The sequence below is a fragment of the Rhineura floridana genome, chromosome 3 (assembly GCF_030035675.1).
Source record: "Rhineura floridana isolate rRhiFlo1 chromosome 3, rRhiFlo1.hap2, whole genome shotgun sequence".
Classification (NCBI taxonomy): Eukaryota; Metazoa; Chordata; class Lepidosauria; order Squamata; family Rhineuridae; genus Rhineura; species Rhineura floridana.
In genome coordinates, this window is record NC_084482.1 from 7,414,047 (window position 1) to 7,558,225 (window position 144,179).

At 44.7% G+C, this 144,179-nt stretch overlaps 2 protein-coding genes across 7 annotated transcripts; both read right to left on the bottom strand.

The window, feature by feature from the left end:
• Nucleotides 1-19,467: 19,467 nt before the first annotated feature.
• On the bottom strand, nucleotides 19,468-105,286 carry BGN (biglycan). 6 transcript variants are annotated; one of them, XM_061621665.1, is made up of 9 exons: nucleotides 104,953-105,286; nucleotides 60,183-60,228; nucleotides 56,650-56,902; nucleotides 48,338-48,450; nucleotides 46,703-46,916; nucleotides 45,721-45,831; nucleotides 39,588-39,681; nucleotides 24,403-24,541; nucleotides 19,468-19,687 (listed from the first exon to the last, which is right to left on the bottom strand). In XM_061621665.1, the coding sequence occupies exons 3-9, from the start codon at nucleotides 56,888-56,890 to the stop codon at nucleotides 19,490-19,492; spliced, it is 1,110 nt and encodes a 369-aa protein (XP_061477649.1). In that variant the 5' UTR covers nucleotides 56,891-56,902; nucleotides 60,183-60,228; nucleotides 104,953-105,286; the 3' UTR covers nucleotides 19,468-19,489. The 6 variants fall into 6 exon arrangements, with proteins under 6 accessions (XP_061477649.1, XP_061477646.1, XP_061477647.1 ...); XM_061621662.1 differs by having other exon boundaries at nucleotides 56,650-56,906; XM_061621663.1 differs by having other exon boundaries at nucleotides 56,650-56,906; nucleotides 60,183-60,273.
• Nucleotides 51,026-51,786, bottom strand: LOC133382016 (ADP-ribose glycohydrolase OARD1-like). Its single transcript, XM_061621667.1, has one exon. It carries the CDS (start codon nucleotides 51,755-51,757, stop codon nucleotides 51,305-51,307), a length of 453 nt encoding a protein of 150 aa, XP_061477651.1. The 5' UTR covers nucleotides 51,758-51,786; the 3' UTR covers nucleotides 51,026-51,304.
• Nucleotides 105,287-144,179: the final 38,893 nt, after the last annotated feature.

Genomic DNA, 144,179 nt, shown 5'->3' on the forward strand with positions numbered 1-144,179 from the left:
GATAGATAGATAGATAGATAGATATCTGGGCAGCTCCGCAGGCTCTCCCACAAAGCAGGCTGGTGAACACTCAAGCAGGAGTGCTTCCCCCAATCCCCAAAGCATAATGATTTATTAATTTTGTGCTTTGCAACGCAGGTTGTTCTGAGCAAAGCTATCAGCTAATGGGCACTATTGGCCAGCTGGCAGGGCAAGCACCATACTCCCTTCAACAGCCCACAGAGTCAGCAGCACTTACTCACACTATGAATTATAGATGCACCCCCTGATTTCCGCTCTTTGGTGTTCCCAGCTGGAGAGACCACATTTTTCTTCAGCAACTTTCCCCAACCTGGTGCCCACATTTGTCTTCTCCAACCTTCCCCAACCTGATGCCCTAGTGCAGCCTTTCCCAACCGGTGTGCCTCCAGATGTTGTTGGACCAAAACTCCCATCAGCCTCAGCCATTGGCAATGGTTGAGGCTGATGGGAGTTGTGGCAACAACATCTGAAGGCACACCAGTTGGGAAAGGCTGCCCTAGTGTATGTTGTAGACTACAACTCCCATCAGTCCCAGCCAGATTCAGTCAGGGATGATGGAAGCTGTTGTCCAATAACATTCAGGGAGCACCAGGTTGGGAAAGGCTGGTCATTGTAGATTTTTCCAGCAGGAGGGCAAGTTTGGGCAGTAAAGAGTGGGAAATTAGACTGTTTTGCAGGCAGGGACAGTGGATGGGGGTGCTTGGGGGAACTGAAAAAGAAGCACTGCTTCATCTGTCAACAAATACCTCAGGATGGCACAAGGTAGGCCTAATGCTAGATGGTGTGTTTGTGTGTGTACGTGCACACTTTCTTGAATACATTTAATTCCCACCCTCCCTGTAAGAAGAAGGTATGCATGATTTTGCGTACATGTTTCTTAATGTGAGATTTTTGTACTTGGTTGGAAACTCTTAAGAAGTAGTTTAAGTGTCTGTCAAATACTTATCTTGCTTTTTCCTTTATTAAGAAAAAAAACCCAGGTTAGAAAAGCCTTTTGACTGAGTACAGTTTTTTAAACCAAGTGCCTATGAAGACAAATACAATAATTGGGCCCCTTATTACCCAGCCTGCTCAGCCTCCCCCTTGCTAATATCCTAGCAACGGGCCTCACACAAGTTACTGGTACGGAGCAGCATGCAACTTCAGTTTGAGATGTGTGTGTGTGTTTCAATTTAGTCTTGAAACATATATAAGAGCATTCCTTTAACCTTTGCTGTGAATCACAACTGTGAGTGAGATATTTTTATCCTGCCCCCCCATATAATCTGGACCATAAACTGGGTTGCCACCTGTCTGCTTTTCACCTGATCCAGATGTTTAAAATCTCGCAATTGCCTCTCTATCAGGCTCTTCTCTCCTGTCATTTGAGAGAGAGAGAGAGAGAGAGAGAGAGGACTTGCGCTTTTGTGGCTCAGTTTCATTTGAAGCCCTGGGACAGGGGAGAAAAGTGATTGGGGAATAGATTGATTAGGGCATTTCTTCCCCCGCTGCGCACTCTGCCTCACCTTCTGCTATCATTTGGCTCACCAAGGGCTCCTGGAGAGAGAGAGAGAGAGAGAGAGAGAGAGAGAGATGATGAGCCACATGCCACTCAAACCCTGTGACTCAAGTGGCAGCAGAGGAGGACTGAGCAGTGAGGGAGGGAAACACTGCCTTCCCTACACACATCTATCTCTTCTCCAAGATTGGCTTCAGGTTAAGAACACAAGAAGGACCCTGCTGGATCAGAGCAACGGGCCATCTAGAAGATCAGCATCCTGTTTCATTCTAACCATGGCCATGGGAAGCCTATGGGAAGACCACAAGCAGGGGCTGAAAGCAACAGCCCTCCCTACAGGTATACTGTCTCTGGATTTGGAGGTTTCATTTCTCTAGTGTACCCATGAGAGCTGTTGATGGACCTATCCTCTATAAACATGTCTAAGCCTCTCTCTTGTTTTAATCGTCTGTTAGATTATGGATCCCTGGGCAAGAGAGCATCATTGCCTCTATCAACCACACACCACCACATCAGCAGCCCTCCTCCCAACATCTGCCCTGTAAGGATGCCTCCACTTGAGAATTTGACTCTGGATCTTTCATCTCTCTCGCAGCCCCAGTCTCCTCTTGGCAGTGATGAAAAAAATGGAACACAGGTCTGGCTGGAGCTGTTGCACTCAGTTTGCTTCTGTGAGAAAGGGGAAGAGGAGTTAAAAAGGGATGCCACTGACAGCCACAACTGAGGATTCATGTAATGTAAAGACAGGTGAGGGAAGCTGTGGTTTGAGTAATGTTGAGCTGACTCCCTACCAAATCTTTACAAGGTTGTGCAGTGTGCATAAACAGAGCTATAATTTCCAGGTTGAGGGAAGTAATAGTTCCACTATATTCTGCATTAGTCAGGCCTCATCTGGAATACTGCGTTCAGTTCTGGGCGCCTCATTTTAAGAAAGATATAGACAAGTTAGAGCGGGTCCAGAAGAGGGCGACGAGGATGATAGCTGGTATGGAGAACAAGTCTTATGAGGAAAGGTTGAAGGAACTTGGCATGTTCAGTCTGGTGAAGAGAAGGCTGAGGGGTGACATGATTGCACTCTTTAAGTACCTGAAGGGCTGTCACATAGAGGAGGGTACAGATTTGTTCTCTGCTGCCCCAGAGGGTAGGACTAGGTCTAATGGTTTTAAGTTGCAGGAGCGTAGATTCAGATTGGACATTAGAAGGAACTTCTTGACAGTAAGGGCGGTTCGGCAATGGAACCAACTGCCTAGGGAGGTGGTGGGATCCCCTTCGCTGGATGTCTTCAAGCAGAGGCTGGACAGCTATCTGCGGGAGATGCTCTAGCTGTGGATTTCCTGCTGTGAGCAGGGGGTTGGACTCGATGGCCTACAAAGCCCCTTCCAACTCTATGATTCTATGATTCTATGTTGGTTTCAGTTAACAGTTGCTATACAGAGGCATGTGTTCACTGCAATGGATAGTATTTGGACAAATGAATGAGATGGTATTCATGCTTGGTGATGACAATGATGTGGTAAAATCAGCAAAGCATCAGGGTGCAAGCTGCACGTAAGCCAGGATTATTTTAGGCAGCTTTATCAAACACAAACGATGTAAATCACTGGCTGCCCATTTGCTCCTGGGCCACGTTCAAGGTTCTAGTTTTGGTGTACAAAGCCCCATACAGCTTGGGACCAGGATACCTGAAAGACCGTCTTACCCTTATATACCCAGCCGATCACTGCGCTCTGCACGTGAGGGCCTCCTGCAGATACCATCTCATCAGGAGGTCCGTTCTGCACAACATAGGAAACGGTCGGACCTTTTGTGTGGCAGCACCTACCCTGTGGACTTCCCTCCCCTTAAATATTAGGCAGGAGCTTGGAAAAGTTACTTTTTTGAACTACAACTCCCATCAGCCCCAGCCAGCATGGCCACTGGATTGGGCTGATGGGAGTTGTAGTTCGAAAAAGTAACTTTTCCAAGCTCTGCGCCGCTGGCGCCATCTCTGTTATATTTTCGGCGCCTATGGAAGATTTTCCTCTTTCAACAAGCCTAAGCTGAGACATATCCCAGTGTGCATCTGTGTTGGAACTGCTTTTTAATGTTTTTTTAAACCCTTCCCCACAAAACAATATGTTTTTAACCCTTTTTATTTAAGATGGTTTTAAAGTTTTTTTAAATAATGTTTTTATCTATTTATTTATTACATTTATATACCACCCCATAGCCGAAGCTCTCTGTTGTTTTGTTTTAATGTATTTTAAGGTCTGTTTTTATGATATTTTAAAATGTTTTTAGTGCTTTTGTTTGCCGCCCTGGGCCCCTGCTGGGAGGAAGGGCAGGATATAAATCAAATAATTAATAAATAAATAAATCATTGGATATTAAAAACAGGAGGCAAGATCCAGATCATGGAGCCCACCATGGGTGTGGAGGAAAAGAAACAGCGAGTGGAAGGTGTATAGGGAGAAAGGAAGATCAAATAAAGTAGATTTCCAGCACTAGAAACTCACCTCTGTCTCTTCAGGGCACCCCATTGTCATTCAAACTGCAGCTCTCACTCACACAACTCTTCTTTTCTATTGATCTGTGCTTGGCCTCAGTCTTGGAGGAAGCGGGGAGGGACTTTCCTCTATTGGCCAATCCCTTTCTTTTCCAGCATTCTGCCTCCACCAGGTGCCACACCTTCTCTCCTAACTTCTACACCATGCTGCTAATCCTGTAGAAGGGGAGATGGTTCATGAAATCAGCCTACCTGCTGATGCTTTTTAAAATGTATAACACCCCAATCCACTCTAGACATTCTTTTGAAAGGTCTTTGCATGTGACCAGCAGGGGTGTAGTCATCTAGGGACTCGGGGGCGGGGGGCTTAGACCCTTTAAGTTTTTGGGAGCAGGGTCCTAGCAGGGTCACCATGTCTCCAGCATCCTATGAGCCAATCAGCATGAAAGTTTATTAGCCGCCCACTGAGAAGAGTCTTCTAACACGCTTCCCTGTCCTTTCATGCTGATTGGAGCCAATTAGAGTGAAAGGAGGTAACTCAGACACTGAGAAGACTCTTCTCAGTAGCTAACACTCTCGTTGTTGTGGGAGTTGCATTAACAAGGATCTCATTTGCAACCCAGTAGTGCAAAAAAAAAAAAGGATGGGAGGGGGCCTGGCTGTGACTATCATGAAGGGACCCTGCACTTCTGAATTTGCCACTACACTCCTGGTGACCAGTGGAGCTATATAATGTGCAGATGGGGGACTCAATTGCATATATCCGTTTGGACGCATGTCCATTGAAAACAGCACAATATGGATATGCAGGATATGCACTCTGATGTTCATCCAGTCTTTGTGCTCTTGGTTCCTGATCAAGCTAGAAGCCACTTGTATACATGGATTGGGAGCCAAAGGTGGTGCCCTAGCTACAAATAAGTGCACAGGCATTTGAAAAATAAATGAAATAAATAAATATACAGAAATCGAAGGGCATTCAATAATACAGCTTCTATGGGGAAGCTCCGTTGTTGCTGCTGTTGTTTATAGTGGATAAAATTGTTGGACCTGGACTGATGGATATCTATGTTCAACCCCAAAGCTCCCTGGATAATATTACTGTGGGTCACACTCATGGTCTCTTGAGCTAACCTGCCTCTCAGGGCTGTTGCAAGGAAAAAATTGGGATTAACTCCAGCCTGAGCTTCTTGGAGGGAAGGTCAAGATAATAAAAAAGTGATAAATAAATTATGATTATCAAGTGCTTAAAATGCTACTAAGTGTTGTACAGAGAATGAAAAACAGACAGGTCCCTGCCAGGATGGGAGATTATTTATTACCATCTAGTAGATACCAAGGGAAAAAAGGACGAGGCCGGGGACAGAAAAAGAATTAAATGCATACGTTTCCAATATATTGACAGATACTTTACATAATGACCAGGTAGAACAAGGGCCATTGCTGCTTTCCTTTTCTGGCAGCTGCCCGATGTCATGGGCAGTGATGGAAGCCATTGCAAGTGTCAAAATCATACCAGCAAAGCTTGCTACAATGTCAGAAGAGCTCCCTAGGAAAGGAGATTCAGAACTACCACTGGCATACAAGAAGACAGAACAATTTAAAGCTATGTGATGAAAGGTAACAACTTTGCCTTGTTAATTATTTGTCTCCTGGAGAAAGGTACATCCCTTCCTGATGCTGTCCAGCAGCCCGTGATGGGACAATCACCTAATGTTGCACCACATTCCTTTGTCAACTGTTGAGACTTTGGAGGACCCTTGTGGGATGGCTCAGATTTGGCACCAATTTAATTCTGCACCAAGATCGTTATGAGTCTGCATACAATGAGAGATCATGTGAGCCATGAAATCTGTACTCTTTGTTTTAGCATGCATCAGCTTTGCTCAACTTTTGAGTCTTGTTTTTGAGTGTGTAGCATTTGGGATATTATTATGGAAAATAATGGGACTGTAACAAGAAGGGCAGTAGTGGCAAATGACGAGTAATAGAGTTGTGTGCATATGGACTCATGTCCCAGGGTCATGAGGAAAAGACAAGTAGCTACAGAGAACCCCAAAATGCTGCTCTCAACACTGACGTCTTTTCCTGATACTATTCGCACTTTAATTTCAAATGGCATCCCCATAAATCAAAATGGCTAGCTGCTATACATATACACATGATACACATACAAATTATATTGTTTTTCTTTTCTCCTTTTGATTCACATACACATGAAAGTCTGAAGAACCAATGTTTCATACCAGGAATATTATTCTGCATGAATTCCTTTGCACACAGAGTCACAGTTAGGTAAATGAATGTTCTGATCTAGGCCATTTTGTGCTTGTAGAACTACTAAATAATAGGGTTGCCAGCTGTCCAGAAAACACCACCTAGAGTGGCTCCAGTAAGTGTACAGTAGTGGCAAATTCAGAAGGGCAGGATTCCTTCATGATAGTCACAGCCATAGCCCCTCTGCTGCATTTTTTTTGCTGCTGGGTTGAGAATGAAATCCTTGTTAATGCCTTCTCCCACAACAACAGATGGCCCTAGAAGCCAATCAGCATGAAAGGGGGAGTGTTAGCTACTGAGAAGAATGGCTGACTTGCCTTCTTTCACTCTGATTGGCTCCAATCAGCAGGAACGGACAAGGAAGCATGTTATAAGACTCTTCTCCATGGCTAACACACTCCCCTTTCATGCTGATTGGCTTATATAGGACACTGGAGGCGTAGGGACCTTGGCGGGACCCTGCTTCCAAAAAAGTAAAGGTCTAAGATCCCCTCAGACCCTGGAGAACTACACCCCTGAGTGGCTCTCCAAGTTTCAGGGAGAGGTCTCTCCTCAGCCCTACTAGGGATGCTATGGATTGAACCTGGGAACTTCTGCCTGCAAAGCTGAGGCTCTGCCACTGACCTACAGCTGTTCCTCCTCAGGGTAGTTGCCCTACTCTATTCAGTAGCAAAGGCACAAGCAGAAAATCCCCCCCCCTCCCCCCAGCCTGACTTCTCATGTTGTTCACTCTGCTTGTTGCACTGTGTCAGAGGGGGCAGGGAAGCAGGAAGACACACACATCTAAATTTAAAACAGCTTCTAAGGCAGATGGAGACTGGAGTAGTTGGGTCATGTTGCCATGACAACTAAAGTTTCAGAGTTTGGGATGGTGGGATGGATCCAGAGACAAAGAGAGAGACAGGAAGGAGGCTGGGTTTGACACCAAGGAAGTTAATCACAAACTATCACTAGAGCAGTGTGGATGCTACAATTCTGCAAGAGTGCAGGAAAAGCACAGGAGAGGGTAGTATGACCCAGTTTTGTGGGAATCTCGGATTTCTTTTTCTTCCTTCAGGTGAGTTTTCCAGTTATGATTATGAAGATACCCTTGAAAATTTCAACATCCATATTAGGGCAATACCTTTATCAGGCCAACCAAAATATCACAAAAGTTTATGTATGTGTGTACATATGCCAACTGAAGTCTCAGGAGGTCCATTTAGATTGCCAGTGATTCGGGAGGTGGGGCTTCAGAGTTCAAGGCCAGAATAAATTACACAAACGTTTTAAATTTAATTTAAATTTAATCACACACAAAAAAGAGACATGATGCAAAATTGCAGTCTCAAAATGTACACAGCTTGCAAAATTCAACTTTTTAATGGCAAAGGACAGTGTGATAACAGAAATATATGAATGGATAAGGGCATGTAGACTGCACTTCTGAACACCTTTATTAGGGAATAACATCCATGGAACATAGCTGGATGGTCCAGAATGTATAGCCTGGCTGGCTGATGCTTGGGTTGCCTGCTGCCAGAAATAAGAAAAAGTCTGGCTCCTTCGTTTGTTTTGACCTCTCAGCCAGCGTTAAGAATTTTACACATATATAAAAGCCAGACTTTTGAGCTGGTTGCTAGAATTTTCAAAGTAAAGTTAGCTTTTCTTCCTCCTTTTTTTCTAGCCAGCAGCAGCATTTTTTTTACTAAGTGCATAAACCTAAATTGTGTGTCCCATATGTGTAGCCAGGATATGGACGAAGAACATAAGCTGACCCAGTTTTTCTTTCTTACTTACGGTACAAAATTAAGTTTCTGCCCCCCATGGTTTTTGTATGTGTGTGTTTTAAAATAGAGAAAGCATCAGGAGCATCATTTAGGGAGAGCAGCTTTCAGACCCAGGCTTGCCAATTGGCCAGAACAAAATGGCATGGCCTGGTTATGTGCCTTTGAAATGCAACAATCTGAGCTCTTTGCCACATGGGATAAACATCATCACCTGATAAAATTGCTGGAGGTCAAATTGTTGTTAAAAGCACAGCTAAAGGGACCTTTTCAAAAGTTTGCAACTCAGTTCAGACCACCGTGATTATTACCCAGAAGCATCTATGTGTCAATCTGACTCTATGTCTGTCCATTTTACAGGCTCTACATGATGAGAAATGGTTGTTATACACATTTAAATGCATATCAAAGGCACAATTTTGATTACTTTATAAAAAAGGTTAGTAGTTGGTCCTGTGTTGATAAGGGTGCTACACTTATTATTATAACATATGTTTAAAATTATCTTCATTTTGTATTTTTAAAATTTACTCATCTTGAGCACAAGAGCAGACCTTTCAGTATTGCTGAGTATCTTGCTCTGAGCCTATCTATGTGCAGTGTGAAGAAGTACTTCCTTTTGTCTGTCCTGAATTTCCCACCAGCCACCTTCACTGAATGACCCCTGGCTCTAGTACAATGTCTAGCCACTTTTTCTACACCATGCATAATTTTATACACCTCTTCCATGCTCACCTCCCCCTCCCAACTAAAAACACCCCAAACATTGTAGCCTTTCTTCATAGGGCAGCTGCTCCAAGCCCTTTATCGTTTTGGTTGCCCTTTTCCCCATCTCCCATTGCCTGGAGAAAAAGGTGACTGGTGTTGCCTGCAGCACCCAGGCTTCCCAGGCAGTCTCTTATCCAGGTAGCCTCTCAGCTTCCAAGATCAGACAGGATGGGGCTCGCCAGGGTGGTATGGTTACAGGTGCTGGGGACTGGATGTCAGCTCATCAGCAGTGTCAGGGGGGGCTGGAAATTCCTGGGTCTTTGGCAGGGAAGGAAAGTCCTTAGCCAGCAGTCGGGTTGTAAATCTGCCAGGCCTATCCGAAGCGTACTTGCCGAGTCAGAAGTCCAGAAGCGAGGTCAGTGGAGGTCCGGGATCAATTGCCAAGGAGGTCAGTCAAAGACATGCTGCAGGGAAACTAAGTCTACACAAAGCCACACCTGACGTTGCAGTCAGCAACAAGCTACAGCCAAGGTGTGCCTTATAAAGAGCAGGATGGACAGCAGGTGTGAGCCCTCAGCGTTTGGGCCTTAAGGAGACAGGCCTGCCTCTCTTCTGCCTGACCTTCTGCTGTCTACGTTCTGCAGGTGAGGGGGGAGTATCCTGTTCACTGTCTGTGTCTGGCTGCAGGGCCTCTGCTGTCCCTGGGGTGCTCTGCAGCTGAGGGGCAGAAGGAGCTGGATTCTCAGGAGGCTCCTCCGTGTCTCCTGCTGCTCCTGGGTCTGCTGCTGTTACTCCCGAGTTGTCCTCATCTGAGGAGTCCTCTGACGGGGCCATGACACTGGACCTCCCTCCCACCACAAAGACCAGCTGACCATGTCCCTATCCCTTGGCCCTGACCTTTACATTTGCCTGCTTCTACAGAAGTCTGAAATGTTGCCCTTCCGGAATTAGGTCCTCAAACCAAAAGAAATTCTGGGACAGGGCCTTGTGACTTCTTGGGTGTTCAGTCTCCTGTCTATATTTCAGTCCTCCTCATAGAGGTAGCAGGGCTCAATCCTCCATGGAACTCATCCTCTTGCGCTCAGGTCCTGCTTGCAGGCTTCTCAGAGGCATCTGGCTGGCCACTGTGAAGACAAGATTCTGGACTAGATGGGCCATTGTCCTGATCCAGCAGGCTCTTCTTGTGTTCTTAAGTTCTCTGACCTGTATGCCATTATATATATTCCCAAAGATGTGGCTGGGATGGTTGTTGTTAATCAGTGGTAGAGAGATGGTGCTGTGTGAATGTGTTACATGCCCCAACACTTATCCCTGACACTGATAACAGCTTAGGTGCCTAAGCCACACATACCACTCTTCCCCCAAAATGGCTTCCCCCAAAGAATCCTGGGAGGCATAGTTTGTTAAGGCTGCTGGGAATTATAGGTCTGTGAGGAGTAAACTAGAGTTTCCTGGATTCTTTGGGGGATGTCATGTGCTTTAAATATGCTTTAAATGTTTTGTGTGTATGTAGCACACCCTAAGGCCTGCTGTCTCAAAGGCGGGGATGAAGGACCTATGGCCCTCTGGATATTCTTGGACTCGAACTCCCACCAGTCCCAGCCAGCATGGCCAAAGTCAGGAATGATGGGAATTGCAGTTCAACGACGTCTGGAGCGCCACAGATTCCCCAGCCCACCCTGAAGCAAGAAGTGCTGTTCTTTACCCAGAACAAGGGATGGTGTTCCGGCATGATGGCTTACAGCACCACTGCTGTAGTCTACTTAAATCCTGCAGTGTCTTTCAGCAGCATCTGGAGGGCCACATATTCCACACACTTGCTCTGAGACCTCACAATACCTCCATTTTCTTGGTTCTTTATCCTTTACAAAATATCCCTGTGAGTTTGATCATGTTGACTATGAATGAATGGCCAAGGAGTTGCCAAAAGAACCTTAATGCTTTTTTCTTGTGGATAGTTTCCTTAATGGTTATTTCACCAACAGAGGTGAGACCATTCTGTGCTGGTGTGCATGTTGGTGAAATGGTTGGTCTGGTTGTTTTCCAGAGTCAGAGAATGGGAATGGAGTTTCAAGCTGAAGCCTCCCTGCAAACAGATAAAAAATCTAACCTCTCCACAAACAAATAAAAATTAATGCTCATTAAATAGCCAATGTTGTCTAATCTCCCTGCAAACAAATCAGAATGAATGTTCAATAAACAGGTCACCTGGCGGTGTCCTGAATCTCCATGGGAAAGAGTACATTATGATCTCAAGCTGAGGATCCAGAAGCCAAGGGGACAGGCTGTGTTCCACTGAGCATACTTCCAAACTTCACTGTCCATTTGAAATGTTCAGTCATTTCCTTGTCCATCATGTTATTCCAGTCTTAGTATATCTTTCTCTGGAGAAGAATGACTAAGGGGTGGGCACCAGTACAGGCATAATCATAAAACTATTTGAAAACACATGGAAAACAGGGAGACAATCTTGCCCTAGAGATCTACTAAATTAGATCTTTTGTGTGTGTAAATGTACCTTCAGCAGGGGTGTAGTTGTCCAGGGTTTCAGGGGTCTTAGTCCCCTTACATTTTTGGGAGCAGGATCCCAGCAGGGTCTCCATGTCTCCAGCATCCTACAGGCCAATCAGCATGAAAGGGGTGCATGGTAGCCACTGAGAAGAGTCTTCTAATATGCTTCCTTGTCCTTTTCTGCTTATTGGAGCCAATTTCAGTAGCTAGCACTCCCACTTTTCATGCTTATTGGTTCCTAGGGACATCTGTTGCTGTGAGAGAAGGCATTAACGAGGACCTTATTTTCAACCCAAAAGCAAAAAAGGTAGGAGGGGATGTGGACTGTGGCTGTAACTATCATGAAGGGACCCTGCACTTCTGAATTTGCCACTACACTACTGACCTTCAGTCTCTGAGTCCACTCACTACCAAAGCTTTTTATCTTGCAGGGCCTGAGCCCCATGAGACTTGGCAATAACCCTAGCCATATCCCATCCTTCTCTAGCTAGTTTCCCCATTGCTGGAGGCTATGTTGCAGCTGCTGCAGTGAAGGCCTTCCATGCTGGGAGACAAAGAGATCTGAACTATGGACCATACATAGTTCACTGGTACATTCTCCTGCATAAACCCCACTGAAATTAATGGGGAGCCAAGCTGATCACAAGCACAGTTGTGGACAATTATGGGAAGCCCTCAGTTACTGCACCCAGTCTAACAGGTTAAGGATGCAAAGTGAACCAGACTAACAATTTCAAAAAAATTAATTGGTACAGTTGGATACATGGCAAGGCAGCTAAAAGAGGACTTTGTTCAAAAAAAGTGAAAAACCGTAACCCCCAGCCAGTAAGAGTTTATCCTGTACCATTTTTGTTAACAATAATTATTCACTAAAAGAAATTGCCTTCACTGATTTTTTGCACAGGGCCTAATTTTTTCCCTTCAATGATTTTGATCCCGCTAAAGATCTGAGGACCTAAGTTTGTGCTTAGTCTGGCTTTGGTGAGGGGTGGCATTTGGATTTCCCACTATGGGCAACAAATGATGTACCTCGAGTTGCTACCCCTAATTGGTTCAGTTATTTAAGAGCTGTTTCATATGTGAGTGATTAAGAATGTATACCAAGGGTTGCCAATGTGGCACCCACAAGCACCAATATTCCTGCAGTACCTATGGCACCCATGAAAGATTTCAGTAAATATCCCTTCAAAACTCCACAAAGCACAAGAGACGAATGAATGAATATTTATTGTTACGGTTATTAGACCAGCAGACAAAGATACAAAATGAGAAGATAAAAGCGAAATAAGGTTTGATAGTAAAAACAGTTAAAACAATTAAGCCCAAAGTAGTGCTGGAAGTAAATTCCTGTTGAGGTCAGTACTATATTAGTGCTCAGTGGTCAGAGTCCTTCTGCAATGTATGGCCGCCACGCAGAAGCTTGCCACCTTGGCGGTCACTTCTAAAGTGGCGTCTGATAAAAGAAATTGGACATAAAAGGCCTCATCCCGGCCGGGGATACTTTGCAGGATAGGGGTAATAAGGGCAAAATGTAGATCGCGGTAAAAGGTACAATGGAGAAGAACATGGTCAACGGTCTCGATTGCCTCTTCACCGCAAGGACAGAGCCGCTCCTTAACTGGAATTTTTTTAAACTTCCCCTCCAAGTAAGCTGAAGGTAGAACGTTAAATTTAGCCCAGGTAAAAGCTATCCTAAATTTTGGTGTTGTCAAGGTGGTTAGATAGCAGGCGACGCTGAATGGTTTTGAATTGAACCTGGGATGGGAGTGAGGTGCAGCTCCCGTTATGTGATTTTGGAAATCGATATTCATAAGCCGTTGGAGAATTAGGGCTTTTGCTTTGGGATGTTCTAAGGTAGAGATCAACGAGATCGAAAAGTCTAGACTGAGCAATTTGTCTTGCAAAGACCGTTTCTGATTGGACTGGAAAAAATCCGTCAATATAAGTGAGGTAAGGCCAACTGGCTCAAATAGCATTTTTAACCAAAATGTTATCTCGCTCATCCAAATACACGTTTCTATCTGGAGGGCCCCAACTTCTAAACGAAGAATGTAGTTAGGAACACAGCTCGGTATACTGAGAAGGGAGCGTAGAAATCGGGTTTGGACCGACTCAAAAGGGGCGTAGGTGGAATAGATGCAAACTTGCAAACCGTAGAGCATCTGGGCGATGACTTTTGCTGCAAAGATGCGAATTGCTGAGGGTACATACTGGCCGCCTTTTGAATAAAAAAAGGAGAGGAGGGCTCTTGAGCTTTTTTGGGCATCTAAAATAGCTCTGCTTGTTTGGTGGTGCCATGAGCCTGACGAATGGAACATTAGCCTGAGGTATCTAAAAGTAGACACCTGTTCAACTTGATGGCCATTAATCTGCCAGCGGTGGATAGTCCTTTTCCTTGAAAAGACTAGAATCTTCGATTTGGTGTAATTAAATAACAAGAACTCATTCGGACAAAAGGAAGCGAGCGCACGTAGAAGACGTCTTAGCCCAATGCATGTTAGTGATAGCACAGTGGTTCCCAACCGTTATGAGCATGGGACTCCCTTTATAAGCTGAAAATTTTTTGTGACCCCCCTCCCCCCAGGGAGGCAGGCTGGCTGCCAGGAAGGAAGGGGGAAAGCAGCCTTTCTTTGCAGCCTTGCTTCTTTTTACTTCACAAAACCCCCTCTCCTCTCACTCTAAGTTAGGGTGTTGTCAGTAGTGGCAGTGCAAGGAGACGGGAATCAGTGATAGTAATCCCCTCTTCTTCCTGGTAGCCCCACCCTCAGCCTCCTTTGGCATCTACCATGTATTTTATAGGCAGATGCCTGCCCTTAGTGCACCTGAAAGATGCTCTGGCGCTTCAGCAAAAGGCCTCCCCTCTCGTTTGGAGCAAGGGGGAGGTGTCATCTGCAGCGCCAGTGGAAAGCAGACAGTGTCGAGGGAGTGAAGACTTTTTTTAAAAAATTAATAAATAATTCATTTCTTTCATGGCCCCCTCTGGATTACTTTGCGGCCCCCCTGGGGGTCCCGGCCCCCAGGTTGGGAACCACTGCGATAGCAGAAATACATCATCAGCATACATGAGGATGGAAAGAGGCCTTTGAGACAGTCTTGGCTGATGGGAGCAGTGCGGAATAAGATAGTCAATCAAGGAATTGATATATAAGTTGAACAAGGTAGGAGAATGCACCCTTGTTTAACACCTTTGAAAGTAGAGATAGGCCTGGATAACTGGCCGGCAGTATTGCATCTGATACGCACGAAGGTGTTGCTGTATAAAGTGCAAATAAGTAGTAAGAGGCGCTTGTCAATATTCATGGACTCCAGTTTGTCCCAAAGCCTGTCTCTGGGAACCAGATCAAAAGCAGATTTGAAATCAATAAAAGCTGAGCATAAGGCACCACCGGTTTTGGTCATGTATTTTTCAGCCAAGTGTTGGACGACTAAACAATGGTCTATGGTGGAGCGATACACAAGAGACTATTTGTTCCTCCTGTTCAGCTTGGCCTCTCCCATACACCCTGCTCCAGGCAACTATTTGTGTCATTCCACACCCCCATGGCAGTGACAATCACCCCCATTTTGTGACTGTCATCCACCACACTTCTCAAACTTCTAAATGTGCCCACAGGCCCAAAATGTTTGGCAACCTCTGGTGTATACTGTGTGGTGCATGCACATGAGATGTACACAATGATGCTTGAAGCAGTTACATGCATTTCACCATACATGAACCTGGAAGCCATGGTTAGCTATGACTCTTTGCTATGTGTATGCAGTGGAATAGATGCTTGCTGCAACCACAGATCATGTGACCAAAATATGCTGGGCACACAATTTATCTGAGAGTAAGTCTCATTGAACTCAATAGGACACCAATTTGTCGCAAGCACACTTTACATTTTTAGATGTACACTTACAAAACCTTGAGTGCACATCTAAGAATGCAATGTGCAGTGCAAAGTGCAAAGCAGGCCTTGGTCTCCCAGTCTGCGACCAAATCAGTCCAGAACTGGTGTTTCCAAGTAAGGAAGACCCTCTATTCATACACTTAAAATGATCCAAAGTTGTTCAAGGTTAGCAATTATCACTAATTTTATTGGACACCTTTACAGAAGTTAATATTGCACATGGTTTAAGAGAACGTTTAAAAACAAACAAACCCAAAGAGATATTTTAAAAAGAGAGAGAGCAAAGACAGTCTTACAAAGATATTCCCTACATCCAGATAGACAGCCAAAGGCTTAGAAGTCTAATTCACAACCAGACTAAATGTTCCAGCCCCAAGATTGTGAAGGAAACAGGTATCATAATTCATTAAAATTGTTTTTATTTTCTAAATAGGTCATTGTGAGAATACAAGGAGTCTGTAAAATATGTGAACACATGAACTGGATTAACACCATTAGTCCTTATTTTGGCAACTGCCCTCCCTGCCTCCAATTTTTGTTATTCACCACCACCACTACCAGAAGGTCTTGTACTGAATGGCTAAGTAAAGCAACAGCTCCATCTGCTGACAGTTTAAGAAATAACAACATAATGCATTTTAAGGCATTGTGGTACTGCTCAGTTAACCTTAAGGCACTAGGGAAGAAGCCACAGAGATTGCCTGGTGCAGTGTAAATGGCTACCAAGTGGCTGTGCATAGCATAGACACTGTAGTACATAGAGGAAGCAAGTGGAATCAAAATAGGGTTCTTTAATTAAAGAGAGAATTCCACTATACATTTCTGGATGAAAAGAGAGTGATGGTAGGAGATAGACATAAACTGGAGTTCCCATCTCCAAAATTATTCTCCTGCAGTCTCAGTCACTTGAGTCATAACCATATCTAAGAAGCCATGCACAAAAAGCTGTGACATAGGATCCTTCATTGGTGGGTCTTACCCATATTCTGGAGGGGGCTGGATGTTGCCTTAAAATCTACCCTCACTCTTCAAAGAACATTCATTCTAATGTATATATATATTAAAATACAAATTGTTTTAGACAAGCTTTGTGGCACTGTCCCCACTTTCCCCGGGGGGTATCATGTGATCTCCCAAATGGATCTCCTACCACCACCAGTCCTTGGCTGGGGCAAATATAACTTCATTATTTATCACTTGCTCCATGCCATGAACCTCTAAGGGTGCCTAGGTCATTTCCAACAATGATGAGTGCTTTAGCATGGGATTTGCACTCTGGATCAGGATTGGTGTCTCAGAATTGAACTGAAATTTCAGGGTTAGTTATTTGATTGATATCCTGCCCTTCCTCCCAGTAGGAGCTCCAGGGGAAGGTGTAAAATCTCAGCGAGGAGACAATATTAAGATGGGAGGGTGGGGTATTTTTTCTGCTTGGTATGAGAGCTTCTCCTAGTTGCTCCACTCGCTTTCCCAATGTCTTTCAGGCTTCACTCATCCTGAAACACCAGGCAGGCACAGGCAAGCTCTTCCCGACCTGCCTGTTACCATCCTCTGACCCTCAACAAGCACTACTAGGCCCTACTTCTGTCTTACCAAGGTCCACCTTCAGTCTACCAGACACCACTCTGTAATTCCCGGGCTACACCTTCTAAATCTTAAGGCCTATGCATCCCAAAAAACTCTAGCTGGGCTTTGGGCCTTCAATGCGATTAGCAGAGCCAGCTCCAGCATTCTGGAGTTGCTTGAGGAATTTGGCTTTGGGGAGCCCCTCAACTATTAGGGTGAGAGCACACACTGGCAAAGAGGGGAATGGAGATAATGAACTGAGACAACACCTCCAAATTCCCTATACTGTATAAGGGCTGGGAACATTTCCATCTGACCCTTGAATTCTCCCCAGGCCACACCCCCATTCTCCAGGCCACACCCCTCACTGGCCCTGCTTACCCCCCTCCCCCTGTGTCTTTGCCTGGCTGGAATGTGCCCCTGAACTCTGATAATGCTTCTTATCATTATGGATGAAGAGGTGCGAGTGTAGAAACTAGCTTAAGGTACAAAGGTAAAAATTACATTCATTGTTGTGTCCATTTTTGCATCTGTCCCTGCTTGCCACTGTCACATGGCCCTTGGAAGGTTGCCCAGACGGAATATAGCCCTTGCGCTTTAAAAGGTTACCCACCTCTGCCCTACACCACCATGGGGGAATCCAGAGCATCCTCCCCCTTGGAGTAGACAGCGCCTGGCCAGATTGGAGGCAGTGCATCACCATCCAGGCTGGGCCTCTCCCATTCCAAGAAGGAGTCCAAATGGGAGAGAGGAGTCTCTCAGCCAACAGCTTCTAGCATCTGCCCAACCTTACCAGGAGCTGGACTGGAGGAGGGGTGGTGTGTTTAGATTTGAGCTGAAACTAGAAACTGTGGTAGCACAGGTTGGGAGGTCTGCTTTCACACTCATGTTGTTCCTTGAATGTGTGCATGATGGCAAGATGCCTGCACTGAGCATGGGGTTGGACTCGATGGCCTTATAAGCCCCTTCCAACTCTACTCCTGTATGAGTCTATGATAAGAAGCCCACAATACGGTTGTTCAAATCTTAATATTTTTGTACACCCATCATTTTTAGGTGCCAGGAAAGGCCACATACACCAAGCAGAATAACCCAAATGTGACTTTTTTTTTACAGTAAAGACCTCAAATGGGAGCAGAATAATGGGTATCTCAGATCACTCAGATTTTGAAGCCAAATTGCTATGGGCATTCGCTCTGATCTAAAATGGCTACACTATAGGGTTGAATTAATTTCATAGGTGTTCCCTCTCCCCAAAACAACCTGAGAATTGTAGAAGAGGTGGGGGAGCAGAGAACTCACCAAACTACAGTTCCCAGGATTGCTTTGAGGATAGCCACGGTGACTAAACTGGTACAAAAATGATGTGAGTTAAAATGACACACTTTCCCTCTTTTTGTTATACACAGAGGCTGTTTTTGCATGTTGAAGAAATGCAGTAAAAGTGGGGTAGAATTCCCATGGGCACTCACTTTTCAGTACTTCCTGAAATGTGCAAGGCTGCCTAGAACTGGAGACCAGTTAGGAAATGCCCTCCTCTCTGGAAACTGTATAGTGCAATGACTTCACTGGAATTGTGGGATATTCCCATGCAGGCAGATGCCAAGAGTACTCACAACTATTTGGGGAGTTGACATAGGATTAAATATGTGCATCAAATTATCATTTCCGTGTTACTTTTTTTGTGTGTGTGTGTACGTACACGCAGGCATATGCTTATTAGGATGCATTTATTTTGTATGTAGGAATGGCTGCAGCATTATATATTTTGAGGTTGGGAAGGACTCAACAGATGTATCATGAGAGGTGGAAATGCACCAATGTGGTCATTCCTCCCTTGTTACAAAACAGATGTGGCTCCAGACATGAGCACACGTGGACTTGGGTATACAAAGGAGCAATATGTGAATCTTCCTTAAGAGCACCTGATAGAAAAGAAGCATATGAACCTGCTATATTGAATCAAACCCCTGGTCCATCTAGCTCGTGTTATCTACAATGACTGGCAGCAGCTCTCCTGGATTTCAGGCGGGGGCCCTCTCCTACCTGCAGATGCCAGGGATTGAAGCTGGAACTTTCAATGTAAAAAGGAAATGCTCTCTAACACAGCTGCGGCCCTTCCGCAATAATGGCAGCCCAATGATGGTGGAGAAGTGTGCCTTGCTATGCGGGCTCTAACCTTCAGTTGTCTTTTGTCCCTTTTAGCGCCCCTCACACCTAGTTGCCTCTTGCAGCCATATAAATCCATAAAGACATATGACCACAAGCAGCACAACTCAAGGGGCACCCAGGTGGCCAGATACAAAGCACACAATCCTAGGGTCCCATGCTGCTTCTGGCATGGTTGATGTCTTATGCAAAGGAAGGCTCAGAATCCTCTGCAGCCCTCACATAGGGTAGCAGTGGTGCCCCCTCCCAAAGGAATAACGAAGCCAGTGCTTGTCAGAATAAATTCACTCAAAATGCAGGGTTATTTTCCAGGTTGATGAAATAAAATGGTAAGATCTGTACCTATTTCCCTCCTTCCTGATGTTCTGTGCACCTCCTTCCCATCCCTTTTTTCTCCTTGCGCATTGTCTGTTTATCTGCCTGTGGGTTGCCCCCCCCACTCCACTGACTCCCTCCTCCCCAGAACGGACCTTGCTTCCCCATAACCTTACTCACCTCCCACCCACCCTCACCATCAGATTCCCTATTGACTTTCTTTGTCCCTTCATCCCTCCCCCCTCCCCCCTCCCTCCTCATCACCCTCCTCTAACTTTTTTTATTTCTTGTAATTGCCGAACTGGATAGCCAGACGATCAGTGGCGCACCGGAAGGTAGCTGGCTGGACCTCCCAGTAGGGTACAGGGTTGGCAAAGAGGCTGATGCCATGGTATGAAGCACGCTTTACCCCAAAGCCCACAGGACAGAAGTCATTCACACCGATGTGAGTAATGTTGTTGGAGTGAAGGTACACAACCTGTGGAGGAAGAATACGACTTGGTTAGGGGTGGAATATCAGTTGAGTTTGCTTTCTCCAGCTCTCAGAACAGCTGAGACCTGGCTAAGTGCTCTCCTTTTGATAAAACAATTCGGGTTCTGCAAGGCTTCTTATGTTAAGCCCTGGTCTATGTCTGCTGTGGTTTTGTGGGAATGCAGAAAAGATACAGAATGTGGTGTTGGCCTACATTATTTAGCTTCCTGAGAAGCTCTGCTTTTTCTTTTTCTCACTTTTTAAAGTAATTTCCTAGCACTAATAGTTGTGAAGATATGCTCAAAAATACATGAAAAATGTCTGATGAAATTTCAGAAGCCAGAGAAGTAGCTGAATGAGATTTCCAGGAATCAGGACTGCAGTGCCCTGTAGAGATCCTTGCCTCTCCCCACAGCCAGCAAATGAGAAATAAATTCTGCAGAATGGTAAGAATTGCAAAATAAGTTATGCAAAAGAAGCAAAACCATGCACCTAATTTAGACAGAAATCAGTATTTCTTATTTCAGAATTTTAGACAAATTGACTATTATATATTGCTTTCAGAGGACCTGTTTATTAAGCATTCACCTTGATTTGTATGCAGGTAGGTTAAACAATGTCAGCTATTTATTGAGTGTTCATCCTGTTTTGCTTGCTGGGAGATTAAATGACATTGGCTATTTACTCAGCATTCATTCTGATTTGTTTGCGGGGACGTTAGATGATGTTGCATCAAGCAAATTTTATCCTACACTTTCCAGTGCATTTTCCCATCATTTTCCTTTTTGTAAAAAATCCACTTCCAGGAGGGGAAGTAGGTATGTTGGGCAACAGCTGCAAATCAATTTTAATTGCACAACCTGAATTTTCCTGTATGTGATTGAATCCCACCTGAAAATAGCAGCAGTATGGAAGCACCCTTAGTCCTCAAGCCCCTATATCCACAAAAAGTCCACACACAGTGGGTAAGCTGTCTAAAGAATGGCACTTGCTAGCTGAAAACAAAGTTAGTGATGGCTTTACACATTTTTGCATATAACACCCATTTCCACACACCCCTTGCAATTTTGGGGATGACTGGTGGCAGGAAAGCCAGCACCCTTTGTGGAATCTTCTGCTTGAAAATACTGCTTCACATTCCATCATGATATAAGACCAGCCCTGAGCAAAATGCCCTTTACAACTTAGTTTGCAAAAGAACTGAATTATGTACCAGTACTGTACTTGCGACCTAGGATGCTGAAGTTTTAAGACAATTTACCAATATTCTTAGGGAAGCAAAATGAAGATGAAACTGACTAGAACAGCATCCTGCTACACTCTGTTGTTTTTATGTGCCTTCAAGTCAATTACAACTTATGGCTACCCTATGAATCAGCGACCTCCAAGAGCATCTGTCATGAACCACCCTGTTCAGATCTTGTAAGTTCAGGTCTGTGGCTTCCTTTGTAGAATCAATCCATCTCTTGTTTGACTTTCCTCTTTTTCTACTCCCTTCTGTTTTTCCCAGCATTATTGTCTTTTCTAGTGAATCGTGCCTTCTCATGATGTGTCCAAAGTGGCTGATTTGCTTTCAGATAAATTTCATCAGGCATTGCCAACATATTTGCTCAAGCCCAGTTTAGCAAAACCAGGAGCTGGAAACTTGGGGTTCATCCAGATGTTGCTATTTTGTGGGTTGGATTCAATTTTATAGGGGCAAATTTGGGTTCCAGAATTAAAGAGGATTTAGTGCTTTTGCACAACTGAGTTGCTTAAAAAAATAAGACTTTTTGCGTTAATGAAAGTGACATGATAATAGGCTGGAAAGTGTGGAAGAAAATTGCTTGACATGATGTCATAGACCTTCTCCACAAACAAACCAGAATGAATGCTCAATAAGCAGGCCATTTCCTCTAAGAACAGTTGAGAGTCTCAGGATCAAGAATTTTGTCTTCAATAAATTTATTTAGTGATTTTATAGTATAATCCTATATATGTCTGCTCAGAAGTCCCGGATACATGATTTGCATCCTTAAAGTTATTCTTGCTGTATAGAACATTTTACATGATTTTTGTTAGCTGCTACAAGAGTCTTTTTATTTTTCATAAGGATGGTGTATATATTTTAGAATAATACAACCATTATTATTGTTATTACATTGGCACAAATGGAACGACAAAATACATATAGTCATGGGCAAGAATATATCATGTTTATGAGTCATGGTGAAATTGTAGAATTCAGTTTGCTGGGTTGCAGAATCTTGACTTCTCACATCCAGTAAAACAAGGCTAGCTCTAGCTTGGGAGACAGGGAAAGGGCTTGTGGAATTTGGCCTAGGAAGAGCATGCAAGATTTCAGGTTGGGGGGTGAGGAATAGAGAAAGCCCACTTCAGAATCCCTTGTGCTACCACAGGGGTTATCTGGGATCCTCACTGATGGAGTGGAATAGAACCCAATTATGTCACAGATAAAGCCAACATGGTAATGCAGCTAGGACTGAACCTCAGGTCTCAAATCCAGGACCTCCGATGACCACTCAGAGAACTGGAGGGACAAACAGGCCCCACATTATTGTGTGGGCTGGCACAGGCATACTGGGGTCCACTGGAGGTGATGCTGGTAGCCACAGCATCCTTTTTTTCTTATTATCATCAAGAGCTTTGGGGTGAGGTGTCAGCAGTACGCTGATGATACCCAGCTCTATTTCTCCATAACATCTGAATTGGGAGAGGCTGTGCAAGCCCTGGACTGCTGCCTGGACTCGGTGGTGAGCTGGATGAGGACCAATAAACTGTCTGAATCCTAGCAAGACAGAGGCGCTGTGGGTTGGTGGTTCCTGAGTTCTGATAATTGTTCAGTTGCCTGCTTTGGATAGGATCGTACTCCCTCTGAAAGAGCAGGTCTGTAGCCTGGGGGTGCTCCTGGATCCATCTTTGTCACTAGAGGCCCAGATGACCTCAGTGGCTAGGAGTGCCTTTTACCAGCTTTGGCTGGTGAGACAGCCGCAGCCATTTCTGGACCGGGGTAGCCTGACCACGCACTGGTAACCTCCGGGCTGGATTACTGTAATGCACTCAATGTGGGGCTGCCCTTGAGGTTGGTCCGGAAGCTGCAGCTGGTGCAAAATGCGGTGGTGAGACTGCTCACTGGGGCAGGGTATCACCACCATGTCACCCCGCTGCTGAAAGAATTGCACTGGCTGCCCATTTGTTCCCGGGCCAAGTTCTAGGTTCTAGTTTTGGTGTACAAATCCCTAGACAGCTTGGGCCCAGGATACCTGAAAGACCGTCTTACCCCTTATATACCCAATTGATCACTGTGCTCTGCAGGTGAGGGCCTCCTGCAGATACCATCTTATCAGGAGGTTCGTTCTGCACAATATAGGAAATGGACCTTTAGTATGGCTGCACCTACCCTGTGGAATTCCCTCCCTTTAAATATTAGGCAGGTGCCATCTCTGCTATCTTTTCGCCGCCTTTTGAAGACTTTCCTCTTTCAACAAGCCTTTTAAGTTGAGACCTATCCCAGTCTGCATCTGTGTTAGAATTGCTTAATATGTTTTTTAATAATGTTTTTAACCCTTTTAAAACGTTTTTTTAAATGTTTTAATGCTGTTTTGTTTTAATGTATTTTAAGATCTGTTTTTATGATGTTTTAAAGTGTTTTTAGCACTTTGTTTGCCACCCTGGGCTCCTGCTGGGAGGAAGGGCAGGATACAAATTAAATAATAAATAAATAAATAAATATTTGTAAAAACATTTATAGCCTGGGAACTGCTGGCCAGGATGTACATGGTTACAAATACTCATTGTATTATTTTTTCTTCCTATAGCTATATTTTTGTAAGGCTCTAACCGTCATGCTGCAGTTTGCTTCAACACAGATAGGTGGCACTGCAAACTGCAGTATGACCAAGCCACGCTGACCTCAAGACCATGTGGGGTGGAGGAGAGCAGCAGAGTGAGAGGGTGGGCAGTGGTGGGAGTGGGCGGCGGGCAGCAGCCTGGGCAATCCAGGGAGCCACTTACTGGGAGGTGTTGGCATCAGTATCAGCCCCAGTGGAGGGGATGGTGAGTGACACCTACCTCAGAGTGGGACAGGGAGCATGCAGCAGCAGATGCTGGTGAACGGCAGTCTGGGTGACCCACATAGCCGCTCCATGGGAGTCCTTCCTGTCACTACCATGAGGCCTCACTTTCTTCCAGGCCTTGGGAGGGGAGGAAGGAGGGTGTCCTAGACTAAGGCGGAGGTACCTGCGCAATTTGTGAGAGGAGGGAGAGGTGGCCTTGGCATCCTGGGAGAGGGGGGAGGAGAGGCCTTGGTGACCTGGGGAAGGGAGAGGTGCCTTGGCCACTTGAGAGAGGGGGAGGGGTGGCCTGGGGTGCAACCTGGGGAGGGGGGAGCTGTCTTGGGAACTGGGGAGGGGCAGAGGAGCCTTGGCAATCAGGAATGTAAAAGCAGTTGTAACGCATGGAATGACGGTTGAAGAGGAGGAAAGAGAAAGATTGTGTGCTTCACACCTCAACAACACATGCAGCTGTCTAAAGAAGGGGCATAATACCATTAAGTCCAGAGTCTAAAATTATCTAGCTGCACTACTGCTGGTCCTGGTCCTCAGTTTCTGGGTATCTTTGTGGATGGGGGTCCTATCAATTGCCAAACTTGCCGCCTTTTGAAACTGGCTGTGCTCATGTTTGTTCAGCGCTGCTACATACTGCCCCAAATTCCCTGGTACCTGCAGAAACTTGAGGTCAGGCAGTCCTGGAGGAACCTGTGACAGCTTGTTGTTATCCAAGTGCAACTCACGTAGAATAGGCAGGAAAGCCAGGCTACCATTCTCAATCATGCGGATGTTGTTGTGTCCCAGGCCCAGCCTATGGGGAGGGGAGGAAGGGAGATAATAAAGAAAAACAACAGTGGCTTCTTTAACATTGCCAACATTAAATGGATCGAAATCAGTCTGGGAATGCAGATCACGAGGGCAGAAGATGCACAAAGGCTGGACTCCCAAAGAATAATGGTGGAGATGCAAGGGTCTCCAGGGCTTCAGCCAGAAACAGGATGGCCATGTGCTCTACTTTACATAGGGCAGCTGTCTATTCTGTAGGGCTGTCGGAAGACAGTCCTCTGTTTGAAGATGTCCTCGCTTTTGAGGGTTCTTCAGTCAAAGTCTGGTTTAAAGATAAGGAGCCACACAGAGGGAGACCAGCTGGAGCCTTGATGTTGCCCATCAACCATTAGGAGCACAACATGGTCAGCAGAGTGAGCTGGCACACAGATCACCTGCTGGCTTCCCCATAAGGGTGAGATGCACTGGATTTCTACTTATAGTTTTAGAATATAATTGTTATAGTTTATCTCCAAATTTGCATTCATACCTATAAATAACTGCTTGCAAATTTTATGCAAGTCAGTGTCTTCTTTTTGTCCTCTTTTTATGGTGCTGCAAATCCCCCTTTTTGGACACATAACCTGCCACCCTAGCCAAAAGTTTCATGCATCTGTGGTTCAGAAGGTGGGACCTAGCAGAGTGAAGCCTGTCACTCTGCCTCTTCTCTGTTTCCTTATACCCTCCCTCCAATTCTTTCCCTTAATTGCTGGAAGTTTCAAATTGCAGGTGTGTGAGTGAGAGAGGGGTGTGTGTGTGGAAAAGTGGAGAACTGTGTTGTTGATAAAAAAATATGGTGGCTTAAACAATGGCAGCTACAAAAATCTTAACTCTTCTGCAACATGTCAGCCAAACAATTGCAACTGCACACAACATTCATCACTTTAAATTCCAGGGTACACCACCTAAGTATAAAATGGCAGGGGCTGAGGTAAGTTGGGATCAAGGAGGAGGATGGTTAGGCAGACAGAGGGGGCTTCCAGGCTGCCTGTTTGTCCAGCATTCACCTTGATTTGTTTGCAGGGAAATGAGACGACTGAGATTGGGTACTTAATGAAGGTTCATTCTGATTTGTCTGCAGGGAGGCTATACGACATGCAACAGAACAAGTGCTATGCCACACTTTCCACTGCATTTCCTCGTCATTTTTGTTACTGCAAAAATTCCAATCTTTTGGGGAAGTGGGTTTCTTGCACCAGAGCTCCCAATCAACTATAATTCCACAACATGAGTTTGCTGGTATGTGATTGAATCCTAAACCAAAATACAGACAGTTTGGAAGTGCTCAGAGTATGGATGTGGTATGCCATGGGAGCTCTCTTACAATTTTATTTCAGTTGTAAGAGGTGAGGTCGGTTTGGGAGCTGTGGTGGGAGTGGTGGGGTGAGAAGCCCCAACACTTGGTGGTGTCAGCCAGCTTAGCTTTTCCTGGACCAAGAGGAAAAACTACCCGTTATCTTGATTGCCTCCTGGCACCAGATAAGAGAAGACCACGGCAGAGTCAGATATAGAAAGCAGAGGTTTTTCTATATTAGGCTCCTGCCCTGTTTTGCTGTTTGGAGCAGTATCTGTTGAAAATGTACCCATCAGTAGCAGAGATTCATCATGAAAGGTCAAACACTAAGATTTAAATGTCATGTATTGTTTTGAACACAGAGGAAGGCAATGGTAAACCACCTCTGAATACCTCTTACCACAAAAACTCTATGAACAGAGTATCCAAAATGCAATACGAGATAGTGCTGGAAGATGAGACCCCCAGGTCAGAAGGCACTCACCGAGCTACTGGGGAAGAACAACAGACAAGTACGAGTAGCACTGTGACTAATGACGCAGCTGGATCAAAGCCAGGCGGAAGCCCAGAGGCTGATGCACAAGGATGCGAAAGGAGAGTCCGGAGTTGTACGATGCACACAATAGGAATGTGAGAAGCATGAACCAGGGAAAGTTAGAAATTGTCAAGCAAGAAATGGAACGTATCAACATTACAATACTTGACATGAGTCAATTAAAATGGATGGGAATGGGACATTTTCAACAAAATATTTTATGCAGGAAATGAGAAATTAAGAAGAAATGGGGTTGTTTTAATAGTGAGAAGTGACGTAGCAAAAGCAATTAGGAGCTACAACGCAAGGTCTGAGCGAGTTATATCAATGAGATTAAATGGGAAACCTATTAACACAAACATCATCCAAGTCTACACTCCAACAGCAAATGCAGAAGAAGAGGAACTGGAAAGATTTTAAGCAGAAGTACAAGAAGAAATTGATCACACACCAAAAGATGTGCTGATAAACATGGGTGACTGGAATGCAAAAGTAGAGAATGGAGAAGAACCAGGAATTGTGGGGAAATGGGGCCTAGGAGACAGGAATGAAGCAGTAGAGAGACTTATAGAATTTTGTGAAGCCAGTAATTTGTTTCTTGCAAACACATTTTTTGAGCAACCGAAAAGACGACTGTACATGTAGACATCACCAAACGATCAATATAGGAATCAAATTGATTATATAATTGGTAGCAGAATATGGAGAAGTCCCATACTTTTTGCGAAAACAAGACCAGGAGCAGACTGTGGACCAGGAGCAGACTGGTACAGATCATGAACTGGTAATAGCGAAAATCAAAGTAAAGCTAAAGAAGAACAATAAAGCAATCATAATGCCAAAATACAATTTAAATAACATCCCAGAAGAATATAAAGATCAAATAAGGAACAGATTTGGATCTTTAAAGAAGAACTATGGAGTGAAGTCGGAGACATTATCAGGGAAGAATGCAAAAAGAGAATACCTCTAGTTGAAAAGAGAGAAAGACCTTAGTGGATGACTGAAGAAACTCTTAAAATGGTTAAAGAGAGAAGGAAAGCAAAAGGAGAAAGAAACATGGTTAGAACCCTAAATGCAACAATACAGCGACTAGTACGTAGGGACAAAGGGAACTATTACAATAGTTATTGTCTAGAAATAGAAGAGGACAACAAAAAGGGAAGAACAAGAGCCCTATTCCAAAAGATTAGAGAAATGAAAGAGAAATTTAAACCAAGAGTAGGGATGTTGAATAATCAACAGAGGAAGGAACACACTGACTGACCGAGCTGAAATAAAAGGAAGATGGAAGCAATAAACTGAAGAACTCTATAAAAGAGATGCAAGGATGACAGATTCATTCATGGAGGAACCATATGATGAAGAACCAGAAATGTTAGAATATGAGGTGAAAGCTGCTCTTAAAATACTTGGAAGAAACAAATCATCAGGAACAGATGGCATACCAATAGAGTTGCTACAAGCTACTGAGACGGAATCTGTCCAAATTTTGACAAAAATTTGTCAAGAAATATGGAAAACTAAACAATGGCCCACAGACTGGAAGTGTTCAATATACATCGCAATTCCAAAGAAAGGGGATCCCAGGGAATGCAGTAATTATCAAACTATTGCCTTAATATCCCATGCAAGTAAAGTAATGCTCAGGATTCTACAGCAAACGCCCTTACCATGTATGGAGCGAGAAATGCCAGACATCCAAGCTGGATTGAGAAAGGGAAGAGGCACCAGAGAACATATCGCAAACATACATTAGGATAATGGAATGGAGCAAGGAATTTCAGAAGGAAATCATCCTGTGCTTTATAGCTTACACCAAAGCCTTTGACTGTGTTGATCATGAAAAATTATAGAATGCTGTAAAAGAAATGGGGGTGACACAGCATCTGATTGTCCTGATGCACAACCTATCCTCTGGACAAGAGGCTACTGTAAGGACAGAATATGGAGAAACCGACTGGTTCCCCATTGGAAAGGGTGTGAGACGGGTGTATTTTATCACCCTATTTATTTAATCTATATGCAGAACATATCATACGGAAAGCGAGATTGGACCAAGATGAAGGAGGTGTGAAAATTGGAGGGAGAACTATCAATAATTTACGATATGCAGATGATACCATACTACTTAATGATTTGAAACGAATGCTGTTGAAAGTTAAAGAGGAAAGTACAAAAGCAGGACTACAGCTGAATGTCAAGAAAACTAAAGTAATGGCAGCAGAAGATTTATGTAACTTTAAAGTTGACAATGAAGACATTGAACTTGTCAAGGATTATCAATACCTCGGCACAGTCATTAACCAAAAGGGAAACAATAGTCAAGAAATCAGAAGAAGGCTAGGACTGGGTAGGACAGCTATGAGAGAACTAGAAAAGGTTCTCAAATGCAAAGATGTATCACTGAACACTAAAGTCAGGATAATTCAGACCATGGTATTCCCGATCTCTATGTATGGATGTGAAAGTTGGACAGTGAAAAAAGTGGATAAGAGAAAAATCAACTCATTTGAAATGTGGTGTGGGAGGAAAGCTTTGCACATACCATCAACCGCAAAAAAAGACAAATAATTGGGTGTTAGAGCAAATTAAACCAGAACTATCACTAGAAGCTAAAATTATGAAACTGAGGTAATCATACTTTGGACACATAATAAGAAGACATGAGGGCAGTTCGGCAATGGAACCGACTGCCTAGGGAGGTGGTGGGATCCCCTTCGCTAGATGTCTTCAAGCAGAGGCTGGACAGCTATCTGTGGGAGATGCTCTAGCTGTGGATTTCCTGCTGTGAGCAGGGGGTTGGACTCGATGGCCTACAAGGCCCCTTCCAACTCTATGATTCTATGATTCACTAGAAAATACAATAATGCTGGGAAAAACAGAAGGGAGTAGAAAAAGAGGAAGACCAAACAAGAGATGGATTGATTTCATAAAGGAAGCCACAGACCCAAACTTACAGGATCTGAACAGGGTGGTTTATAACAAATGCTATTGGAGGTGGCTGATTCATAGGGTCGAAATAAGTTGTAATTGACTTGAAGGCACATAAAAACACTTGTTTTGAATAGGTATTCAAGGCTCAGCATTCCCATCAGATATAGGGAGTTGCCCCTTTCAACAGTATATTAAGCGTGGAGCTTTAAATTTTCTGGTGAAGCAGGAGATAAGGCTGCCATGGGACCTCTACAGATCCTCCTGTCTGTTCCCTCCTGTCATACATAGGAAGAAACACAAGAAGTTGCATTATACTGAGTCAGACCATTAGTCCATTTAACTCAGTGTAGTCTACACTGTCTGGCAGCAGCTCTCTCCAGGGTTTCAGGCAGGGAACATTCCAACCCAACCTGGATATGCCAGGGATTGAACCTGGGACCTTCTGCATGTAAATTTCCACTGGCCTGATCCAGCAGGCTCTTCTTATGTTCTTATGTTCTTAAAGTAAATGGTCTACTGCCACTTAAGCTTCGGTCCGTCCCCAATAAGGTCCATCTACTCCATCACCTGCTACAGCAAGCAGGTCTCCAGGTGTGCTACACCCAGCGGCGTCACTAGCGGGAGTGACGCCCTCCCAGGGGCATGGACAGGGGTGGCTGGTTGCGCGCGCGCACGCTCACCACACACTCCAGGCTGACGGTGGAAGGCCTGTCCAGGCTTCACCGCCAGCTTGCGGGCGCCTGCTTTCGGCGCGCACCGGACCGGGTGCTGGGGGGCCCTTGGCAAGCCCCCAAATCTTGTGCTGAGCGCGCGTGTGCGTGCAAGGCCAACCACCCCATCCATGCCCCTGGCACGCACCAGAGGGGCACCCAGCTGGAGAAGCAGGCCTGGGGACGCCGATGCGCCTCCCTCGCCCCACTGACGCTGCTCCCGGTCTCGCCTGCCCGCCTGCGTTCCTCCGAGGAGGACCTGGAGTGCTTCTCAGCTCCTTTGCTGGGCAACGGCATGGGGCAGGGTGGCTCTGGGTGTCACCCCCCTCATTGTGTCACCCGGGTGCGATCCGCACCCCGGTAGTGACGCCCCTGGCTACACCAGCAGGTCAGGAAGGGGTTGGATATAACTAGACTAGTGAGAGATCAGGCAAGAGGAGCTGTGACTGCATGCCTGGTCCCTCCTGCTTCTCTTCCAGACGGACTGTGCCTTCTCATACCACAAGGCCATCTAACACAGAACACCCTGAGGGAAAGAACATCAGACTCAAGCTCCTGCTCTGGTGGGCCTGTTGGTTTGGGGTTAAATGTGTGGTTCTTGTAGCATCTGTTGTGTGTTTTTACATACGCTGTGAGCCACTTTGAGGACTGTAGTTGAAAGGTGGGATATAAATCTGCTTAATAAATCAAAATGCTTCAAGGAAGAAAGGTATAAGAGTAACATTACATTGAAAGGTGACTAACAAGTATGGTTCTGTCTCCCTCTGCTGGCTGAACTGTGAAATAGCAAGACCATTTAGGAGAAAAGGAAAAATCTTAGGCTGTGAGCACACTGGTCAATTACAGCAAAGCATTTCCATTGGCCACATCTAGAGGGGCAACAGGTTGATCTGAGAATCTGTTGCGGAAGCGATTTAAAAAAATAAAATGCACTCAAGCTGTTCCCACCAGGTTTTATAATAAAAAAGGGGCAGGGTTTGACTTGCTTTGTATGCTCCCTTTTCTAGAAAAGAGAGGTGGAGACGCACTGGATGGATGTGCCTGTTTGTGAGTGTAACAGTGAGTGGGTGGGAGACTGTATGTGTGTTTGTGAGAGACTGAGCGGAGGGAAGGTTAACATAAGAACATAAGAACATAAGAAGAGCCTGCTGGATCAGGCCAGTGGCCCATCTAGTCCAGCATCCTGTTCTCACAGTGGCCAACCAGGTGCCTGGGGGAAGCCCGCAAGCAGGACCCGAGTGCAAGAACACTCTCCCCTCCTGAGGCTTCCGGCAACTGGTTTTCAGAAGCATGCTGCCTCTGACTAGGGTGGCAGAGCACAGCCATCACAGCTAGTAGCCATTGATGGCCCTGTCCTCCATGAATTTGTCTAATCTTCTTTTAAAGCCATCCAAGCTGGTGGCCATTACTGCATCTTGTGGGAGCAAATTCCATAGTTTAACTATGCGCTGAGTAAAGAAGTACTTCCTTTTGTCTGTCCTGAATCTTCCAACATTCAGCTTCTTTGAATGTCCACGAGTTCTAGTATTATGAGAGAGGGAGAAGAACTTCTCTCTATCCACTTTCTCAATGCCATGCATAATTTTATACACTTCTATCATGTCTCCTCTGACCCGCCTTTTCTCTAAACTAAAAAGCCCCAAATGCTGCAACCTTTCCTCGTAAGGGAGTTGCTCCATCCCCTTGATCATTCTGGTTGCCCTCTTCTGAACCTTTTCCAACTCTATAATATCCTTTTTGAGATGAGGCGACCAGAACTGTACACAGTATTCCAAATGCGGCCGCACCATAGATTTATACAACGGCATGATGATATCGGCTGTTTTATTTTCAATACCTTTCCTAATTATTGCTAGCATGGAATTTGCCTTTTTCACAGCTGCCGCACACTGGGTCGACATTTTCATCGTGCTGTCCACTACAACCCCGAGGTCTCTCTCCTGGTCGGTCACCACCAGTTCAGACCCCATGAGCGTATATGTGAAATTAATATTTTTTGCTCCAATATGCATAATTTTACACTTGTTTATATTGAATTGCATTTGCCACTTTTCTGCCCATTCACTCAGTTTGGAGAGGTCTTTTTGGAGCTCTTCGCAATCCCTTTTTGTTTTAACAACCCTGAACAATTTAGTGTCGTCAGCAAACTTGGCCACTTCACTGCTCACTCCTAATTCTAGGTCATTAATGAACAAGTTGAAAAGTACAGGTCCCAATACCGATCCTTGAGGGACTCCACTTTCTACAGCCCTCCATTGGGAGAACTGTCCGTTTATTCCTACTCTCTGCTTTCTGCTTCTTAACCAATTCCTTATCCACAAGAGGACCTCTCCTCTTATTCCATGACTGCTAAGCTTCCTCAGAAGCCTTTGGTGAGGTACCTTGTCAAACGCTTTTTGAAAGTCTAAGTACACTATGTCCACTGGATCACCTCTTTCTATATGCTTGTTGACACTCTCAAAGAATTCTAATAGGTTACTGAGACAGGACTTTCCCTTGCAGAAGCCATGCTGGCTCTGCTTCAGCAAGGCTTGTTCTTCTATGTGCTTAGTTAATCTAGCTTTAATCATACTTTCTACCAGTTTTCCAGGGACAGAAGTTAAGCTAACTGGCCTGTAATTTCCGGGATCCCCTCTGGATCCCTTTTTGAAGATTGGCGTTACATTTGCCACTTTCCAGTCCTCAGGCACAGAGGAGGACCCAAGGGACAAGTTACATGTTTTAGTTAGCAGATCAGCAATTTCACATTTGAGTTCTTTGAGAACTCTCGGGTGGATGCCATCCGGGCCCAGTGATTTGTCAGTTTTTATATTGTCCATTAAGCCTAGAACTTCCTCTGTCGTTACCACTATTTGTCTCAGTTCCTCAGAATCCCTTCCTGCAAATGTTAGTTCAGGTTCAGGGATCTGCCCTATATCTTCCACTGTGAAGACAGATGCAAAGAATTCATTTAGCTTCTCTGCAATCTCCTTATCGTTCTTTAGTACACCTTTGACTCCCTTATCATCCAAGGGTCCAATTGTCTCCCTAGATGGTCTCCTGCTTTGAATGTATTTATAGAATTTTTTGTTGTTGGTTTTTATGTTCTTAGCAATGTGCTCCTCAAATTCTTTTTTAGCATCCCTTATTGTCTTCTTGCATTTCTTTTGCCAGAGTTGGTGTTCTTTTTTATTTTCTTCATTCGGACAAGACTTCCATTTTCTGAAGGAAGACTTTTTGCCTCTAAGAGCTTCCTTGACTTTGCTCGTTAACCATGCTGGCATCTTCTTGGCCCTGGCGGTACCTTTTCTGATCTGCGGTATGCACTCCAGTTGAGCTTCTAATATAGTGTTTTTAAACAACTTCCAAGCATTTTCGAGTGATGTGACCCTCTGGACTTTGTTTTTCAGCTTTCTTTTTACCAATCCCCTCATTTTTGTGAAGTTTCCTCTTTTGAAGTCAAATGTGACCGTGTTGGATTTTCGTGGCAATTGGCCAGTTACATGTATGTTTAATTTAATAGCACTGTGGTCACTGCTCCCAATCGGTTCAACAACACTTACATCTCGCACCAGGTCCTGGTCCCCACTGAGGATTAAGTCCAGGGTTGCCGTCCCTCTGGTCGGTTCCATGACCAACTGGTCTAGGGAATAGTCATTTAGAATATCTAGAAACTTTGCTTCTTTGTCATGACTGGAACACATATGCAGCCAGTCTATGTCCGGGTAGTTGAAGTCACCCATTACTACCACATTTCCTAGTTTGGATGCTTCCTCAATTTCATATCTCATCTCAAGGTCTGCCTGAGCATTTTGATGAGGGGGACGATAGATCGTTCCCAGTATTAAGTCCCTCCTGGGGCATGGTATCACCACCGACAACGATTCTGTGGAGGAGTCTGCCTCTTTTGGGGTTTCGAGCTTGCTGGATTCAATGCCTTCTTTCACGTATAGAGCGACTCCGCCACCAATACGTCCTTCCCTGTCCTTCCGATATAGTTTATATCCAGGGATAACCGTATCCCACTGGTTTTCTCCATTCCACCAGGTCTCGGTTATGCTCACTATATCAATGCTCTTCTCTAAGACCAAGCACTCCAGTTCTCCCATCTTGGTTCGGAGGCTCCTAGCATTAGCGTACAGGCACTTGTAAGCAGTGTCTCTCTTCAAGTGTCTTTGGCACTTGTGGTTAGGCCTGTGGTAATTTTGCTCTTCTGAATTTATATCCTGTGCCCCTGCTCTCACAATGCCTACTTCTAGGCCTACCCCTTTTAAAATTTCATCATTTCTTTGGTTTTTATCCCAGGGGGGAGGTTTATTCCGAACCGGACCTTTCTCAGCTCCTGTCGGGTTTCCCCCCTCAGTCAGTTTAAAAGCTGCTCTGCTACCTTTTTAATTTTAAGTGCCAGCAGTCTGGTTCCATCCTGGTTCAAGTGGAGCCCGTCCCTTTTGTACAGGCCCGGCTTGTCCCAAAATGTTCCCCAGTGCCTAACAAATCCGAACCCTTCCACCCGACACCATCGTCTCATCCATGCATTGAGACTGCGAAGCTGGGCCTGTCTGGCTGGTCCTGCGCATGGAACTGGTAGCATTTCAGAGAAAGCCACCTTGGAGGTCCTGGCTTTCAGCATCCTACCTAGCAACCTAAATTTTGCTTCCAGGACCTCACGGCTGCATTTCCCCATGTCGTTGGTGCCAACGTGCACCACGACCACTGACTCCTTCCCAGCACTGTCTACCAAACTATCTAAACGACGGGCGATATCCGCAACCTTCGCACCAGGCAGGCAAAACACCTTGCGGTCTACACGCCCATCACACACCCCACTGTCTATGTTCCTAATGATCGAATCACCCACTACAAGGATCCCTCCACCCCCTGGAGATACATCCTCGGCACAAGAGGATAGCTGCTCATCCCCCAAGGAATGGGTCCCTTCTAAGGGATCGTTTCCCTCTTCCTCAGCTGGATGCTCTCCTTCCCCGAGACCATCGTTCTCCATGATAGCAGGAGAGCTATCATCGTTGGAGTGGGACACAGCTATAACGTCCCTGAAGGCCTCCTCCACACACCTCTCTGCCTCTCTCAGCTTTTCCAGGTCCGCCACCTTGGCCTCAAGGAAATGAAGTTGTTCCCGGAGAGCCAGGAGCTCATTGCACCGAGAGCACACCCACGACTTCTGTCCAACAGGCAGATAGTCGTACATGCTGCAGGCGGTGCAAAACACTGGAAAGCCCCCACACCCTTGCTGGCTTCTTACCTGCATAGTTTTGTTTAAGGTTTATTACGTTAATGGGTTGGAGACTGTGGTTTAGTTGAGGTCAGGGAACAGACGGGCAGAGTGGGGGGCCCTGGCCTCCTCGCCCTGCTGCCGAACTCGCTCTGCTGCTTAACTCGCCTTGACGCTTCGTCAGCTGGGGCCTTGACGCTTCGTCAGCTGGGGCCTTGACGCTTCGTCAGCTGGGGCTCCCTCTAGCTCGTGGAGCCAAGGTTGGCTCTGTGTGTGTCTGTGCATGAGAGGGATGGGAGGTGTGTGTGTATTTGTGTACACATGTGAGTGTGTTCTCCAACCCACCACTACATGCAGCCCTTGGGACCGAAAAGATTGCCCACCCCTGTTCTTAGAGTACACCAAGCTCAAATTGTCAGCAATGTTTCAGAGCTAGGGTTTTACAGAACACTGCAGTGGAGGGGGGTGGCAGTAGTGGATAAAGATCTGTAATAGCTCAATGCAGCAAAAATGGGTTTAGGGAAATTGTCAGTAGCTTATTATCTTCACTAGAGGGAGCTAGTTGATCATATAATAATGGACATGCCAAGGGTGGAAACACACTCACTGTTCTGCTGGTTCCAGTGCATTTCAACCTCTCTTTTCGGAAAATGGGGGGCACACAAGGTAAGTCAAATCCCACCCCTTTTTACTGTAAAACCTGGTGGGAGCAGCTTGAGTGCATTTTTTAAAAATTTAGCTTCATAAAAAATTCGCAGCTGATCAGTAGATCAACCCATTCCCCTCCAGGTTGGCTAACAGAAACGCTTTGCTCTGGGGACTAGTGTGTTCACAACCCAAGTAAACAGAACATGGTTTCATGTGCCACATGTTAGGAGGGCAGCAGCCCTGAAAGCCAAAGGCAAGAGGTGCTTCTGGATGTGGACAATTTAGCAGCACCCAATCATTGCTGTTCTGCTTTAAGCTGGAAGTGAAATTGCAACTCTGGTTCCAGACTTCTAACACACTGTAGCCTTCCCATGTAAATCATGCTCCATGCAGTTGTTTGGCAAGTGAAGAGAGCAAGTTGCCAGGATGGGGCAGAGGGTGAATTGGCAACCTGTGACAGGCTGCAGTGGAGGCCTGCGAGGGCCACATGTGGCTTAGAGGAACAGTACAAAAACATGAGATTGTGTTAGAGCAGGGATGAGGAACCTTTTTTCAGCCCAAGGGCCACTTTCCCTTGTAGGAAACCCTCGGTGGGGGATGCCCATGGTAGGCATGGCCAGAGGCAAAATTGGGCAAGAGTAACAGATGTGTCTGTTACCTTTGTTCTCTAGGCAATATTCCAGCCACAGAAACATCAGAGGTTTCTGCACATACATTTCTCCATCTGGGCAAGCCAGAGGCAAATTCAAGGACATCTTTCAGCTGGACAAAAGCACTCAAGGGTGGGTGATAGTTGTGGCCTGGGTAGAGTTCCAAGGCTCTGAAACAGAGGCCAGGAGGGCCACGTTGAGCCCCAGGGCCTGATGCACCCTACCCCTTTGTTAGACTATAATCAAAATGGGAGAGAGAGAGAAAGGGTCAACATCCAGTCTTGCAGGGGGGTTTCTTACTTTGTGCTCGTCCCTGTGGTTGCCTGCATACATGGGCATTTATCCCTCACACACATGGCATTGCTCATATCTCATACTAGCCCCTCACAAACATATTGCTGTTGGGAAAATCCTTCTGCCAACATAACGACTAGTAAGGTTGCTCATAAACAGATGATGGAAACTGCATGGCACCAGCCTAGGAAGATGTACTTCCACTTGTGAAGAAGTAACCCTAATACTAGGAAGACTTTCCTTTAGGGGTTCTGGGTCACAGGGTTTTAGTTTCTGTCTCCAGGAAAAGAAATCAAATCTCAGGGTGAGGGGACAGAAAGACTCACAGAGTAGGGCGACTACTTTTCTGCTTGGCTCCACTTGTTATTTTAGGGTCTGACCCTTGGTGGGCCGGGGGGGGGGAGCTGTGTTTATTTCCTGATTTAGAACGCTGGGCTTGCCCTGAAAGAATTGTGAAGGATTCGAGGGGAGAGGATAACTTCTTTTTAAGCAAACAAATCAACCAACCTCAGGCTTGCTATGCAGCCCAAAATGACCTGCCACAAACACCTAAAAAATACCATAACGGCTTTTCCACACAGCACTGGCAAGATCAGTAGCAATTATAGAGGGTGCCTCCCGACTGTCACTATTTTGCTGGAGGGATTCAAGCGCATAATGGAAATTTAGGTTTGTGTGATTAAAGTGGAATAAAAGTTTCTGTTGCCCTAGCTCAACAAATCCACTGAAAAACAACAAGGGAACTTTTTGCAGTTTGGAAAGTGACAGGGGAATGCATTGAAAAGTGTAGGATGAACAAATGACTAACAGGAAGATGTGTCAACACTCCGCAAGCAAATCAGGATGAATGCAGGACAAGTGCTCACTGATGTATAACCTCCCCACAAACAAATGGTGGGAAACGGTGGGACTGCTGCTCAGTGATGGCAAAATGTTGACAGATAGCGAGGAAAAGGCAGAACTGCTCAACGCCTATTTCGCCTCCGTTTCCTCCCGAAAAGGGAACAGTGTGCAACCTTGCATCGGTAGCAATCTCAGTAAGGGGTCGGGATTGCAGTTCAAGATTGATAAGAAGATAGTCAGGAAATACCTAAATCAGTTCAAATCTCCAGGGCCTGATGAACTGCATCCCAGAGTATTGAAGGAACTTGCTGATGTACTCTCGGAACCTCTTGCCATCATCTTTGAGAAATCCTGGAGAACGGGAGAGGTGCCGGAGGATTGGAGACGGGCAAACGTCGTCCCGCTCTTTAAAAAGGGTAAAAAAGAAGATCCGTGGAATTACAGGCCGGTCAGTCTGACTTCAGTATCGGGAAAGATATTAGAACAGATAATAAAAGAGTCCATTGGCAACTATCTAGATGACAATGTTGTGATTAGTAGGAGCCAGCATGGGTTTGTCAAGAAAAAATCCTGTCAAACTAATCTCATCTCTTTTTTTGATCGGGTCACTAGCTTAGCAGATGGTGGAAATGCTGTAGATGTCATCTATCTAGATTTCAGCAAGGCGTTTGACAAAGTCCCCCACAACCTTTTGATTAGCAAACTGGTCAAATGCGGACTAGATGGAAATACTGTCAGGTGGATTCACAACTGGTTGGAAAACCGTACTCAAAGAGTGGTCGTCGGTGGCTCTGCTTCGGACTGGAAGGAGGTTTCGAGTGGAGTGCCACAGGGTTCTGTCCTGGGGCCGATACTCTTCAACATTTTTATCAATGACTTAGATGATGGGGTGGAGGGAAGCCTTATGAAGTTTGCGGATGATACGAAACTGGGAGGAATAGCTCACACAATGGAAGACAAGAATAAAATCCAAAGGGACCTGGATAGACTAGAAAATTGGGCTGAAATTAATAAAATGAAATTCAATAAAGACAAATGCAAGATTCTGCATTTAGGCCACAAAAACAAAATGCACGGGTACAGGATGGGAAATACCCGGCTTAGCAGTAGTGCGTGTGAGAAGGACCTTGGAATTGTAGTGTATCGCAAGTTGAATGTGACCCAGCAGTGTGATGCTGCGGCAAAAAAGGCAAACGCGGTTTTGGGCTGCATAAACAGAGCTATAGTTTCCAGGTTGAGGGAAGTAATAGTCCCACTATATTCTGCATTAGTCAGGCCTCATCTGGAATACTGCGTTCAGTTCTGGGCGCCTCATTTTAAGAAAGATATAGACAAGTTAGAGCGGGTTCAGAAGAGGACGACGAGGATGATAGCCGGTATGGAGAACAAGTCTTATGAGGAAAGGTTGAAGGAACTTGGCATGTTCAGTCTGGTGAAGAGAAGGTTGAGGGGTGACATGATTGCACTCTTTAAGTACCTGAAGGGCTGTCACATAGAGGAGGGTACAGATTTGTTCTCTGCTGCCCCAGAGGGTAGGACTAGGTCTAATGGTTTTAAGTTGCAGGAGCGTAGATTCAGATTGGACATTAGAAGGAACTTCTTGACAGTAAGGGCGGTTCGGCAATGGAACCGACTGCCTAGGGAGGTGGTGGGATCCCCTTCGCTGGATGTCTTCAAGCAGAGGCTGGACAGCTATCTGCGGGAGATGCTCTAGCTGTGGATTTCCTGCTGTGAGCAGGGGGTTGGACTCGATGGCCTACAAGGCCTCTTCCAACTCTATGATTCTATGATTCTATGAAATCAAAATGAAGGCTCAAGCAAAGACCAGATAACCACCATGTGACCTTTATGTATGCAAATCAGGATGAATGTTCAATAAAGGAGCCCACAGTTACTTTCCAACCCACACTACCTGTAGACTTTGGAGTACCGGATCAGATCCTCTAATTCAATTGCCTGGATCCTGTTGTGGTCCAGATGTAGCTCATTTAGGGTTTCAGGCAGATCTGGTCATAGGGAGAAATGCAAAATATATATAGTTTATTGATGGAGATATATATGACAGACCGGTAGATCCTATTTCTATTCACTAATAGGCAAAAAACCTTGCAGTTTAAGAACGTACTTATAGCCCACAGATCTTTCTATCAAACTTTAAAAAGCAGGGAAATTGGGCAGCTATAGTGAATGCACCAGGGGAGCAGGAGACCTGAACTCCTCTCTGAGATATTGGACTGCCCTACAAATGCAAACACAATTTCGGTTGGTCTTCCACAGTCCAATCCACTTCCTGTGTAGGTTGGAAGAATTGGGTAGCATGTGCCTCTGAGCATAAGGTGAGTGGGGGCAACAGCTGCCATCTCCAAAGATAGAGAATTATATTTTTGTATGTTTGTTGGTGTTCTTCTTACTTTGCTTCTTTCCTGTGTTACTAATGTTTCTACAGAGAATCTAAACTAGAAAAAAAATCTCCCTCATTATTCATCCCAGAAATCTGTGTCAAATTTATTTTTATTAATTTCAAAGCCTTTTTATTGGTCAATGTCATATGATGGTGAAGACAGCCTTTTGTGTTTCAAATTGTAGGTTATGTTCTATTTCTATTTTGGGTGCATTAACAGTTGAATCTGAAACTGCAGTTTGATGTAAAATCAGACTGATTACAATATGTTGCTACTTCAGCAATGACTCTAGCTGTTGGAAAAAAGAGGATGCATGTTTTTAGCCTGCTATGTTTAAACCACTTTATTTAAGGCAAGGTGGGCATGGTCAATTAAAATAGAGCACATCTAGAATTTTGCTAGATTTCACCTCCCACCGTTTCATCTTGTGCAAATTGAGACAGTCCTGAGGTCCACTGGAGACTATTCTGCAGAAGTCAGTGCCATTATTCCAGTTATTTTTGGACTTTTTTTAGTATAAATTTTGCAAAGTGTTGCTGTACTTCACATATTCACAGAAATAGAAACAAAAGATTTCCTATAGGAAACTTCACTAAAATTGCAAAGTAAATTAGACATATTTAAAGTGACCATCTGAACTATATCAACTGTCTTAATAATGTTGCTTCCTCCCTGCTAAAACAAGATCAGCACAGCACATGTCTTCTTTCTATTATTTGGGCTGATTGCAGGTGTTGCTACCACTCACCATATGCTCAGAGGCACACGTTACCAAATTCTTCCAAGCTACACAGCAAGTGGATTGAATTGTGAAAGACCAACCGAAATTGTGTTTGCATTTTGCCACATTTGTAGGGCAGTACAATATCTCAGAGAAGAGGTCAGGTCTCCTGCTCCCCTGGTACATTCACTATAGCTGCCCAATTTCCCTGCTTTTTAAAGTTTGATAGAAAGATCTGTAGGCTATAAGCACATTCTTAAACTGCAAGGTTTTTTGCCTATTAGTGAATTTCCCTGCTTTTTAATCTGGGAGGTAAGAAATGGGATCCTGTCCAAATTTGCTGAGAATGGATTGATCATTCACATGCTTATTGAGTTCAGTGGGATTTACTCCCCTGCAATCATGCTTAGGATAGGTGAAACTGACCACAAGGGATGGGGAGGGGAGGAGGAGGAGGGAGGGAAGGGAGGAGGGGGAAGGAGGGCAGGTTTGATCATTTGCATGTTTATTGAGTTCAGTGCAATTTACTCCCATGCAATCATGCTTAGGATAGGTAAAACTGGCCGGGGGGGAGGGAGGGAGGGCTGGAGTGGGCAGGGGAGGAGGAAGAAGGAAGGGGAAGGGGAGGAGGAAGGAAGAGGAGAGGGAAAGGAGGGGAAAGGCAGGTCTGATCATTTGCATTCTTATTGAGTTCAATGGGATTTACTCCTATGCAATCATGGTTAGGATAGGAAAAACTGTCCATGGGGAGGAGGAGGGGGAGGGGGAGGGGGAAAGGGAAGGAGCATATTGAAGGGGGGCAAAGGGAGGGGGAGGGAGGGCTGGTTTGATCATTTGCATGCTTATAGAGTTCAATGGTATTTACTTCCGTGCAAACATGCTTAAGATAGGTAAAACTGACCATGGGGAGGAGGAAGGGGAGGGGGAGGAGGAAGAGGATGGGGAGGGGGAGGAGGGGATTGGAAGGTGATGGGGATGTGTAGGGAGGGGCAAAGGAAGGGAGAAGGAAGGGGGAAGAGGGAGGGGATAGTGGGAGAAGGGAGGGTGGGTTTGATCATTTGCATACTTTTTGAGTTCAATGGGATTTATTTCTGTGCAATCATGTTTGAAAATGGAAATGGACTGCCTTCAAGTCAACTGGACTTATGGTGACCCTTTGAATAAGGTTTTTATGGTAAATGGTATTCAGAGGTGATTTCATCATTGCCTTCCTCTGAGGCTGAGAGGCAGTGACTGGCCCAAGGTCACCCAATGAGCTTCATGGCTGTGTGGGGATTTGAACCCTGGTCTCCCAGGTTGTAGTCCAACACTGACCCGTGGGAGGGGCAGAGAAGGGAGGAGGAGGGGGAGGGGAGGATTGGGAGGGTGGACACTGGGCAGAAGGGAAGACCCTTTCCTTTCCAAAAGGAAAACATTGTGAACAGTATCACTGCTTTTCAGCGTTTCCCCCACCTTTTTATTCTACAGCAGGCACATGTAGCCTCCCACCCAAATTTAAACCAAAGCTGTCCCTGGCCACATCCACAGCAGGCCTTTATTTCACTTTGGACAGTCATGGCTTCTCTAAAAGAATCCTGGGAAGTGTAGTTAGTGAAGGGTGCTGAGAGTTGCTAGGAGATGCTCTGTTCCCCTCACAGACCTTCAATCAGAGTGGCTGACTGTTAAACCACTCTGGCCACTGTTCTTTCAGTGGAACAGGAGTCTCCTCTCAGCACCCTTCACAAACTACATTTCCCAAGATTCTCTGGGGGAAGCCATAACTGTCTCAAGTGAAATCAAAGTCTGGTGTGGGTGTGGCCCCCTGATTAGCCAAGCCAAGCAGCTGTGAGTGTGGCTTTTAGAACACTGACAGTTGGTTCTTACTGAGCATGCCCGACATTATAATTGGGTTCCACCCAAACATTCTTACATTAATTAAAAATCAGGTAGGCATTTTTTAACTTTTAAACTGCAGAAGATGAAGGTCAGCGTATGGGGAAAGGTCATTACCAGGATTACAGGTACTCTGTGAACATGGCTGATTTTTAATGAATTTCAACAGATTATGAGAACTCTCAGAAAAAAGTCCAAAAGGGCTCTGGGTTCCCCCCCCCTCTTTTTAGACTTTGAACTCTCTATTCTCTCTGACTGTTTTGTGTATCGCCCTGAAAATTGAGAGGGTTGTTAAGCAAGTGTTTCTGAGTTCAGGACTATATGTTTTGTAAGGTTTTGTTTTGAAATGAGCTTATGGGAAGCATCAGAATGGCATGGGGGGTATTTTCAATTTAACATTGCGGAATGTGAAAAATCCACACTGGCTATAGTATACAGCCACTCTCGTGGTATTATAATACCATAAAGGTTTTCAGAAATTAAAATAACAATAAAAGCAACATAATGTAAACAGAAAACAACAGTGCAGCAGTGAAATAAAAACAAGGTACAGCAGTGGTTAATTCCTAAAGGCCAACTGAAACAACATAATTTTTACTTGTCTGTGGAAGGAATCGTGGAGGCTATTCAAATTTCACTGTAGAAAAGGCCTTACAATGGAGGTTAATAGCTGCCTCCCCCCTCCCCCCATGGAACCTCATCAATGGACCTTAAGTGTATAGAATACTTGAAGACACCAGTGGCTGTCCCACCATTGGCTGCCACAGCTGTCATGTCAAGTTTTGCAGCCAGTGAAAGTCCTGCTGCACCATTGGACTGAAGTATTGCCACCTGCTCCTGCTGGGATTCCTCCATCCTGGACATTTTGCTGCCTGAGGCAAAGGAAGCTGACCAGACTGTTGAATTTTACCTTGGAGATGAGACAATGTCATCCACTGCACTTGATGACAGGAGGCTAACTTAAGGGGTGAAAGGCAAGCTACCTGGCATCCATAGCTCTTTCCAACAACACTTGGCTGCTGTTCCAGTAGCTGATGCCAGAGGTGGCTGCCTCACAGCCTAATGATTGGGCTGAGGTTGACATCAACTCAGTGGCAAGAGATCCTGCTCGAATGGCTGGTTTGCCAACTTTGGCCAGTTTCGGGCAGAGATGACTTGGTCATAGTACTCCATGCTCTGGTAAATTTCACATTGGATTATTGCAGTGTGCTCTAAGTGGGGCTACCCTTGAAGATGACTCAGAAAACTCAACTGGTCCAAACTGCAGCAGCCAGGCTGAGGTTCCTTTTAGATCTCATATAACCCCTGTTTTAAAACAGTTGCACTGGTTGCCAGTTTGTTTCCGGGCTTAATTCAAGGTGTTCAGGCTAAAGTTTAAAGCTCAAGTTACTTAGGCCCCCAATATCTGAAAGACTGCCAACTTCCCTACAGACCTTCTTGGGGGCCCTTTTGGTAGTTCTACCACCCTTGGAAGCTCAACAGGGGATGGACTGGGAAAGGGCATTCCCTGTGGTGGCCCCTAAGTTGTGGAACTCCCTCCCCACTGAGGTATGACTGGCAACTTAATTATACAGGGTTAGGCAAATGCTGAAGACACACCTCTTTACCCTGACCTTTGACACATGAAACATAATTTTAAGACCCACCCTATTTTGTGATTTTTAGGTTGTTTTTAATGCTGTATTTTAAAATTGTTGTAATCTGCCCTGGGACGCAAAGGGCAGGTAATCAATGATGTTGATGATGGTAATAATAATTATAATAATTCCTCCACCGTTAAATCCTGCTGCTCTGAGCACCGCTGGGACACCCCAAAGAGTGTAATGCCTATTCCCAGGCCTACTCTGACTGTAGCTCCCTTTCCCATGCTGAACAGTCTTCTGTAAGCCCCTGAGGGCCTATAACGTAAGTCCTGCCTGACAACTAGTCTACCATAAGTCCCTGAGGGTATTCATTTGGAATCTGCTTCTTCCTTCATTCCCATTTTGTGGTAGCCAAAACTGGGTGAGGTGTAAGACACAGGACAGGGCTGGTCCTAAACTGCCTCAGGCAGCAGAAGTGGAGGGGGGAGGGATCTGCAACAGCTCCCAGCTGTTCCTGAGCCTCCAGCCATTTCTTCTATGGCTTTTCCTGGGCCCCCTAATATGGCCTACTGCCTCAGACAGGGAATGGTATCCCATCACCAGCGCTGAGGCAAGATTCATCTGCCAGTCCACTCAGCTTCTGTATGTAGAAAGGTGGTGGTGGCGGCGGCAGCACCATCGTGTCCTTTGCCTCAGGCAGCAAAATATCTTGACACTGTAGGTTTGCAACAAGCACCCTCATAGCGATCAAACAGCAGTCCTAAATCATGCCTTTAAGCCAGGAGTATATGTTCTCATAGAACAAACGGCTACCTATACTGGCATATTATCTGGAAGATGGGGTCTGTATTTCAAGGAGATTTAGATTGGTGCACCATGCTTGCTCCTTTCACGCCTAGGGATCATTTTGGGGCCAGAAGGCATATAATTGGTTAATGCCTGCCTATAACATTATTTTGTAGAATATCTTCTGACTAGTGCATCTCAGGCAGTGTGTGGGAAGGTTGACTGTCTGACTCTTTCACAAGAGATAAGCTTATTATATTCCCATCCCATGGCCTCTGCACCTGCTATTCAGAATTGGGGAGAATCACTAGTCAGCTACACATCTTAGCTACTTCTCACGAGTCATCTATCCTGCCTGCCTGCCAAGTGCTGTTTAAGTGAAAAACATAAACATGGTCACAATAAGCAGGTGTGGTTTATTAGCGTTTAAGAGTATAAAAAGCCCTGCAAAACCGTCCCATAGTGGGACTCAGTGCAAAACAGCTTCCAGGATCTTGCTGCATGTTAAAAACTCTAGGGGTCTGCTCGCTGTCATACTGAAGGTTCCCAACAGCAGAAAAAACATGGGGCTGATTTATTTTAGTTCCCTGTGTGTTATTCTTAATGGCTAATAAATTTGTAACTTTCACTCCATTGTATTCTCTCCAGATCTTCAAAGAACCTTTGCCTTATATACATTACCTTTGGGTACACCAGTGAGCTTTGCTTCTGAGATTCTCAAGTAGTTCAGCTTCAGGCCATCAAAGGCACCAGGTTCGAATCCACTGTTCTCTAGGGGGTTCCCACCCATCTCTGTAAAGAGAGAAACTGTTTCATGTAGAACAATAGACTCCCATTCTTCTCAAACCCACCTTTAATCTCAGCATGCGACATGCAGCATATTTTAAATTGTCTGTTTTTTATGTTCATCTTTTCTCTCTAGGATGGCCGGATGCAAATGAGAAATTGCTAACTGGCCTGTTGGTAAGCTTTATGCTCACTTAATTTTCTTTGATATATTTTAAATGAAGTTTTAAATTGTAAGTGTTATGTCATAGTGATATTATAATTGTTATTATTTATTATGGTTATTGTACAATTGTATTTAGACTTTCCCCACCCTCTGGTAAACTGCTTTGAGCACAAATGTATCTTTGGACAAAAAGCAGACAATTGACCCAGTTGGCATGTAACACTAAGCCGCACCATGGCTTAGCAAGAGCGAAGAGGAGGAGGGTCCTGGAGTGAAGACTGTGGCCACTTTGCTGCTGCCCTAGTCCTGATGCTGCCATGCTACCTGGAGCTAAGCCATAGCTTGGCTTAGCATCATGTCTGAACTCAGGCTTGTAGCTTGTCTTGCTCCAGGTTCATTCTTAGTTTACTACTCGTGGTTTATCTCCTCCAGACAGCTCAGTGGTAGAGCACATTGCAAGGGGTCCTTGGTTCAGTTTCTGACATCTCCAGTTTAAAATGATCTGATCAAAGGTGATGGGAAAAGCCCTTCTCTCCCTGAGACCTTGGAGAGCCACTGCCTGCCAGTAATAGACAATCCTGGGCTAGATGAACAAATGCTCTGAACTGATATAAGGCAGATTCCCATGTTCCTAAGAAAACTCCTGGAACGGGATAGCTCACAGGAATGTGGCACAGTGGCTATCAGTCCAGTAAATCACCCATGTCTCACCAATGCAATTCATGTTGTTGAGCCCACTAAACACATCCTTGGAGATCTTCTTAATCCTGTTGTCATGGATGCGGAGTTCAACCAAGGAGCGGGGCAGGTTAGGAGGGATCTCCACCAGGTTGTTCTTGGAGATGTAGAGTTTCTGCAGCTTGTGCAGGGGGCTAAAAGCCTTTGGATGGATCTTGGAGATCTTATTGTTCACTAGGACCAGGGCCTGTATTCACAGAAAGAGACTGTATGATACAAGGTACATGAGTGGGTGGATGGACATATGGAAGGGGATGAAATCCGTCATCCAGGTAACTCTGCCAGTGGCCAAGAAGGGAGCAGTGAGAAAGAAAATGATTTTCCACCATGTCAGTCCAGAAAGGGATGTGTTAGGGAGGGCAATGTCAGGAGGGTGGCATAGCTAAACGCTGGGTGCACACTAACATATCCCAGTTCCAACCCTTTGCATCATCTGTTAAAGGAACTTGGCAAAGGTCCCTGCCTGCAGAACTGCTACCAGTCAAAATACTGGGCTATTAAAGATCCAGTGGCCTGTCTCAGGATAGAGACACACTCATTGTTCTGCCAGTTCCAGTGCGTCTCCACCTCTCTCTTCTGAAAATGGGGGCACACAGTGCTAGTCAAATCCCACCCTTTTTACTGTAAAACCTGGTGGGGGCAGTTTGAGTGCTTTTTTAAAAAATTCAGCTTCAAACAGATTTCACAACTGATTGGCAGATCAACCCGTTGCCCTTCCAGGTGTGGCCAGTGGAAATGCTTTGCTGCAGGCGACTAGTGTGCTCACAGCCTCAGTGTAAGGCAGCTGTCTGTATCTTTCATGAGTAGATGTGGGTGGGGAGAGCCTGACTATTCCAATCTCAAAGTAAGGGATAAATGCAGGAGGATTTGGGGCTGGGTGATTCTACAGAGACATTGGGTGCTTCCAGATGGCCTGTTCATTGAGCATGCGTCCTGATTTATTTGCAGGGACAATATATGACATGGACTATTCAATGAGCATTCATTCTGTTTTGTTTGTGGGGAGGTTAGATGAAGATGTGTCAAAGCAAATGTTGTCCCACTCTTTTCCAGTGCATTTTCCTTATTACAAAAAGCTGTTCTTTTAGGAAAGAAGGTTTATTGCACAAGACCTCCCAGTCAACTATAATTGCACAAACTGAATTGGCTGGTATGTGATTGAATCCCACCCAAAAATGTGACAGTCTGGAAGCACCCATTGTAATGTTGACAAGAGTTCCCCCATGAGAAAAAATGCAAGTGCACATCCCAATTCTACCAGCAGAGGGCACTGTACAGAGAAAGTGAGGAGGAGGAGATGGAGATGAACGCTCTCTCATTTAAAATGTGCTTTAGGAAGAGCAGTGGGAGTTGTGGAGATCTCTCAGAAGGGATGTAGGACAGAAAGGAGAGATAGGCTCAAAGCCTTTGCAGAAGCCATACTGCCCGAACTAGAAGGAAGCCCTGCCTTATAATTCCAGTTGTGTGGGAGGTTCACAGGTTGCAGTTAGTGAAGTCCATGCATGCTCAGAGGCACATTCATTTTTAACTACATGTGTTCCAAGGTTGACCCCCGGCAAAACAAGCAGGTTCAAGAACTGAGCCTGGGTGAACTTTTATGATACTTACATACAAGTGATGCAGTCCCTTAAAGTCATCCTTGTGCAGCTCAGTAATGTGGTTGTTCTGCAGATCCAGCAATTTGGTATCTGGCGAGATCTCTTTAGGCACTTCCTTGAGACCTGGATGAAGCAGGTGAATGGAGATAGACAGATTAGGAATAATGAAATGGGGCAAGCTAAATCATCATGACAGACACTAAGTAGCTGGAGAAAGCTGAATCAGGACCAGCCCATGATGATTTACTGTCCAAGAGGATATACACTGTGCAATCAGAGAAGTGCATCCCAGAATGCAGCACTGCAGAGGATGCTTAGAGCAAAAGCCTTCAGAATGCAGAGGTACTTCTATATTGACAATCCTAAGAATATCAATGCCAAAAGCAGCTGCTGGAATTGCTTGTGTCATTAGGCCAGCCCTGGCTTGGGCACTTGCTGGGGACAGACCATTTAAGGGACTGCAAAAACCATATTTATAGCAAAGGGGATTCTAGGTTGTGTTGTCATTTCAGAAAAGGAACCAACCAGGCTGGGTGCATGTGCTACCTCTTACCTAGCCAGGTTCTTCCCTTGAAGTAAAAGTGCCCAAGTCCTCTTCTGGTCCTACACTGCTGCTGCCTCCTATTCAGGAGGCCCTACTTTCAAAGCCACTGCTGAAATGGGAGACGGGGCAACCACAGTTTCTTCCAACCCTGGGCATTTTGTCCTCCTCTCCTTTGCCTGCTCTGCAACATGCCTGGAAGACTATGCAACATACTTGGAGAGGAATACTATTTACTCCTAATAGCGTGTGTGTGAAACTAGTTCATCTTAAGAGTACAGGGTCATCCCCAGGTCACAATTTGCAAACCCACACTCAGAATCTGTTGGCCATGATGATGAGCCATCAGAGCTACTAATGAACAGACATGCGAGGTCCCAGGAGGCTGAGTAGGATAAGGATGCTATATCCACCAACCATGTTCTGCCTGAAAGCTCACAACACCTAGAGCCAGCTCTGAGTTAGTTTGTTAGGCATGGGATGGGAATTCTGCTCCAACTAGTACCCACCCATCAAATACATATGGGAAAAAATGTGCCCACACACTTTGTGCGAACTTAAGACTTCTGCATACTCTTACATGCACTCTCTGTGTTACCATATATGGAGCGAGAAATGCCAGACGTCCAAGCTGGATTTAGAAAAGGGAGAAGTACCACAGATCATACCGCAAACATATGTTGGATAATGGAACAGACCAAGGGATTTCAGAAGAAATCACCCTGTGCTTTATAGATTACAGCAAAGCCTTTGACTGTGTAAATCATGAAAAGCTATGGAATGCTTTAAAAGAAATGAGGGTGCCACAGCATCTGATTGTCCTGATGTGCAACCTACGGTTGGTTCACACAGAGATTTAATGTGAAATCGGTGCTACTTGCATTCCTATTTAATTCATATGGTTCACATGATGATGCAGGCAAAGAGAAGCTAGGATGCAGTTTTCCCTTTAAATCTGTAGTAAACCAATTCGGGGATAATGCAAAAAGTGAAGGAAAAACCATCTCCGCTTCGCAGTGTTACTCCATGTAGGTGCTTTGCTCCAATGTTTTTTGCTGGGGGGTGGATCGTCACTTTCAGATACTCCCCCTTTTCCACCCACTAAACTCTCCATGAATTCCATTTTCTTTCTGGCAGCTCAAACAGCTACTTCTGACTCGCTCTGTCCTCCCGCATTTATTTATTTTATTTATTTATTTATTAGACTTTTATACCGCCCAACTAGCAATAGCTCTCTGGGCGGTGAACACAAGAAATACAATAAAATCACATAGTAAAATACAACAAAAACATATAAAATAAAATAATCTAAAATCAATCACAGCAGATTTTAAAATTAAGTTAACTTAAATTAGTATGCCTCGGAAAAGAGGAAGGTTTTAACTTGGCGCCGAAAGGATAACAATGTCGGCGCCAAGCGCACCTCCTTGGGGAGACTATTCCACAGTTCGGGGGCCACCACTGAGAAGGCCCTAGATCTTGTCACCACCCTCCGGGCTTCCCTATAAGTCGGAATCTGGAGGAGGGCCTTCGTAGTAGAACGTAGAGTACGGGCCGGTTCGTATCGGGAGAGGCGTTCCGACAAGTATCGTGGTCCCGCGCTGTATAAGGCTTTATAGGTTAATACCAACACTTTGAATCTGGCCCGGAAGCATATTGGTAGCCAGTGCAGGCGAGCCAGAACAGGTGTTATATGCTCGGACCGCTTGGTCCTTGTTAACAAACTGGCTGCCACATTTTGCACTAGCTGTAGCTTCCGAACTGTCTTCAAAGGCAGCCCTACGTAGAGCGTGTTGCAGTAGTCCAAACGCGAGGTTACCAGAGCATGAACAACTGATGTAAGGTCCTCCTTACTCAAATAGGGACGTAGCTGGGCTACCAACCAAAGTTGGTAGAATGCATTCCGTGCCACCGAGGCTACTTGAGCCTCAAGTGAAAGGGAAGAGTCTAAAAAGACTCCCAGACTACGAACCTGCTCCTTTAGGGGGAGTGTAACCCCATCCAGGACAGGGTATGTATCCACCATCATTGGGAGGAATTGATTTGTTACTGGTGCTTACTAGCACTATCACTGATACACAGTTTGAACTCTTTCCACCCTATCTCCCAAAGCAAAGCTGAACCACCCTCGCAACTTTATTTATTTTTATTTATTTATTTATGAGATTTGTTAGACGCCCATCTGGCAGAGGTTAATCTGCCACTCTGGGCGACTTACAACCAAACACAAGTACATTCCATATAGACATAATCAAAATCCTAAAAATTAGAGATTAAAAATTAAAAGCTTTAACTATAAATTTCTACAAAACACTGTCTATGATTGGATATTAGTAATGGTGAGAAATGTCTGAAAGAGAAAGGGAAATAGAACAAAATCACATCACCATCTTTTCACAAATCAGTTACAAACACAGAATACAAAAGGATAATAAATTAAAGGGTATAAACTGTAATGCTAACATCTGTATCCTCAAATACTTCATCAAGCATTGTTGAAACTTTACTCCAATTCAGGCGGTCAAGTCCACACCCAATCTTCGGCATAGAAATACAAGTTACAGCATTATTAAGGCAATGGATTTTCATCGCTTCCAAGCTCTTCCGTAGATTGTCATAGGTAGGCTTATGAAAGTATTTGTTCTTTGTAATCAGATAGTACACATATCGATTCTCTCTCTTCAGAACAGCCACATCTCCAGTCTTCTTTTTCTGGTTCAAGAGCTCCTGAACACCACCAAACTTCTTCTTAAAAATGGCAGCTATGCCAGCACTCATATGACAATCCTCACTGATACAATGAGCCAAGGAGTCTGTTCCAGGACATGTAAAAAGGTCTCCCTGTATGTACCTGATTCTTTCTTCTTTTGCCAACCGGGCGCTAGCCATGATAGTATGGAGGACTTTTCAGGATTTCTTCAGATATAAGAACTGGAAATGAATGCAGTATTCATATTGAAAAAAAGAAACAAATTGGGATAGACAGTTGCAACCCCAAACCAAGAAATGCGTATTGAGGCACGGGAAACACTGAAAAATCTTGAAAAACGGGTCTTCCCTCCCACTCCGGGACGGGGGTGTTATTTTATTTACTGGGCCTTTTTTAATACACTGTAGAATGCTCCCGAGAGTTTCAGCAAAATACTTTTGCCCACATCGTTTTAGGATAAAAGCAGAATAGCAGCATAAAAATAAAAAACTTTCCCACACAGAGCTGCCAATCTGCAGGAAGGAAGTGAATGTTGGGCTGCAAAGTATGTGGCGGTGGTGGTGGCAGCAGCAATGCCCTGGTGCGATAGAAACGGGCAGCCCAGAGTGCATAACAACAATCAACTTTGGCAGCTGTACACAAGCGTGCACACATGCATAACACATACTGATCTCTCTCTCTCTTGCCCCCCATCACCCGTTCGTTTCCCAGAGATCAATAACCAAAAGAGAAAAGGGAAACTTCAGGGTGAGACCCACAGTTAAGACTTTGCTTTCTGGGCAAGGCTGAGGGGAAAGGAGGGGAGAGAGAATGGGCAGAACAGGAGGAGGAGGGGAATAATAATTGGCCTTACACAGCGAAAGAGAAAGGCAAGTTCTGGCTCCACACAGAGCGACTGTCCTGATATAATTAGAAAATAATCCTGTGCATTGTGTGAGCGATGTGACAGAAGGTGCGCGCGTGCACACACACACTTCCACTAAAAATTGCACTTCATATGTACTTAATAAAAAGGGGTTTGCTATAAATGTCAGGAGGAAAAGAAAGTTGCAGAAAAATGTTTTTCATGTCAATTGCACCCCCACAGCCTGCAATTGACAAGAAACAATGAAACAACCCCCTCCCTTTCTCCATTAGCAATACTCTGGAGGGAGTAAACATGTAAATTTGCAGGGCGGGGCCACAAGGAAACAGCGAAACTAAGCCTTTTCATATGTGAATGGAAAACAGTGGATTGGAAGGTAGTGTGAATCTTGCAAATCTATCATGATGGATAATCTGAAGTTCACCTCCCATGTACATCAGGCCCTATACTCTGGACAAGAGGCTACTGTAAGGACAGAACATTGAGAAACCAATTGGTTCCCCATTGGAAAGGGTGTGAGGCAGGTGTATTTTATCACTCTATATGCAGAACATATAATACGGAAAGCAGGATTGGACCAAGATGAAGGTGTGAAAATTGGAGGGGGAAATATCAATAATTTAAGATATGCAGATGATACCATACTACTTGCAGAAACCAGTAATGTTTTGAAACGAATGCTGTTGACAGTTAAACAGGAAAGCACAAAAGCAGGACTAGAGCTGAACGGCAAGAAGACTAAAGTAATGACAACATAAGATTTATGTAACTTTAAAGTTGACAACGAGGACATTGAACTTGTCAAAGATTATCAACACCTTGGCACAGTCATTAACCAAAATGGAGACAGTAGTCAAGAAATCAGAAGAAGACTAGGACTGGGGAGGGCAGCTGTGAGAGAACTAGAAAAGGTTCTCAAATGCAAAGATGTATCACTGAACACCAAAGTCAGGATCATTTAGACCATGGTATTTCCGATCTCTATGTATGGATGTGAAAGTTGGACAGTGGAAAAAGCAGGTAAGAGAAAAATCAACTCATTTGAAATGTAGTGTTGGAGAAGAGCTTTGCAATATCATTGATATTGAATATCATTGAATAATTGGGTGTTAGAACAAATTAACCAGGACTATCATTAGAAGCTAAAATGATTAAACTGAGATTACTGAGTATGTACTGAGATTACATACTTTAGACACATCATGAGAAGACATGATTGACTCGAAAAGACAATAATGCTGGGCAAAACAGAATGGGGTAGAAAAAGAGGAAGACCAAACAAGAGATGGATTGATTCCATAAAAGAAGCCACAGACCTGAACTTACAATATTTGAACAGGGTGGTTTATATCAGATGCTGTTGGAGGTTACTGATTTATAGGGTCGCCATAATAACAGCAGAAATATTTGGACCAAACACTTGTTTGGAAACAGACTGTGAAGTGTGAAGAGGCTATTATGTCTCATTCATCTCTTTCAAGCATATGATGTGTTCATGTTCTGGTGCACAAGAAACAGAAGAACCCACAAGTATAAAACCACAATCACAGTTGATTTATGTTAGCTAAGTCATGGTGCCATCAACCCACATCTTTCAAACAATGTCAAAGAATAGTTCCTTTTTTCCGTTTCTTTTTTGCAATGTGTTGATCAGTTTTAAAAGATCTTTTTGTTTACATTTCTTTTATAGATTTTAAACCTGAAGGGAGATTATACAGCCATGAGAGTAAAAAGGTAAAGGTGTCCCCGCACTTATAGTGCAAGTCATTTCTGACTCTTAGGGTGCCGTCTTGCAACATTTACTAGGCAGACCGTATATATGGGGTGGGATTGCCAGTTCCTTCCCCGGCCTTCCTTTACCCCCCAGCATATGCCGGGTACTCATTTTACCAACCACGGATGAGACCATGAGAATAGCTGTATACTATAACCAGCATGGATTTTTCACATTCCACCATGTTAAATTGAAAATACTCCCATGTCATTCTGCTGCTTCCCATAAGCTCATTTCAAAACAAAATCTTACAAAACTTATAGTCCCGAACTCAAAAATGCTTGGTTAACAACAGTCTAAGTTTTCATAGTGATACACAAAACACTCAGAGAGAGTTCAGAGTTCAAAGTCTCAAACAAGAGGGGGGGGGAATCCAGACCCCTGTTGGACTTTTTTCTGTCAGAGGTCTCATAATTTGTTGAAATTAATGAAAAATCAGCCATGTTCATTATCTTGCCCCATACTCTGACCTTCATCTTCTGCAGTTTAAAAGTTCAAAAATGCATGGCTAATTTTTAATCAATTTAAGAAAATTATCATTGAAGTCAACGATAGCACAGGCATGCTCAGTAAGAACCAACTGTTAGTGTTCTAACAGCCAGATTCACAGCTGTTTGGCTTGGCTAATCAAGGGGCCACATCCATGCCAGCATTTATTCCACTTTAAACAGTCATGGGTTCCCCCAAATTGTAGTTTGTGAAGTGTGCTGAGAGTTGTTAGGAGACTCCTGTTCCCCTGACAGAGCTCCAGTGGCCAGAGTGGTTTAACAGTCAGCCCCTCTTCCCAGAGAATTCTGGGGATTGTAGCTCTGTGAGGGGAATAGGGCACCTATCTTTGGGGGAAGCCATGACTGTGAAATAAATGTCTGGTGTGGATGTGGCCAGGGACAGCTTTGGTCTAAATTTGGGTGGGAGACTATATGATTCTGCTGTAGAATAAAAAGGTGGGGGAAACTCTTCAAAATAATGATACTGTTAATAATGTTTTCCTTTTGGAAAGGAAAGGGACTTTCCCTCTGCATGGTGCCCACCTACCCAATCTCCCCTCCCTCTCCCTACTGCCCCCCCTTCCCCTTTCCCTTTTTCCCTCCCTCTTTCTCCCTACTCCTACTCTTCCTCCCCTTCCCCCTCCTCCCTCTCCCCCAGATCAGTTTCACCTATTTTAGGCATGACTGCATGGGAGTAAATCCCATCGAATTCAATAAGCACGCAAATAATCATATCTGCCCTCTTCCTTCCCTTCCCTCTGCCCTCCCTCTGCCCTCCCTCCTCCTTCCCTGTGGTCACTTTCACCTATCCTAGGCATAATTGCAGGGGACTAAATCCCACTGAACTAAATCAGCATGGCAAATGATCAAACCTGCCCTCCTCCCCTCCCCCTCCTGCCTGCTCCCATCCCTTCCTCCCCTCTGCCCTTCCTCCCCTAGCCCTGCCCTTCCTCCTTCTCTCCTCCCCATCCCCTATGGTCAGTTTCGCCTATCCTAAGCACTGCAAGGGAGAAAATCCTATTGAACTCAATAAGCATGCAAATGATCAATCCATTCTCAACAAACTTGCACAGGATCCCTTTTCTTACCTCCTGGATTAAAAAACAGAGAAATTCACTAGTAGGCAAAAAAAAAACCCTTTCTGTTTAAGAACGTACCTATAGCCAACAGTTATTTCTATCAAACTTTAAAAAGCAGGGAAATTGGGCAGCTATAGTGGATGCACCAGGGGAGCAGGAGACCTGAACTCCTCCCTGATATATTGTACTGCCCTACAAATCTGTAAAAATGTAAACACCATTTGGGTTGGTCTTTCACTTTAAAGTTTGAGAAAAATATTTGTTGGCTATAGGTATGTTCTTAAACTGCAAGGGGTTTTTTTTGCCTGTTAATGAATTAGAAATAAGAACTAGTATTTTACTCTCTGTTTGGCCTCTGCAGCACGGTCACCAATAGAGGGGGATAGAGCACCATGAACCAGGCATTGATGCAAAATATAGGATGGCCTAAGAGGATAGGTTGCAATCTCTTGTGACTGTGTAGAATAACCACCACCACCACAACAACAGCAATGTCAGAGGACAGTTATACACAACCATGCATTTCAGTGATGGGAAACCTGTGGCCCTCCAGATACTGTTGGACCACAACTCCCATCATCCCTAACCACTGGCCGTGCTGGATGGGGTGGATGGAAGTCAGACAAAATCTTGTGTATGACATGCAGGTCTGTGAGAGCAAATCAAACTGTGATAGGAGTTCCATGCATTACAAAATGGTGTTTATTAATTCCCCAACTATAGTTTTCATAGTAATGTTTTAAGCTCTTTTCTTGCATCTGTTTACCTCCTCCAACAGCACACAACTGGATCTCTGCTCACAATACAACACAACACACCCTCCAGTATCCTGGGCCACCCTTTTTGCTTCCCTGCACCAACTCACCCAGGTCAGAGCATTGCACCACCCTTAGGTGGCAATGGCAGCCAAATGGACAGAGGCCCGGGTAGAAGGGCATGGTGTCCTCAGTCTCGGCCCCTCCTGAAGTAGGGAAAATACCCGAAGCCTCTTCCTCTTCTTGGACATTGGGATCATCCATGGAGAAGTCCCAGAAACCTCTCTGCACAAACGGCAAGTCGCTGCTCACCAGTCCCAGGAGTGGCATCAGCAGAAGAAAGTGTTCCATTGTGGAAGCTGCCTGGCTAGAAAATGAGAGAGAGAGAGAGAGAGAGAGAGAGAGAGAGAGAGAGAGGTCAGGTTATGCTATAAGGGACAGAAGATATGAGATCCTCAAGGCCTTCAGGATCACAGAGTGTCTTACTGTTCAGCAAGACCTAAGTCGTTTGCCTTGCCCTCTCCCTCTGGGAGGTAGTGCTTGTTGGGCCCAGGAGAAAAGAAGTGGGCAGTGGCAACAGTGGCAGTGAGGTGAGCACCCTCAAGAAGGGGGCTCCCACTGAAATAATCTCTTCCAGAGGGCCCAAACCCGGAATTGGCAGCAATTATCAGCTAGATGTAAAGGTATGCCTAGCCATGAAACTTACTGAGTCTTTATCACTGAGGGCCAAAACAAACACAATGGCAGCAGCCAAAGGCTCTTCCATATGACCTGTGTATTGAGCATTCATCCGGATTTGCTTGCACAAAGCTTGTGTGGGGGTTAGACTATGTCTGTTCTTTGTCGAGCATTCCTTCCAATTTGTTTGTATGGAGGTTATACCACAACTTGCTTGTACAGTGGTTATATGTCTTCCTAATCATATTTTTGTTCACCCGACACTTTTCAGTGCATTTTCCTATCGCTTTCCTAACTCCAAAAGTCTTTTTTTAAAGGTAGATTGGTTGTGCAAGGGCAACAGAGGACTTTAATCCACTCTAATTGTGCAAACCTAAATTTCTGGAATGCACTCTAGCAAAATAGTGACAATCCAGAAGCAACACAACTTTTTTTAAAATACATGTGGCTTCCCTGTTCATATATCAAGTGGCCTGTGTATGTTTCTCCTTTTAACAACAACAAAGTGCATGGGATGTGCAAGTTAGGTATGTTTTTATGAATTAGACGAGAATGTAACTTTTGAAAAGCAAATTGCCAATGTTCCAAGGAGGCATGATGTAGTAGTAATGGGGGACTTCAATTATCCCAATATCTGTTGGGAGACAAATTCTGCCAAACACGGCCCCTCCAAGAAATTTCTGACTTGTGTTGGAGATAACTTTGTCCTACAGAAAGTGGAGGAAGCAACCAGAGGATCAGCTACCCTGGACTTGATTCTAACCAACAAAGATGATTTGGTGGATGAAGTGGCAGTTACTGGAACTCACACCCATACTTGAATTCTTGATCTTAACAGAAGCAAAAGCTGAGAGTAGACATATGTGCACCCTGGACTTCAGGAAAGCTGATTTTAATAAACTCAGAACATTGTAAGTACGGTTCCATGGCAAGCGACCCCAATGGGAAAAGGAGTCCAAGATGGGTGGGAGTTTCTAAAAAAGGAAATTCTAAAAGCGCAATGGCAAGCAATTCCATCAAGGAAAAAAGGGGGGAAACAGCAGAAGAAGCTAATGTGGCTTCACAAAAAGCTTAGAGATGACCTGAAAACAAAAAAGGACACATACAGGAAGTGGAAAGAAGGCCAGGCCACAAAGGAAGAGTACAGGCAGGTATCACAGAATTGCAGGGATGGCGTCAGGAAGGCTAAAGCTAAGAATGAGCCGAGGTTAGCGAGGGATGCTAAAAGCAACAAAAAGCTGTCTTCAGGTGCATCCATAGACAGAGAAAAGAAATGGTGGCACAGCTACTCAATGAGGATGGCAAAATGACAACAGATGACAAAGAAAAGGCAGAAGTGCTCAATTCCTACTTTGGCTCAGTCTTCTCCAAAAAGAGGGTCTATGACCCTCCCAGGAAACATGAAGTAGAAGGGGCAAGATTGGAGCTTGAGATTGATAGACAAAAGGTGAAGGAATACCTAATCATTTTGAACGAGTTCAAATCAGCAGGGCTCGATAAACTGCATCCTAGAGTATTGAAGGAACTGGGTGAAGAACTCTCAGAACAGCAGTCTATTATGTTTGCGAAATTGTGGAGGACTGGTGAAGTGCCGGATGATTGGAGGAGAGCTAATGTTGTCCCCATCTTCAAAAAGGGCAAAAAGGAGGAACTGGGGAACTACAGACCAGTCAGCCTAACATCAATCCCTGGGAAAACTATGGAGCAGATGATAAAGCAGTCAATCTGTAAACACCTTGAAAATAATGCAGTGATTACCAGAAGCCAACATGGATTTATGGAGAACAAATCCTGCCAAACTAATCTCGTTTTTTGATTGGGTAACCTCCCTTGTAGACTGTGGGAATGTTGTGGACATAATATATCTCGACTTCAGCAAAGCTTTCGACATAGTGCCCCGTGATACTCTGATTAGCAAGCTAGCTAAATGTGGGCTGGCTGGTACAACTATCAGGTGGATCCACAGTTGGTGCCAGAATTGTACTCTAAGAGTGCTTATCATTGTTTCCTTCTCAAACTGAGAAGTAACGAGTGGGGTACCACAAGGGTCGGTCCTGGGCCCAGTGCTGTTCAGCATTTTTATTAACGACTTGGATGAGGAGGCACAGAGTCACAGCTGAATATGAGCCAACAGTGTGATGTGGCTGTAAAAAAGGCAAATGCTATTTTAGGCTGCGTTAACAGAATTGTAGTTTCCAAATTGCATGAAGTATTAATTCTCCTCTATTCAGCATTGGTTAGGCCTCATCTTGAGTACTTCTTCCAGTTCTGGTCTCCGCACTTCAAGAAGGATGCAGACAAACTGGAACAGGTTCAGAGGAGGGCAACAAGGATGATCAGGGGACTGGAGACACAGCCCTATGAGGAGAGACTGAAAGAACTGGGCATGTTGAACCTGGAGAAGAGAAGACTGAGGGGAGATATGATAGCACTCTTCAAATACATAAAAGGTTGCCACACAGAGGAGGGCCGGGATCTCTTCCCGATCGTCCCAGAGTGCAGGACATGGAATAATGGGCTCAAGTTGCAGAAAGCCAGATTTTGACTGAACATTAGGAAAAACCTGCTAACTATTAAGAGCCATATGACAATGGAACCAATAACCTAGAGAGGTAGTGGGCTCTCTGACACTGGAGGCCTTCAAGAGGCAGCTGGACAGCCATCTGTCGGGAATGCTTTGATTTGGATTCCTGCATTGAGCAGGGGGTTGGACTAGATAGCCTTATTGGCCCCTTCCAACTCTACTATTCTGTGATTCTATGAATTATGTACTCATGTTCTTTTGATGTCAAGCACCCATCTATGTTCTTCCTTCATAAGAGCCCGTTGATGCTTCCAGCCAAGCTCTGGAGTATAAACGCTTTATAAATTTCTTTATAAATTGCCTTTACATTTCTATAATATTGTCCCCCAAAGTCTTTAAAGTACCTTAACATGTGGAGGGCTCTGCCCTCTCCCACCTTACCTTCCTGTGCTCTACTGTACAGCGGGCTCTTCTAGCTCTGATGATACTGGAATGGGGAGGGGGGAGAGAGAATGTCTTAAGAAGTAGCAGACTACAGGGATGTAAAAAAGAGAGAAGGGAGGATTACACATACACACACGGGATGGGTGAGAATTTCGATTCAGTTTGCATTTCAAGCAGAATTCGTCAAATTTGCAATTTCTGAAACAATATGAAAACCAAAACACAGCCATCCTTTGAAATTTGCATTTATTAAAATCTTGGGATGCAGTTTGCCAACTAAACAACATTTACAAAAATGCACACATTAGGGGAAAGTGTGCATAAAATGGATACATGAGTGAAAATAACATGGAAAAAGGCATGATGTGATGAGAAATGGCTTGCAAAAATGCATACCTTTGTCAAAGCTGCCTACAAAAATTTGTTTATTTGGAGAAATTCACAATTTTCATAAGGATTTAAAAATAAATTGCAGATTGCTGCAGAAATGTAGAGAAAATTTAACACTGGAAAAATAAGAAACTGAGAGAACCGAAATTGACAATCCTTCCATCCCTAACACACACACACAAATTTGTATGGGAAACAGCACAAACATCGCTGCTGCCATCATATCTAAATTTGGTCCACTCTCTAACCTACCTTACAGGGTTGTGGTGAGGATAATAATATGGAAATATCCTCATATAGTTCTTCATACTGCTTGGAGGAAGGGATACATACTCTCTCTCTCTTGGTAATATTTCAAATGGGGGTTAATATTGCAAAGTAGTTATGGAAATATCACAAATGGCTCATTCATTGGTTTTTTTGTTTTAACTTAGAAAATTTTCCCTGGAAAGAGTAAATCTGAATTAAATGGAGAGGGGGGAAATGGGTGGCTTTTTATGACAATGAGGTTGTGTGGACGATGCAAAGAATTCCCATGCATGAGAAGCACCAATCCAACAATAAATACCCATCTTGAAGCACCCTATATGTGCTTGTGGTCCTCCTGTTCCACATCCATCCTGCACACTTGGAGGAGATTTTGCTCTAGGCAAGTCAAGGCTCTCTGGTAAATTACAGTATTTGGTAATGATCATATAGTGCTTTAGAATGCTCATATTGATTCACTTCACATATATTAATGCAGTAGCCCTTCCAACAACCGCATATAGCTGTAAGTATCCCTATATTGCAGAATAGGAGTAGGCTTGGGGTTGGCAAAATAGACAAAATTTATTTATTACATTCACATTACATTCCCCCCGAGGAATTTAATGTGCCATGTGTAGTTCTCCCCCAAGTTTTCTCTCACAGCAACCTGTGAAGTAGATTAGATTTCGAGACTAATTGGTCCAAGGTGGGGGTAGCCAATGCAGTGCCCTCCAGATGCTGCGGGCGTCGGGTTGGCAACTCCCATCAGCCTCTGCCAGCATGGCCAACAGTTATGGATGATGGGAGTTGGAATCCAGCAATGTCTGGAGTGCACCATGTTGGCTACCCCTGGCCCAAGGTAACACAATAAGCTTCATGGCTATGTCGGTGGGGATTTTAATCTGTGTCTCTCTGGTCCTAGGCTGATACTCTTTATCAATATGGCTGAGGCAAGATTGGAACCAGCCACTTCCTAGCAGGGCTGTGGAGTTGGTATGTCAAACCTTTGACTCCGACTCTGACTCCTCTATTTTTCTACTGTCCGACTCCGACTCCTTCATAAATGGCAAATGTATATTAATGTATTAATATTAATAAATTAATATTAATATTAAAATATTGGTTTTATTTTGAAGTTGGAGTCAGTACATTTCTACCGACTCCGACGCCACCCAAAATTGCTTCCGACTCCACGACTCCGACTCCACAGCCCTGCTTCCTAGCATACAGTTCAAACTCTTAGGGACTTGACTATGTCAGGAACAGAAAGGGGGCAGGAAGGAGATGAAAAAGGACTGTTGATAAACCATGAGGCATTGACGATGATGAGTAAGTAACCACAGGAAGTATGTGTGCGAGAGTGTACTCAGTCACTGCACAACTGGTTGTGCAACTGATTGTGCAACGAAGCTTTTGAATACCTGCCCAGGGGGGAGGGGGACTGGATTCACAGCCTGGATCCCTGCCACTGGTCCTGGCCCATCAGGGCTGTGTGTCAGACCCTGCAGCTTGCAGCTGTGTTTGCTGCCCTCCATTCAGTCCAGGACTTGGCATTGGCCAACAAGCAGCTGTAACATTGCTCCTCTGAGGATGCCAACTGGTTTCTGCCCAGAGTTGTTTGAAAACGTTAACAGAGTGTGTTTGCCTTTTTTCCTACTTGCATAGGAAACAATACCGAGTGTGTGTGTGTGTGTGTGTGTGTGTGTAGTCTCTCGAGAAGGCTAGGCTGCTGAGATATAAGTAAAAACAATTCTTGCTTATTTCAATTCATAGCCCATCATACCCCAAACAAAAGGAAGGTAATAAGTTTACATAGACACTGTCATGCTGGCTGGGTCTGATGGGAATTGTAGTCTGCAACATCTGAGGGTGCCAGTTTGGCAAAGGCTGTTCTTCCCTGAGATTCTTCCACACTGCCAGTTGTTTCTCTTTGCACTTGGAAAGACACCCCATTGTGTCTCCCATTCCCTACCTCTGCTTTGCAGTCATATACACAGGCAACGTCTTTTGATGAGAGGATGTTTGAATTTCTTTCTTTCCTCTGCGCAACTGAAATAAGGCAGTTTGTTGCCACGTGATTTACTACTGGGTTAAATGTTGTTCTTCTCTGTGCCTCTTGTATCGGGTTTTTTGCCATAAGTAGAAAAATCTCAGCAGCAGTTTTTTGGTTTTTTTCACCAGAGTAATTTCCAGCTTCACTTCTTCTCCCACATCCAAGCGGCTATTCAGCAGCTTTCCCCTCTGTAGTGGCTACCAAAAGGCTTACCCCATGCTGTGGTGACCTAACTTCACATCTGGCCTACAACATCTTTATCAGCTGTGTTGGTGGCCTTCTCTTTCCCTTAGGGTCAGGATGCTCAGCTCATAAACCTTATTATTTCACTATGATCACATTACTTCTTTCCCCAAATCCTTACAGTCGCTCCCAGTTAGCTTCAGGATTCTAGTCCTCATGATAAAATATGTTTCCAACTGTGATACCTGGCACCATTCTCCACCACATATTTTCCTTCGCCCTCCTCCCCCCCTCTTTATTTTTAAAGCATTCCTACATAGATTTTCTCTTTGATCCAGCTTACTTGTAGAGACGTCTAATATAGATTGTCATTTTTATAATTATAAGCATAGAACAGGGAAAAGGAGGGTAAGGATAAAGGGGAAATTATAGTATTTTAAAGCTCAATAATATATGGGTTTATGTTTCAAATCTTAATAAGCACGTAAAAGAAAAATAAATATTCCAGTCCTCACATTTGATTTAAAAATTCTCCCTCTCTCTGTTGTTGTTATGTGCCTTCAAGTCGATTACGACTTATGGCGACCCTATGAATCAGTGACCTCCAACAGCATCTGTCACGAACCACCCTGTTCAAATCTTGTAAGTTCAGGTCTGCGGCTTCCTTTATGGAATCAATCCATCTCTTGTTTAGCCTTCCTCTTTTTCTACTCCTTCTGTTTTTCCCAGCATTATTGTCTTTTCTAGTGAATCATGTCTTCTCATGATGTGTCCAAAGTATGATAATCTCAGTTTCATCATTTTAGCTTCTAGTGATAGTTCTGGTTTAATTTGTTCTAACACCCAATTTTGTCTTTTTCGCAGTCCATGGTATGCGCAAAGCTCTCCTCCAACACCACATTCAAATGAGTTGATTTTTCTCTTATCTGCTTTTTTCACTGTCCAGCTTTCACATCCATACATAGAAATCGGGAATACTATGGTCTGAATGATCCTGACGTTAGTGTTCAGTAATTTTTGCATATGAGGACCTTTTCTAGTTCTCTCACAGCTGCCCTCCCCAGTCTTAGCCTTCTTCTGATTTCTTGACTATTGTCTCCATTTTGGTTAATGACTGTGCCAAGGTATTGATAAACCTTGACAAGTTCAATGTCCCCATTGTCAACTTTAAAATTACATAAATCTTCTGTTGTCATTACTTTAGTCTTTTTGACGTTGAGCTGTAGTCCTGCTTTTGTGCTTTCCTCTTTAACCTTCATCAGCATTCTTTTCAAATCATTACTGGTTTCTGCTAATAGTATGGTATCGTCTGCCTCTTGTCCAGAGTATAGGGTACGCATCAGGACAATCAGATGCTATGGTACCCCCATTTCTTTTAAAGCATTCCATAGTTTTTCATGATCTATACAGTCAAAGGCTTTGCTGTATTTCCTTCTGAAATTCCTTGCTCCTTTCCATTATCCAACGTATGTTTGCGATATAATCTCTGGTGCCTCTTGCTTTTCTAAATCCAGCTCGGATGTCTGGCATTTCTCACTCCATATATGGTAAAAGCCTTTGTTGTAGAATCTTCAGCATTACTTTACTTGCATGGGATATTAAGGCAATAGTTCGATAATTACTGCATTCCCTGGGATAAACTAAAGCCCTTTACTACTGACGCATTGCTTTTCTGTAATTGTAATTCTAGAAGTGGGTTATAAACAGAGGCTGCTTCCAGAAAACCTGCTTATTGATTATTCATCTGGTTTGTTTGCAGGAGGTTTGGGAGGAGGTTAGATGACATCAGCATTTATTCAGCATTTATTTAGGTTATGCAGCATTGTATCAAGCAATTATCATCCCACACCTTCCAGTACATTTTCCTGTCATTTTCCTTATTGCAAGAAGTCCAGGTATTTTGAGATATGGGTTTGTTGGGCAAGAGCTCCCAATCCACTTAAAATTGCCCAGCGTGGATTTGCTGGTATGTGATTGAATCCTACCTTTAAATAGAGAAAATTGTCTGGAAACATCGAGAGATTCCGCATAGCACTTAATGTGGTTTTGTATTATTTGGCAATGCCCTTCTCGATGGGGACAATTATCTTATGTTTACTCACAAGTAATTTCTGCTTAGTATAGATCCTTTCCGATGTTAATTAAAAGTTTCCCTTGAGTCTGGTGCTGAAGACCGCTTGGCCATCCTGACACTGTAAAATGTACTTGCTGTCAGAGAAGGCATTTGAAATAGATGGAGGCAGCCTTAAAGGCTAACATAGCAGAAGAAGCATGAAGAGGGGCAGAAGAGCAGGTAGTATTCTTGTATCTTGTAAGATTACGCTATTGCTTTCAGGGTCAACAGGAGAGATAGGCATTGTTGGGCATTTGCCAAGGCCCACACTCTTGCAGGGCCCCCCAGTTGATTCTTAGAGTACCTTCAGACTGTGAGTATTTTGCAGGAGAAGTGCATACAGGGAAATTTAGGTCACCTACAGACTGTCAATATTTTGTGGGAGGGATTCAAGCACATACCAGAACTTTAGGTTTGCACATTTAAATTGGAGTCAGGCCTGGTGCCAGCAGGCAGCCTGGCTCGGCATGGGCCCAAGGGCTCCAGGGCTCAGAAGGGCCCCTGCCTAAATCTATACGGCTTAGGTCCAGGCTGTCTGTCAGAGCGTATCTCCCTATATGAACCTGCCCAGACCCAGAGATCTTCAGGAGGGACCCTTCTCGCAATCCCAACACCTTCACAAGTGCGACTGGTGGGGACACGAGACAGGGCCTTTTCGGTGGCTGCCCCTAGGCTCTGGAACTCCCTTCCTAGGGAGGCAAGAATGGCCTCCTCTGTGCAGTCCTTCCACCAACAGCTAAAGACTTTTTTCTTCCGGCAGGCCTTTGGAACTGAAGGCTTTAAGGGCAGTGATTGAAGAGGGTGCTGTATGTTATTGTTTTACTTGTATGCTCTTAAACTGGGTTGCAATATTTTAAGTGTATGGCTAATTGGTTTTAACATCTTAATAGTTTAATTCTGTTTTAATGCTGATTTTTATATGTTTATATGTTTTATATGTTTATATGTTCTTAATGATATGTACTTACTTTTATCTGGAAGCCGCCTTGAGTTCCAGTTTGGAAAAAGGGCGGGGTATAAATAAAGATAACAACAACAACAATAATAGGCTGGGCTGGGAGAGTAGAACTCCACGATCTGCACCAGCATCAGGTCACAGGGCTTGACTTGCAGCCTGTGGTAAGGGGTTGACATGCGCTGCAAATCACGCTCCACGACTCTATGCTGGCATGGATCACTAAGTGGGAGCTGCACCCTCCCAGACAACACCTTCCCAATGCAGCCAGTGCAGGCTTAAATAGGCCTGGCTGCCCTGCCTCCCACATTGCTACGTCAGTGCCTGCAAAGGAGTGTATATGCAGCATGCTAGTGCACTGACATGACAACATGGGAGGTGGGGCAGCCGGGCCTATTTAAGCCCATGCTGGCTGCATGGGGGAGGGTGTTGGTGCCTGAGGGCCCCCTCATGCCTGATGCCTGCCCTGAGTAAATCATTCTGTCATCCTAGGGCAATAAATCAATTTTTTTTAAAAAAAACTGGACTTTTTTGCAGTTGGGAAAGTGAAGGGGAAATGCACTGAAAAGTGTAGGGTGTACATACGATTAATGGAAAGACATATAAACACCCAGCAAGCAAATCAGGAGGAGTGCTCAATAAAGACTGCATATAATCTAACCACCGTGTAAGCTTTGTGCAAGCAAATCAGGACGAACGCTCAATAAACAGGTTACCTGGAGGGGCCCTTAGAGCCCCGGCCTCTGCTGCTCCTCCTCTTCCTTCCTCTGCTGCCGCTGCCTGTTCACCCATCCTCTCTGAGCACTGGTGATCACTCATTGTCTTCCAGGGTAAGGTCTTTAACAGTGGGTCCCTAAGTGACTGTGGAGGCCAATTCTGGATCCACACAACCTCCAGCATTCAAGCAGGGACAAGAGTGAGAAGACTGAGCAGCGTCCTTCGCTTGCCCTACTGCGCTCTCCTTCTGGCTACTGTTTGGATTGGCCCCACAGGGGAACAAGCAAATGAATGGGCAGAATGGATGACGGGGGGAGGGGGAGATGGCCTTACTCAGGGCATCCGGCATCAAGGGCCCCCAAAGCCTGGAGGCAGCCCTGATTTCTTTGTAATGGGTTCTGAAATTTTGTGTGGATGGATGCATGTCCCCTCAGAGTGCCTTTTGGCAAGCAGATGGAATACAAATGACTGAAATCATAGCTTCATCTCACCCGCCCCTTTATTTGTCATTCAGCTCTTCCCTCCCTGTTGTCAGTCACTGAAAATCTTTGTTCTTTATCCCAGGCACTTAGGTGGTGAAAACTCTCTCTCTGTTCCATACAGCGCTTAATGTGCGGATGGCTGGTAATCATTTTGCACATTCTGATTTGGAGACTTTTGTATGTTAAGTGTGCCCAAGACATTTTGGTGCCCGAGGCAGAAAATCCTTAAATGGCAACACATAACCTTTCCACTATTTCACATGGGTCCCAATCTACCAGGAAACTTTCCTGCACAAGCCTCATCAGTTTTTAGAAGCTGCACAAGAGCACTTCTGTTTCATTTTAGTGGGGCTTTGGTGAGATGACATCATGGTGAATTGCGTGCCCCATGGGTCAGATCTGCCTGCCTCCTACTGTGCCACTCTTAATTCCACCTGGTTGCATTAAAGGGCGTGGTGAGAGTACAAGAACCCCACCATTGCCTTGGCTGTTAACAATTTGCTTCTTTCCTACCAGAGTTATCTCCATCACTGGCTGCCATTCAGGCTGGTAATTATATAAGTATGAAGTAACATCATATAAACATGGTTGACTGACTAAGGTCTCACATGTTCTATTTGTCTGTCTCTGTGTTTTTTTTTTTTTAATATATCATAGAATTCTTGTGGCTCACCAATGTGCTTTAAATTGACAAAGCAAAATCTGTGCCTTTTAAAGATGAGAGGCAGGACACATACAGACCAAAAGTGCTTCCATGTATAGGAGGGGAGGCTTATATCACAAATGCTCATAAAAATCTGATTTTTCCATGTGTACTTTTGGCAAGTTACATTGCTTTGACACAATGTCATCTAGCCTCCCTGAAGGCTCATTAAATAGCCATCATCTTCTAAACCACACTTGGACTGGGCAGCCCTCAAATAGCAGACACCTTCAAATAGAGGACTGCCCCTCTGACAGCCCTTCAGAATTGTCTTCTGTAAAATAGGACACATGGCCACCCTAATTACCATGTTTACCCTTCCATATAGTTTCCTACAGCACGCAAACCAGCACTGTTTATAGCTATAGAAGTTTATAGATACAGTCCCCCAAAAAGAGAGTTGCTTTGCCTGTGTTATGGCACTGAGCAGGCGTCCTGTAATTCCTGAAGCTGAGAGGAGCAGGGTTGTAATTTAGCAGTTATTTTCGCCTGCCTCCAGGCCTGTAGTGGTCAGAGAGAGACCCATCCCTTGCCCTCCCCACCCCCCAGAGCTGCCCCAAGGGTTTCTTTGGGCTGTGTTGCGTGGGCAGGAAAAAGATGGGAGCCTGCTGTAGATGTAGCTGGCACTTCTCTCCCTTCTTCTCTCTCCCCACTCCCCACCAGTTCCCCCAGGTTTTTAGATGTGGAAAATTGTAGTAAGTCATGGGCTTCCAGATGGCAATGCCTGGAAAGAAGTGAGATCATTGTGACTAGCTTGTACACGTCCCCCACCCCCCTCTTACTGTAAGGAAGTAGGACTCTTGCACGCTGATGTCATACAGTGAATGTAGTGTGCAAAGTCCTTCCACCGTGGAAGCAGGGGGTGCCAGCTTTTCATCAGTCTAATTTGGATTTTTATTTGGACACGTGGACTGCTTATATTAATGCACATGTTTAAGTCTGGATTGATGGATTATTTTTATTGTTAATGTGAGCCAGGAGTAGTCAATGTGGTTGGCACCCTCCAGATGTTGCTGGACTCCAACTCCTATCAGCCCCAGCCAGCATGGCCAATGTTTAGGGATGATGTAAGCTGTAGTCCAACAACATCTGGAGGGCACTATCTTGGCTACCCAAACCTGTTCTGTTTTATTTGCAATATAAAAATCTTTGACCCCTGTAAACACTGGTGCAGCTAAGGCTAGACCTCAGGGCCCCAGTCCAGGGTCTCACAGCTCAAGGGGTGGGGCTCAAATGGCAACAGGGGGGCTACTGGGCATGTACAAGGTGCTCCATTTATTATTTTTACTTTTTAAAATATACAACAAAAGGTGCTTATTCTTAAGTAATTAAGTTTAGCAGGAGAGCAGAAGCAAAACCCACTTTATTCATGTAGTCACAATGGTACTCTGATTTAACTGAGTTTAAAACGTGAAAATTGCACATGTTCAGAGTATTTTATCTTTTTTTTAAAAATCAAGGTTGGCAAACTTAAAAAAAAAATTTTTGCTCTAGAATATCAAGAACGCAGAAGCAGCTATAAAGCATGGAATGGGGGGGAGAAAAGAGAAATGTTAATTGTATGCTTCACAACTTAAGAAATACACATGGCCTTCTAAACTGGGGGGGAGCATGTAAGATCATTAAGCCCAGGATCTAAAATTACCTCATTGCATCATTGCCTGTAGGCAGATCCAGGGTGGTCAGAAAGTGGCAGAGGCAAGTACCAGGCAAAGCCGGGGTGGCAAAGGCCCTGGGGGGGTTCAATAGTGAGAGTACCACATATGAAAATGATCTAAGTAAAACCAAAACAGAATGACTACATCTTAAATAATTCCCCAGCCATACGGGGCATGTCTACACTAAAAGAAAAAAGAAAAAGAAAGGCATGTCTGTTTTATACCCATTTGACTATTGTGGGTTTCCCCCAAAGAATCCTGGGGGTTATGGTTTAAGTGAAGGCGCTGAGAATTCTCTGTTAGGGATCCCTAGCCTACCCAACCCCTCAAAACAGCAATTCCCAAGGATTCCCTAGGGCGAGGGAATGACTGTTAAAGTAGATTAAATCTGTGGTCTAGATATGTCCGTAGAGAAAGATCTGTACTGGAGAAGGAGGAATGAATGAACAATGAATGAATGAATATCCCAGAACTCTTCCATGACCATTTGTCTCCAGCTTGTATGGTTGGTAACCAAAGTCAAAGAAACCTTTCAATGTGTCTACCTGCTCTTTATGTCACGTGACAATGGACTGTTTCCCTTCAATACTGGAGACATATAAACAGTCCTTTAACTGAGAATGACTGTCATTAAGACCTGATCTTACAATCCATGTTAATAGAGTATCTTGTTCAGCCCTCAGAAAATGCCAAATTGTGAGACTCCTAGTGAAAGGCTATTAATATTGCTCAGCCCAGAGTCCTAGATGCCACTAGGTGGTCCCTCTCTATTATTACTATGAATCATGGGCAGGTCTGTGTGTATGTTGCGATTCTGTAGAGATACCAAAAAAGTACAGTGTGTGATAGTGAGTGCAGAATTCAGCTTCTGTCTTGCTATTCCCTTTTTTCTTTTTTTAAGCAAGACTTTCTAGCCCTTGTGGTTGCAAAGATATGCTTGAATGTGTTGGGATGATATGTGAAGGATCCCAGAAGCCAAGAAGCTGAATAAGATTTCCAGTGATCAAGAGGCAGGGCTTCAGTGCCCCTCCCAATAACTCTTTATTCCTCACCATGACAAGAGGAAACTGAACAGATTATGCAAAAAGAGGAAAGCTTGCAAATATGGTCAATTTTGATAATCAGTAGAGGTCCGAGAATCCAATTGTTCTTGGTGCAAAATCTGAGCAAAAATCCTTCTGTCATTCTGAGGATTTGTGGAGATTAGTTCATTAAAATAACTAAATTACTAGGAGTACAGATTGAAGCTTGCATTGGTTCTGATTTCTCCACATGGGCACATTGGGTGAAGGTCATCTATATGGTCCAGGTTCTCAGTAGGGATGGGGGGGAATTCAATTCACTTAGCATTTAAAGGTGAACCTATGTAATATGCACTTACCAATGAAATAAATAAACAGAAACCCAGCTGTTCTTTGAAATTTGCACTGTTCTGAATTTTGTAATACAATTCTCCAGTAATGTTTACAAAAATGCATAGAGTGTGAATCAAATGAGAAGACTAAAATGAGAAACTGAGAAAAACTGAAATTGACAGATACGTCCACCCCAGTTCTCTGTTCAGCCACCCTGATCTGAATTCCATCAGGGCCTAGCAGAAAGAAGAATTGGGCACCACTACATTATCTCTGTAGAGAGACCAGCTCTGCTTGGGTCTTCCTCCTCCTCCTCTGCCTGGACTCTTTCCATTCCAGCAGATCATTACAGTCGGGCCCCACATTATGGCATTCCACTTTACGGCGTTCCACTTTAAGGCGTTCCGCTGATGCGGTGGCTTTCATTTTCAATTTTAAAGGTATTTTTTGCTCTTTAATGACGTTTTGTGCCATTTTCGCATCATTTTCGCATGACGCAGCCCATTATAGTGAATGGGGTTCCTCTTTATGGTAATTTCTGCTTTACGGCGGGGGTCCAGAATGGAACCCGCCGTATAAGCAGGGCCCACCTGTATAAGAACTTTGTAACTTTAAGGTAGTGGTGGGGAACCTCTGGGACCTGGGACTAATTAGGCCTGCCAAGCCTCCCCATATGGCCCAGGTGACCTGTCCATCACCTCCCAACTGGCATATAACATCAGCTGCAAGATAGGGAAAGCTGCAGCTGCAAAGAGTGCTGAATTCAAGCCACAGCTGCAAGGTAATTTTCCTTTGCAGCCACAGCTTAAATTTGGCACTGTTTGAATTTGGCACCTTACCCTCTCACTCTCTTTCTGCAGGAATCTGACAGGAGTGATTGGGAGTCCCTGAGTCTAAGTGTATCCAATCCCTTCTGAAAGCAGTGCAACATGGAAAGATGCCAAATTCAAATAGTGCCAAATATTAAGATGTGGCTACAAAGGAACAACTGGGAGCACATGTCTGATTGTTCCTTTACAGCTATGTCCTTAGTGTGATCAAGCTCCCAAGTGTATCCAATTCCTGCCAAAAGCAGCACAATAGGAGAAGGTGCCAAATTCACACAGAGCCAAAGGTAAAGCCACATCTACAAAGGAACAATTGGGAGGACACAGCTTTACCATTCTGGCCCTTGACATCACATGGCATCGGGTGATTGACAGGTGGATGGGTGACCTCTGGTTAAAAGTTGTTCCCCATTCCTGCTTTAAGATTTGATGGCTGAGTTTCCTAGTTTTTTCCTTCCCCATCCTTTTTTCCTTTTTCGTAGCGTCTTATAGATTGTAAGCTTTGAGGGCAGGGACTCTCTTGTTTGTTATCATGTGTAAACTGCTCTGGGAAGTTTTTCAGCTGCAAAGCGGCGTAAAAATGTTTTAAATTAATAAGCCTGAGAAAGGGGTGGCAAAAAAGAGAAGGCTGCATCCTAGACTCCTCGTATTCCTGTATGGTAGCTAGAGGGCTGAGGCTGAGAGAGAGGAAGTGGTTTACCCAGGGCTGTGATTCCCAGTTAGGGCCTCTGTCTGCCCCATGAGGCTTCCTTCCTGACTGCTGAAAGGTCAGAAGCCAACCAAAGGTACAGCTGGAAATTGCAGATCCTACACACATGTCTGAAATAAGCAGAAAGTCTGAGCAAGGAGCTGCTACTTTTGGAAAGGAGTTTGTGCTAACACACATACACACATTGCTGTTGAATCCCTATTTTTGTGTTTTTTAAAGAAGAGATGGAGGTTCACAACAACATTGCAGGCTCCACAGACAAAGGAGTTTTCTGTATAGAGGGCAGGCCAACGCATGCCTGGCCTCAAAGTTTCCTGGAAGTCATACCCTCAAAGCTGGAAACTCTTCCTAAACCTAGATGCATGGGCAATTTGGGTTGTGTGATTGCTCAGTGCTGAAAAGCATTTTCCTTTGCCTGGACTGTGCACATGATTCCTAAGACTAAGCTTTGGCTCACACCAAGAGTGACCAGCTACATGGGATGACAGATTTTAGGGCTTCAGGAATGGGGAAAATGAGACTCTCCAGATGCTGCTATCCAGATGTTGCTGGACTACAACTCCCATTATCCCTGACCATTGGCCACACTGGCTAGGGCTGATGGAAAATGGAGTCTAACAACTTCTGGAGGGCACCAGGTCTCCTACCCCTGCCTTAAATAATTGTGAAGAAGGGGGAAATTCTGTAGGAGGAGCATTTCTCTCCCCAGCCCAGCATTACAAGTTCCAGCTTTAATTATTAAAGCTGTATTAAAGAAGAAGACAAAGGAGACCTTTGGCAACTGGTCACCCAACACACTCCCTTGAGTACCCAACTTGTATTTTATTTTTAAACTTTTCCAAAAGGAAATCAAACCACTACATTTTTTTGTTTCAGTTCCATTTTGGGTTCAGCTATCTGGTTCATACCAATAAAGGTTCAGTTTCAGCCAGAACATTTCTGGAACAGCTTTAGTTCTAGTTTGTATGTGGAAACTAATTTGCAAGCTACAAGTTACAGGGAAATGGGTAGGTTTTGACAGTCCATGCCCTTCCTACATCTCTCCAGTAACATTTAGTTAGAAAAAAAGGCTGACGTTGATGTGAGCTCATCACATTATTTTATTTTTATTTATTATTCGATTTATATCCCTCCCTTCCTCCCAGCAGGAGCCCAGGGTGGCAAACAAAAGCACTAAAAACATTTTAAAACATCATAAAAACAGACTTTAAAATACATTAAAACAAATCATCTTTAAAAACATTTTTGGAGGTAACCTCCAAATTAGATTACTGCAATGCACTCTACGTGGGGCTGCCTTTGAAGACGGTTCGGAAACTGCAGCTTGTGCAAAATGCAGCGGCCAGATTGATAACAGGGACCAGACAGTCTGAACATATAAAACCGATTCTGGCCCACTTGCATTGGCTGCCTGTATGTTTCCGAGCTCAATTCAAGGTGCTGGTTTTGATCTATAAAGCCTTACATGGCTTGGGACCACAATACCTGATGGAACGCCTCTCTCGATATGAACCCACCCGTACACTACGTTCAAGATCAAAGGCCCTCCTCTGGGTGTCTACTCCAAGGGAAGCTCGGAGGATGGCAACAAGGGAGAGGGCCTTCTCAGTGGTGGCCCCCAAATTATGGAATGATTTTGGTGACGAGGTGCACCTGGCGCCAACACTGTTATCTTTTCGGTGCCAGGTCAAGACTTTCCTCTTCTCCTAGACATTTTAGCATGTGTTTTATACTGTTTAAATTTTTTAAATTGTGTTTTAACTTTTTTTTATAAGATCTGTTTTAAATTGTATTTGTTTTAATGTTTTTAGTTACTGTAAACCACCCAGAGAGCTTCGGCTATAGGGCAGTATACAAGTATAATAGAATAAATAAATAAAAGCTTTCAAAACATCTTTTTTTAAAAAAAGGTTAAAAACAAAAACAAAAAAGGTTGAAAAACATTAAAAAGCAATTCCAACACAGACATAAGGTCTCAGCTTAAAAGGCTTGTTGAAAGAGGAAGGTCTCCAGTAGGCACCAAAAAGATAACAAAGGTGGAGCCCGTCTAATATTTAAGGGGAGGGAATTCCACAGGGTAGGTGCTGCCACACTAAAGGTCAGTTTCCTATCAGAATGGACCTCCTGATAAGATGGTATCTGCAGGAGGCCCTCACCTGCAGAGAGCATTGATCAACTGGGTATCTAAGGGATAAGACGGTCTTTCAGGTATCCTGGGCCCAAGCTGTCTAGGGCTTTGTACACCAAAACTAGAACCTAGAACTTGGCCCAGTAGCAAATGGGCAGCCAGTACAATTCTTTCAGCAGCTGGGTGACATGTTGATGATACCCTGCCCCAGTTAGCAGTCTCACCACTGCATTTTGCACCAGCTGCAGCTTCCAGACCAACCTCAAGGGCAGCCCCACATAGAGCGCATTACAGTAATCCAGCCTAGAGGTTACCAGTGCATGGACAACAGTGGTCAGGCTATCCCGGTCCAGAAAAGGCTGCAGCTGTCTTCCGAACCAAAGCTGGTAAAAGGTACTCCTAGCCACTGAGGTCCCCTGAGCCTCTAGCGACAAAGATGGATCCAGGAGCATCCCCAGACTACAGACTTGCTCTTTCAGAGGGAGTACGGCCTCATCCAAAGCAGGCAACTGACCAATTATCTGAACTTGGGAACCACCAACCCACAGCACATCTGTCTTGCTGGGATTCAGAGTCAGTTTATTGGCCGTCATCCAGCCCACTACCGAGTCCAGGCAGTGGTCCAGGGCTTGCCCAGCCTCTCCCAATTCAGTTGTTACAGAGAAACAGAGCTGGGTATCGTCAGTGTACTGCTGACATCTCATTCCAGATCTCCTGATGACCACTCCCAAGGGCTTCATATAGGTGTTAAACAGCATGGGGGACAAGATGGTACCCTGCGGCACCCCACAGCATAACTGCCAGGGGCCCGAAAGAAGTCACCCAGTGCTATTCTCTGAGAGCAACCCTGGAGATAGGATCGGAACCACTGTAAAACAGCGCCTCCAATACCCATCTTACCAACTCGGCCCAGAAGGATACCATGGTCAATGTATCAAAAGCAGCTGAGAGATCAAGTAAAAGTAACAGGGTCGCACTCCCCCTGTCCTTCTCCCAATAAAGGTCATCCATCAGGGCGACCAAGGCTAATTCAGTCCCATAACCAGGCCTGAACCCAGACTGGCATGGGTCAAGATAATCTGTTTCATCCAAGAATACTTGCAATTGCTGCGCCACAAATCTCTCAATCAGCTTCCCTAAGAAGGGGCTATTTGCGACAGGTCTGTAGTTGTCACAAACCAATGGGTCCAGGGTAATTTGCTTTATTGACTTCTGGAGATGATGGCTGCACACAAATGAGATGACATACAACATCACCATTTTTGTTCCAACTACATGTTATCAATGAGATGCAGAGGCAAGTGGCTCTTATACTTCCTATAATGTGTACTTTGGCCCTTAAATAAGATTCATGTTACACTGCTGATTTGCAAAATGGGGGTGAAGAGTTAAGGGTCTAGTTTGTTACAACTAAGGCCTAGAGTTTGGCCTCACCAAATGGGTGGGAGGCCAGCCGAGGGAGGGGAGTTCTGGCACCCTCTGGGGAGTTGGTGGGGGGAAGGGGAGGGGAGCTCTGGTGACCACTGGGATAGTGGTGGAGAGAAGGGGGAGGGGAGTTATGGGGACCCCTGAGGTGGAGGAGGAGAAGGGGTAGGAGAGTTCTGGTGATCCCCTGGGGTGTGGGGGGAAAGGACCAGGGGAGCTCTGGTGACCTCTGGAGTAGGGGAGAGAAGGGGAAGAGGAGCTCCAACGCCCCCTGGGGTGGTGATGGGGAGAAGGGGGAGGGGAGCTCTGGTGACACCTGAGGGAAATGGGAGGAGACCTATGGGGGGAAAGGGGGACTTTGGTGACCCAGGGGGAAAGGGGTTGCAATGGTAGACTGGGTTGGTGAGCAAAGCAAGCAGGGGCAGTGCCCTTAGTATATAGTGTCAAGGCCAGGGTAAAGAGATGTGTCTTCAGCATTCTCCGAAAACTGTATAGTAAAGGTGCTAGATGACCTCTGTGGGCAGAGAGTTCTACAACGTAGGGGCTGTTGCTGGTCATGGACCAAAATAAACATTCAATTTCAAAAAACGTAGGGGCTGCCACAGAGAATGCCCTCTCCTGGGACACCACTCCTCCCCCTGCCAAGCTTCTGAGGGCAGTGGAACTACCAAGAGGGCCCCCTCTGCTGTGCTGAACATAACACTCAAGAGGATCTGTAGGGAAGGAGGCAGTCTTTCAGATATTTGGGGCATAAGTCATGTAGGGCTTTAAACACTAATGTGAGCACCTTGAATTGGGTCTGGAAACAGACTGGCAACCAGTTAGTTAAATATTAAATTGCTACCAATATTCAGTGCCCCTAAATTATACCTTCAGGTTTTCTTGGGATTGAAACTCTTCTTCTAGAAACAAAACCTCAATAATATCTTTTTCGTTTCTGGCTCAGACTCATGTTTATGCCAAAAAGGCAGATTATCCAACCTCTTATCTGGCTGAGTAAATTTGGGGCTGGCCCTAATATGAAGCAGGCTGTTTCAGGCAAAAGGGATATACGTAGGCAGGAAATGATGTCTGAATGGCGTAGCAACTCATCTGAAAGCAGAGGTTTGAACTTCAGGCTGGCAGCGTCTACTTTGTAGGCCCACCAACTAGAGCAGGGTACAAAATTTCCCTCTAGAAATATGTGCAACATACAGGCTAAGCTCAGTGGACATACATACATGTACCACAATATGTGGTACCTCTGACCACATATTCTGGCCAGGAATTTGTGATGAATACCACAATCAAGCTCAGCAGGCTTTCTGGTTTTCCCCAAGCATTCTTTTTCAATTATCTTTGTTTGTTTGTTTGTTTGTTTTTTGGAAGGGGAAAATTTTAGCTGATATTGTTAGACAATTGGGAGTCGGAAATCCTTGCCAATCTATTGAAAATCACCCAGAGATCTGCCAGCAGATCCCAAGCCACGTTCTTCCCACCCCTGTTTTAAAGTGTTGGCTCTAGCGTGGAGGAGAGTGCCATTTGGGCTCTGCTCAGGCAGCAAGAAGTCTTGGACTAGAACTCAACAACTTCCAATGGAGGCAGCCTTTATACTTTGCAGCACAGAATGGTTTAGCTGATCCATTCTTATGACTTCCCAGAATTTTTTTTTTTAATAGAGTCAAGAGGTCTTTTGCCAAACTCAATTCAAGAACAAGCTGTAAGAAGTACATAGACAGTACAATTATCATCTCTGGCTTCAGTTAGGATTGCTCCCTGATACAACTCAACTAAGTGTCAACACAGCCTGAAAAATTATTTAGTAGCCTTGCCAACAAGTTCCCTCTTTTAGTTAATGTCATCTGCTGTTTTAGATGGAAGATTTACTGATAATGTTCCACACAATCAGCAGAGTGACTGCAGAACAGGGGAAATCAAGTTGTCACAACATTATTTCATTGTCCTGTATATATGAAGATGGATGAATAGAGCTGCTGAAGGAATGAGAGTTTGGATCCAATTTGCAGAAAATTGATTTTCTGTTCTTAAATAACAATCCAGAGGTTATCAAGGAAGTGGCTATTTTTCTATTAGCCACGATGAAACCCAAGTGAAAGTTTTATGGATCTACCCATCTTCTTGTTTATATTTTGGATCAATGATATTTTAGCTTGCGTAGTTATAGATCTGTTCAATTTTATCTTGCCTGTTTTATTCAAACATGTTTCATGTCAGTTTTGTTATGGGCATACAGCTCAACAAATAACTCAAAATACCAAATGCTACAGGAAACAAAGAGCTCAGCATCAAAAGTTAGCAGATATGGCTCAGAAATTGAGCAAAAGGGTTTGGATGAATGTGTGAAATAGGGCTCATCTGAAAGTACTTTGGGTTTGGGGAACGTTTTTAGTTTGAACCTGGGAGCAGGGGAGGGGTAGAAAGTTTCAAGAAACTCTACAAGTTGCAGGAAGCCAGATTTTGAATGAACATCAGGAAAAACTTCCTAACTGTTAGAGTGGTACGACAATGGAGCCAATTACCTAGGGAAGTGGTGGGCTCTCCAGCACTGGAGGCCTTCAAGTGGCAGCTGGACAACCACCTGTTGGGGATTCTTTAAGTTGGATTCCTACACTGAGCAGGGGGTTAGACTTGATAGCCTTATAGACCCCTTCCAACCCTACCATTCTATGATTCTAACCCAAATACTTTCTTTCACAGCTGCTTGTTTGCATAGTTTGGTGATGGTAGCAATCACACCCTCCCATTACTTCTGGATACTATTTCTTCAGTGCTTTCTTCCTAGTTCCTTCCTACCCTTAGGATACTGGAGCAGCCTTCCCCAATCTGGTAGCTACCCTCCAGGCGTTGTTGAACTACAATGCCCTTAATCCCTGACCATTGGTCAGGCTGGCTGGGAATGATGATGGGAACTTTAGTGCAAAACATCTGGAGGACACCAAGTTGGGGAAGGCTGGACTAGAGGGAGGATCGGAAGCATTACCCATTGTTCTTGCCTTCACTCTAAAGCAGCCTTTCCCAACCAGTGTGCCTCCAGATGTTGTTGGACCACAACTCCCATCAGCCGCAGCCAGCATTGCTGAGGTCAGGAAGATGGGAGTTGTGGTCCAACAACAACTGGAGGCACACTGGTTGGGAAAGGCTGCTCTAAAGGCTTGGTGGAATCATATAGTGTTGGAGAAATGGCACCCAGGAGCAGTGAGGAACATGAATGGAGCTGGCAGTAAATGGGATGAACACTACATCCCTCTTCATATCTCCTCCATGTCCTCCCCAATTTCAGTCAGGATGGCAAAATGTGTGTGTGTGGGAAGAGGGGCTCATCAGCTTAGCACTATATAAAAGACGGGGGGGGAATAAGCAAACCTTACACTATGACATTGAATCACAAGTGTTGCAACCAATGAAAGTTATGACCATGATTTGCACAGGCACGATGATGGATTGGGGGGTGCAAATGGCACATGAGACTAGAGAGTTTGCTCCACCATCTGTCAAAAGGAGTGAAGGTTTAAGACGGTCCTACAATTCCTGACACAACTGAAGCCACTTTCAGATTATTCCAGAAGAGGACATGAATGTGGAAACAGACCGCTGATAATGTCTCAGAACAGGGTCTAGCCAAAGCAGACTGCAACATAAACCTCTAAGCCTGCCTTGGCCAACCTGTTATTCTCCAGATGTTTTGAACTCAAACTCCCATCAGCACCAGCCAGCATGTGGTTGATGCTGGGTTGGCAAAGCATGCTCTAATGCTTAGGGGGCCATGTAAATCAACTGGATTGCAAAGAGTTCTGCAAAGGGTAATTGAACAACATTAACATGTAAACATATAAACATACGTGCTTTTCTTTTATAATTTTTCCAAATTATATCTATAAGGGGGCCCAAGTAAACCACATCTGTTGTTTATGTCCCTGTCAATTCATGCATAAGGCAGGAGACGGGGATCTTGTTTTAATATCAAAGGAGGCATATGGGAGAGAGGAATGGAACTCTCACACACATATCCATCACCTCTTCATGGTCCATCACTTCAGGCCCTTTTCTTCCCAACCTGGCTCACTCCTGGTACCAGAACCAAGCTAGGAGAAAATTGCCTTCAGTGAGGGGAGGGGGTATTCAACTACCATCAGCTATGAGTCTCTTTTGATATTAAACATAGACCCCACTCATCCCATTTGGTTTGTGAATGGGACAGACCCAGGAACAAAACAAATGGCTGCCCTCAACATATATATTGAGGCCAGAGTTGGGGAACCTGTGGCCCTCTAGCTACTGCTAGACTTCATCCTTGACTGTTGGTCCTGCTGGCTGGAGCTAATGGAATCCATCACCATCTGATGGCCCACAGGCCCCCAACTCCTGATTTAGGCCCTACAACAAGACATGTTGTGGAATAATGCTGCCACTTTCAGAGGGGCTGTTTATGTTGCCTCATAACTGGTTCGAGCCAGCCCTATCCAGCAGAGCTAGAAGAAGGCCCAAGCAGCTTGTTATGATGTAGTTTGAGAAAAAACCAGTTTGATGTAAAGACTTCATCTTGCTTAATCAGTCTTAATCAGTGAAACAGAACATAACATTGCTGAAAATTGGAAGATTATCTGGGGTGGGACTACTCTGAAATTTAACTCTTCTGATGCCTGTCAGTGTCAACATTCCAATATCCCTATAACCAAAATGCCCAGATCAGGGACTGACCCTATCACCCACTGTACCACTGGGCAATTCTAGATCTGCACCCAGGAGAAGAACCGGCCCCAACCACACTGCTCTCGCTGAGTGGCTCTTGATTTCCTAACACCAACGGGACTCTGGTTACTTCCTTTCCTGCTTGGCCCTTGCTTGGGACTCTTTTCTGCAGATGTGTGAATCACATCCAACACTGCAGCTATGTCCCTGCTTCCAGCACAGGGGTTAAAAAGCTTTCCTCCACATCTTCCTCGTCGTTCACCACTGCTTCTTCCTCCCCCTGGGCACTTGGTCAGGCAGGCTTGAAAGCTGAGGGACTGCAAAAAAATTTTTAAAAAAAACCAGGCAACATTCCCTCAAGACTATCATTGAGTTAGCAGAACAGGGCCATTCCACATATGAGGCTTAAAGTGTGTGTTTTTGCCAAAGACTGGTTTGCAATGTGAATATAAATTCTAATCTGGCTGGCTGTAGGGTTGCCAACTTTTTTATTTAACGAATACTCTTGGATGGGGGAACAGCAGAACTTAGTAGCTTGGCATAGGTCAACACTGACGAAATCTGGTGGGTGAAGGACAGAGCTTGGCATAAAACTGAGATTATTTCTTTCAATTGTATTTATAGCCCAACTCTCCTCCCAGGATCTTAAGGTGATATACATTGTCTCTCCCTACCCGGCCCCCATTTTATCCTTACAATCCTTGTGTGGTTGATTAGGCTGAGATAAGAGTGATAGCTTAGTGGGGCTCCCTAGTCCTAGTTCAACATTCTAACACTCTAACCACTATATCACACTGGTTCTTAGTGGATTTACACAAAGAACTGTGGGACTGATTACCCGACAGGACAAGTTTACTAGCTGGGTCAGTAACATACTGACTGGTTGGCGATTCTAATGGGCCAAAATGCTCATTGTAATTACACATTGGTGGTGTCCAGACTCTCCTTCTCCCTCCTTTACTTAAAGAAGGTGTGAGTAGTAGTGGCTGGTGCCCTTTGAGACTGATGAGGTGGAAGGTAGGGAGCCCAAACAGTAGGTGAAGCCAGAGCCAATGACAGGTGGAGCCAACTCATTCTAGTTCCGCCCCCATCTTTCTCCCTGCCGAGTTCTACAAGGCACAACACTGATACTGATAGGAAATGCCACCCCCTGGACTAGGTGTCAGTAAGAAGGCAAGCAAGTTGGCACTGGCTGAGGGCAGACCAAGGTTAGTGGGGCAGTGCCCTATTTGCTCTATTGCACCGGCCTCCACTGGGTGTGGTGGTGGTGGGTTTGTAGGCCAACACAGGCAACTCCTGCCCCATACTGCCAATGTGCCTGGAAACATCCACTCCAGTCTGCACATTTAGCACATATAAATATGTGAGGGGGGTTGACATTCATAATGATCCTCATCTTTCCTGCTCACTGAAGACATCTAAGGAGGGTCCTGCTCCAAGACCCCTCTTGGTCCTGTTTCTTACTGATGTTCTCACTGTGACTGGTCTCTCTCACTTCAGACTGCAGGTGGAAGCTTACATGATTGAATGCTCCTCCACAGAAATAAGCTCAAATTGCTGCACATAGAAAATGAACACTTCCACTTCCAGCTCACATGCATGGCTAGTGAGAATTGTTTCCCCACTATACCTCATGGCTTTAAATAGTAGATCAACCACCTCATTTTTACTTGTATGGGCATTAATGTGTTAAAAGCAAACAGACACACCAAATCAATTGTACATAGGGTGACAAAGAAGATGCGAGTGGATGCCACCCTCAGAAATGACGTCAAAGGTCATGTTTTCAAGATCACATATCACTGCATGACTTAGGCTACTTCTAAGGAAATTGTCACAGCTCTGAAAGTAATGTCCCAATCTGGATATACTATACTCAGAGATGGGGAACCTGTGCAACCTTCCAGATGTTGCTGGACTACAACTCCCATTATCCTTGACTGTTGGGCACCCTGACCAGGGCTGATGGGAGCTGGAGTACAACACCATCTGGAGGGCCTCAATTTCCCCATCCTCGCTATACACAAAAATACACTGGCCACGTTCTAACATCACAATAAACTATAGTCAAATTACTATGATCAGAAAGCAAGCCATCCACCATTACCAATTTTCTCATCATGATTAATTGAAATAATTGCTCATTAAAAAATCTTTGGAAGAAAATCCAAGGTTTCCCTGCAATACTGTTTGAAAACCATTGTCATACAAAGCTTGTAGGTTGGAAATCGTGTCCTTCTCTTGGAACAGCAGAAATTGGAGAGAGGGGTAAACTTGTGTGCTGCTAAAGCTGCCAAGACTCCCCTCCACCTTGGTAGTACTTAGTAGATTACTGTTGCTTCCCTCCCTCCTTCCAGGGTTTGTGGCTGGTTGGGTCAGTCAGGCACTGGGGCCTGAGAACTTGGAGAGCTCACCTGTCCCTGCCATTGTCCTTTTGCCTCAGGGAGCAGTAAGAAGGAACAGGACACAAGCAGAGGGAGAGGATCAGACAAGGGGATTAGACAAATTCATGGAGGTTAAGGCTATCAATTGGCTACTAGTTACAATGGCTAGGTTCTACCTCCTCTGATGCCAGTTGCTGGGAATCCTAGGTGGAGAGAGTGCTCTTGTGTTCAGGTTTTGCTTGCTGACTTCCCATGGGCAACTGGTTGGCCCCTGGGAGAACAGGATGCTGGACTAGATGGTCCTTGGTCCTTTTGCCCCTGCAAGTTTCTTTCTTTCTTTTACCTCTTTTTACCAGCTGTGCTCCTGTGCCTTTAACAACAGCCTGTCATGCAGAAAGTAAACAGCTCAAGCTTTCTCTCTTCATTCTATCTCTGTTTTTTTTTTTAAATGTTATGCTGCTGTTGTAGACACAGGAGCAAGGCTTGGAAGAAAAGGTGGCTACTCTGCCCATCAGATTGTCTCTGCTGGAGCAGCCCAGGATATAAATGTCCTTTCCTTGTAAGAGAAGAGCTGCTTCCAGTAAAAGCTGCTCTCCACACAGGCCACAGCCAACAATTACAGGAGGCTGGAGTCTCTGCCGAAGCGTTTCACATCCCTTCCAAACCCACAGCCCCCCCAGAGCCCACAATAGCAGCCTTTATATCCCAGGATCTGAGTGTTTGCGATTACAGGCGGGGTCACACCCAGTTCTCTGTTCCAGTTTTGGAGCAGACGCCGGGCTGGTGGAAAAGTCTCCCTGGCATCTGGGTTCACTTGTGCAGCACTAGACAGAAACAAAACACAAGTAGGACTGTCCAGGAGAGCTTGGGAGGATTGTGTGTGTGTCTGAAGATACTAGCAAGGTAGAAGAAAGAATAGCAGGCCTTACACATTCACAGGGCATCAGTGGTTGTGGAAGGACCTGAGGACACAGCTCTTAAAAGTTCAACCCACTGAATCACTCTGTATTTTCTTTTTTCTACTTTACAATGGGCTCACTTTGGACCATACAACCAGTCTGCTGCTCCTACACCCTTTTGTGCACAAAATGTGGTAAAATCAGTTGGTGCTCCAAGATTCTAGTCCCTCCCAAGAAGATACCACAGATGCAGCTATTGGTCACAGTGGCCATTCTCCACTAGGGTTGCCAGTTTTTTGGCTTTTTTTTTTTTTTGCCATGCTCCTGTGCCTTTCACATTCTGGTATGCTAAATTTTAAGCTAATGAGGCTTTCATTGGCATATAGAAAATATAATGCTTATTTTTTGCATGACAAACTACCATTGAAGGCACAGGAGCAGCTAAACAGTTGGATGCTTTTATCTAAGCTGATAGTCCCGTGAGCCACCTCAGGTCTTTGTTGTAATATGGATATATCCGCAGCTGAGACCACTGGCCGTAATTTATGATGTAAATCCTGGTGGACACATCCATTACTGCCACTTCTGCTGCTTTCCAGAGTGCTACCAGCACTGACCTAAAGATGCTGGCAAACAGTTATTTCAGTCTCGGTTTGGAAAGAGTAACTAGTCCAAAGTTATTCAGTAAGCAATGGGAGTTTGAACTTGGGGGCACTTCCAGGTGACTTATTTATTGAGCATTCATCCTGATTTGTTTGCAGGAAGATTAGACAGCCACATCCACACTCAATGGGTAGAAAAACATACTCGTGTTCTGCTGGTTCCAGTGTGTCTCCACCTCTCTTTTCTGAAAATGGGGGCACATGACACTAGTCAAACCCCGCCCCTTTTTACTGCAAAACCTGGTGGGAGCAGCTTGTGTGTATTTATTTTTTTAATATTCAGCTTCAAAGATATTTCTCAACTGATCAGTAGCTCAACCCATTCCCCCTCCAGGTGTGGATAATGGATATACTTTTATCTGGCGACTAGTGTGTATCTACCCTACAGTTAAAGCATTATGATAAAACTTTAGACAGTCATGGCTTTGCATAAAAAATCCTGGGAAATATAGATTGTTATGGGTGCTAAGAGTTGTTGGGAGACCCCTATTTCTCCCACAGACCTACAATTCCCAGAATCCCCTATGAAGAGCAATTGATTGTTAAACCACTCTGGGAATTATAGCTCTGTGAGGAGAATAGGAGGTCTTTTAACAACTCCTCAGCACCCGTAGCAAATTAGAGTTCCCATGATTATTTGGAGGAAACTATGACTGTTTAAAGTGCTATAAGAGTGCTATAAAGACTGCTTTATAGTGCAGATGTGGACAATGACTTCGGGAGCAAATGTTATCCCACACTTTCCCGTTGATTTTACCACCACTTTCTGTATTGAAAAAAGTGATATTTTGGGGAAGTGGGTTTCTTGCACAAGACCTCCCATCAACTATAAATGCCCAACCTGAATTTGCTGGTATGCAATTGAATCCCACCCCAAAATAGTGACAGTCTGGAAGTACCCTGGTTCCCCAGTCCTAGTCTGATAATACAATCATTCTGTCAAGATGGGGCAGGAGGAAGTGGTTTCATGATATCACATGCTCCAGCCAATCAGTGCAGTGCCCAGTTAGCTTCTGCTGCAAACAGAACATCTGGCTTCCTCTGAGTACAGTCCTGGAGAGAAGAAGGTACATGTGAAACAACATTCACTGTTATTTTATGTGCTTCCACAGCATCCCTGCTGTTCAAATTTATGTTATATCTAGGGTTGGCAGGCTCAGGGCCTGAGACCGATCCTGTATCCATGATCCTGGCAACCAAGAGGTCTTCTGTATCTTTAAAAGTTGTGCAGGGGGAAGGGAGAATTCCACCTTGTGGTTTTTCCCATTACAGTGTTGTAAGAACACCTGCACTTGGCTGACTTTCTCCTAAAGATACAGGATAAATCTCAGGCCCTGAACCTGGCAACCCGAGTTATATTTGTATACCCTCTGGAATCAGAGCAGGGCAACCATATATTCTGGAATCTTGGCACCTCTCTTTTTAACCACTGGCTGGAAGGGGAACAGCTGCAGCGCTGGGGGACTGGAGAAGACCTGCCCTGGGAGTGACTACCTTAGCATCTGGGTGCTTGCTTGCTCCTCTGAGCTGCTGTCTCCCTGGTAAGTGCTGCAAGGACTGGGACCCCCTGCTTGACCCTGACTCCAGAGAGAGGCTGCAGTCAACCCAGCTTCTGGCTGGGTCAGGGGGCATAAAAGCCCGATTACCCTTGGGCAGCAAGTCTTCTGCTGGTGGGGTTGCCCCTTGGGGATCCCCTTAGGGCAGCCTTTACCAACCGGTGTGCCTCCAGATGTTGTTCCTGTACAGGGTGAGAGCCTGTGTGGTGAACTGGAGAAAGTTGCCAGATGCCTTCAGAGTGAGAGTCTGTAACTGGCAGAAGGCTGGTCCTCCATGGGTGTGAGATGGGGGAGTAGACGTGCCCTGTGTGAAAGATATTAAGTGGTCTGACTGTTCCCAATTCTCTCAGAGGCCTACTGGGAAAATTGGTTCAGGGCTCTTGCTGGGTCCATATCAGGTGTTTAGGAGGAGTCTTGGTAGGGAGGAACATGGGTGATGCCACCCCAGTTAGTGATCATGGGTATTTATTTATTTATTTAAAATATTTATACCCCGCCCTTTTTCCAAAGAACCCAGGGTTGGTTACAAAAATAATCATGAAGAGTTAAAACAGTAAATATACAGAATTAAAATAGTTAAAATGAATTAAATCAAATACAAGGTAAGAGTTAATTACCAATTCAATTAAAAGCCCGTCTGAATAGGATCGTCTTCACCTTAGCACGGAAGGAAAGAAGTGAGGAAGCTAATCGTACTTCACTGGGGAGGGAATTCCACAATCTGGGGGCAGCCAGCGAAAAAGCCATATTTTGTGTCTTTACAAGAGAAACTTGTGAAAAAGAAGGAGTAGAAAGTAAGGCCTCACCGGATGATCTCAGAATCCAGGCAGGATCATAGGGGGAGATACGATCTAGCAGATAACCTGGACCTAAGCCGTATAAGGCTTTATAGGTCAAAACCAGCACTTTGAATTGTGCCCGGAAACATATTGGCAGCAAGTGGAGCTGGTACAACAAAGGGGTTGTGTGTTCCCTGAGCCCAGCTCCAGTTAACATTCTGGCTGCAGCTCTTTGTACCAATTTAAGTTTCCGAGCAGTCTTCAAAGGCAGCCCTACGTAGAGCGCGTTTCAGTAGTCTAATCGGGATGTAACTAAGGCGTGTGTCACCGTAGTCAAGTCAGACAGGTCAAAGAACGGGCACAGTTGGCGAACTAATCTTAATTGAGCAAAGGCACTCCCGGCAACAGCAGAAACCTGGGCCTCCAGGCTCAAAGCTGAGTCCAGGAGTACCCCCAAACTGCGCACCTGCGATTTCAGGGGGAGTGTAACCCCATCCAGCACAAGTTGAATCCCTATCCCCTGATCCGCCTTACGACTGACAAGGAGCACTTCTGTCTTGTCAGGATTTAATTTCAGCTTGTTCATCCCCATCCAGTCCACCACTGATACCAGGCATCGGTTTAGAACCTGGACAGCTTCCTTGGCATCATTAGGTGGAAAAGAGGAGTAGAGTTGGGTGTCATCTGCATATTGGTGGCACCGAACCCCAAAACTCCGGATGACCTCTCCCAGTGGTTTCATGTAGATGTTAAATAACATGGGGGATAGAATTGAACCCTGAGGGACCCCATAGGTCAATGGCCAGGGGTCGAACAGGCATCCCCCATAACCACCTTCTGGGTTCAACCCTCTAGGAAGGACTGAAGCCATCGTAACACCGTGCCTCCAAGTCCCATCCCAGAGAGGTGGTCCAGGAGGATACCATGGTCGATGGTATCGAAAGCTGCTGAGAGATCCAGTAGAACTAACAGGGACACACTCCCCCTGTCCAGTTCCCTACGAAGGTCATCCACCAAGGCGACCAAAGCCGTCTCAGTTCCATAACCGGGCCTGAAACCAGATTGGAATGGATCTAGATAGTCTGTCTCATCCAAAAAACTCTGGAGCTGAGCGGCCACCACCCGCTCTATTATCTTGCCCAAAAAAGGAATATTGGAGACTGGGCGGTAGTTGCCTAATATTGAGGAGTCCAGGGAGGATTTTTTCAATAAAGGTCTTATCACTGCCTCCTTTAAACTAAGGGGCATTCTGCCTTGTTGTAAGGAGGCATTAATCACTTCCCTGGTCCACTCAACCAGTCCCCCTCTGGCATTTTTTATAAGCCAGGAAGGGCAAGGATCTAACATGCAGGTGGTCAGACGTGCCTCTCCGAGAATTTTGTCCACATCTTCGGGTTGAACAAGCTGGAAAGAATCCATTTTAATTAGACAAGCAGGGGCCAAAGTTACATCCACAGAGACTGTATCAATTTTAGCGCCTAAGTCGGAGCGAATCTGAGCAATTTTATCTGCAAAATATCGCGCAAACTCAGAACAACGGGTTGCTGAGTGGTCAACATCAGATTCATGGGTACAGGAAGGTATGGCCATGGGGAGGTGGTGAACTACCACAGAAGGGCAAGGCTACCTGCACCTTGTTCCTCGCTCGCACTTCTTCTATGGGCAGGTTCCTCGTTGCTTGGTTGCTGTGCCCACTGGCCTGTGTGTGCTGTGGTTTAACACCAGATCGGTACACAATAAGACCACGTTCATCCATGATTTGATCATGGATGAAGGTGCCAATTTGGTGTGCATTACCAAGACCTGGGTGGGTGAGCTGGGAGGAGGTGATCTGACCCAGCTTTGTCCATCTGGATACTCCGTGCAACACCAGCACAGACTGCAGGGGGGAGGAGTTGCTGTGGTCTACAGAACTTCCATCTCTGTCACCAGGAAACCACTGTGTCTTGGAGCTGGCTGTGAGGGCCTGCACCTGGTGTCGAGCCAAGGAGACAGTAAACTAGGGTTGCTGCTTCTCTGACCGAGCTGGCGGAGGCTGTCTCGGCTCATGGTTCCGATCCACCCCTGCAGGAGTGATGGACAGATTAAGATGGTCTGTCCCTAGAGACTAATGGAATCAACAGGATTCCTGAATGCCCTAGTAGATACAGAGTTCCTTGTAGATACAGCAGGTGACCCTGTTGAAGCCCTTGCGCCTCGCTGTTCTGCAGCATGACATCGGGCTCTTGACATGGTTGCCCCTGAGCACCCTCTCCGGCATTATGGATCCCAGTTTGCACCTTGGTGCACCAGTGAGCTGAGGGCAATGAAACAGGCTGGACAACAGCTTGACCGCAAGAGGCAAAAGACGTGCTGTGAGGCTGATTGGGCACGAGTAAAACATCATAGCCGTGCCTACTGTGCGGCAGTGAGGGTGACAAAGAAGGCCCACTTCTCTGCCACCATCACATCCTCAAGTAGCTGTCCAGTGGAGCTTTTCTGTATTGTCAAGAGTCTGTTGACATCAACTCCAGGAAATTGAGTTTTAGACCCTTCGGAGGCCCACTGTTTGCAAGGCACTTTGAGGGTAAAGTTGCTCGCCTCTGTAGCAATCTTGATGCCTCATCCATATCTATTGTAGTCCTCAGTGAGGTGACCAGTGCAACGTCTGCTGCAACTTCTTGGGAACAGTTTCAGTTGTTGCTGCCTGATGACGTGGACAAGGTGCTTGCAACGATGCGGCCAGCAACATGTCCGCTCAAGCCTTGCCCTTGGCTTATTAAAGCTTGCTCAGGGGGTTTGACTGAGTGGATCCAGCATGTAGTCAATGCATCGTTGTGGGAGGGAGTGGTTCCAACCTCCCTGAAAGAGACAGTGATCCAACTGCTCCTGAAAAAGCCCACCCTGGACCCATTGGTTTGCAACAACTGCTGACCGGTCGTAAATACCCCTTTCTTAGGGAAGATGATTGAGAGGGTTGTGGTACAGCAATTGTAAGTGCTCTTGGATGAAACAGATTATCTTGACCCATTCCAGTCTGGGTTCAGGCTTGGTTATGCAACTTGGTTGCCCTGGTGGATGACTTTTATTGGGAGAAGAACAGGGGGAGTGCAACCCTGTTATTCTTACTTGATCTCTCAGCAGCTTTTGATACATTTACCATGGTATCCTTCTGGGCCAACTTGGAGGCACTATTGTCAGACAATAGCATTGGGAGATTGTCTTTTGGCCCCCTGGCAGTTGTGCTGTGGGGTACCACATGGTACCATCTTGCCCCCAACGCTGTTTAACATCTATATGAAGCCCTTGGGAGCAGTCATCAGGAGTTTGGGGGTGAGGTGTCAGCAGTATGCTGACAATACCCAGCTCTACTTCTCTGTAACATCTGAATTAGGAGAGGCCGTGCAAGCCTTGGACCGCTGCCTGGACTCGGTGGTGGGCTGGATGAGGGCCAATAAACTGAGTCTGAATCCTAGCAAGACGGAGATGCTGTGGGTTGGTGGTTCCTGAGTTCGGATAATTTATCAGTTGCCTGATTTGGATGGGGTCATACTGTCTCTGAAAGAGCAAGTCCGTAGTCTGGGGGTGTTCCTGGATCCATCTTTATCGCTAGAGGCCCAGGTGACCTCAGTGGCCAGGAGTGCCTTTTACCAGCTTCAGCTGGTAAGAGATCTGTGGCCGTTTCTAGACTGGGATAGCCTGACCACTGTTGTCCACACACTGGTAACCTCCAGGCTGGATTACTGTAATGGGGCTACTCTTGAGGTTGGTCTGGAAGCTGCAGCTGGTGCAAAATGTGGCTGCGAGACCGCTCACTGGGGCAGGGTATTGCTAGCATGTCACCCTGCTGCTGAAAGAATTGGACTGGCTACCCATTAGGGCTACCTACCTACTGGGCTAAGCTCAAGGTTCTAGTTTTGGTATACAAAGTCCTATACAGCTTGGGACCAGGATACCTTAAATATCATCTTACCCCTTATATACCGTTGATCACTACACTCTGCAGGTGAAGGCCTCCTGCAGATATCATCTTATCAGGAGGTCCATTCCACACAACACAGGAAGTAGACCTTTAGTGTTGTGGCACAGACACTCTGAATTTCCCTCCCCTTAAGTATTAGACAGGAGCCATCTCTGTTATCTTTTTGACACCTACTGAAGACCTTCCTCTTTCAACAAGCCTTTTAAGTAGAGACCTTATCCCAGTCTGCATCTACGTGGGAATTGCTTTTTAATATGTTTTTAAACCTTTTTTTTAAAAAAGATGCTTTTAAAGCTTTTTAAAATATATTTTAAAATCTGTTTTTATGATGTGTTAAAGTGTTTTTAGTGCTTTTTAGTGTTTTTAGCACCCTGGGCTCCTACTGGGAGAAAGGACAGGATGTAAATCTAATAAATAAATAAGTACCCAGAAGTGAAGGAAAGGAAATCTACATGTGCTTCAGAGGCCCACTCTGCTTTATTTGTTACTTCACCTATTCCAGGACTAAATTTCATCATTAAAAAAAAGGCTGTAGGGCGACTGATGCCTCCTACAGCCTCCCTAGAGACATCTTTTACACTACCTTTAAATGTCTTCCACTGCAAGCTAGTAGAAAGAACCATTTTCTTTTCCTGCTCTAACAGTTTGTTTGGCTTTTCTCCCAGGGTTCCTGTTGCCTTCTTTTTTCATACTGTGTCATCATCACCCTTCTCTGGGACTCAAACACAGAATTCTAAAACCCTAGCTATTCTACCCACATCAAGGCTAGCCCCACCTTCTTTCTTTACATCAATGGTGGGGATTTCATGAAGGTGTTAAAGGTCTCATGTAGGCTTTATGGTGCCTTCCAGTATTAAGCTGAACTGGTTGCCTACAGACATACAGATGTCAGAGAACCACCAGGGCTCAAACCAGGAACCTTTGGCTCTCTAGTTAGCTAGGTGCACTTTCTGGAAAAATTGAAGACATTTTTGTTCTGACAGACTTTCCCAGATGGCTGAATGAGTCTTTGCCATTGGTGTCAGTTTTGTTTTAAATATATCTGCTCTATTTTGTGTTTTTAATTTCCCCCCCGTTTTTACTATATATTGCCTTGAGACAATTGTAGAAGGTTATTGATAACTGTATAAGTGTCTCATATGGTGAGCTAATGAAACTACAGTTTAAAATACCTTCCTGGTAGTGAAGTATTCTCAGAGTATGGGTTGGCTCTGCCCACCCAGGCAGGCCATTGGACTCACCTGGACAGCAGGGCTTTTGGGCTAGGACCTTGTCTGAGCAGTAACCAGATCTTTTTAGGTGCTGGTGGGGTCTATGGCTCTGACTGCTTAAAGCTCAGTTCTGACAGCACAGCCTTTATCATTAAATGTTCAGGACTAAAGCAACATCTCTCTGTTTGGCCTTAGAGAAGTTTAGTATCTGTTCAGGCTGTGTGGTAGTCTAATATTTTCTTATCTCTGTAACTATCTAGATTTTGAATATGGTTGGTGCTAGCTGTTGTCTCTAGTTTCAGGTACAAGGGTAAGGGCTGTTTGAAAAGTTCACAACCCTGTTAGCAACCAGACTTGCCAGTTCTACCTCTTTAGATGGTATGCACTGTCCATATTGCACCAAACTGCCCTACAACTCTTAATTTATCCATGTCTGCAGTTTTGCTTTTCTTCATCCCAGTTTGCATTCCTCATTGTACTGTTTATCTCCTCTCTGAAGTTTCCTAAGTACCGCTATTTTGTTGTTAAAGTTTCAATCCAATACATGTCTACTCAGAAGTAAGCTCCATTGGGTTCAATGGGACTTACTCCCAGGTAAGTGTGTGTTGGATTGCAACCTAAGAGTTGCAAGAGGAAAGCTGCTTGAGAAACTCCTTGCAAGAGCTCAGCTGGTCTGTGCATTAAGAGGGCTCTTCTACACGGTGCTTTAGTGTGTGTTTGGTGCTACTCACATCTTTTAATTCACATTATTCACATGACGTTACTGGAAAACAGAAGCTATCATGCACTTTTCCTCCTGTAAAACTGTACTAAGCCAATCCACTGATAATATGAAAAGTTTAGAACAATATGGCTCCACTCCTCACCACATGTCTTCGAAGATGGTTTGCTTTGATGGTTTTTAGTGGGTGGGTGAATCATCACTTCATCTATTCCCCTTTCTCCGCCCACTAACTCTCCTATGAATTCTATTTTGTTTCCAGTGATTTATCTAGCATCTTCTGACTGCTCTGTCCTTACCCCTTCACAGTTTGCTGCAGCCCTCCCTTCTTTCCTCCCTTTCTCCCTGAGAAATCTTCCTTCACTCCTTGTAAGTAGTGATGGGAATTGCCATAGGATTTTTATCATTCTTTCTCATATTATCTATCTTAGCGGAGAGAATTTTGAAGTAACATCTCTCTGTGCCTGGTTTCCAATTTTTTTCCTAAAAAATATAAAGTGGATGTTTTTAAAAAAGTTTCCTCAAATATACTGATATTAATACTGATACTGATATTTTATTTAAAGTATCGATGTTATATTGATTTGTTTTTCCAGTGGGGAAGAACCTCAGAAAAAGCAAGGGGCAGCTGAGAAAGGGAGGGCAGATTACCCCACTTCTTTTCAACTGCCAAACTTCAGGAAACGGTGGGCGCAGGAGGGAGTGGAAATAGAATCATAGAATCATAGAGTTGGAAGGGGCCTTGTAGGCCATCGAGTCCAACCCCCTGCTCACAGCAGGAAATCCACAGCTAGAGCATCTTCCGCAGACAGCTGTCCAGCCTCTGCTTGAAGACATCCAGCGAAGGGGATCCCACCACCTCCCTAGGCAGTCGGTTCCATTGTGGAACTGCACTTACTGTCAAGAAGTTCCTTCTAATGTCCAATCTGAATCTACACTCCTGCAACTTAAAACCATTAGACCTAGTCCTACCCTCTGGGGCAGCAGAGAACAAATACTGCGCAAGTAAAAAAATATTTGTACATGCCCAGTAACTGAGCAACTGGAGGGAGTAAAAATGTAAAATTAGAGGGCAGGGCCACAAAGAGCAACACTAATCCTTCCCAGAGGAACACCTACTTGTGTGAATGGAAAACAATGGATTTAAAGCTACCGTTGAGCACGAAGTGTGGACCTTGCAAATCTATTACAACAGTAAAAGCAGTGTATTTGCTATGAAGAAATGCTCCCATGTGGATAAGCCCTAAGATCAACAAACCAGACATTGTCTGCTTGTTGAGTACATACATGTTATATTCATAAAAGCAAACCAAAACAAAATATGATTTGAACCTTATTTTCAGCATTGACAACTGGCAATATACAATTCTCCACATTTTTTTTTACTTTAAAACTAATATGGAGGAATGTTAAAGGGAATGTGGCGTGAAGAAATGTAAACCTAGTCTCACTGACTTTTATTTTCTCTTGGGCTAAGGAAAAGCAGCTCATTTAGGCTGTGTACATAACTTTAATGCACGTTCAAAGCCAGGGATGTAGTCGTCCAGGGTCTCGGGTTGGCTTAGACACCTTACTTTTTGGGGGAGCAGGGTCCTAGCAGGGTCGCTATATCTCTAGCATCCTATGAGCCAATCAGCGTGAAAGAGGTGTGTGTTAGCCACTGAGAAGAGTCTTCTAACATGCTTCCTTGTCCTTTCCTGCTGATTGGAGCCAATCAAAGTGAAAGGAGATGAATCAGCTACGGAGGAGGCTGTTTTTAGTCGCTAACTCCCCTTTCATCTAGGGATGTCTGTTGTTCTGATAAGGCATTAACAAAAATCTCATTCTCAACCCAGCAACAAAAAGGGGGGGGAAGGTGTGGCTGTGACTCTCATGAAGCGACCCTGCACGTCTGAATTTGCTACTATACTACTGTTCAAAGCACATCTCGCCTCCGCCCCGAAGAATCCTGGGAACTGTAGTTTGTTAAGGATGCTGGGAGTTGTAGCTCTGTGAGGTGTAAACTACAGTTCCCAGGATTCTTTGGGGGGGGTGTGATGTGGTTTGAATGTGCTTTAAAGATATGGTGTGTATGCAACCTCACAGGGTGCAATCCCTTTAATGCTCCACTGCAGTATATTTTTTGCAGCTGCCATGCATTTCAATGAGACTTGCTCAGGAGAGCTTCTTGGTGGATTGTGGTAATATGTGTGTGATTTTCTGTGTATGTGCAGGGTGGGTGGCATTCGGATTTCTTGCAACAAAAAGTCTTGGACTAGCCGTGCTTGTGTCCCTGTTCTGGCTATTTTAGTGTACCCAAAATGTAACTGCAAAGCTCTACACAGCTCCCTCTGTGTTAGTGTCCTCCTATGCAACAGCCACTGGGATCCAGCCAGATTTTGCTTTTCATGAATGGAATGTAGGAGACCAGGCTCCCATGCTCCTCCAGCACACCAAACTGCACTTCCCTTTACCAATCGGAGACATCAAAACCCGAGTCTTTACTTTTGTTTCTAAATCTCAAGTACCTCAAGTAATTTGGTTTCTGTCTCACACAACTAACCATTTTAAGACTGGAATATATTTTTAACAACAATGCCAATGAGAGGCCATTTTGCAATGTAAGCCTGCAAACAAACAGTCCCCTAGAGCAGTGGTTCCCAACCTTTATGAGCACGGGACCCCCTTTATAAGCTGAAAATTTTTTGTGACCCCCCCTCCCCCCAGGGAGGCAGGCTGGCTGCCAGGAAGGAAGGGGGAAAGCAGCCTTTCTTTGCAGGCTTGCTTCTTTTTGCTTCACAAAAACCCCTCTCCTCTCATTCTAAGTTAGGGTGTTGTCAGTGCAAGGAGACGGGAATCAGTGATAGTAATCCCCTCTTCTTCCTGGTTGCTCCACCCTCAGCCTCCTTTGGCATCTGCCATGTGTTTTATAGGCAGATGCCTGCCCTTAGTGCACCTGAAAGATGCTCTGGCGCTTCAGCAAAAGGCCTCCCCTCTTGTTTGGAGCAAGGGGGAGGTGTCATCTGCAGCCCCAGTGGAAAGCAGACAGTGTCGAGGGAGTGAAGACTTTTTTAAAAAAATTAATAATTCATTTTTTTACTGTTCACGGCCCCCTCTGGATTACTTCGCGGCCCCCCTGGGGGTCCCGGCCCCCAGGTTGGGAACCACTGCCCTAGAGCCCAAAAGCAGTTCTATGTGGTTCTATGTGCAATATATTCCTAAATGTTCTAGCTTTCAATATTTGAAAAAGTAGGTTTCTAGCCCACATGGTTGGAAAGGCAGGTTGCGATGGCTAAAAAGCTAGAATCAGATGCAAAGAAGCTAATGAAAAAAGCCCAAGTCAAGTATGCTTTTTCAAATCTCCTGAATCAAAGTTTGTTGTTTTTTTCCAGATGAGGAATCCAATTTCTCACCATAAGAATAAATGTTTCATGATAATATTGTAGAACAAAAGCCACATAACTGTCAGCTTCAAAAGCCAATGGCCACTTTTTCACATAACACAAGCCATGGTTTAGCAAGAACGCACTGGCTCCTGAGTCCTGGGGAGGAGAATCATAGCTGATTTGCTTCTCCCTAGTCTTTTTAGCTCAGCACAGCACAGCAGCTAAACTAAAGTGTGTTGTTGAAAACCTGGATCGTGGTTCAGCTCTCTCCTCCTTAACCACGATCTGTAGCCGAAGTGTGTTCTTGGTTACAGATCACGGTTAAGGAGGAGAAAGCTGAACCACGATCTGGGTTTCCAACAACAAGCTAAGCCAAACCTTGGCTTAGCTGCTGCACTGCACTACACTGAGTGAGGACTGGGGAGTAGCAATATGGGTTTGAGCTCCTCTCTGGGGGCCAGCAGTAAGTCCCAATAAGCCATAGTTTTGGTTTACCATGCCATGCAAAGCAGGCCAACATGATGTAATGCAATGGGCAGGGATTGTAGCTCAGTGGCAGAGCACATGTTTTCCATGGAGAAGGTGCGGAATTTATTCCCTGGTATCTCCAATTAAAAATGACCAGATAGCAGATGATAGGAAAGATCAATACCAGAGACACTGACCGTTTTCACACTGTCCTACGTTTGCACAGGTCTCATACACATTTGAGTAGATGTCACTATATGCCCTTTGTGCAATAAGAGTTCACCTTCATAACCCACCACAGAGAAAGTGAGTAAACTGCAATAAATAACAATGGCTAAATATTAGTCTTCCACAACAAATCTGCTTCCTGCTCCCATTTTTTTGCAGATTTTTTGGAGTAAGAAAAGTGATGGAAAACAACAGGGGAAAATGTAAGAGAACAACCGCTTGACGGTGACGTTGTAGAACTTCCATGCAAATCTTGTGAAAACAAGTATGATTGCTCAATATTAGGAGCGGGGGAAGAAATTCAATTTTGTTTGTATTTTACTGAGAAATGGCTTAGTTCAAATTTCTGGAGCCAATATGCAAATCAGAACACAGCTATCCAAATCTGTACTTCTCTGAATTTTGTTATAGTTCGCTAACAAAAATGCATTTATATGGGGATGCATATGTTCATGCAAGAGAAATTCATACTAAAATGCTGGCTCCCCCCACCCCCTGTGCAAATTGCTGTGGAAATATGGAAAACTGAATGTAAGATTAGAAAAATTAGAAACTGGGGAAACTGACACTGATAGATTCATCCATCCCTGCATCAATCAATATACGTTATGTCTGGAAGCAGCCTCTGTACTGCTGCTGCCATTCAACAAAGGCAATAGTGACGCACATGGACTGTTGGTCTGAGCTGATATAAGGCAGCTTCCTATGTTTTCAAACTGTGTTTCAGGGAGCCATACAGTTCCAGCTTATCAGGAATTCCTCAAAGATAAGAGCCAATGAGCTTGCTACCAATCTTCTTTGGCCATGTGCAGCTCCAGAGGCCTGTTGTAGGGCGCACACACTCAGTCAACACTTTTCCAGGGAGGCCCAAAAGGCTTGGCCAATGCTCAAAGATGCTCCAGAATCCTGGAGAGAAGACAATGAGAACTCAGTGTGGAAAGTGTTCACTCTAGTTTGAAAACAGCTCATGTAGTGGATGAAGAGCCCTGGACTTCAGCAGGGAAGATTCAGATTCAATTTCTTGCACAGCCATGAATCTCACTGGGTACCCCCAGGCCATTCACTGTACCTCACTCTACCTCCAGGGATGACCCTCCAGAAGTTGTTGGACTCCCAGCTCCCATCAGTCCCAGCCACATGGTCAATATGGTCTCATGGATATGCGTTGCAGTCCAACAATTCTTCAATTTTTGCCTAATTCATCCATTTTTAAACTGGTTTTTTGATTCTGTTTTAGCTATAAGTATGAATGGTTTTAATATTGGAATTAGTTTAATTTTATTTTAATCTAGACTCTGTATGTTTTAATTATATGTGTTTTTATTTGGAAGCCGCCGCGAGTTTCAGTTTTGGAAGGATGGCGGTGTATAAATAAAGACAATAATAATAATAACAATAACTGGAAGACAACAGGTTCCCCAACCTTGCCTACCTCAGAAGGTTGTTGTGAGCATAAAATGGGATTATTCTTGGAGGAAGGATGAAATATAAATAGGATAAATAAATTAGCTTATACTTTGGCGTATAATGTCAATGAACTGAATAATTCGTAATTAGCCACAATACGGCAACTGCTACATTTCTGACATATTTCTCAGTATTAAGTATGTTGCTTGCTTCCATTTGAAAAATTGCAATCCAATTAACACTTTCCTGGGAGAAAGTCCCATTGTACACAAGTCCTATCCTACTCAATGGGGCTTACTTTTGAGAAGACATGTAATAGGATTATACTGTCACTGTAGTGCAATGCATACAGTGAAAGCAGGCTCATGCCAAATGCAGAGTTTTATGTCAGCATCACAATCTTCAACAAGTTTTGGCATCATTACTGTTCAAGCATGGGGATTAAGAAACTGAGCTATGAGATGGGAAGCCTTTGGTTGAAATTTTGCCTCTGCCACTGTCATCCATTGACTACTATATGAGGATGACAATATCAACCTACTTTACAGGGTTGTTGGAAATGTTACAAGACAATATATGTGAAGTGCTCTGAATAGCCTAAAGCACAATATAAATGGCTAGTGTTGCTAGCAGATTTTAGGAGCCCTAGAAATAATAAATAATAAATGATTATATAATCACACATAGAAGCAAACACTCAAAGTAGGACCCATTTATTGGCATGGTGTTCTGTTCTCTCCCGTGGATAGTATTTCCTGCCCTGGATTAAAGGGAATTTTTGGCTCCATGCAGTATAAGAAAGTAAGGGTCATTGGTGCATTTGATTAAGAAACCATGAAGTCTGAGAGCCAGTGTGGGTCTCTTCTGAAAATAGGAGCACACAATGCTACTCAAATCCCACCCCCTTTTACTATAAAACCTGGTGGGAGCAGCTTGAGTGTGATTTTTTTTAAAAAAATTCAGCTTCAAAGAGATTTTGCAACTGATCAACCCATTCCCCTTCCAGGTGTGGCTAATGGAAATGCTTTGATGTGGCGATTAGTGTATTTACAGCCAAAGTGGCCCATCATGGTTACAGGGGATGGTGGGGTCCACCAAGGTATCCTGACTCTCTCTGGGCAGTTTGGGAGTTGGGATGGTAATGAAGCTAGCCATCCTTTCTCAAGGGGCTTCCAGATTGTTGCTATTTTCAGATGGGTTTCAATCACTTAGACTCCAGTGTTATAGCAGGTGAATCAAGCGAGGTATCCAGAGCACAGCCTTGTCCCGATTTCTTGGATGAGTTTCAGTTGGTGCAGCTTGCGGACGTTGACAAGGTGCTTGGACAGGTTCGTGCAACCACTTCTGTGCTAGATCCTTGCCCTTCTTGGCTAATAAAAGCTAGCAGGGATGTAACAGCCGGCTGGGCCAGGGAAGTGATTCATGCCTCTCTGCGAGAGGGGGTGGTCCCTGGCTGCCTGAAAGAGGCAGTAGTGAGACCACTCCTGAAGAGGCCCTCCCTGGACCCAGAAAATCTTAATAACTATAGGCCAGTAGCAAATGTTCAATTCCTGGGCAAGGTCCTTGAACGAGTGGTTGCAGGCCAGCTCCAGACACTCTTGGATGAGACCGATTATCTGGATCCATTTCAGTCGGGTTTCAGGCCTGGTTTTGGCACGGAAACAGCCTTGGTCGCCCTGTATGATGACCTTTGTCAGGAGAGAGACAGGGACTCTGTTGATTCTCCTTGATCTCTCAGCGGCTTTCGATACCATCGACCATGGTATCCTTCTGGGGAGACTAGCTGAGTTGGGAGTGGGAGGTACTGCATTGCGGTGGTTCCGCTACTACTTGGCAGGTCGCCTCCAGAAGGTGGTGCTTGAGGAACATTGCTCGGCACCCTGGACTCTCCAGTAGAGGGTTCCGCAGGGGTCAGTTCTGTCCCCCATGCTGTTCAACATCTACATGAAACCGTTGGGTGCGGTCATCCGGAGCTTTGGAGTGCGTTGCCATCAGTATGCTGATGACACGCAGCTCTATTTCTCCTTTTCATCTTCTTCAGGTGAGGCTGTCAATGTGCTGAACCGGTGCCTGGCTGCGACAATGGACTGGATGAGGGCTAATAAACTGAGGCTCAATCCAGACAAGACTGAGATGCTGTTAGTGGGTGGTCCAGATGGTGGACATCCAACCTGTTCTGGATGGGGTCGCATTCCCCCTGAAGGAGCAGGTTTGTAGCTTGGGGGTTCTCCTAGAACCATCTCTGTCACTTGAGGCTCAGGTAGCCTCAGTGGCACGGAGTGCCTTCTACCAACTTTGGTTGGAGGCCCAACTACGTCCCTATCTGGACAGGGATAACCTGGCTTCAGTTGTCCATGCTCTGGTAACCTCCAAATTAGATTACTGCAATGCACTCTACGTGGGGCTGCCTTTGAAGACGGTTCGGAAACTGCAGCTTGTGCAAAATGCAGCGGCCAGATTGGTAACAGGGACCAGACAGTCCAAACATATAAAACCAATTCTGGCCCGCTTGCACTGGCTGCCTGTATGTTTCTGAGCTCGATTCAAGGTGCTGGTTTTGACCTATAAAGCCTTACATGGCTTGGGACCACAATACCTGATGGAACGCCTCTCCCGATACAAACCCACCCATACACTACTTTCAAGATCAAAGGCCCTCCTCCGGGTGCCTACTCCAAGGGAAGCTCGGAGGGTGGCAACATGGGAGAGGGCCTTCTCAGTGGTGGCCCCCAAATTATGGAACGATCTTGTTGACGAGGTGCGCCTGGTGCCAACACTGTTATCTTTTCGGCGCCAGGTCAAGACTTTCCTCTTCTCCCAGGCATTTTAGCATGTGTTTTAAATTGTTTTTATATTGTTTTAAATTTTAAAATTGTGTTTTAAATTGTTTTTAAAACATGTGTTTTAAATTGTATATTTGTTTTAATGTTTTTGATTGCTGTAAACTGCCCAGAGAGCTTCGGCTATAGGGTGGTATACAAGTGCAATAAATAAATAAATCACATACTGGCAAATTCAGGTTACACAATTATAGTTGGTTGGGACATCTTGTGGAACATACCCGCTCCCCACACCCATCCAGAGACTGGACTTTTCGCAATAAGGAAAGTGATGAAAAAACACACTGAAAAGTGTAGGATAGCTTGTGCTGAGATGCACAATATCATTTAAGCTTCCCATAAATAAATCAGAATGCTCATTAAATAGCTGTCCTCTAATCTCCCTGCAAACAAATCAGGATGAATGCTCAATGAACAAGTTGTCTGGAATGAAGCAACCTGCTGTAGTGGTGGTGGTGGAGTAAAACCCAGATAAAGCTTTCATCAGCACAGTGCCAGATAATCTAATGAAGAGTTAACAAGCATTTGAGCTAAATTCAGAGATGGGCTGGTGTGTGTGTATGTGTGGGAGTGTGTGTGGTATGAGGTTGTGGCTGAATGCCACATGGTGTGGCTAGGAGGAACCTCTATAGCTTTGGGGCACCGGTGACTATGTGGAGCCAGGGTGGTGATTCTGTGGCAGGCAGTGAGCCATGCTTGCCAGCTCAGCAGCCAGCATGCCAAGGAAACCTCACACTCAAAGGCAGGAGCTGGCACTAGGATGCAGACTTGATGAGCATGTTTGTGGTTTTCTCCCAGCCCTCCCTGCCCAAGCCTGCTGGACCTCCTCTCTCAGAGATGAAATTAGAGCCCTGCTGTCTCCTGTTTCTATTGACTACCTAACCCTCTCCATCCCTCCCTCCCCTAAAAATCTGACCACCACACTCTGCCATTCTCCTTTGCTCAATGATAGCCACAAACTATCACCATTTAGATCGACACCTCTCCCTCTGTCTAATCCTTTGATAACCCAGTTTCCTTCCCCCCCCATTTAGTATCTTATCTTTTGCATGATTCTTTTGAAAGGATCAATGAGGCTTTGCTTAAACTGGAGTTCTGGTGGTTTCCCATCCACCTTGGGGCCTCCCCATATAATTTCTTCCAAGGGTGGGAATAAGATGCTCCTGGAGACGTTGATGGCTTTGCCGTTCCAGTTTGCAAACATTTATGCTGGCTATGAATGAAAAGCTCTTCCAGTCTGCTATGCTCATGTTTCATTCTCACTTTGGACAAACAAGCAGCAGGGTGCCTTATTCCATACATAACTAACAGCCGTGCTTGGGTAAAAATAAAATTAAATAATGCAGCACTAGATTGTAGACCATAGGCACAGATCACAGTGGACCCCAGATCTAATCTAACAAGGGATGGGGGTCTTGGGGGTTGGGGGACTGAGAAGAGGGGTGAGAATGTGGGTAAATGCCACCAGATTCTATCACTAGCTAGGGGAGGGAGGTGGACTCCCCAACACCAGCAGGGGAAATGGGAAAGAATGCCTCCAAAAATCTTCCCAAAGCTATTGGGAGGAGGAGGAGGAGACATCTAGAGGTTTGGGATGAGGAAAAGCAGAACAGTACTAGGACAAAAAATAAAAATCTGACAGGCAGTAGGTTCAAAATGGACAAAATAATGTACTCTTTTGTGCAACTTATGATTAAGTTAAGGAATTTGCTCCTGTGAGAGACGGTGATGGCTCATGTAGCTTTATAAGAGGGATTAGACAAATACATGAAGGGCATGCAGGTCTACCAATGGCACCCAGCCTCGAGACCTAAGTGAAGCCTCCACATCCAAAGGCAATATGCCTCTGAATATGAGATGCTGGGGAGAAACTTCAGGGCAATTTACTTCATGCCCCATCTATAGGATCTAGCTGGCCACAGAATTCTGGACTAATGTTGCCCCTCGTCTGAGCCAGCAGGGCTCTTCTTATAATGATCCTGGGTGATGCCAAGTTCATATTGAGGGTGCTGGAGTCAATGCCACAATTCCCTAGGAGCGGTGGGGTGGTGGAACATGGGGGATTCAGCTTCCTAAGAATCTCAGCCTTTGGGGTTTTTTTACCACAACAAAGTAAGTTTTTAGCTTGTGATGGATGGGAGGAGAAGTGCATCGAGCCCTGGGATGGAGAGGAGAGTGGGATAAAACTAAGGGATTCCAAGGCCAAATCCCTTTAGGAAGTCCCTTTAGGAAGGTGCACACAATTAAAAAAAACCCTCTCTGCACACTAGCAGTTCCCATTTTCCTTGGGTACATACTGACATGCAGCATATTAGCTAGGTGAACATAGTCATGGTCCTGACTACAATCCCCACATTTCCAGTTGGTGTGATCATGGACATTGCCCATTGTCACCCAGTTCACATATATATTTGTCCTGGCAAATATGTACCCAGAGACTCTGAGACATATTCACAGGGCTAGCCCAATCCAAACACACAGACACTGCCTTCCTAAATGACTAGATGACGTCCAAGTTCCCTTCCACCTCTGTAATTCTATTGTTGTATGTGGCACAACCTGCTTTCTGCTCTTGTGCCACCAGTGTTCATTTCAGTGGGGCATTGTGCAAAATAACTTCCCAGTGGATTGGGCCCTATGTCTTGAATCTCATTCTGCCACCCTTAATGGTGCTCAAAATCCAGTGCATGAGATCCTGCCATGCCTCATGGTGGTAAGAGCCCCCCCTGACCTCTGAGTGGGGAGAAGACCTAATTGGGTGAACCATCCCTCTAACGAAGTTCGGAGAACATGGCAGTGGTACAAAAGTGAGCACCCTGAAGATTGTTCCAAGGAGTAAGAAAGAAAACCAAGAAATCTTGTCTTGTTCTTGCAGGGTTAGGCAGCTGCCAAGCAGATGAAAGCAACAAATGGAAACCTGAGAGCCAGGGAGTTTAAGATCAAGCTGTTAACAGCCCAATTCTCATCAGCTTGTGGGGAGGGGGAGCAGAACTGAGATAAGTGGCAGCCACAGATAAGAATTCCAGTATATATATGCATTATAGTTAGAGGCTTAGGGCAAAGGGAGGGTGCAAAGTAGGACTGTCTTCAGGGAAGAGAATGGTCCCCAGTGGTTGGAGTGGGTATCCAAGACTCCTGGATCCCATTCCCGAGCTCTAAAAATCAGAGCTTGGAAAAGTTACTTTTTTGAACTACAACTCCCATCAGCCCAATCCAGTGGTCATGCTGGCTGGGGCTGATGGGAGTTGTAGTTCAAAAAAGTAACATTTCCAAGCTCTGCTAGAAATAATGTAGTATACACATTTAAAAGTGAGGGATTAAAACAGAGTGGTCTCTAATATTCAGAGCAGAGGGGTGAATGAAGCAGGAGTCAGGTATACTTAGGGAAGCATCAGAACATTCCTAGAGGAGAGTGGGATGCCATGTGAGTTATAAGAAGCAGTTAAGAAAACAGTTGTAGTAGTTACAGCCAGGGAGCCCTGGAAGTTAAGGTTTAGTGAGAGCAAGGGGGTCTAGAAGCCCAGGCTCATGGGTTTAATTCCCTATGGCTGCAGTTCCTGTGTGGTCCATTGTACTCAACTTATCCACCACAAGGATAGTCCATGAGAAAAAAATTGCAAGGGGGAAAGCAAAACGAAAAGAAAATGTACCTTTCGGTCAGAACTTTGGTCCTGGGTGTCACAACGTGAGGCAGACTTTCTTCTCCAGCCAACTGCCTTATCCTTCTGCCTTTAAATCCCCTTCTTATTTTCTCTTCGTCGACTCCGTGGTGTTTTTTTTTCCCCGCCAGCAGACCGGAGCTGTGTGTGTGTGTTGAGCCCTTCACGGAGCTAGAGGAGGCTGTAATGTACTGGAGGGAATTGAGAGGGGTTGACTTCCCTTGTAGGCAAGCTGGTTTCAATGAGGCTCACTGAACACACACACACCACACACTCCCAAAAACGACTTCAGGGACTGAAGAGTCATGTGGTTTCCATCAACCACCTGCCAAAAGGGGAAAAAATTAAAAGAGAGAAAAAAACCACCCAACCTCAAGGATGAAAGTTTTCACCCGCCCCCTTTTCTCGTCCAAAATGGCAGTCTTTCTTGTCAGTTCTTATTTTCAGAGTAGTCACTGGAGTGAGTGGGTTGGGAGAATGGAGAAGAAACTGAACTGCCCCCCCTCCAAAATAGGGGTAGGGTGGGATGGGGAAGGGGGGATGGCCACAAACTCCCCTGACTTCTTGGCGCCTGAGAGGATCTGCTTTTGTGTTAGTTTAAGGCCATGCAAAATATTTGTCTTCCCCTGACTGGGAGAAACTGGCCAGTGATAAAGATGAAAGGATGAGAGGAAATCATCTTGTTGGTGAGAAACTGGGCATATGCTGTTTTAGGCCTCTGAACAAACACTGGGCAGAAGAGAATGGAGGGTAAGACAAAAGAGACACAGAAAGATAACGAAGATTGTGATATGAAGGGCTGAAGTAGTTCAATAAATGTGTGTGTGAGAGAGAGAGAAATAAAAAGATGGTCATTGATTGCATAGCCTGTGGATGAGTGGATTTGAAGGGAGACAGAGAGAGCATATAAGAAGAGCTCTGATGGAACAGATTGCGGACCCATCTACCCTCAGAGATGGGGAATATGTTGGGCCTTCCAGATATTGTTGGACTCCATCAGCCCCAGCGAGCATGGCCAAAGGTCAGGGATGATGGGAGTTCTAGTCCAGCAATATCTGGAGGGCCAAAGGTTCCTCTTCCCTGATCTAACCCTTCATCAAGGTGTGGGCAGCCAGAGGATTTAGAAGCTCACAAGTAGAGCAGGAAGGCTGTCTGCTTCTAAAGACAGAACGAGTGGAACAGGGGAAGTTATAGAATCTGGAGGTTTAAATAATTTCCCTACCAGGTTCGTATCATATTAAGTGGTTGCTCCTGCAGAGTACAATTGCACGTTGCCCATATCTTGAAAATTACCTATTTTCAGTCTCTTACTCCATCCTTGGTATGAGGAGGTGTTCTCACACTCCTGCTCTTGCACAGCTCCTGTTCATAGAATCATAGAATAGTAGAGTTGGAAGGGGCCTATAAGGCCATTAAGTCCAACCCCCAGCTCAATGCAGGAATCCAAATCAAAGCATTCCTGTCCAGCTGCCTCTTGAATGCCTCCAGTGTTGGAGAGCCCACTACCTCTCTAGGTAATTGGTTCCATTGTTGTATGGTTCTAACAGTTAGGAAGTTTTTCCTGATGTTCAGTCGAAATCTAGCTTCCTGCAACTTGAGCCCATTATTCCGTGTCCTGCACTCTGGAACAATCGAGAGGAGATCCTGGCTTTCCTCTGTGTGACAACCTTTCATGTAGTTGAAGAGTACTATCGTATCTCCCCTAAGTCTTCTCTTCTCCAGGCTAAACATGCCCAGTTCTTTCAGTCTCTCCTCATAGGGCTTTGTTTCCAGTCCCCTGATCATCCTTGTTGCCCTCCTATGAACCTGTTACAGTTTGTCTGCATCCTTCTTGAAGTGCGGAGACCAGAATGGGACGCAGTACTCAAGATGAGGCCTAACCAGTGCTGAATAGAGGGGAACTAATACTTCACACGATTTGGAAACTATACTTCTGTTAATGCAGCCTAATATAGCATTTGCTTTTTTTGCAGCCACATCGCACTGTTGGCTCATACAGTATTCAGCTTGTGATCAACGACAATTCCAAGATCCTTCTCGCATGTCGTATGGCTGAGTCAAGTATCCCCCATCTTATAACTGTGCATTTGGTTTCTTTTTCCTAAGTGTAGAACTTTGCATTTATCCCTGCTGAATTTCATTCTGTTGTTTTCAGCCCAATGCTCCAGCCTATCAAGGTCCCTTTGAATTTTGTGTCCTCCACGATTTTGCAAAGATAATAGACAGCTGTTCTGAGAGTTCTTCACCCAGTTCCTTCAATGCTCTAGGATGCAGTTTATCGAGCCCTGCCGATTTGAACTCGTTCAAAATGATTAGGGATACCTTGACCATTTGTCTATCAATCTCAAGCCCAATCTTGCCCCTTCTACTTCATGTTTCTCGGAAGGGTCATAGACCCTCTTTTTGGAGAAGACTGAGCCAAAGTAGGAATTGAGCACTTCTGCCTTTTCTTTGTCATCTGTTGTCATTTTGCCATCCTCATTGAGTAGCTGTGCCACCATTTCTTTTCTCTGTCTATGGATGTACCTGAAGACAGCTTTTTGTTGCTTTTAGCATCCCTCGCTAACCTCGGCTCATTTTCAGCTTTAGCCTTCCTGACGCCATCCCTGCAATTCTGTGATACCTGCCTGAACTCTTCCTTTGTGGCCTGGCCTTTCCACTTCCTGTATGTGTCCTTTTTTGTTTTCAGGTCATCTCTAAGTTTTTTGTGAAGCCACATTGGCTTCTTCTGCTGTTTCCCCCCCTTTTTCCTTGCTTGCCATTGCGCTTTTAGAATTTCCTTTTTTAGAAACTCCCACCCATCTTGGACTCCTTTTCCCATTAGGGTGGCTTGCCATGGAACCGTACTTACAAATGTTCTGAGTTTATTAAAATCAGCTTTTCCAAAGTCCAGGGTGCACATATGTCTACTCAGCTTTTGCTTCTGTTAAAATCAAGAATTCAGGTATGGTGTGACCACTTTCTCCCAGAGTTCCCGTAACTGCCACTTCATCCACCAAATCATCTCTATTGGTTAGAATCAAGTCCAGGATAGCTGATCCTCTGGTTGCTTCCTCCACTTTCTGTAGGAAAGTGTTCAATGGGACTTACGTGAGAGAGCCTCTTTCTCGGTTGTGTCCACAGTTGGCAAAATGGCACTGTACACCAACTACTGAGTATATCTGGCCACTTGGCTGATGTTTGGGTGAATGAGCTATGTGCTCATGGCTACTTGTTGCTGTGACTTACTGTAGGGCAAAGGGGAATCGGGGAGAGTCATAGATCGATGGACCAGGGACCAGGAAAGTGATTCCTCTGCTTCAGTCAGTGAGACTGAGGTCTCTGAACCAGAAGGATGAGATTGCAAGGTCAGTGCCCCTCCATCCCAAGGATTTGGCACTGGCCATCCTCACAGTCAGAGGACTACATTGCAGAAGACCCAGTGAGACCAGAGGCTCCTCATCTCCATTGCTTCCCAACGGGATACTACTGGAGCTGGCTGGGCCCCTTTGATTAAAGCAGCACCTTCCAGTGTGGCCTGGGTGAACAATTAGGATACTGCAGCTGCTGCTACTCTATAAGACTCAGTCTCAGTTTGTTTCTTGCTCAAGCAGTATTAAAGTTCTGGGCTCCCAGGGCACAGCTTGAGCCCTGCCTTGCTTTGTCTTGCCCTGTATCCAGCCTGAACCTCACCTTGCCCCTAGCCCTTGCCTTGTCTTGCACCTAGCTTGGACCTCATTGCAGAGCAGCACTAAGTAGATTAAAAGACCAACTCATCTATGCCCTTGGTGCAATTTCCCACAGTCCCTCATAACAACCTAGACAGTATAAAACATGGCACTATTTATTTATTATTCATATTTCCAACCTAATTTTAACTTCACCTTACAGCTACAGACAAAATCAATATAAAACATCACATTCAAATGTATTAAAACACAATTAGAACAGATAAATTAAAAATTACAATCAGATAACAATTACAACAGCAGAGATATCCTCTTTTTCTTCCACTCACAAAGGCCTGAGTAAAAAGGTTAATCTTGTGTTGTCACTGAAAGATGTACAATAATGGGGCCAGACATACTTTGAAGGTGCTTGTGTGCTACCACCAGGAAGGCCCTCTTGTGTCATTAAACAGGAGCGGGTGTACAGGCCTGTAGCCAGCCTAAAAGTTTGGGGGCAGCATAAAAAGTGTGTGTGTGTGTAAATATGTAATAAATTTATTTATTTATCATATTAAAAAAGGCACGACAGAGAAAATTGGGGGTCCCCCCCCAGCTTCCCCTAGCTACAGGCCTGCAGACATGTAACCAATAAAAGATACTTGCTGAGGAAATAGTTTTAGGGTAGAAATACACTCACTCTTCTGCCAGTTCCAGTGTGTCTCCACTTCTCTCTTCTGAATATGGAAGCACACAACGCTAGTCAAGCCCTGATTCTTTTTACTGTAAAACCTGATAGGAGCTGCTTGAGTGCATTAAAAACAAACATGCTTCAAAGAGATTTTGCAGCTGATTGTCAGATCAACTCATTCCCCTTCCAGATGTGGCCAATGGAAATGCTTTGCTGTAGGCGACTAGTGTGCTTACCGCCCCAGATGACTCAAGCAACCAAGCCAAATCATAGGTGGCAGGGAAAGGCAACCTCTCCCTGAGTTCTCCCATGAGGTATAATGATGGAGTCCCCTCAGGTAATGTTAAATGGTTGGTTGTTTAATTGGTTATGTTTTTTATCCGTATAACGCAAACCAGGGCAAGCAAACTTTAGGTTTGCAGAGTTTACTTTGTTGTTTACTATTTATTTATTTATTTTATTATTTATTTATTTTATTTATTTATTTATTTATTTATTTATTTAATTTCATTTATAAACTGCCCATAACCAATGGCTCCCTGGGCGGTGTACAACATACAATAATACAATAAATCAGCAAAATCACTAGATATAAAATACAAATACACTGAACAATATTTGAAACAACTAAAACATTAACACATTAGAATACATAAAAATATATTAAATATATTTAAAATGGATTTAAGATGGATTTAAAATGGATTTAAAATGCCTGGGAGAATAGGAAGGTTTTAGCCTGGCGCTGAAAGGATAACAACGTAGGCGCCAGGTGTACCTCCTCGGGGAGACTGTTCCACAATTTGGGGGCCACCACAGAAAAGGCCCTAGATCTTGTCATTACCCTCCGAGCTTCTCGATGATTCGGTACTCGGAGGAGGGCCTTAGATGTCGAACGAAGTGTACGGGTAGGTTCATAGTGGGAGAGGCGTTCCATCAGGTATTGTGTGCCCACGCCATGTAAGGCTTTATAGGTCAATACCAGCACCTTGAATCTGGCCTGGAAACAAATCGGCATCCAGTGCAAACGGGCCAGAACAGGTGTAATATGTGAGGACCGACTGGTCCTTGTCAATAATCTGGCTGCTGCGTTTTGCACTAGCTGCAGCTTCCGAACCGTCTTCAAGGGCAGCCCCACGTAGAGTGCATTACAGTAATCCAATCTAGAGGTCACTAGAGCATGAACAACTGAGGCGAGGTCGTCACCGCCAAGATAGGGGCGTAGTTGGGCTACCAAACGAAGATGGTAGAACGCATTCCAAGCCACCGAGGCTACCTGAGCCTTGAGTGACAAGGAAGGATCGAAAAGAACCCCCAAACTACGAACCTGTTCCTTCAGGGGGTGTGTAACCCCATCCAGAACAGGATGAACATCCTCCATCTGTGCGGAAAAGGCACTCACCAACAGCGTCTCAGTCTTGTCTGGATTGAGTTTCAGTTTATTAGCTCCCATCCAGTCCATTATCGCGGTCAGGCAACGGTTCAGCACATCAACAGCCTCACCTGAAGAAGATGAAAAGGAGTAATAGAGCTGCGTGTCATCAGCATACTGATGGCAACGCACTCCAAAACTCCGGATGACCGCACCCAGAGGCTTCATGTAGATGTTGAAAAGCATGGGAGACAGAACCGATCCCTGCGGGACTCCACAATGGAGAGTCCAGGGTATCGAGCAATGCTCCCCAAGCACTACCTTCTGGAGACGATCCGCCAGGTAGGAGCAAAGCCACTGCCAGGCAGTACCCCCAACTCCCAACTCCGTGAGTCTCTCCAGAAGGATACCATGGTCGCTGGTATCAAAAGCAGCTGAGAGATCAAGGGTAATCAACAGAGTTACACTTCCCCTGTCCCTCTCCCGACAGAGGTCATCATACAGGGCGACCAAGGCTGTTTCTGTGCCAAAACCGGGCCTAAAACCGGATTGAAACGGATCTAGATAATCGGTTTCATCCAAGAGCGCTTGGAGCTGGCTGGCAACCACCCGTTCCAAGACCTTGCCCAGAAATGGAACATTCGCTACCGGTCGATAGTTGTTCAAATTATCTGGGTCCAAGGACGACCTCTTCAAGAGAGGTCTCACTACAGCCTCCTTGAGACAACGAGGGACAACTCGCTCACTCAAGGAGGCATTGATCACTTCCTTGGCCCAGCCGGCAGTTCCAGCCCGGCTAGCTTTAACTAGCCAAGAGGGGCAAGGATCTAGTACCGACATGGTTGCACGCACCAGTCCAAGCATCTTGTCAACTTCCTCAAGCTGCACCGACTGAAACTCATCCAATAAATGAGGACAAGACCGTGATCTAGGTACCTCAGTGGATTCAACTGTCCTAACATTAGAGTCGAGGTCCCTACGGATGCATGCAATTTTATTTTGGAAGTGCCCCGCAAACTCGTTGCAGCGGGCTTCAGATGACTCTATGATATCCTGAGGGCCAGAATGTAAAAGCCCACGTACTATCTTAAAAAGCTCCGCTGGGCGCCATAGGGATGATCTAATAGTGGCAGCAAAATAACACTTTTTTGCTGCCCTTACCGCTTCTATGTACAACTTAGTGGAGGCACTTACCAAAGCATAGTTGCATCCGTCAGGAGTTTGCCTCCATCTACACTCAAGCCTCCTCCTCTCTTGTTTCATCACTCTCAGCTCCGGGGTATACCACGGAGCTGTATGAGCTCTACATCGAAGGGGGGGCGCGGGAGCGATCGTGTCAACAGCCTGGGTCATTTCCGTATTCCACAGTTCGACCAGGTCCTCGACAGGAGCACTAGTCTTATCAGCCGGAAAATCTCCCAGAGCCTTCTGAAAACCCAAAGGATCCATTAGTCTCCGGGAGCGGACCAACTTAATAGGTCCCCCACCTTTGCAGAGGGAAAGGGACACTGTAAGCCTAAATCTCAGCAGGCGGTGATCTGTCCATGACAATGGGGTAGATGAAAAACACCCCACCTGCAGATCACTATCTCCATGTCCAGTGGCGAAAATCAGGTCAAGAGTATGTCCCAACACATGCGTTGGTCCAGTAGAAAATTGAGACAGCCCCATTGTTGTCATGGCGGGAATGAAGTCCTGAGCTGCTCCAGATAAGACAGCCTCGGCATGGATGTTGAAATCCCCCAGTACCAGAAGTCTAGGGGATCCCAACAACACCTCCGAGACTATCTCAGTCAGCTCAGTTAGGGAAGCTGTTGGGCAGCAAGGTGGGCGGTACACCAACAGAATTCCCAATCTGTCTCGCTGGCCCAGTACAAGGTGGAGGCACTCCAAGCCGGTCACCATCTGGACAGGGTGCCTGGTGAGAAGAAAAGAACTCTTGTAGACCACAGCGACCCCCCCTCCCTGGCCCTCGGATCTACCACAGTGCTGAACCTCATACCCGGGTGGGCAAAGCTGGGAAAGGGCAACTCCTCCCTGCTCCCCCACCCAGGTCTCGGTTATACATGCCAGGTCGGCGCCCTCCTCCACAATTATATCATGGACTAGGGAGGTTTTATTATATACCGACCTGGCATTTAAAAGCAGCACTTGGAGATCTGAGAGCTGGCTGATAGGACAACCCGAAATCCTGTGGATATGAGGAGAACCGGAACACGGCACAGACACGACTTGTCTGGGACGAGTTCCCCTTACCTGGCCTGTTCTCCTCCTAACACCATACCTCCCATTACCCATTACTAGAACTCCAAGATCCAACAACTGGAGCCAGTTGCAAATGAAGGACACTAAAAATAAAGAATCTTTAGCCCAGGAATTTGCTTTGAGTACCAGAACTGAACACACCAATGGTCTGACACAGGATAAGGCAGCTTCTTATGTCCCTATGAAAATCCATTTCTGGTTATCTCTGCCAGCAGTCATTTCAGCATGTTGCTGTTGCCATGGTTGAACAATTGGAAGTTGTAAATCCTACCTGATATACATCAGATCACCCAGAAATCTACTAGTAGATCCCAATCTACCTTCTGCCCATCACTGAATTATAAACTGTGGAACTGTTTAGTTTACATGTACATTGGGGGGTATTTGCCACTAGAGGCAACTGCTTTGGTTTGCCTAATGGCCTTAAGAGAAGATTACAAAAGCAATTTTAACCCTTAGAGATACTTCGAAAGACAGCTGGTTGACTGGATTTCCATGAGAAAAAATCGATAAAGCTTGTATTGCACAAGAAAAGAACACAAAGTTGCCAGAATCCTTATCTCATTGTCATTCCCATTCCTTATTATGAGGAAGCCACCTTAGGCATCAAAAGGCTTTGAGCCAACTCTGAGTATCCACATCCACACCTGCATGTGTGCATAAGAGTGCACACATACAGGTCAGAAGCTAGTTTATTTTGTGTGTTAGTTAGTTATAAGCATTTCTCAACTGCTTAATATTTAAAAGGGGTGGGGAACCTTTTGGCTCCAGGGGCCAGATTTTTATCTGGTACACCACACAGGCCAAATTATGACAATGTGTGATTGACAGATGGATTGTCTCACCAACCTGTCAAAAACCCTCATGCAGGGTTCCCAAACATGGGGGCTACAGTTACACACATTTACATATTAATTAATATAAAATCAAAGCGGTATACAACAAAACAATGCAGTGTGTCATTAAAACTATATAAAATTATATATCATTAAAACAATACAAAATTCTGAATAAAATAAATTCTATTGATCAGTGGGGTCACATACAGCTGGGGTCACACACAGGGAAAGCCTGTGTAATATTCACTAATAGGCAAAAAACCTTGCGGTTTAAGAATATACCTATAGCCCACAGCTATTCTATCAAACTTTAAAAAGCAGGGAAATTGGGCAGCTATAGTGAATGCACCAGGGGAGCAGGAGACCTGAACTCCTCTCTGAGATATTGGACTGCCCTACAAATTGGTCAAAATGCAAACACCATTTGGGTTGGTCTTTCACAGTCCAATCTACTTCCTGTGTAGCTTGGAAGAATTTGGTAACGTGCCTCTGAGCATATGGTGAGTGGTGGCAACACTTGCCATCTCCAAAGATAGAGAATTATATTTTTGTATGTTTGCTGGTGTTCTTCTTACTTTGCTTCTTTCCTGTGTTATTAATGTTTCTACAGAGAATCTACACTAGAAAATTTTATTTCCCTCATTATTCATCCCAGAAATCTGTGTCAAATTTATTTTTATTAATTTCAAAGCCTTTTTATTAGTCAGTGTCATATGATGGTGAAGACAGCCTTTTGTGTTTCAAATTGGAGGTTATGTTCTATTTCTATTTTGGGTGCATTAACAGTGGGATTTGGACCTGCAGTTTGATGAAAAATCAGACTGATTCCAATATGTTGCTACTTCAGCAATGACTCTAGCTGCTGGAAAAAAGAGGATGCATATTTTCAGCCTGCTATGTTTAAACCACTTCATTTAAGGCAAGGTGGGCACAGTCAATTAAAAACATAGAGCACACCTAGCATTTTGCTAGAATATATTTCACCTCCCACTGTTTTATCTTGTGCAAATTGAGACACTCCTGAGGTGCACTGGAGACTATTCTGCAGAAGTCAGTGCCATTATTCCACAATTATGTTTGGAGTTTTTTTAGTATAAATTTTGCAAAGAGTTGCTGTACTTCACATATTCACAGAAATAGAAACAAAAGAAAATGATTTCCTATAGGAAACGTCACTAAAATTGCAAAGGAAATCAGACATATTCAAAGTGACCATCTGAACTATATCAACTGGCTTAATAATGTTGCTTGCTCCCTGCTAAAACAAGATCAGCACAGCACATGTCTTCTTTCTATTATTTGGGCTGATTGCAGGTGTTGCCACCACTCACCATATGCTCAGAGGCACATGTTACCAAATTCTTCCAAGCAACACAGGAAGTGGATTGGACTGTGAAAGACCAACCCAAACGGTGTTTGCATTTTGACCAATTTGTAGGGCAATCCAATATCTCAGAGAGGAGTTCAGGTCTCCTGCTCCCCTGGTGCATTCACTATAGCTGCCCAATTTCCCTGCTTTTTAAGGTTGATAGAATAGCTGTGGGCTATAGGTATGTTCTTAAACTGCAAGGTTTTATGCCTATTAGCGAATTTCCCTGCGTTTTAATCCAAGAGGTAAGAAATGGGATCCTGTCCAAGTTTCCTGAGAATGGATGGATCATTTGCATGCTTATTGAGTTCAATGGGATTTACTCCCTTGCAATCATGCTTAGGATAGGTGAAACTGACCATAGAGGATGGGGAGGGGAGGAGGAGGAGGAGGGAGGGGAGGAAATGCAGAAGGGAGGACTGGGAGGGGAGGAGGCAGGATGGGGAGAGGAGAAGGACAGGTTTGATCATTTGCATGTTTATTAAATTCAGTGTGATTTACTCCCCTGCAATCATGCTTAGGATAGGTAAAACTGACCGGGGGAGGGACGGAGGGGGGGAGGGCTGGAGTGGGCAGGGGAGGAGGAAGGGAGAGGAGAGGGGAAAAGCAGGTCTGATCATTTGCATGCTTATTTTCAATGGGATTTACTCCTATGCAATCTTGGTTAGGACAGGAAACACTGACCATGGGGGAGGAGGAGTGGGAGTGGGAAGGAGCATATTGAAGGGGGGCAAAGGAAGGTGGAGGGGAGAGCAGGTTTGATCACTTGCATGCTTATAGAGTTCAGTGGTATTTACTTCCGTGCAATCATGTTTAAGATAGGTAAAACTGACCATGGGGAGGAGGAAGGGGGGAGGGGGAAGGGTAAGGAGAAAGAGGGAATTGGAAGGGGATGGGGAGTGAGGGGCAAAAGAAGGGGGAGGGAAGGGGCAAGAGGAGGGGATAGGAGGAAAGAGAAGGGAGGGTGGGTTTGATCATTTGCATATTTTTTGAGTTCAGTGGGATTTATTTCTATGCAATCATGTTTGAAAATGAAAATGGGCTGCCTTCAAGTCAATCCCCACCCATGGCGACCCTTTGAATAGGGTTTTCATGGTAAAAGGTATTCAGAGGTGGTTTCACCATTGCCTTCCTCTGAGGCTGAGAGGCAGTGACCGGCCCAAGGTCACCCAGTCAGCTTCATGGCTGTGTGGGGATTCGAACCCTGGTCTCCCAGGTCGTAGTCCAACACTGACCCAGGGAAGGGGCAGGGAGTGGGAGGGGAGGAGATTGGGTGGGTGGGCACTGCACAGAAGGGAAGCCCCTTTCCTTTCCAAAAGGAAAACATTGTAAACAGAATCCTTCTTTTTCAGGCTTTCCCCCACCTTTTTATTCTACAGCAGACACATGTAGCCTCCCACCCAAATTTAAACCAAAGCTTTCCCTGGCCACATGCACACCAGGCCTTTATTTCACTTTGGACAGTAATGGCTTCTCTCAAAGAATCCTGGGAAGTGTAGTTAGTGAAGGGTGCTGACAGTTGCTAGGAGACGCCCTGTTCCCCTCACAGACCTTCAATCAGAGTGGCTGACTGTTAAACCATTCTCTCAGGGGAATAGGAGTCTCTATCACAAACTACACTTCCCAGGATTCTTTGAGGGAAGCCATGACTGTCTCAAATGAAATCAAAGTCTGGTGTGAGTGTGCCCCCCTGATTAGCCGAGCCCAGCAGCTGTGAGGCTTTTAGAACACTGACAGTTGGTTCTTACTGAGCATGCTCCGCGTTATCATTGGGTCCCAGCCAAAATTTATTAAATTAATTAAAAATCAGCCAGGCATTTTAAAAACTTTTAAACTGCAGCAGATGAAGGTCAGAGTATGGGGGAACGTCAGTATTAGGATTACAGGTACTCTGTGAACATGGCTGATTTTTAATGAATTTCAGCAGATTATGAGAACAGAGAAAAAAGTCCAGAGGTTTTTCTCTCTCTTTTTACACTTTGAACTGTCTATTCTCTCTGACTGTTTTGTGTATCGCCATGAAAATTGACAGGGTTGTTAAGCAAGCATTTCTGAGTTCAGGACTATATGTTTTGTAAGGTTTTGTTTTGAAATGAGCTTATGGGAAGCATCAGAATGGCATGGGGGGTATTTTCAATTTAACATTGCGGAATGTGAAAAATCCCTGCTGGCTATAGTATACAGCCACTCTCGTGGGTGGCTGTATAATAAATATCTTCCCATATCTATTTAGATTTACATGTGGCAGGGGGGAGTTGCCTAAAGTTGCCTGAGAATGCATAGAGATGTTTACATAACTGATTCTGTCCATTAGAAGGAGTTGGCCAGAGAGACTGATGGCTGGTTGGCTTTGACGAAATTGGTATTGCATAAGAAAAGAGTACATGATTGCCAGAATCCTTTGTGCCAAAACAAATGAGCTAGATTCGTATGGAGTTGCTGTGCTCACCCCACTTCTCTGCATAGTGAGAAGTTCCAGGGGCAGAGCCCTTATTCTGTTAGGAGGAAGTTACTGGAGCCTTATTGGTGTTTTGTAGTAGTTGCGCTTATTTGCAAATGTAGAGGCTGGGCATAAGTGGACTGCAATCTCCTTTCACACACAGACCCCTGGATCATCTCATCCTTACTAGGGAGGGGGTAAAGTTTGACCCCTTCTCACATAACCCCCTCCCCACAGACACACATTCAGAACATTCTCATAATGGTCCTGTATCAAGAAGCAATGTCTATTTAGTTCCCATAGCAACATATCCCCTGTAGTTTACCTAACAAAAGGATGTGCCAGGCCAGCAGGTTTGACCAACTTCCACAAAGTCATTTCACAAAGCTTGCTGTTCACCCCAATGAGAACATTTTTCTTTGATTTTGTAATGAGAACATGTGTGTGTGTGTGTGTGTGTGCGTGTTTCATTTTGATTTGTGGAAAGAGGGCATTTCTCTAAAACAGCAGTGAGCTTGGGAGTTCAGGGCTCTCTTGGTCAAATGATTTTGATATCTGGAAGCGCTGGGGTCTTTGATTGGGTCAAGTAATTCTGAGGCAAGATGAGGGAGTCTGGAAAACAGGGATCTGGGAGGGCTTCAGGTTTGTTGGTAGATGTTTGGGTTTTAACACATCATGGTTAACATCTCCTTTTGCCATAAGAACATAAGAACATAAGAAGAGCCTGCTGGATCAGGCCAGTGGCCCATCTAGTCCAGCATCCTGTTCTCACAGTGGCCAACCAGGTGCCTGGGGGAAGCCCGCAAGCAGGACCCGAGTGCAAGAACACTCTCCCCTCCTGAGGCTTCCAGCAACTGGTTTTCAGAAGCATGCTGCCTCTGACTAGGGTGGCAGAGCACAGAGCACAGCTAGTAGCCATTGATAGCCCTGTCCTCCATGAATTTGTCTAATCTTCTTTTAAAGCCGTCCAAGCTGGTGGCCATTACTGCATCTTGTGGGAGCAAATTCCATAGTTTAACTATGCGCTGAGTAAAGAAGTACTTCCTTTTGTCTGTCCTGAATCTTCCAACATTCAGCTTCTTTGAATGTCCACGAGTTCTAGTATTATGAGAGAGGGAGAAGAACTTTTCTCTATCCACTTTCTCAATGCCATGCATAATTTTATACACTTCTATCATGTCTCCTCTGGCCCGCCTTTTCTCTAAACTAAAAAGCCCCAAATGCTGCAACCTTTCCTCGTAAGGGAGTCGCTCCATCCCCTTGATCATTCTGGTTGCTCTCTTCTGAACCTTTTCCAACTCTATAATATCCTTTTTGAGATGAGGCGACCAGAACTGTACACAGTATTCCAAATGCGGCCGCACCATAGATTTATACAACGGCATTATGATATTGGCTGTTTTATTTTCAATACCTTCCCTAATTATCGCTAGCATGGAATTTGCCTTTTTCACAGCTGCCGCACACTGGGTCGACATTTTCATTGTGCTGTCCACTACAACCCCGAGGTCTCTCTCCTGGTCGGTCACCGCCAGTTCAGACCCCATGAGCGTATATGTGAAATTCAGATTTTTTGCTCCAATATGCATAATTTTACACTTGTTTATATTGAATTGCATTTGCCATTTTTCCGCCCATTCACTCAGTTTGGAGAGGTCTTTTTGGAGCTCTTCGCAATCCCTTTTTGTTTTAACAACCCTGAACAATTTAGTGTCATCAGCAAACTTGGCCACTTCACTGCTCACTCCTAATTCTAGGTCATTAATGAACAAGTTGAAAAGTACAGGTCCCAATACCGATCCTTGAGGGACTCCACATTCTACAGCCCTCCATCTTTTTAAGCATGTGTGTGCTGCTCATATATACAAGCACATGACGGTATTTTCTGGCCTTTGTCTGCATTGTAGTGGCCTCTTCTTTTTCCCTGTGGGAGCTAGTCCCAGCTGTGTTGGGACAGCAGCTGCTGGAATGTAAACTGGATTGCACATGATGCCAGCAGGGACATTCCTGATGTGATCTTTGATCCCTGCAGGGGGTTTTGCTTGATTCCCCTGGAATCTTAAATCCTTTGTAGGGAGTTACTTATGAATCTGTCCTGAACTTCCCTTATGAATCTATTGCAGTCTTAAGCAAACAGTATAAGAGTACCTCAAGGCCAAACTAAACTTGTCAGCGACCACCATGTTTTCCCCACACATGTGTGCCTTCTCCATGTATTAAGGAGTGGGGTCTATTTTTAATGTCAGACAGGGCACAAAGGTGAGGGGAGTGGAACCTTCCTCATCACCCTTTCCATAGCCCATCACCTAAATTTCTATCCCACCCAGCCCAGGTCCAATTCTGAAAAGAGCCAGGCTGAAAGGAAATTGCCAGGAGCAACAGATGAGGGAGTTCTCCACAACTGTCCAACCCTTTTTGTGTTACAAATTAGACATTCCTCAATTCTCCTTGGACCCCTCCAGACTGGTGTTTTGTGTGTGTGTGTTTTGCAACATATCATTGACACAATAATAGCACATTACCAGGAGATTGATACTGGACTGTCCACACATCATTCTGCTTTATTAGTGGGTATGCAATGCTGCCCCCGAAGTTACTGCATTATTGGTGTCTGTAGGGCTACTTTTGTGCCATAGTGCAGCAAAAGCAGACCAACACCCACTATCACCATTTAACATTTGTGGTATGAGAAGTTACAGGAAGCTACAGAACATGTACCAATTGTAAATGAAGCAGGGTGACTACCCTGAAACTTTTGCAGGGACAAACAGTATTGAAAGCAGGATCATGTATAACTGTCCTGATATCATCATGAGCACAAATTGTCATGAATGTGCAATATAAAAGACACCTGGAGGGATCCCTTGTTATTAGGTGAAGGGGCCAGAGTTGTGAGCAAATAGAGACTCTGCTGCAGAAATATCAAGTTTGCCTCCACCCCTCTCTTCACTGCTGAAAGTGAACACACACATTACTGTACAGTGTCCTGGCATTTTAGCAATGCTGGCAAGCATTTATTTATTTAGAACTTGATTTTTTTTAAAAAAATCTCCCAGCAGTGTAAAATTATAGATAAAACACAACTAAAATCCAGAAACCAATTAAAAACAAAGATATATGAAGCAATCATAATTAAAAATAAAAATAAAATCAATCAAACATTTAAAACAAATATAGGTAATTCAATCATGTGTCTGGATAGGCTTGCTGAAACCAAAATGTTTTCAGCAGGCATCTCAAACCATATAGTGACTGGGCACTTGCCTAAAATCAATATCCTGGAAGTTCCAAACCCAGCAAAGAGAGACTAACTAACCAACAGATTATATGGTGAAGTGGACATTAGTCCACAAAGCATATGCCATAATAAATTTGTTAAGGTGCTTGCAGATGGGGATTTTATTGTAAATGGGTCATTCAGATAGAGCAAACAGATCACTGACAACAGTTTTTTAAAATATGTATCAGATTTTCCTGTGGAAAAGATAAATCTGCCAGCAGTGACCCATGGGGTGAGGCAGAGTTATGGAGCCACCCTGCTGACACTGGTTGTCACTGCACATTACCTGGACAGGGCTGGGATGAGGAGCAGAGCGGCTGGGAGGTCAGGGCTACCTGGGTGCACTGGCAGGAACACCAGATTGGCTCTGCCGGTGTGCCCACTCAGTCCCAACTTTGCCACCACTCTGTCCCCCCTCAGCCCTGTCTAGGTAAGCTGCAGCAATGCTGGTGTCAGGAGGGTGGCTCTGCTGCACCACATGGGCCACTACTGAAATCTAAATTAAATGGGGAAAGAATATGGGCTGGCATTTTGATGCCAGTTATATTATATGTACGCTGCTATAAGTCTGCATACATAAGGAGTACCTATCTCACAATAGACACCATCTGGAAACACCCGAAGCCTTTAAAGTGACCTACAGCTCTTTGTTGTTTTTGCTGTCATTTATTGTAGAAGGAAGCCCTGCTCTTTATAGTGCAGTTATTCAGTGGTGAAAGAAAGGTGCTCTGTACATGCTCAGAGACACTTTTATTATATATTAGTTCATAACTTTCTTTAAAGAAGCAGGAGTGGCCAAAGGTGGGAGGGCTGGTGCTGAATTGGCATGGTTAAAAGAGAAAGAGTGATGCTGCAAGGCCAACAGCAACATACAAACATAGGAAACTCCTTTATACTGACTCAGACCACTGGTCTAACTAGCTCAGTATTGTCTACACTGACTGGCAGCAATTTCCCAGGGTTTTAGGCAGGGTTCTCTCTCACTTCTACCTGGAGATGCCAGGGATTGTTCCTGGGACCTTCTGCATACAATTCAGGTGCTCTACCACCAAGCTAATGGCTATGCATTTTTTTCTGCTTATATTACTGGGACACCTGGAAATAGGAATCTGGAGTTCTGCTCCTGGCTTTGGGAGGGGAACTTGCCTAGTGGTTGAAGTGTGTTACAATGAAACAATGGAAGTTTATTAGATATCACCCCCCTTTTTAATTGCCTCTCAAATGGAAACCTTTTGTCCAGTCTCGCTGAAATTTGGCAGCCATGATGCCCTGAGAGAATAGTCTTAAGCCTGCAAATTTCATTCCACTCAGATTTAAAATGACAGGCAGCAGATATGTGTGCGTGTGAGAGAGAGACCAAATAATGATTTCCACAATACAGATTAAAATCTGAAATCTGAATTAAATAATTCTGAATTAATTTAATACAAATGAAAATTTAACAAAAGAAATTTTGAATCTATATTTTTAAAATAATTTTTATTAACATTTTCTATTTTGCAGAAAAAGAAATTTACGTCAACATCCAACAATCTTAGGACAAGGATGTACATTGTTCCGCATCCCTTTCCAGGTGGGTAATTCACTTCCGCGCCATCTCCCACAATCCAATCCCTTCATCCCTATTGCCTATTTATAACTAATAATATCTGAAAAAGAGAAAAAAACTTTAAAACCTAAAATTGAAAGAATAACTACACATAAGAAGCCAATCAGGTAAGTTATGCAGGTGGTGAAAGCCATGTCTAAATGAGGTTAAGACTTCCTGTGTTACAATATGCTGGTACTGTGAGCTGTTGTATGAAGTTAGGTGTCTAAATGCGATTCATTGGGTAGATTCATCTGTATTTTTGAGAGTACCCTATGTTTATTTTAGGGAGTAAAACACTGTGCCTTAGGCATTCCAAATGTATAAATATTGAGATGGTGAAACCATATTGTTAATTGTATCTCTGACAAAGCAAATAAAGACGTGCCATTCCCCTGTAAAGTAGTTGTTCTTTGCTTGACCTCTTAAAACCTTTAATTTATGTGTTATTTTTTCTGCCACTGCCAGTTGCCAAATGTCAATATTTTGAATATAATTTTTAATCTAAAAAATGAAAGAAAAAATAATGGAAGTTTCCGGGGCATTCATCCCATGTGAGTGCATACACACACACACAGAGTAGACATAGTTACAGAATCTATTTCTGGGCTTTGGAAGAAGAATGGGGTAGAGGCCTGAGAATTTGCTCTCCTACTTTATTTAGTCTACAATGGATAAACCTGGGATTCCGGAACCCTTAGGCAAACTAAGGACTGCACCCCCACCTCAACCTGTGAAATGCTGCTTCCTTTTCCTCTCCTCAAAATTCCTCAGATGTTTTCTCTGAGCAGGAACCTCCAAATTCCCTTTGAAATTTCACTATAAGCTAAATTCACTGGCAACTCTAGAGCATCCTGTATTTGGGATTGTATGGAGGGCTTTTTCAATTGTGCCCCCCACCCTGTGGAACTCCCTCCCAAATGATCTCCGCCATACCCCTTCTATGATGAGTTTCTGCTGGGCCTTGAAGACCTGGCTCTTCAGGCAGGCTTTTGGGGTGGGCTAGATTTTATCTTCATTGTTTTTAGATTTTCATTGTCTAGGTATTATATGCCTATGTTGTACGTCACCCAGAGTGGCTGGACAGCCAGCCAGATGGGCGACTAATAAATTCTATAAATAAATAAATAAATAAATAAATGACAGTGCTGCTTGACTTTACTCAGAGACTTCGTCTTGTTGCCCAAGATGGCATGGTGATTAGATTCTGGGGCTGAGCCCTAGTGGCAAGCCCTTACTTTCAGAAACAGTTAACAATTGTGGCTGTAAGCGACTGAGAGCTTGGTTTAAGGTCGCTAATGAACTCCTCTCCAGCCGGCCCTAAGTCATTTGGATGCCTTCACATGTGGTTTTGCTCCCTGTATATCTCAGGGACAGGGCTGCATTCTTCACATTCCAAGAGTGCACAACCCCTCCCCTCCTTCTCCCCCCTTTTTTCTTGGTAATTAGACTCACTGAAAATGGAAATGGACTGCCTTCAAGTCGATCCCAACTTATGGCGACCCTATGAATAGGGTTTTCATGGGAGCGGTATTCAGAGGTGGTTTACCATTGCCTTCCTCTGAGGTTGAGAGGCAGTGACTGGCCCAAGATCACCCAGTGAGCTTCATAGTCCAACACTCTAACCACTACACCACACTAGGTTGCTCTAAATGTGTTCTTTTTTTGGCACAGATGTAAGAGGTGTATCTAGGCAGGTTAACACAGGCTTGGTCCAAACAAGGGGAGCTCAGAAACCTCAAAAGCAGAAGGAGTTGCTTTTGGGTAACTAGGCATGGAGAATCCCACCCAGAGCATTGGTCAAGACCCTTTCATTGTTACAGAGAATTGTCACTTTGGATAGAATCTCTCTAAACTGCATCTCTGGGGTGGGATGGGGAAAGCAAGTTACCAGCACTCATAGTGGCAATCAAAGTATAAGATGAGCCCTGTTGGATCAGGCCAAAAGTCCATCTATTTCAGCGCCCTGTTCCCACAGTGACCAATAATGCCTCTAGGAAGCCCAGAATTAATGTCAATAGCCCTCATGTGCTGTTGCTCCCTAGCAATTGTATTCAGTGGTATACTGCTTCTGAATCTGAAGGTTACATATAGTTATAATCATGACTAATAACCATTGTTATCTTCTCCATTTTTTTCTACATCAGGGATGAGGACCCTGTGGCACTCCAAATGTTGTTTGACTGCAGCTCCCATCAGCCCCAGCCAGCATGGCCAATGGTGAGGAATCATGGGAGTTGTAGTCCAACAGCAGAGGTTCCCCATCCCTACCCAGTAAACTCCACCATTTAACATTTGTAAAGTTGTTTCTGCATCGCTATCAGTCCCTCACATCATCAGTCTCAACCAGCATAGATAATGGTCAGGGATGATGGGAGCTGTAGTCCAGTAACATCTGGAGGGAACCACATTGTTTTCCTCTATAGCTACTGTATCAATAAGCACATCTTACCAGGACAACTGAAAGGCAAATTTCAAGCAAAGGTTATAGATCACTGCAAAAGAAGAGATTGTGAGAGGCAATCATATATTAAGAGAACTGGTCATAGTTTGGAGACTCTTTGCTTACAATAGTTAGTGCCTTTAGATGGTGATGATGGTTTAGTATTTTAATATTCCATCTTTGTTCCATCATGGAACTCAAGGTGGTGTACAGGTTGTCCCTGACAGCGTCCCATCCAGGCACTGACTAGAACCAGGCCCAGGGCTGGATTAAGCTGAGGAGGGCCCCTAGGCTGATTGGTGTTTGGGCCCCCCTATCCCCACGCTTCACCTACCTGTTTTTTGCGGCGCGCACAGATTTGCCATCAATCAAGATGGCGGCCGAGGTTTCCCTAAGGAGCGGAAGCCTCTGCCACCATCTTTGTTGATGGCAGCAAGTGCGCATGTGGCACGCTTGTGTGCCATCAGCCAAGATGGCGGCAGAGGCTTCAGCCCCTTAAGGAAACCTTGGCCACCATCTTTATTGATGGCAAATCTGTGCGCTGCAAAAAACAACGGAAAGGTAGCTAAAGCGGAGGGACAGCGGGGGGATGGCAGTCCGCGGATTCCTTCCTGCTTGGAGGCTTTGAACTTCTTCAGGACCTTCAGTTGAGCCCACTGCATGGAAAGGGGTGCCCTTGTTTTCACTCTCCTGGGTGCTCACTACTTCCTGACCACCAAGGCTGACAAGTTGCCCATCTACGGGGCTGCGAGGCTTATTCCCCCTTGCAAGGCTCCTTCTTGCGCTGTCCTCAGGAGTCTCAGGTCTCACAGGGCAGGGGCTGCCCTCTGCCTTTTCAGTAAGATCCTTTCCCTTCCGGTCCTCTCTTCGGCCTTCTAGTGTGAGCTGGGCAACACTTTGCTTCCGGGAGAAAAGGCATGGTGGCGCTTGGGAACGCTTGTCCCTCAGGGTATGGGGTGCGGATTCCCTCCTATCCCCTCCCTCTTGCCTCTTCCTCTCCCTTCCTTCACCCTTCTCTTCCTCTCCCCCTCCCCCTCCCCTTCCACTCCCCTCCTTCCCCCTCCTCCTCTTTCCCCTCCCCCTCCCCTTCCCGCACTGTCAGTTTTACCTATCCTAAGCGTGATTGCACGAGAGTAAATCCCTCTGAATTTAATAAACATGCAAATGATCAAACATGCCACCCTCTTCCCCCTCCTGCCTGCTTCCCTGCTTCCCTCCTCCCCTCCCCTCCCAATCCTCTGTGGTCAGTTTCACCTATCCTAAGCATGATTGCTGGGGAGTAAATCCTGTTGAAATCAATAAGCATGCAAATGATCAATCCATTCTCAGCAAACTTGCACAGGATCCCATTTCTTACCTCTTGGATTAAAAAGCAGAGAAATTCACTAACAGGCAAAAAACTTGCGGTTTAAGAATGTACCTATAGCCAACAGATATTTCTATCAAACTTTAAAAATCAGGGAAATTGGGCAGCTCTACTGAATGCACCAGGGGAGCAGGAGACCTGACCTCCTCCCTAAGAACATGTACTGCCCTACACATTTGTCAAAATGAAAACACAATTTGGGTTGGTCTTTCACAGTCCAATCCACTTCCTGTGTAGTTTGGAAGAATGTGGTAACGTGCCTCTGAGCATATGGTGAGTGGTGGCAACACCTGCAATCAGCCCAAATAACAGAAACAAGACACATGTTGTGCTGATCTTGTTTTAGCAGGGAGGAAGCAACAATATTAAAACAGTTTATATAGTTCAGATAGTCACTTTAAATATGTTTGATTTACTTTGCAATTTTAGTGAAGTTTCCTGTAGTAAATCATTTTCTTTTGCTTCTGTTTCTGCGAATATGTGAGGTACAGCAACACTTTGCAACACTAAAAAAAAGCTCCAAAAACAATTGTGGAATAATGGCACTGACTTCTGCAGAATAGACTCCAGTGGACCTCAGGACTGTCTCAGTTTGCACAAGATAAAACAGTGGGAGGTGAAATATATGCTAGCAAAATTCTAGGCGTGCTCTATGTTTTTAATTGACCATGCCCACCTTTCCTTAAGTAGAGTAGTTTAAGCATAGCAGGCTGAAAACATGCATCGTGGGCAGGCCAAGTTTGTTTTTTCCAACAGCTAGAGTCATTGCTTAAGTAACAACATACTGTAATCAGTCTGATTTTACACCAAACTGCAATTTCAGATTCAACTGTTAACGTAAATGGAAATAGAACATAACCTCCAGTCTTCAACATCGTATGACATTGACCCATAAAAAGTCTTTGAAATTAATAAAAAATAAATTTGACACAGATTTCTAGGATGAATAATGAAATATAATTTTCTAGTTTAGATTCTCTGTAGAAACAGTAGTAACACAGAAAGAAGCAAAGTAAGAAGAACAGCAACAAACATACAAAAATGTAATTCTCCATCTTTGGAGATGGCAGCTGTTGCCACCACTCACCATATGCTCAGAGGCACATGTTACCAAATTCTTCCAAGCTACACAGCAAGTGGATTGGACTGTGAAAGACCAACCCCAATTTTGTTTGCATTTTTACAAATTTGTAAGGCAGTACAATATCTCAGAGAGGAGGTCAAGTCTCCTGCTCCCCTGGTACATTCACTATAGCTGCCCAATTTCCCTGCTTTTTAAAGTCTGATAGAAATATCTGTTGGCTATAGGCACGTTCTTAAACCACAAGGTTTTTTGCCTATTAGTGAATATATTCTATGCCTAGGATGTACTTAATTATGGTCAAAGCTACTGAAATGAATGAATGATAATGAATGTAAGGAGGAAACTGCCATACAAATTTGCCTCCAATCAAACAATAACATTTATATTTTTCTAATTCAAACGATTATTTTTTAGTTACATATCAGCATTCTGTATTGACTGTTACAGAAGGTGGCTTCTTCATGCAAATATCCCTTGCCAGAGTTGAGTGTTTGAATTCTGAACCTTTTCAAATTTTGCTCAAAATGCATATGCTATACAAAAGTTAGGGGCTGGAGTATAAATGAGGAAGGCTATCACCTTGTGAAGAAATAGTTGAAAAGGCAGCAGGTAAAGAAGGAGTGCTAATCACAAATATATACTTGTTAAAGAGTTAAAGAGAGCTAAAAGTTTGGGAGCAGATCCATCTGAATAGATCTGAACCAATTTATTAAATTATTTCATCATTAAAAAAGAAGTAGATATGTTTGTATGCCAGTGGTTTAAAATTACCCTAGTTATGTTAAGATCTTTCAGTGCTGGGAATGTTAAGCAGCAGAACATGGTATGTTTGTTCATTTGTGGGGCTCCTCCACATATTTATTTTCATCTTGATTTGGTGGCACAAAGCTTATAAGGAGAGCAAATTATATCTGGCCTTTATTAGACGTTCATTCTTCTTAGTTTGTGAAAAGATTATATAACAATGAGCATTCATCCTGATTTGCTTATGGGTTGTTGATGCATCTTCCTGTTAATCATTCATTCATTTTACACTTTTCAATTCATTTCCCATCATCTTCCTATCTACAAAAAGTCTAATTCTTTTTTAAAGTAGATTTGTTATGCTAGGGAAGCAGAGTGCTTTAATCTAGTTTAATTGTGCAAACCTAAATTTCCTGGTATGCGCTTGAATCCCTCCCAGAAAATACTAACAGGCTGGTGGCCTGCTCTTAATGGCAATGCTTTCCTGTGCAAGACTGTAGGAGACATGCGACTGAAAGGTTATATATAAAATGACATGCATTATGTAAGGATGTGGACTCAGTTAATGCTTTACCAATGTGAAATTGATCGAGAAAAATAGTAAAATTATTACTACAGAATCTTTGGGTTGCTACAAAGATTGTTTGGGTATAATGTTGGAAATCTGCTATAATCCAAACAATCATGGAATGGCTAATCAAGATACTGGGTCCTGCTAAGATACATAAGGTGACCGATTTATAGTCAGATACATAAGGTGACTGATTATATTAAAAAAACTGGACTTGCTTCTTCTCCATAATTACGGATAGTTTGGGGATGCTCTTTCACAGCATCCATAATCAATAATATGTGTGTATGGGGGGGGCAGGAATCAAATTAATATAGGGTTGTATCCAACATTCAGGCTTAGGGCGGTATATAAATTAAATAAATAAAAAAAAAACATTGCTTGGTTAAAGTTCCACTCATGCAACATGACTTTTCATTCCTTTCCATGCATGCCCCTAAAATCTGCTCTGGAGGGTCTCCCATCCCTCTGGAGCAGATTTTGAAGGCATGCAAGGGAGAGGAGAGGAGGGGGAAATTCAGTTGTGCATGTGGATGTCTGCTGTGCCAGCAGAACAACAGCCCTGGATACAACTCAGAGTTTTTTATTTTTTTGTAAGCAACCTGAAATAAGAGAATTTCCCATTCAATTCCAGTAGACAGAAAACAGCAGAACTGCTCCTTCCAATTTCAACTGGCTAAACCAGAGGCCATCAACCTTTTGGGGGGCCTCTGGGCACATTTTCAAGCTACAGAAACTGTTGTGAGCACCATACTTCAACTTATTATATTGGCTACAATAGAATGCTTCTTTCAAGCCTCATTTCAGTGGGGAAGGGGAGCTTATGGGTGCCCCGGAAAACCTGTGTGGGTGCATATATGCCCACAGCCACCATGTTGGCAACCCTTGGGCTAGACAGTTTCTCCCCTGCTTTTGATAATGCTTGAAAGGATTTTTCTAATGACTTACATCTCAAAATTTGTTAATGAATATTATGGCAATAATTTTAAGCAATGTTAAGCAACAACTGTCATTTTCATTATGTTCACATCTTGGCTGTGACCCAAAGAGCTACTTTAGGATGCCTATGCGGCATGTGCTCAGTGGAAGATTTGATCTTTGAACAGCAGATTCCCCCTGTCTGAACCCCACAATTACTTTGGAAACTCACTCGGATATTATAGCAAGTGGAGGGGGGAGGGACTCTTGTTTGAAAAACACAAACTCTCTTGAGTGCACAGAATTAATTGCATGATTCCATCCTGGCCCTCTTTTTCCCCCAAAGGCCTTAAGTCCTAAAGAAGAGATGGGATCCCTGGAGATCCTCCAGATGCTGTTGGACTCCCAACTCCCATCACCTGCAGCCAGCATGGCCAAGGCCCAAAGGTCAGGGATGATGGGAGTTTTAGTCCAACAGCATCTGGAGGGCCACAGGTTCATCATGCCTGCCCTAAAACATCTATCACTGGGAATATTGGGGAAATGTGTGTCCCACATAAGGGACAGAAATGCATATTCTTCTCCCATTCAGCCTTGCCTCCATTTCCCAATTCCCTCCCCTTCCTCTGTGCTGAGTTCAGAGCTTGGGAGATTACTTTTAAAAAGTAATAAATTACAGTTACAGTTACATGACCCAAAACAGTAGTAATTACTGTTACAATTGCAATTGCTCTGAAAGTAACTGATTACTTTACTTTTCCTCCAAAGTAATCACTACAATTACATTTCGGTTACTTAAAAAAATGCCTACAAGGTGCTGGCTGCTGCACATCTAAGTACCGTATATTCTGGCGTATAAGATGACTTTTTAACCCAGGAAAATCTTCTCAAAAGTCGGGGGTCGTCTTATACTCCGGGTGCTGAAAAAGAGCGGGAAAATTAAGTCAAAAAATGGCGGACAATAACAAAGCGGCAATGGCGGGCGGGGGTAGAGCCGCTTGTGCTGCAGCCGCGGGGCCGATAAGCAAGGTCGCGGCGCAGAAAATCAATAAAGGAACGGCTAGGTAAAAAAGGCAAAAAAGCCGCCGCCGCTAAGGAAGCAGGAGGAGGCAGCCGCAGCCGCCGTATGCAGGGACCGTTGCGGTGCGAAACTGTCAGGCAGCAAGGCTCAAGGCAGTCCGAGATAAAAGCCGCAAAGGGAGAGAGAGAGCCGCAGCCGCAGACTCTCAATGAAATATTCCCGGGACGGGGGAGACTCAAACGGCCAGGAACGGGAGGGAAATAACGACGGGAGCTGCAGCCACAAGCTCCCGCTGGGAATAGAGAGAACCGCAGCCGCGGTCCCTCTGATGGCCGTTGGATGAAAGGCTGGGAAAATCAATGGCCCGGGCAACAGGGAACCCCCCCAAGGGAACTCCCCAGGAATGGAAAACACAACGTTAGATACAAGACAGAGGGAAGGGAACACTTGGTAAACACACAGTCACAAAACCTCCACACTCTGTCAAACAAATACAGCAACAAAAAACACAGAAAACTTAGCTAAGCTACGCTATAGGATCTCAATCTTGTTCGTAGGAAGGCAAGAATGAACTGGAGAGTGGGAGGGGCCTGACGCCCCTAGTCTTGACTTCAAAGACATTCTTGCCTTCGCACGATAGGCTTTGTATACAACAACCAGCCAATCGCCGGTAAGGTACATCGCTTGCATGTCATAAGCAGGGCTAGTCTTATACGGCGATTATATCCCAAACTCTATATTTTAACTGGAAAAGTTGGGGGTCGTCTTATACGCCCAGTCGTCTTATACGCCCAGTCGTCTTATACGCCGGAATATATGGTAGCCTAAAACAACATTAAAAATAAACAAACACATACAGAGATAGTAGAATAATTATTTTATCCATAAGATAACAATGGTGGTCTCTCTGCTGGTAAGGGTGGTGGGGAGGGAAACTGAGGCCACTACTCAGATCTTTGCATGTCAAACCAAGTGCAACCCCCCCCCCCCCAGCCAGCTAGCATAATCTCTCTCACTTAACCACCTCCCGGACCCTGCCCTGCCACCAACTAAAGGACATTCACTCAAGCAAACATTTTTCCCTGAGATGCAAAGAAGTTAAAATATTGCAAATGCAGCACAGTAGCCAGAGAGGGTGGTGGAGGCCACTTTGTGTGCCAAGTGCAAACACAGTATTCACTCTCTCTCTCTCTCTCACACACACACAAGTTGTCATCTTTCACCTCCACAGTTCTTTATCTCCATTCTGCTGCTGTCTCCTCCTCCTTTATCCATGTTCTTGACCTCCGGATCCCTTCCCCCTCCACTCCATTCTTCACCCCCACTCTCCACCCCGTCTCACTCTCCGCCTCCTCCCTCGTCGCCTCCTACCCATCCACAGAGCATGTGGAAAGAGAGACACTGCACAGAAGCCCAGTTTGAGGCACATAATTTTCATCCACAAATCAGAGGAGCAGAAGACTTCCCCTGCTCCCCCCACAAGTAATGCCCAAAAGTAATTCTGGAAACGTTACAATTACTCCACAAAAGTAGTAAAATTACTCCTACTTCTATTACAATCAAGATGTAAAGGAATTGCCCACTCGTTACTCAAAAAAGTAATGAATTACAAGTAGTTCGTTACTTGTAACTAGTTACTTCTAAGCTCTGGCTGAGTTTTAGATTGTAAGCCCCTTGGGGCAGGGATCTACCCTCTTGAACATTGCAAAGTGCCTTATGCATCGATGGACCCATAAATAATAACAATAACTGTAATGATAATATATATATTGCATTTTTGTGAGCAATCTCAGACTGAAGGATTCTACCCACAACCATTCATTTCAGCTTTACTAGATTGAACCATAACTTCAGGCATGGAATATACAGAGCTGGGTCTGGGGGGAAAATAGTGGTAGACAGATTGGGAAACTATCCATGATTAGTAGGAAATACCAATGCAGATGTGTTAATATACCTTTTCATATTTTCCAGGGCTTTGCCTTGGCTCTGAAATCAGATTCAGGTGGTGAGGGAGGCTATTTCTTTCCCCTGTCATGATAATGCAGAGGAAGGAATTTATCTTTTCCCATGGGATAGGGAACCTCTGGTCCTCCAGATGTTGTTGGACTGCCAGCTTCCATCAGCTCCCACCAGTGTGGCCAATGGTCAGATATGATGGAAATTGTAATTAGGGTGAGAAATTTGATTCAGTTCACATTTAAAGCCAAATCTATCAAATTCACACTTTCCAGACCAATATTAGAACTGAAACACAGCTATTCTTCAAAATTTACATGTATTCAAATTTTGCAGTGCAGTTCTCCAACTGAAGTATGTTTACAAAAATGCTTATATTAGGAGAAATTGTGCATAAAATCAACATATTATTGAAAATAGCATGCAACATGCATTATATTAACAGAGGTTGCAAAAATTTGTACGTTGGTCAAAACTGCCTACAGAAATGTGTTTATTAGGAGACATTCACACAAAACTGCTGAAGAAGTTTCGTGAGGATATTTTTAATTGCAAACTGCTGCAGCATTGTGAACTGCATTTCAGACGGGAAAAAGGAGAAACGGAGAGAACCAAAACTGAAAGATTCTCCCATCCCTAGTTGTAGTCCAGGTCTGGGAGGCAAATGCAATCCTCTGTTCTCAGTTTCTACCTAATCCTTGGTACTTTCTCCAGACCACACCCCTCTCCCCAGGCCACACACCCCACCGACCCTAATCCACAGCCACCTTGAGTGCTTTTGCCTAGCTGGAATGTACTGTTGAACTGTGTGTGATAATGCTCTTCTTCCCTGGATGGAGAGGTAGGTAGGTAGGTAGGTATATGTGTGTGACTTCTGATTGGCTAGAATATACCTTACTCCACCCACTTTTGCCTCTGGCTCTGCCCACCATTGGCATGCGGTCCCTTGAAGATTCCCCGTGGGAGAATATGGCCCTCAGGGTGAAAAATGTTCCACACCCCATTGTAGTCCAACAACATATGAAGGGCCACAGATTCCCTACCCTTGCTCTAAGCTTTTACATAGCTTCCTGTATGGGCACTGATGGCTAGAAGACGTTAGCATTGATGGTTTCTGGTGGCAGGTGGCTACTACCTGCAGGAAAGGTGCCATCCCAGCAGTTTGGCCATGGTAATGTAGCTGGTGGTGAAAGAAAGGTTTGGGGACTCTTCATCTCTCCGAGGGCAATGCTGTTTGTTTTTGGGAGAACTGACACTGCTTTCAAGACTAGTGCTGTCAGTCTGGCTATTTGCCTTACCACCCATTCTCAGCATCAGTGCACTGGAGACTGGTCCACTAGGACAAAGCGAGTGCTGCCTCACCAATCTCAGTCTGCCCTCAACCATCCACCTACCACCTATCCTCTTACTTACAGCCAGTCAGGGCTCATGGGATGGCTCTGCCTGTCATTGGCTTTGGCTCCACTTACTATTGGTCTCCCTGTGTTCCTCCCTACCAGTCCCAATGGGCATCACTAGCCTCCACTGCTCATCATACATAAAAGGATATTACTAATGTACCATAAGTCTCCAGTGCTCCTTCCTCACAAGGAACTGAGAAGTGCAAAACACCTCTAACCTGAAAGGGTAGAAGAGGAGCAGTGAGTCCCTCTGTCTCCTGACCTGAGCTACATTTGCGGAAAGGACCTTGGGCTGGGATAAGAAGGCATCGGAGATTTCATGCTCATGTTTAGGGGCCTTTGGTACAAGGAGAAGTAGAAGGGCAGGAGGTGGAGACAGTTTTAGCTTCCACCAAAATCCTTAGCTGGGAGAAAGACAATGGATGTAAGAGGCACCAAAGGGGAGGCTGGCACCACTGCTGCCCCCAACAAGACCTTTGCAGTAATAGTCTCCAGATGTGCCTCAAATTGCATTTGCTCAGGCACTGGGCTGGGGTCTTTCTGTTGTTGACTGTGGACCTGTCTGCCACTGACACAGACATGCCTGGTTTTTGGGGGCGGGGAGAGTCTTGGACACCGCTGTGGGTGGCCCTTGTTTTTGGTTAGACTCAAAGGCAACCCAGAGGGAGCTATGAAAGACACCTGGCAGAGAAAAGAAGTCCACAGAAGCCTGTGTGGGAGATGGATGGATGGATTAGTCAAAAGCTGAAATGAAATTGTGTGGGTGTGGGTATGGGGTGTGTGTGGGTGTGGGTATGGGGGGTGGGTGGGTGGGGAGATTGCTCCATGAAATGATGTGCTTGTTGGAAATTAAAGTTGTTTTTCAAAGCTTTGAGAAAATGTGGAGGGATTGTGATTAGGGATGTTGGAGAATTCCAAAAGGAATGGAAACAAAAACAGAAATTGCCAGTGTCTGTTTATTCATCCTATGTCTGGAACATGTTTTTTTCCCAGTCTGCAAACAATATGTAATTGATGACTTTTACATCAGTTAAGTGACTTTTGCATTGAAGTGAGTGGGGTGGAAATAATTACATCATTAATTATGTTAAATCTATAACTTGCATAACTTATGTAAAATTATGTAATTAACTCAAATTGTGTGGTAGGAGCATGTTGCGCCTCCTTTTGCAATGGGAATAACACAGCCAGACACAGGTTTTTGGGTGAAGTAGGGCCACAACTTTATTGATTAGAGCATGTAAAGAGGGGTTGGCATGGCAGTAGGGGCAGGATCTGCTTCATTCCGGCAGCCCTTGCTGCACAAATGCTGAGTCAACCCAACAAGCAGTTAGGAACTACCCTTGGGAGTTGGCCCGCTTTAGACCCAAGTGGGATGAGAACCCAAGGCACTTGTGGTCCTGCTGACCAACCAGTGGCAGGGGTTGTGAGCTGGATGAGGTGATGCCCCTCCCAAGCTAGGGGCGTGGCCATTGTGTACCCCACTGGACTCCTTATGGGAGCCCTCCTTATGATTGATCCTGCCCAATGCCTTTTCCGCCACAAGGGAAGGGAGCTATGCTTCCCAACCCGCCACCTACCCCATTCACTTGCTGAAACCAAGCCCATAATCCTTTGGTGAGATCGCCAAGCCAGGCATCATTCCCCTTTGTGGAAAGATGAATTCCATCTGTGTGATAAAACTCAGGGCATGAGCGCCTGATGAGCGAGTGACAAACAATGAGGTCTCCTTTTGCTCAGACCACTTTTGCTATGGCTCTGCTGACACGGCAGCGGGTAGCCTCGATGCTCCCCAACTCTTGCACATTTCTCCACTGGAGCCTCAGAAGCCAGGCTGACCACTCCAACGACATGGATGGGTACCTTTCAGCCACATGGGTAAGGTCAGATATAACAGACCACTTCAAGTCGATGCCTGTTGGGGTGCCAAGGTCATTCTCCCCCAGGTGTATGAGCAGCAAGTCAGGAGGGCCATAACGATGGAACTGTTGATCCAACAAGGGTCGAAACTGTTCCCACCTCATACCACATCTGGATATCCAGGGCATTCTCGCCCAGGATGACACACCGAGCTGTTCAGACTATAGCGTGGATCTAGCATGATGCTCGGCCCAATGAACGATGCTGTGACCAAAGATCCACACCCTTTTTAGGCCTGAAAAAGATCATAGGTTACTGGGAGCTTTGGGTTTTGCTTGTGGATGAATATAGCTTCTAGAGGCACAAGATCTCCAGCACCCAATGGCCTTGATCTGAGTTGTATTCAAGCCCCACTCTGCTGCTGAGGTGGCAGCCCCAATCCTAAAGGATTGTGTGCCAAATTCCTTTTCTGGGAAACCTGTCTTTGCCAGGCATAGCCTGAGCACCTCTGCAAACTGATACCTTGTGAGGAGAGATCTGTCCTTATGAATAAGGAACTGCCCTGAGCAGGGCTGGCCCCAGGCATGCCAGGACCCTTGGGCACCAGCCTGCCCCAGGCCCCGGCACTCCCCTTCTGTGATTCGTGGCAGGATTGGTACTGTGGATTGCAGGACGGGAGATCTTGGTTGGTGGCATGCATGCGTGCCGCACGTGCGCATTGCTGCCATTAACCAAGATGGTGGCAGAGGCTTCAGCCCCTTAGGGAAACCTCGGCCACCATCTTGATTGATGGTAAACCTGTGTGCACAGCATGCGCAGCCACAAAGAACAGCAGAGAGAAAGGTAGGTGAAGTGGGGGAATGGCGGGCAGCTCTGAACCTCCTGCCCTGCTATCCGCAGAAGGACTGCTGCTGCAGATTGTGGAAGGGGAGCGCAGGGGCCCCACAGGGGACCCTGTAGCCCCAGGGGCCGTCGGCCAGTGCCCCACCTGGCTGCCCTTTAGAACCGGCCCTGTCTGAGTTGGGGGGCTGGAGGCGGAGATAAACCTTGGTGTCACAAAGTGGGCAAGGCCCGCCTTTTGGAGATGGCCTGAGTGAAAAGAAAAAACCCTCAGAGCAAGATGACTGCTTATTAATTAAAATAATATAAATTCTCCTCTCTGCCCCCAAACTCAAATTGTATAAATTATGTTCTATAGTGGACAGCAAGATGAATAACGTAAAGTTTGGTGGAAACCAAACCACAGTGGAACGGAAACAGCGCTAATTGTGACAAAGACAGGTCTGAATGGAAATCACTGCTTGCTTACATCCTTACTGTGATTGAGTTCTCTCTCTCTCTCTCTCTCTCTCTCTCTCTCTCTCACACACACACACACACACACACACACACACACAGAGAGAGAGAGAGAATCATTCCCACTATATGTACTGCAAGAGCAAGCCTGACTTCAGGTCTGAGTAGAGGTGTAGTGGAGCAGGGACGATGCTGTTTGTCAGTTCTTTGCATGTCAAATAAAAGCAAACTTTTATCAGACAAAAACCCACCAAATACGCCAAACAAGGAAGAGGTGGGCTACTTTAGCTCACTTTGAAAAACCAAACAAAAACAAAGTCCCTTTAGTTATGACCAACCAAAATGTTACAGAATAGTAAGCAAGTTTTTGAGTCCAAAAGAACACTTCATCAGAATGGATGTTAAGGAAAGCAAGAGCAGAATGGGGGGTGAGGGGAGGTGGCTTGAAACTGAAACCATGGCTAAACTGGTCAAAAATTCATTTTTGTGTTGTATAGTCTTGGAAGGAGCATGGTTAAGTGGCCTTTAAGAGTGCCTGCACCTTTAAATATACACTACATCACTTGGTTAGAGGGCCCCCAAGAAAAGTGCCTTCTCCTCCCCCCATTTTGTTGATGGGGCCACTCAGGTTTACCTGACTGCGGTGCAGCAGCAGCACTGCAAGGGTGGCTAGGAGCTGCCACTTCATTTCAATGACCTGGAATGCCTGATAGAGTGTCACTATGGGGCATTTGTGGGAAATGTAAATAAAGCTCACAGACCCATATGTGTGATTTGGAGAGCCAGGAAAGGTGTCAGTGCAGGTGAGCCCTATTGGGGCCCTGGCAGCTGCCCTAGGATCCTAGATGCAGATGGTGGGCCCGCACAAGAGAATTGTATGCATGCTGGGAGGAATGCATTTGATTAAAGCAGCCTTTGCCAACCTGGTACCCTCCAGATGCTTTGGACTTCAAATCCCATCAGCCCCTGGAACTTACAGCCGTGCTGGAAGGGACTAATGGGAGAAGTCCAAAACATCTTGAGGGCACCAGGTTGGCAAAAGCTGTATCTCATGATCTCACAGAACCCTGCATCCCCACAGAGGAGGCTTCCCACTACATCTCTTTGTCAGTTACTGCTATGGCCTTGCTTCCTCCTTTTCCGGCTCAGCATCAGAAAAAAATGATGGATTGGATCATCCAATCACCCTGCGAAGACTCAGCAGAATTTCCTGCCCATAGTAGAGGTCACAAGTTGCATCTCCAAAACAGACGCATGCTTGAAAAAATTGTTTTCTGTCAAGGCTTGTATTTCTGGGTTCTCTATTCCCTCTCCTCTCCACCCCCAAAGTAGCTTTGAAAGCAAAATATCAGTGTTCTGCATTGTTAAACACAACATATTCCCAGCAAGTATAGTTATGTACAATGGTAGTTTAATTTGGATTGCAAAGTATGCTTTTGCATTTTTGAGTTTCCAAATACATATTTTTATTATGATTGTTTTGGAGATAGATTTCAGCTTTTGATGTGTATCTGCCTAAAGTACTGTTTGCATATATATCCTTTACCACATTTGGAAGGAAGGCCTGTTTTACATATGTAGCAGAATGAGATGGCAGAGTGGAATGTGCTACTTCAGGATGCAGGTGAAAGAATTCCAATTGCATCCTCCCCTACTTAAAAATACAAACTGCAAATTAGAACTAACAGAGAAGGCTGTAACCAGTGGTGGCTAGTGCTCACTGGGACTGGCGGGGAGGCAAACAGGAAGACCAACAGTGAGTGGAGCCAGAGCCAGTGACAGGCAAAGCTCAGTCTCATTCCTGCTCAGTTTTACAAGGGCAATGCTGAAACAAAGGAAGAAGAAGCCACTTGGCAGTGATACCCTTTGGACAGGTTGTAAATAAGAAGGTAGGTGGGGGCTGACTGAGAGCAGACTGAGGTTGTGGGGCACTCCCCAATTTACCCTAAAGCACCAGCCTCTACACCTAAACACAAGCACTTTCCCCTCTTGTTTTTCAGCAACACCTGGTATTCAGAACCGTATTGCCACCAATCTGGAGATGGAGCATAGCCATCATGGCTAATAGCCATTGATAGCATTATCCTTCATGAATTTGTCTAATCCTCTTTTAAAATTGTTCAGGTTGGTGGCCATCACTGTCTCTTGTGGGAGTGAATTCCAGAGTTTTACTATGTGCCGCTGCATGAAAAAATACTTTATTTTGTCTGTCCCATGTTATGGGCCTCAAGGAGAATCTTTGGCAAGATTGGGAGGGTGAAGAGTGGGTTACGCATGTCATGGAGGAGGCTGGGGAAGACACGGGAGAAATGTTTTCCAGAAATCTCTGAGTCTGGTGTGTCTAATGGTGCCCATAACCTCCCTGCATCTATGATAGAAAGGAATTCCCACTGGCACCCAGCCCAGACTTAGCTGTTGAACAGATAAAATTTAATGAACAGCCTGGACTCTTCCAGAGAGAGCAAAATGAAAGTAGTATGTCTGACCAGGGTTCGAATCCCCACACAGCCATGATGCTCACTGGGTGACCTTGGGCTAGTCACTGCCTCTCAGCCTCAGAGGAAGGCAATGGTAAACCACCTCTGAATACATCTTACCATGAAAACCCTATTCATAGGGTTGTCGATAAGTCAGAATCGACTTGAAGGCAGTCCATTTCATTTTTCATGTCAGAGTCAGAGATGACAATTTTGCCAAGTCATGCAGAATTTAGAAAAGAAGGCTTCAGCTAAAGGAATCAGCACCTCTCCCCAAAGGCTCCTGTTCTGTATCCTGATTCATTCCTAGAATGCCTGATGCTGTGTTCCTGTACTGATTTCTGGAATAAAGCTTCATGAAAAACCAGAGTCCTGAGTTTGCTTCTCTGTTTGGGAGCCAGGATATCCTGAATCTCCCAAGATTCAGCTTCAATTGATGTCCCCAAGTTCTAGTGTTATGCAAGAGGGTGAAAAACTTTTCTCTATCCACTTCCTTCATGTCATGCATAATTTTATACACTTTTATCATGTCACCTTACTCACCTTTTCTCTAAACTAAAAAGCCCCAAATGTTGCAACCTTTTCTCATAGGGGAGTTGGTGCACTCCCTTGATCATTCTGGTTGCCCTTTTCTGAACTTTTTCCAACTCTACAATATCTTTTTTGAGGTGAGGATACCAAAACTGTAGACAGTATTCCAAATGCAGTTGCACCATAAGTTCATTAATTTCAGTGGGTCTGTTCTGAGTAAAAGTTAGTTGAATGCAACCCTATAGTCCAGCCTTTCCCAACCAGTGTGCCTCCAGATGTTGTTGGACCACAACTCCCATCAGCCTCAGCCAGCATTGCCAATGGTCAGGAAAGATGGGAATTGTAGTCAACAATATCTGGAGGCACACTGGTTGGAAAAGGCTGCTATAGTCTGTAGATAGGGTTGCCAGGTTCATGGCCTGAGACTGATCCTGTATCTTTAGGAGAAGAGAAAGTCAGCCAAGTGTAGGTGTTCTTGCAACACTGTAATGGGAAAAACCACAAGGTGGAATTCTCCCTTCCCCCTGCATAACTTTTAAAGATACAGAAGACCTCTGGGAAGCCTGGCCTGGCAACCAAGAGGTCTTCTGTATCTTTAAAAGTTGTGCAGGGGGAAGGGAGAATTCCACCTTATGTTTTTCCCATTAAAGTGTTGCAAGAACACCTACACCTGGCTGACTTTCTCTTCTCCTAAAGATACAGGATCAGTCTCAGGCCATGAACCTGGCAACCCTATCTGTAGACCAGATCTCAATAATGGGAAAACTGAATTTTCTTCCAACCTGATTTAAAACAGTTGAGGAACAGCAGTTGTCAAATCATTTCAAAAGCATATAATGCAGATGTCTGAAGGGAAGTACTTCTGATTAATTTAGGGTGTGAGTGAAGTGCGGCAGTTTGAGATGGCATGAAGTGCTTGCTTTCTGCTACCATATTGTTTGAGGCCTTGTTCCTGCTTTTTTAATAACTTTTTAAATATGAGTCTGTATACTTCATTTTAAATTTTGTATGTAAGCTGCTTTGAGTTTATTTCATAAAGGAAGTTGGGAAACAATTTTTAAAAATACATACCAGCCCCCCCATAGATATGAGAGATTATCTTTCACTAACTGGTTTTTTTACCCAATTTTCATTTTTATTTTGAACTTCCTTTATAATACATAGAATATGATTTAGCTATATGTATTGGAGGAATGTTAATTTTGTATGCTATGGTTCAAAGTAAGTTTTTTTATTTTATAATGAAAACCAATAGAACAAACAACAATAATAATTAAACAAGCAGACTGTTACCTGCATTCTGACAAAAAAAGAGATGGACTAGTATAAACCATGGCTGAATGCTCCTGAATAAAAATAAAATGAAATAAATGTATTCCCTCCACTTTGAAAACCAAAGACTAGGCTAGAATCGTTTTTCTGGCATCTACTTTTCTATGTTCAAGGGTGTTTTTTTAAAATATATATATAAGGTGAAGCATTCTGTCAGGTGACTCCAGTGGTACCATCAGAGAAGGACTTCAGGACATAAGTCCAGGGTCCCACTCTGCAGAATGAGCGGGAGGCCCTCAAACTCAGCAGGGCTGGCTGACACCGTTTTGAAGTGATGTAATGCACATATTTCAAAATAAGTGAAGTAATGCACATTACCATCTAAACCCAGAGTTTAAAATTATCTCATTGCACCGCTGGGAGAGCTGAGTTCCCGCCTGCAGTTTGAAGTGCGCACAGGCTTACCTCCTCCTCATCTATTGTGATAACTTTTAAGTTGAGACCTATCCCGGTCTGCATCTGTGTTGGAATTGCTTTTTAATATTGTTGTGAGCGTGGGGGTTGGGATGGATGATTCCTGTGGGTCCCCTTCCAACCTCTGATTTAGAATCCTATGCCTTGGGGACAGAAACTCACTCTGCTGGTCAGATGAATCTCTCTTTTGTTAACCAAATAGATTGGCCAGGTAAGATAATGGGCCTATCAGTTGCCCAGCAATGGTGAATAGGCCAGGAAGACCCTTTTGTCATTGAAACTCTTCTGGAGAGCACCGCCCCCCTTCCTGGAGCCCAGCAGAGGCTTGTAGTTTGGGTGTGTCTTGAGAATGTTGGGAGACTGAAGGCAGGCAGAGAGACTGGCTCTCTGCACCATGGCATTTGGGGTGCCTCCTGCAACCCAGATGGAAAAGCTGGATATTGGACTGTTGATGTCTTGAACCCCCTCCATCCTAAGCTCAGGTTGGAATGTGTGTAAATAAACAAACCATATTTCATAAAGACACCACAGTCTCTGCTGACCTTCTTCCCAAAGGAAACCAAACCCTGGAGGAGCGCAGGGACCCCTGAAATCTCACCGCTCGGAGATTGGGGGAGGCGTGCAACAATATGTTCTTAAACGTTCTTTTTTAAAATGTTTTTAATCTTAGAAGATGTTTTGATAGTTTTTTTAAAGTAACGTTTTTGAAGATGTTTTGTTTTAATGTGTTTTAAATTTGGTTTTTATTGTGTTTTAATGCTTTTTGTTTGTTTGTTTGTTTGTTTGATTGATTGATTGATTGATTGATTGGGTTTATTTATATGCCCCCTTTCCACAGTGACCTGTGCCCAAGTGGCTTACAACAAACACTCAAAATAAAAGCACCGGGGTAGGGGAGAGATGTCAGTTTACAAGACATAGCAATACATTCAAATAAGACAAAAATAAACAATTTAGCAAACATAAAATAAATTCAAGATTACAAAAGAAATAATCTAGACTTTGGGTTTGCAGCCCTGGGCTCCTGCTGGGAGGAAGGGTGGGATATAAATCAAATAACAACAACAATGTCTCAGAGAAGATGAGTTCAGGGAGGAAGAGAGCAATTCAGCCCAGTGACAGTGGAGCCCAGTGCAACCTCCTCCTGCCCCAGCTTCACAACCCGATCTCTCTCTTCTACCTGGCTGAGCAGCTCAGGCTGATGGGATTACTGCCCAGAGTGAGGCAGTGTACCTGCAGGCTATGGGAATAGGATGTAACTGGACCCCACCCTTTGTGCTGCCCATTGAGGTTAGCAGGAAGCTGGGAGAGGCTCAGCTACCCAGTTATATAACAAGCTATTTGATTGTTGTTGTTATGTGCCTTCAAGTCGATTTCGACTTATGGCGACCCTATGAATCAGTGACCTCCAAGAGCATCTGTCATGAACCACCCTGTTCAGATCTTGTAAGTTCAGGTCTGTGGCTTCCTTTGTAGAATCAATCCATCTCTTGTTTGGCCTTCCTCTTTTTCTACTCCCTTCTGTTTTTCCCAGCATTATTATCTTTTCTAATGAATCATGTCTTCTCATTATGTGTCCAAAGTATGATAACCTCAGTTTCATCATTTTAGCTTCTAGTGACAGTTCTGGTTTAATTTATTCTAACACCAAATTATTTGTCTTTTTCGCAGTCCATGGTATGTGCAAAGCTCTCCTCCAGCACCACATTTCAAATGAGTTGATTTTTCTCTTATCCGCCTTTTTCACTGTCCAACTTCCACATCCATACATAGAGATCGGGAATACCATGGTCTGAATGATCCTGGCTTTGGTGTTCAGTGATACATCTTTGCATTTGAGGACCTTTTCTAGTTCTCTCATAGCTGTCCTACCCAGTCCTAGCCTTCTTCTGATTTCTTGACTATTGTCTCCATTTTGGTTAATGACTGTGCCATATAATCTTTGACAAGTTCAATATCCTCATTGTCAACTTTAAAGTTACATAAATCTTCTGTTGTCATTACTCTAGTGTTTTTGACGTTCAGCTGTAGTCCTGCTTTTGTGCTTTCCTCTTTAAATTTCATCAGCATTCTTTTCAAATCATTACTGGTTTCTGCTAAGAGTGTGGTATCGTCTGCATATCTTAAATTATTGATGTTTCTCCCTCCAATTTTCACATCTCCTTCATCTTGGTCCAATCCCACTTTCCGTATGATATGTTCTTCGTACAGATTAAACAAATAGGGTGATAAAATACACCCCTGTCTCACACCCTTTCCGATGGGGAACCAATCAGTTTCTCCATATTCTGTCCTTACAGTAGCCTCTTGTGCA

Bases quoted from the DNA above. Each gene is read 5' to 3' on its own strand.
- LOC133382016 (XM_061621667.1), bottom strand. From the start codon at position 51,757: ATGGCTAGCGCCCGGTTGGCAAAAGAAGAAAGAATCAGGTACATACAG.
- BGN (XM_061621664.1), bottom strand. From the start codon at position 56,890: ATGGAACACTTTCTTCTGCTGATGCCACTCCTGGGACTGGTGAGCAGC. The intron at 45,832-46,702 runs GTGAGACATGGG...CTCTCTTTACAG, and splicing joins CAACAACATGAATTGCATTG to AGATGGGTGGGAACCCCCTA. The intron at 39,682-45,720 runs GTAATGTATATA...CCCTATGACCAG, and splicing joins GCTCACTGGTGTACCCAAAG to ATCTGCCTGAAACCCTAAAT.